Source organism: Pristiophorus japonicus, chromosome 8 (assembly GCF_044704955.1).
Source record: "Pristiophorus japonicus isolate sPriJap1 chromosome 8, sPriJap1.hap1, whole genome shotgun sequence".
Taxonomy (NCBI): Eukaryota; Metazoa; Chordata; class Chondrichthyes; family Pristiophoridae; genus Pristiophorus; species Pristiophorus japonicus.
The window spans coordinates 38753330-38897508 of NC_091984.1; the positions used below are offsets into that span (position 1 = coordinate 38753330).

At 45.4% G+C, this 144179-nt stretch overlaps 1 protein-coding gene and 2 long non-coding RNA genes across 4 annotated transcripts in view; 2 read left to right on the forward strand and 1 right to left on the reverse strand.

Moving 5' to 3' along the window:
• Positions 1-11511: 11511 nt before the first annotated feature.
• LOC139268054 (uncharacterized) lies at positions 11512-50581 on the reverse strand. Of its 2 annotated transcripts, XM_070886044.1 has the most exons (6): positions 50539-50581; positions 29783-29886; positions 27742-27881; positions 23688-24161; positions 12787-13647; positions 11512-12704 (listed from the first exon to the last, which is right to left on the reverse strand). In XM_070886044.1, exons 5-6 carry the CDS (start codon positions 12937-12939, stop codon positions 11985-11987), a joined length of 873 nt encoding a protein of 290 aa, XP_070742145.1. In that variant the 5' UTR covers positions 12940-13647; positions 23688-24161; positions 27742-27881; positions 29783-29886; positions 50539-50581; the 3' UTR covers positions 11512-11984. The 2 variants fall into 2 exon arrangements, with proteins under 2 accessions (XP_070742145.1, XP_070742147.1); XM_070886046.1 differs by lacking the exon at positions 27742-27881.
• Positions 50582-50686: 105 nt separating this feature from the next.
• Positions 50687-91248, forward strand: LOC139268055 (uncharacterized). Its single transcript, XR_011593965.1, has 3 exons — positions 50687-50759; positions 67478-67557; positions 90196-91248. It is a non-coding gene; the product is annotated as an uncharacterized lncRNA (long non-coding RNA).
• A 50250-nt stretch (positions 91249-141498) lies between these two features.
• The window catches only part of LOC139268056 (uncharacterized), a 2693-nt gene continuing 12 nt past the window's right edge, over positions 141499-144179 (forward strand). The window contains exons 1-3 of the long non-coding RNA XR_011593966.1: positions 141499-141570; positions 141769-141850; positions 144160-144179. The exon at positions 144160-144179 is cut by the window's right edge and continues 12 nt beyond it. This is a non-coding gene — a long non-coding RNA (uncharacterized lncRNA). The remainder of the gene's footprint in view (positions 141571-141768; positions 141851-144159) is intronic.

The window sequence follows — 144179 nt, forward strand, 5'->3', positions numbered from 1 at the left end:
CCGCTGGGGTGGTCTCTTCTGCCCATTGGCAGAGAAAGGAACCTCCCTGTGTGTTGTGACTCCTTCCATAAGCATCTGGAGGGAGTCATGGGAGAGATGGGTGCAGCTGAGCACCTTTATGCAGTGCTTGTCAGTGTTTGCAGCATCTCAATGCTGTAGAACACTGATACCACAAATGTCAAAATCAATTTGTGCATGGTCCTTTTAAGAAAATTGTCTGATGACGCGTCATCAAATGATGTCATCAAGCCCGCTTCCTTCAATTGGCTGGGAAACACGCTAGGTGGGCTTAACAAACCCCATCGGGGGAAAATCATTCTGCAGAGCAGACTGGAGCCAGCAGCGGAGCCAGGACCCGCCACTGAGGTCGACACCACAGACCCATTGAAGTTGGTAAAATCCAACCCATTGGTGCAGTACTGAGGGAGTTCTGCACTATCAGAGAAGCCATCTCCCGTTTGAGATGTCTGCCATCTAAGATGAATGTAAAAGATCCTGTGGCACTATTCAAAGAAAAGCAGGGGAGTTGTGCCTGGGTCAGCATTTATCCCTCAATCAACACCACCGAAACACATTTGGCTGGATTTTCGGTTGGAGCCTTCTTAGGGTGCTAATGATGGCGGGGCGGTAAACTTAGCGCCCTATAAAAGTTTGCATCTCCGTCCAGAAAATTTTCCCTTAATTTAGCAACAATGATCGGAGGCCGAAATAATCATGGCATAGTGCGCTCCCTGGATAGCGGGCATTCACTATGAGGATGCGCTGCGTATGGTCACACACCAGCTGCACATTCAGGGAGTGGTATCCCTTTTGGTTTCTGAATAACTCTGCATTGTGGAATGGTGTTCGCAATACTACATGTGTGCAATCAATGGCTCCTTGAACCCTCGCGAAGCCCACAATCCTGCCAAACCCACATGCTTGCTCATGCTGGCTCTCGCTGCTCATTGGGAATGTTATGAAGTCCATTCTACGGGCGTTGAGAACCTTTGTGATGTGGTGAATGCAGTGATGTGCAGCATATTGAGAGACGTTGCATATGTCCCCTGCTGCAACCTGGAAGGAGCCAGAGGCATAGAAGGCCAGTGCCACAGTGACCTTCATTGTGACGGACAGCGCAGTCCTTGTGCCGATATGAAGCTGCACATCCGTCTGTAGGAGATGCCATATCTCTGTCAGCACTTCCTTTCGGATGCGCAGCCTTGTCACACCCTGCTCCTCAGAGAGCTGGAGGTATGAGTGTTGCTAACTGTAAACCCGTGGGGGGGGGCAAGGCCTCCTGTCCTGACGTCTTCGGCCTCTCTTCATCCGTGACCCGACATGGCTAACAGCCCTTCTATCTTTACACTGCCGAACCAGAGCATGGAGTAGGCGACGCTGGCGAATTAGTAATGCCCCCATTAAATATTTCACTGAAGTTGTTAGGACCCTGTAATGGCAGATAAATCTGCGGCTTTACAGTCTGAGGTTCACGCAGTGTGCTGTGCGGAAACAGTGCACTCAATATGACCTCCGACTTAGGATCCTCCTCCCTCACTTTAAGTACGCTGCAAATAGCGTCTACTCCACCATGGCACCACCTGGTTTTTCAGGCGTGACTTTGGGCAGATGTTAAATGCAGCGTTATCACCTAATTTAGCGACCGGGGCGCTAGCGGAGATGTTGCACGACAACTGATGAATTATCTAAATAAAACTACAAAGTGAGATGGTAGCGTTTGCGCCGCCACAAAACTGGCACCGAATTTCCTGGTGGGGTACTGGGAGCTGGCCGCCTGAGCCGTAAGCATTTAGGCACCCTTTACCGTCTCTCCGGAGTGCGAACAGAGGCTTAATCCAACCGAAAATCCAGCCCATTATCTTCTTTTTAAAATCTCATTACTGTTTGTGGAACTTTACTGTGTGAAAATTGACTGCTGTATTTGCCTACATTACAGCAGTGATTGCACTACAAAAGTACTTCATTGGCTGAAGTGCTTTGAGACACCCTGAAGTTATGAAAGGTGCAATATCTTTCTTATAGCGGTTTGCATACACAACATGTTCCAGCAGCAGCAAAGACTGGTCAAAACCAGTTGGGAAGAACAGTCAACTTCATTGACAAGGAGCAGTGCTTTCCCAGGTTTAGTCAATAAAAAGTGCAAAATGCAAATCATAATTACTTTATCTGTGATTCTTTTGTACTTATTTATTGCCTGGCACTTGTGGGAGTGGAGGGAGGGACTCTAATCCTTGCCCATCTAATAGTGAAATATGTGGTCATTGTTTTCTGACAGTCCAATGTCATAATAGGTGGATTAATGGATTTCGGGGAAGAGGGGGTGGGGTGGGGGGGGGAGCGGGTGGTAGGAAATGCTCACTCTAGAAGTCTCAATAAGACAGGATACAAGTGAAATATTCTTACTCATATTCTAGATAAATACTTTTCAATTGTACTTGTAGATATATTACTGTACTGCATTGCTCTATGAAGGTTAATTATGTACAGTACACTAATAAAGATAGATTTATCAATATGTTCAGCACTTGCATTTTACAAATCTATTGAAGCTGCTGATTTCATTTTTAATTTCACTTTTCAGGATTTCTTTTGGATACACATAATTCTATTCAATACATTGAACCAAGGTTTAAGTACGCTTATTAAAAAATGAACATTTATTTCTCTTGTAATGACAGGTGAACTGATGAAGATAGCTGAAAGTATCATTGGTTGCTACTCAAAGTCTAACTTGCACATACATTTGAGATCTTCATTGTCATGATGTTGAGAGCTATAGGAAAGAGAATCATTTTCCTATTAGTCTGTCAGTCCTGACAACTATTGTACCATCAACACTAGAGTCTTATTCACCAGTGAGATTGTATTGTATATTGTATTTTCAAATCTAAATTAAATGAACCACATTTATTTGAAATTTTACACATTGTATTTTAAAACCTAATTTCATTGTCATACAGCTAGTTGAACGTTCTAGCTGTATGATGCATGTCCCCAAAACACGATAAAAATGAAAGGTTGCAGGCTAGTGAGTTTCTCTGGAACATAACCCTTTAATTATTTCAGACTCCATCAAAAGAAACATATGTAAACTCGGAACGTGACAGTCAGCCGTCAATTACAACTTAAACAGTTTATACACTCCAGAATCATAAACCCTAGCTTCTACTACAGTGGATCACAAAAGCCCTCGACAAAATATACATGCTCGTATTCCAGATAATGACATATCAATTGTACTTGAAGACATATCACTGTACTGCATTGTCTGTTACAAGTGTGTTATAGTACATCAAAAAACATGCATTTAGCAATATATTCAGTGTGTGTTTGTCAATAAATGTATTTTTTTTGGTTGCTATGACACACATGCCGACCTAATACTTTTCCCACAGAGGCTCTGAATATTCTCAGTCCCACTGTACAGGTTTGAGCACACGAAGAAACATAGAAACATAGAAAATAGGTGCAGGAGTAGGCCATTTGGCCCTTCGAGCCTGCAACACCATTCAATAAGATCATGGCTGATCATTCACCTCAGTACCCTTTTCCTGCTTTCTCTCCATACCCCTAGATCCCTTTAGCCATAATGTCCATATCTAACTACCTCTTGAATATATCCAATGAACTGGCATCAACAACTCTCTGTGGTAGGGAATTCCACAGGTTAACAACTCTCTGAAGAAGTTTCTCCTCATCTCAGTCCTAAATGTCTTACCCCTTATCCTTAGACTATGTCCCCTGGTTCTGGACTTCCCCAACATCGGGAACATTCTTCCTGCATCGAACCTGTCCAGTCTCGTCAGAATTTTATATGTTTCTATGAGATCCCCTCTCATCCTTCTAAACTCCAGTGAATACAGGCCCAGTCAATCCAGTCTCACCTCATATGTCAGTCCTGCCATCCCGGGAATCAGTCTGATGAACCTTCGCTGCACTCCCTCAATAGCAAGAACGTCCTTTCGGTAAAGTTATTTTCTTAATTATAGTTCAGATCTTTTCCACAGAACTTACACATTCTACAGATGGATTAAAAACCATTTTAACATTTGCAGGTTAGTTGGCTCATTAGCAGTTTGAGAAGTGTTAAAGGAATGCTATTGCAGATGCAACATGATTGGAAAAAGCAGTAATGCAAAAGTCTTTTATTCTCAGGAATCACACATTTCAACAATTTGTTTTTATATTCACCCTTAGCATAGAAAAATGTTCCAATGTGATTCACAGAGACGCAATTAGAAATAAAAGATTGCCAAGTCAATGAAGGTAAGTTTTAAGAAAGTCTTGAAGGAGGAGAGATGAAGGAGCTTGGGAACAGAATTCCAGAGCTTGGGGCCTAGGCATCTGAAGGCACGGCCACCAATGATGGGATAAAAGAGGGAGGGGGCTGCACAAATGACCACAATTGGAGGAATGGATAGTTCAAGGGGAGTTATGGGTCTGTAGGAAGTTCCAGAGATAAAGAGCAGTGAGACCATGAAATCATTTATGCACAAGGATGACTATTTTTAAATGTAAGTAGGTCAGTGATAATGCATCATGGTCATAGTCTTTTGTTATGGCTGTTTTGGGTCTGTAGCAGGAATGGAAACCTGATTGAAGAGATTCAAACATGGAGTTGAGGGACAAATGGGCATGGATTTAGGAGGTAAAAGCATGTTCAAGAACTGTGGAGTAATTTGCAAGACAGAGGAATCAAGAGTGTTTTTTTTTTGAAGAGAGGTGATGATGATGGCGGAGGATAGTCCCCAAGAAGAGAGAACCAGCTACAATGTTAGCTCAATAGTTTCAAAGCCCTATATGTTCCCATGATTTCAGTGGTGGGTCATTGATTACAATGAAAAATGAGAATTTCACCTTTTTTTGATAAAAGATTATCTGGTCAATTGTGCGTTCTTTTGTAGGTACTAGAAACATAGAAAATAGGTGCAGGAATAGGCCATTCGGCCCTTCGAGCCTGCACCGCAATTCAATAAGATCATGGCTGATCATTCCTTCAGTACCCCTTTCCTGCTTTCTCTCCATACCCCTTGATCTCTTTAGCCGTAAGGGCTATATCTAACTCCTTCTTGAATATATCCAATGAACTGGCATCAACAACTCTCTGCAGCAGGGAATTCCACAGGTTAACAACTTTCTGAGTGAAGATGTTTCCCCTCATCTCAGTCCTAAATGGCCTACCCTTTATTCTAAGACTATGTCCCCTGGTTCTGGACTTCCCAACATCAGGAACATTCTTCCCGCATCTAACCTGTCCAATCCCATCAGAATCTTATACGTTTCTATGAGATCGCCTCTCATCCTTCTAAACTCCAGTGAATAAAGGCCCAGTTGATCCAGTCCCTCCTCATATGACAGTCCAGCCATCCTGGAATCAGTCTGGTGAACCTTTGCTGCACTCCCTCAATAGCAAGAATGTCCTTCCTCAGATTAGGAGACCAAAACTGAACACAATATTCCAGGTGAGGCCTCACTAAGGCCCTGTGCAACTGCAGTAAGACCTCCCTGCTCCTATACTCAAATCCCCAGCTATGAAAGCCAACATACCACTTGCCTTCTTCACCACCTGCCGTACCTGCATGCCAACTTTCAAGATAGATTATGAGAGACAGTTGGGCTAGATATTAATTTGGAGGTGGGGATGGAGCGAGAGGGGGTGGGGGCGCTGGATAGAGGTCGGGAATCTCAGAAGAACGTAGTTCCCTCAGGCCATGCTGAATTTAGCAGTAGGTGTAATAGAGCTCCCTCTAGTGAACAATTGCTCCAGCTAGGAGACTACTGATGTACTGCAATTACTGATGTGTATAATAAAGGATCATGTGGCAAAGTCACATGATGACAGGTTTCTGTTAAGAGCCATCTTGTAGAGTGTGTTTATTAGTGATGTTGTAAGAATATATCACATTTGGCGAAGAGGATAGGATTTCTGGATTCCCTAGCTGAACTTTTGTAGGTGGATAATCCTGCCAACCACAGAGAGACTTTGAGAGGTTCTTTGTTTTGCAGAACAGTTTACAATCCAAGGTAAATTACAAGCACACTTGGTTGAACTATCGACATTGCCAGAATCCAGATGGCCATGTCCATGGGAATAATAGGGTACTTGGGTGAGTTCTATCACGACCGAGAGACTTTTGGAGTGATTGTCGAGTGACTAGAAATGCTTTTCATCACGAATAGTATTGTCAAAGTCCCCGATGATGAAAACCATAACTGGGTGGTTTTAGAATGGGGTGTTTTCTTGACAAGCAAGCCCCGAGGTGTATGAAACCCTGAAAAATGTGCTTATTCTTGTCAAGCCGAAGGACACACCACTGATGGAGATTCAACAGCACGAAGGTCCTGAGTCCCTGGAAATTGCTGAAAATTATCATTTTGGAACATGAGATCAGTTAAATGATGAGAGTATCAGTGAGTACATTGTAGGTTTATAAAAATCTATCTATTCACTGTCATTTCAGAAACTTTCAGAACCGAGCATTGTGTGCCCATTTTGTTTGTGGGATGAAAAATGAAACAATCAGAAGGCAGTTGTTGACAACCCCTCACTTGACTTTTCATTAAGCTTGTCAGACAGCTCTGTTGATGGATATAGCCGAAAATACTAAAGATAATTTAGCGCCATTTCCAGTCATCAGACAACCAAGGTGAATCACCTGCAGGTTAAAAGTGAACGGCAGTTGGGTGCAAAACCTCTGCAACTGTCCAAGATAACAGTGAATTGAAATCCTTGCTATCAGTGCCTGGGACAACACATTGCTCAAAGCTATCCATATGTGAAGGCAGAGTGTTTCTTCTGCAAGCAAACTGGGCATCATGTGAAGGTACACTGACTGAAGAGTAAACCGATGTTCAAATTGTAGAAGTTCAAGAAGTGGAAAATGCCAGAGACTACATAGCATTGAAGAGAGGCAACAGGACGAAGAGGTTTTGGAGATACACATCATCAGGAGTATGAGGGTATCTAACAGCGATTTGCAAAGTACCATCATCCAATTAGACATTGCAGGAACCAAGATACCAATGGAAATCGACACTGGTACATCAGTGAGCGTAGTATCGGAATCGCTATATCTCTACAAGTTGCGTGATTTTCCACTGGAGAAATTGAAGATAGGGCTGCGAGGCTACTCAGTTGAGCAAATTCCTGTGGTAGGATGTATCACCATACCAGTGAAATACAAGGATCAGTTTCTGAGCTTGCCTCTCATAGTAGAGGCAGGAGAAAAGCCTGCATTGATAGGTACAAATTGGTTGGGATCATTGAAGCTAGATTGGAATGAGATTTTTCTCTTGGAAACTAAATTTGCATCGAAAGATGATGTCATCAAGCAGAATCCGAAGATGTTCCATGAAACAGGCAGTCCGATCCAAGGTTTCAAGGCAAGTGTCAGAGTGCAGAAGGATGCAAGACCAGTTTACTGCACCATATGCACTCAAGGAGAGTTGAGCAAGAACTCAAAAGATTAGAAACTGAGAACATTATCTCTAAGGTAGATCTAAGTAATTGGGCTACACCCATTGTTGTTAGACCTAAGTCAGATGGTAAGTAAGGTTGTGTGGTGATTATAAACTAACTGGAAACCAAGTTCTAGAGGGTAATCTACCCAATACATTGCCAAATGTAGAAGATTTGTTCACAACGCTGACAGATGGCCAGATCTTCTCAAAGTTAGATCTAAGAAATGCCTCTTTACAACTTGAACTAGATGAGGAGTCCAAGTCATGCTTGACTATAAATAGTCATCTAGGCCTATATAAACACTCATCTTGGCCTATATCAATTTAATAGGCTACCATTTAGCGTGTCTTCCACCCCGCCATAGTCCAAGGGATGATAAACCAGATTTTGCAAGGGGTTGAAGTGATAGTATGTTATTTAGATGACATACTAATTTCAGCACCAAACAGGCAAATCTATAATAACATGTTGAATGAAGTGCTCAAACGGCTAGAGAAGCACAAAGTGAGTTATTTCAAAACTCAGTGGAGTACTTTAGGGCACAGAGTAAACAAAGATGGTTTACATCCAACCAAAGGAAAGCTGGATGCAATCAGAAATACACCCACTCCCAAGAATGTCACTGAATCATTTTAGGGTCTTTTGAACTATTATGGGAAGTACCTACCAAATTTGGCTATGGTGTTACATCCACTGAATGAGTTGTTGAAAAAAGCAGGTCCATTGGAAGTGGTCAGAAGAATATGATGCAGCTTTCAAAGATTGTAAAAGTCAATTGGTAGAGAGTACCATGTTAGTTCACTATAACGTATCCAAGGAGATCAAGCTAGCATGTGACACCTCTCCGTATGGAGTTAGGGCAGTCATCCACATTTTGAGGGACTGCCTATGATGATGATGATGACTAGTTAGTGGGGAGGAGACACCAATTGTTTTAGCTTCACGCAATTTCAGTGCTAGTGAGTGTAATTATGTGCAGATCGAAAGGAAAGCTTAGGCATTGATTTTTGGGGTCAAGAAGTTTTACAAATATTTTATGGTCGTAGGTTTACCATCGTTACAGACCATAAGCCCAACAGCAATCTTCCATCCAAAGTCCCCAGTTCCAACCTTAGCTGCAGCCCGAATGCAGTGATGGGTTTTGATTTTGTCAGCGTACACATATGACATTGAGTACAGACGATCAGCTGATCACAGTAATGCTGATGCTATGTGCAGGTTGACATCTGCATCACAAATTATACCCATTAGGGAAGAAGTGTTCTGTTTTTCATACATTGATGAGCTGTCAGTCACAGCTGAAGAGATTAGCAGAGCTACCAAACGTGACCCAGTTATGTCAAAGGTGTATGATTGCATAGCAAATGGCTGGCCAAACCAGGTATCAGAAAAAGCTATGCATCCATACTTCATACATAGGAATGAATTGTCTGTGGATAAATACTGTATCATGTGGGGTGCAAGAGTAGTTATCCCAAATAAGTTCAGGTCCAAATTGTTAGGAGATCTTCATGACCAGCACCTGGGAATGTGCTTGACCAAGAGTTTTTCACACAGTTACTTATGGTGGCCAGGTTAGAATACATTGTTAGTCAATCGGTGAGCAAGAAACCACGTCACTTCCATTACAGCCATGAAAATGGCCTCCTACGTTGTGGCAAAGGTTACATATAGATTTTGCTGAGCTAGGACAGCAGTTGTTCATTGTGATTGATATTCATTTAAAGTGGATAGAGGTGTTTCCGATGCGTAAAATAACAAGTAAAACATTAGACAATTTGTGAAGCTTGTTTTCGTCATATGGCCTCCCAGAAGAAATTGTGTCTGATAATGGGCCGCAATTTTGTTCAGAAGAATTTGCACAGTTCACAAGCAGAAACGATGTGAAACATACCAAAGTTCCACCATATCACCTTGCTTCAAATGGTGCAGCAGTGCGCACAGTACAAATTGTAAAACATGCCCTCATCAAGCAAATTTTCGATCCCAATCTAAAGAAATGGCAGTTGTCATTGGATCACAACCTAGCACATTTTCTAATTACTTATTGTAATACTCCTCATACAACTACTGGTAGAACACCAGCAAAGTTATTTCTCAAACGACAGCTACAAACCAGGTTCTCGTTGTTAAAGCCAAATTTGGCAGACAGTAGAAGAGAAACAATGAAGACAGAAAGCGAATCATGATAGAAGTAGAGTAAGATAGAGAATTGTGAAATTGAATCAGAATATTAGAGTGAAAAACCATCACCATAAATGTTTAAAGTGGTTACCAGGAAGGATAGTGAAGATATGTGATCCTCGCACATATTTGGTCAATATGTTTGATCATGGAAAGGTTAGGTTTGTTCACATTGATCATATTTTACCTACAAATGTGGAAGGAGTTGAAAGTTGTAATGATTCGATTATTTCTGATGAGTCAGATAGTCTTGTTACAAGTAGAGTACCAGTAGCAAATCCTACATCAGATGTACTAGAAACAAGTCCAAGAGAAAGTCAGAATTAAATCTGAGTCCGAGTCAGGCAGACAAGCAGTCTGAAGTTGTAAAGAGTCCAAATGTAAATCAACGGTTGCCCTTGGAGATAAACTCTCCTCAGGCTCAGCCTAGAATGAGTCATAGTCCTAAAACAAGATTGGAAAGTTCTGTTTGAGAGAAAAGGTAGCCTCTTCAAAACAGAAAACCAGTGGTTAAGTTTGATTTGCAAATATGGAAAAATAAGTTCATATCTTTTGTTGTGTATACCATGCAAGTTATGTATGATGATTATTTTTGTTATGATTACTTCTTCAATAAGGAGTGAGAAGTGGACGACTGATGTACGGCAAAAGGTTTCTGTTAATAGCCATCTTGTAGAGTGTGTTTATTAGTGATGTCGTAAGAATATACCTCAGTAGGACCGGATTAAAATTTTTTGTCTCCATTTCTCGGTCACAGCCAGCCAGATTGAAAGGCTGCCTGGATGTCAGGTGGGTGAGCCTTCGGCAACAGGGAGCAGAGAGGAGGGAGGCTGTGGTTCGGAAGGAAGATTGTGAGTCATGCGTCAGGCAACAGTGTGGAGGCAGAAGCAGGGGGAGGAACATCGGGAGTCATGAGCCAGGGGAGATGGTAGAGGCCGGTGTAGCGGGAGGAAGATCGGGAGTCCTCAGCCAGGGGGGATTGGGTAGCCCGGGGTGAGGAAGAAGATCGGGAATCCTGAGCTGTAGGGCATCATGGAGACAGGAGCAGCAGAAGGAATATCGGGAATCCTGAGCCAGGGGGGATTGGGAAGGCCAGGGTGAGGAAGAAGATTGGAAATCATGAGCCGGAGAACAGAGTGATCAGAGTCCGGTTGCCACAAGGAAAATTGTAGGCCAGAGCAGGGGGGAGATCGGAAGAATCAGTAGGTTAGATTTGATGCCTCGTGGAGGAGATCGAAGGGTCGGGCCAGGATGTCCGATCACGGGGGGTGGGTGAAGCAGGCAAGCTGGATCCAGCAGGTAAGTGGAAAGGCACATACCTCCTGGATCCAACAGTTCTCGCCTCTCTTTAGCCATCGGGTTTCCCAAGGCCCAGGAAACCTGACCGGCCAGGGTTAAATTTAAAAATGTTGTTTAAAAGTGGGATGCGCTTATTTGTACTGCAAAAATGGCCAACAGGCCCCACCCCTTATTTCTGATTGGTCCCCTTGGAGGATAAGCCACACCCTGAAGTTTCAAAGGAATGTGTCACTGGAACCACCCAGCCCAAGGTCTCACTGACTTTGCAAATTGTAATTCGATCCACTTTGACTTCCTGAAACAACAGAGGATAGAGCTCCCCAGAAGACAGCAAGGGCCAGCCAAAGTCCCGTACCCCAGTCCAAGTGCATCCCTCCCCCAGCCGAAGTGCCTTATCCCAGTCCAAGTACATCCCTCCCCCAGCCAAAGTGCCTTACCCCACCCAGTCCAAGTGCATGCCTCCCCCAGCCGAAGTGCCTTACCCCAGTCCAAGTGCAACCCGCATGACACGGAAGTAATGTAAAAAATGTAATTAAATTTATTGATAATAAAAACAAGTTGCATTGCACAAAATTTTCAAAACATGACTAGCACGAGCATCGCTCACATACGTGTGTGTCTGGAGTCACATCGGGAGGGAAGCAACAATGGTGATCAGCTGTGTGCACCTGCGCTTACATCGCACCCATAAAACCCCGTGCTCGGTGCTCCGGTGGCTGGGCGGATCAGTCAGGTAACTAAAGCCGCAGCTAGTCGACTCATGCCCTCGTGACCATTTCATCCTATTGAAATGTCCCCAGCCTTTAGACCCCTTTGGGCGGCCTATTTGCTTGATAGATATCAATCGGCAGCCTTCAAGTGCCTGGAGTGGAGATTGATCCGAGTCCTCCAAGGTTACACGTATTGCGAAATGCATGGGTTGTGCAGTAGCTGCCTCGTGTGCTGGGCCACGTGAGGCATTGGGCAGCTCCCGGGTGACAATCTGCTGCGAGGGCTGCCTGGTCAGCTCAGCAGTCCGTAGCGCCCAAGGTTCCTCTCCTCACTTGAGCATGCGAATATGGGTCCAGAGCCAGGCCAGCATCAGTATGAAGCACTCCGTTCCACAACTGGTCAGGATGGTCATCAATAGTTGCAGTGCGCAAGATGCACGCCTGTACTTTTGAGCGGCGATGATTGGGTGTTGTTCAACTTCCGTCATGACCACACCAGCGCTTGATAACCGCCAGCGATTCCCGAAAGCAAGTCTCCCCAGAGGCAGGCCCAAATGCCTCTGGACTACAACAGCATGCTCACAAGGGAGTAAGAGCTGTAGGCCGAAAGTGCAGGTGCAAATAGCTTGACCATCACATACATGAACTTCATACTCCTTGAACCCGGAGCTCACAGTGACTATGTCAGCATCCTGCTGCTCGATGTTCACAACATCCATGTGCCAGCGATTCTTGACCATTTTCTTCGCAGCATGCACCATGAACTCAGCATACATGGCCTGTACATCCGCTGGTAGTTCTCCAAACTGCCTCACTGAGGAATGGTGCAGGAACGTTGCATACATGTGCTCCCTATCCAGGACATCATTGTGGAAGACCAGGTTGTTGATGCACTCCGCCATTGATGAGGAAGAATGGAGTCGGTGTTTGATCTTCCTGTTCTCACACTCAATGTGATTATTGGTAGTGTTCCCAAATGTGACTGTAGTTCTGCATAGATATAGGGGCCGCATCTCCTTCTGGGGGATCCAGTTGATCAATAGATATTCCTGAAATAGAAAGAAAGGTGTTACAGCACAGGGACAGGAATCAACACACCCACCCTTATATGCACGTTTTGCACAGATTTACCTGCAGCGGAAGGTGCAGCAGGCCAATCCTGAGCTCACAACTCTGCACAATATCCTCAGTGTGGGCATGAACCATCTCTTTGCAGAGCCGGAACAACATCTCCTGGATGGAGTTGCATACTACGTAGCTGCTGATCTTCCTCTTTAGGTTCATCAGGACATGGCAGAATGGTGGCTCCTGGGAAATTCTTCCTGACAGTATTTATCTCCTTAATGTCCTTATTCAGCATGACAGTCTTCACATGATCAATGCTGGATCCCATCAATGTTACGAATACTTCAACAATGTTATTTAGCATCTCTGATATCTTGTTCTTTACAAAGGCATAGAAGACAGCCCGACCCCTGCCACTGCCGTCTTGCACCATGATTTGGGAGAGGGAATAACCGTGCTTGTTTATCTTGTAGGTGCCGTCAATGAACAACATTTCAGGAAATTCCTGAAACCTGGACTGCATTTCATTTGTTGCGAAAGCAATGAAGTTGATGTCATCTTCTTCCATGCTAATGTGCACCTGCCCAACCACTGTGACATGCTCCAGTGCAGCTATTACAGCAGCCATGCTTCCATTCTCAGCTTTCAGCCATGCCTTGATGGTCCTGATGTCAGTCAGTGTTGTGACCTTGTTGAATGTCTGCTCAATGTACTTCTTCAGCTGCTTATTTTGAGGTTGGAGCTTGACCAAGTCCGTCACATGATGCATCTCCTCTGGACTGAGATGCCACCTGGTAGGGTAAAATGGAAGGAACTCCTTCCATAGTACGTGCGATGTGTGTACGAGGTGGGACGATGTGACACACTTTCACTTTCTTCCTGCTGCAGGCCAAAGTAAGCGTGGCCTCGCATCCCATTGGGAGATACCTGAAACAGAATAGATTCAGGGTCACAGTGCTGTGAACATGAATACTGAAGGGTTAATCGCGGTAATGCAAAATTGCTGTGCTTGTATTTATGTAATTAATGACAGAATGAGATAAGCAATTGCGAAAAGGTCACAAGACAATGAGCAAGAAAGAAACCAATAGCACCAGACGCTGGCCGAAGATGAGGAAGTAAGCCTGGACAAAGGTGGATAAAAAATTGTTGTGTAGACCTTTTTGCAATGACAGATGGATAAGCAGTGACGTGTGACCTTTGCGGTTTACGGCTTTAAATACTCATTTTTTGTAATCCCAAATTGATTTGTAGCCTTTGCAATTCCCCTCGATCCTTGTATGTAATAAACTGTGTGTGTTTTCAAACTCTCTAACGTAGTCTCGGAGTAGATTTATTTCTACCTCAGGGTTTTCCCCCAACAGTTTAGGCGCTGCGAGCAAGGTGTACCGGTGAGCCTACCTGACCAAGACTCGAACGTACGGGGATAAGGTCGGATTTCACGACATCCCAGAAATTGGAACGTCAAACCGGCAGGGGTGAGGCTACCGGACACCCAATGAACAAGTGAGACTTGGAGAGGTTTAATAACAAACACAGTGAGTAGAAATAAAGTAGAATATAAGTAAGATAAGTGGTGTGTAAGAGAAACGAGTGACCTGTAACTTCAATTGTCACGAACTATCTCAATCACCTAACTTGAGCCAGCATTAAGAGGGCAAATGCCCCACGTGATGGCCAAGGATTAAGGTCGAAGGGAACACCGGGAGGACAAAGTGACGGCGGAAACCTGTGAGTGACTGTGTGATACGCATGAACTGGTGTGAGAGTTGAGGGATAACCCATCGCAATAAATAAGTGACGGAGTAGAAGTAGGCCCACGTGAAGAGACTCATTTGCAGAGGAAGCGAGGGAAGGTCAGATCACATAATGGCGTCGGGGGAAGACCTTGAATGGGGGCCGGGAGAATCTCTTAGTAGGTTCTATGCAGGCGACCAGAAGGACTTAATAGATAAAATGATTAAAGACGGGTGGGATCCCTCGGCTGTCCCCAAGGAGCAAAAGTATTGGTAGGAGAAACAGAAACAGAAAAAGGCAAAGAAAGTCGGAGTACTTTTAGTATATCAGTTATGTGTGTTACAAAGTAAAACCAAACAATTAGTAGAGAAAAGTAAGGAGACAGAAGCCGAGAATAAGAAATGGAGAGAGCGGTATGAACAAACCGGCAAGTGTGGCGGATCAGATTATGACCTCCCTCCGACTTATGTTGCCGCAGTAGCGGCCTCGGCTCCTCCCTTTGATGAGGAGACCGAGATGGAAGGGTCAAATTCAGTAAATACAGAAAGGCCAGCCCCTCTTAGGGTAACCCAGGGCATACAGGGAGGGTACCCCCGATATCAATACTACACTTTCACCCCCACAGAGAAACAAATGATGAATCAGGATTTGGGGAGTCTACAACCACGGAAGAGAAATGTAGAATTTTGGCAAACGTTAGAAGAATTGTATGAGACCCACGATATGCATGAGCGAGATGTCCACCAAATAGTTCGGGCTAAGTGTCCAAAGGACCAGTGGACAGGGCTAACACCCCCTCACAGTGACGGTACATGGATACCTGCCGTGGGTGCCACAAGGGCACAACAGGACGCTGCCTGCACGGGGTTCGTCCAGGCTGTACAGGCCTTAATAGGAGCATCGAATCCAAATTGGGGATTGATAATGCAGACCCGCCAGAAAAAGGGAGAAAACACCAATGACTACGGAGAGAGATTATGGGTCCAATACCAAGAATCCTCGGGACAGGCGGCCCCGAAGAGAGACGACCCAGTCTCCGTGAAAATGTTAAGGACGGCCTTTCGGCCGACCATCAAAAGATCTTAAAAATGGGGGTGGTAGTCGTGGACACCTATGACCAAGCTGTCCAGTGGGCATGCCACATTAGTTCTGGGGGAATAAAACAAGAAGTGGCGGCGGCTAAGAGTAGTAAGAGTGCGGGCCGAGGGGAATGCTACAACTGTGGCAAGACGGGTCATTTTGCCGCCGACTGTCGAGGCCCCAAAACATAGAAACATAGAAACATAGAAACATAGAAAATAGGTGCAGGAGTAGGCCATTCGGCCCTTCTAGCCTGCACCGCCATTCAATGAGTTCATGGCTGAACATTCAACTTCAGTACCCCATTCCTGCTTTCTCGCCATACCCCTTGATCCCCCTAGCAGTAAGGACCTCATCTAACTCCTTTTTGAATATATTTAGTGAATTGGCCTCAACAACTTTCTGTGGTAGAGAATTCCACAGGTTCACCACTCTCTGGGTGAAGAAGTTCCTCCGCATCTCGGTCCTAAATGGCTTACCCCTTATCCTTAGACTGTGACCCCTGGTTCTGGACTTCCCCAGAACATTCTTCCTGCATCTAACCTGTCTAACCCCGTCAGAATTTTATATGTTTCTATGAGGTCCCCTCTCATTCTTCTGAACTCCAGTGAATACAAGCCCAGTTGATCCAGTCTTTCTTGATAGGTCAGTCCCGCCATCCCGGGAATCAGTCTGGTGAACCTTCGCTGCACTCCCTCAATAGCAAGAATGTCCTTCCTCAGGTTAGGAGACCAAAACTGTACACAATACTCCAGGTGTGGCCTCACCAATGCCCTGTACAACTGTAGCAACACCTCCCTGCCCCTGTACTCAAATCCCCTTGCTATGAAGGCCAACATGCCATTTGCTTTCTTAACCGCCTGCTGCACCTGCATGCCAACCTTCAATGACTGATGTACCATGACACCCAGGTCTCTTTGCACCTCCCCTTTTCCTAATCTGTCACCATTCAGATAATAGTCTGTCTCTCTGTTTTTACCACCAAAGTGGATAACCTCACATTTATCCACATTATACTTCATCTGCCATGCATTTGCCCACTCACCTAACCTATCCAAGTCGCTCTGCAGCCTCACAGCATCCTCCTCGCAGCTCACACTGCCACCCAACTTAGTGTCATCCGCAAATTTGGAGATACTACATTTAATCCCCTCATCTAAATCATTAATGTACAGTGTAAACAGCTGGGGCCCCAGCACAGAACCTTGCGGTACCCCACTAGTCACTGCCTGCCATTCTGAAAAGTACCCATTTACTCCTACTCTTTGCTTCCTGTCTGACAACCAGTTCTCAATCCATGTCAGTACACTACCCCCAATCCCATGTGCTCTAACTTTGCACATCAATCTCTTGTGTGGGACCTTGTCGAACGCCTTCTGAAAGTCCAAATATACCACATCAACTGGTTCTCCCTTATCCACTCTACTGGAAACATCCTCAAAAAATTCCAGAAGATTTGTCAAGCATGATTTCCCTTTCACAAATCCATGCTGACTTGGACCTATCATGTCACCTCTTTCCAAATGCACTGCTATGACATCCTTAATAATTGATTCCATCATTTTACCCACTACCGATGTCAGGCTGACCGGTCTATAATTCCCTGTTTTCTCTCTCCCTCCTTTTTTAAAAAGTGGGGTTACATTGGCTACCCTCCACTCCATAGGAACTGATCCAGAGTCAATGGAATGTTGGAAAATGACTGTCAACGCATCCACTATTTCCAAGGCCACCTCCTTAAGTACTCTGGGATGCAGTCCATCAGGCCCTGGGGATTTATCGGCCTTCAATCCCATCAATTTCCCCAACACAATTTCCCGGCTAATAAGGATTTCCCTCAGTTCCTCCTCCTTACTAGACCCCCCGACCCCTTTTATAACCGGAAGGTTGTTCGTGTCCTCCTTCGTGAATACCGAACCAAAGTACTTGTTCAATTGGTCCGCCATTTCTTTGTTCCCCGTTATGACTTCCCCTGATTCTGACTGCAGGGGACCTACATTTGTCTTTACTAACCTTTTTCTCTTTACATATCTATAGAAACTTTTGCAATCCGTCTTAATGTTCCCTGCAAGCTTCTTCTCATACTCCATTTTCCCTGCCCTAATCAAACCCTTTGTCCTCCTCTGCTGAGTTCTAAATTTCTCCCAGTCCCCAGGTTCGCTGCTATTTCTGGCCAATTTGTATGCCACTTCCTTGGCTTTAATACTATCCCTGATTTCCCTTGATAGCCACGGTTGAGCCACCTTCCCTTTTTTATTTCTATGCCAGACAGGAATGTACAATTGTTGTAGTTCATCCATGCGGTCTCTAAATGTCTGCCATTGCCCATGCACAGTCAACCCCTTAAGTATCATTCGCCAATCCATCTCAGCCAATTCACGCCTCATACCTTCAAAGTTAGCCTTCTTTAAGTTCTGGACCATGGTCTCTGAATTAACTGTTTCATTCTCCATCCTAATGCAGAATTACCAACCGTCCGATGTGACAATTACGGGGAAAAGGGACATGCCACTGATAAATGTTGGGCGCCCAAGGAGAAAAGAAATAGTCAGTCAGGCCTTAGAGTAGAGGAGATGCACCGACAGCAGCTAATCACAGCGCTGAGGGACTTAGGAAGAGACTGAAGGTCAGCGGCCCCCGTGGGACAGAGAGAGGATCCGCGTATTCACATAACAGCACTGTTAGGGGGCTGGCAGTGTGATATGTTAGTGGATACCGGAGCATCGGTATTTATGACAGATATTCCCTTACCCACAACTAAACATGTAGTCCATATAACTGGCGTGGGTGGTTACTGCAGAAGATAAAGGTACGCGGAGTCAGTGGAAATGTATTAGCATGGATACAGAATTGGCTGGCTAACAGAAAGCAGAGAGTCGGGATAAATGGGTCCTTTTCGGGTTGGAAATCAGTGGTTAGTGGTGTGCTATAGGGATCGGTGCTGGGACCACAACTTTTTACACTATACTTGGATGACCTGGAAGAGGGGACAGAGTGTAGTGTAACAAAATTTGCAGATGACACAAAGATTATTGGGAAAGTGGGTTGTGTAGAGGACACAGAGAGGCTGCAAAGAGATTTAGATAGGTTAAGCGAATGGGCTAAGGTTTGGCAGATGGAATACAATGTCGGAAAATGTGAGGTCATCCACCTTGGGAAAAAAAACAGTAAAAGGGAATATTATTTGAATGGGGAGAAATTACAACATGCTGCGGTGCAGAGGGACCTGGGGGTCCTTGTGCATGAATCCCAAAAAGTTAGTTTGCAGGTGCAGCAGATAATCAGGAAGGCGAATGGAATGTTGGCCTTCATTGCGAGAGGGATGGAGTACAAAAGCAGGGAGGTCCTTCTGCAACTGTATAGGGTATTGGTGAGGCCGCACCTGGAGTACTGCATGCAGTTTTGGTCACCTTACTTAAGGAAGGATATACTAGCTTTGGAGGGGTAACAGAAACGATTCACTAGGCTGATTCCGGAGATGAGGGGGTTATCTTATGATGATAAATTGATGAAGACTGGGTCTTTACTCGTTGGAGTTCAGAAGGATAAGGGGTGATTTTATAGAAACATTTAAAATAATGAAAGGGATAGACAAGATAGAGGCAGAGAGGATGTTTCCACTGGTCGGGGAGACTAGAACTAGGGGGCACAGCCTCAAAATATGAGGGAGCCAATTTAAAACCGAGTTGAGAAGGAATTTCTTCTCCCAGAGGGTTGTGAATCTGTGGAATTCTCTGCCCAAGGAAGCAGTTGAGGCTAGCTTATTGAATGTATTCAAGTCACAGATAGATAGATTTTTAACCAATAAGGGAATTAAGGGTTACGGGGAGCGGGCGGGTAAGTGGAGCTGAGTCCACGGCCAGACCAGCCATGATCTTGTTGAATGGCGGAGCAGGCTCGAGGGGCTAGATGGCCTACTCCTGTTCCTAATTCTTATGTTCTTATGCTGTTATGTTGCCACCAAAGCCCACCAGAGTGAAGTAATTCTATTGGAGATAGCCGGTATTCTGATCCTGGCACAATTTCATGTATGCCCAAATGCAGAAGGGACCATATTGGGAATCGACCTCCTGGAACAGTTAGGGGCAATAATAGACCCACAGAATAAGAGAATAGCTTGGAGAAATAAGGGAGGACATAAAATCACGACGTACGGGGAACAAACTAATTTGCACAATCACGCAAAGGTCGGAAGTGTGCAACTTCTCACCTGAGATTGGGATACAGCAGGAGACTACGGCCTATTATGTGAACAAATGAGGGAAGTGTGGGCTCAATCAAAGCAGGATTGTGGGCTAGTAAAAACAAAGCCAGTGGTCATTCCTGGGCCCGAACACCCTCCTCATAAGCAATACCCCATTAAACCTGAAGCCCGAGAGGCCGTAAAACAAATAGTGCAGGACCTCTTGTGGAGCGGTGTCCTTCAGGAAGCCGAAAGCACTACGAACTCGCCAACCTGGCCCGTAAAGAAACCAGATGGGTCATACTGATTGACCATAGACTATATGGCGTTAAATAAAGTAATTCCCCGCCAGCACCCCATCGTAGCAAGCCCAGCGACCATATTTAATGGACTGAAACCAGAACATAAAATATTCACAGTCTTAGATATAGCTAATGGATTTTGGTCCATACCATTAGCCCAGGAGTCCCAAGATGAATTCGCATTCACGGTCGGGGATAGGCAGCACACTTGGACACGAGTGCCCCAGGTTTTTCACAACAGCCCAGCCATATTTCACCGAACTATGAGTCGAGCCTTGGAGACCGTAGATTTAGCCCCCTACCGAAGTACCATCCTCCAATATGTGGACAATCTGTTGATTGCCTCAGAGGACGAGAGAGGACATATAGGGGCTCTATTAGAAACCCTAGAAGCCTTAAAGAAAGCGGGATTTAAGGTAAACCCCAAGAAAGCTCAGATCGGATTGAAAGAGGTACGGTACTTTGGTCACCAACTGTCGCAGGGGACAAAAACAATGCCCCACGACAGAAAGGAAGCAATTCGCATTATGCCCCGACCGAAAAGAGTCCGAGGAGTGTGCAAGGTATTAGGACTTTTTAACTACTGTAGGAACTTTATAGCCAACTTCGCGGCAATCGCGGAATCCATACAGAGACTAGTTAAGGGAGGAAAACCAGCTCTAGAAAGTGTGAAGTGGGGCCTGGAACAAGAAACAGCATACGGCCCGATAAAGGAAGCCCTGATGTCGGCACCAGGCCTAGGACTGCCAAATATGAACGCACCGTTTCACATTCATTGTGAAAACGAGGGCGGGTTTTACGGAGCAGTAGTTACTCAAATGCATGGAGACCGAGCCCGCCCAGTAGCGTACTATTCCACCCAACAGTCGCCCATGGCAGGAGGTCTGTCAAGATGTGTAGTAGCCTTGGACTGCACAACATGGGCGGTGAAAGTTAGTGAGCCAGTAGTAATGGCAGAGGAAGTAATCCCACGTTGGGACGTCTCTATCCAAATCTATTCTGACCAGGGAACCCATTTTACCGGACAAATAATGAAAGAGGTGTGTGCTATGTTGGGTATTAGACAGAAGTTTCATCTCCCCTACCACCCGCAAAACTCTGGGATTGTAGAACGTATGAACAGGACACTTAAAACAACCCTAGCAAAGGCCATCCGAGAGACAGGACAAGCTTGGGCGGATTTACTATCCACAATCTTGATGAGACAAAGGGCAATTCCTAACCGAGTGAGGGGATTAACCCCATATGAGTTGATGATAGGCAGGGCGATGCGCCTGCTGGAATGAATCATAACCGGGGTATCCAACATAGGACCCCTGAGGGATCGGATTAGAAAGTACATCTTGGAACTGAGTAAGCAACTTAAGAATTGAGGAAGGAAGTGAGGGAACGGCAAGCAGGCAGGGACGGACAGAAGAAATTGGAGGACCAGGGGGAGGTCCTGCAGATAGGCGCGAAGGTAATGGTAAAATGTCTGCCAGGACGAACGGGGTTTGCTCCCCGTTGGTCTGGCCCATTTGAAGTCCTAATTAGTGGAGATACGTGTGCCTGCATAGATATGGATGGGGTTGGCCGATGGAAACATTGGTCTCAGCTCAAAGAATATGAATCCAACGACCCCAGCACAAGTGAACAAAACAAATAACCCTGCCTTCATATACGTTCTAGGAAACTGAAGGCGGACGCATTGGCAGAAAACGCCAGAAGAAATAAAGACGATCCAAGATGAATGTGTTACGCGATATTATGTGCAGTTTTTTTTTGTGTGATTGTAATATGTAGCCGAGGGAGGACTCAGGCCAGAGTACCCCCACAAACCAAGAGACAGTTACATGTGAACACCTTTTTGAACATGTCATGCACCTATGCCAAGAAAGCCAATGTTGCCAGCTGTTGGGTCTGTGCCCATGTCCCCACACACTCAGAGGAAGGAATCTCCTACAATCAATCCCATTTAGTGATAATGAGACGGCCAGCTAGATGTTTGGAGTTAGAACAGGATCCACACGCGTTGGCTCTTATGCCAGAGAGGCAGATGGCAGCATCATAATAAAACTTAAAAGTCATGGGTATAATCCAGAACAGTGTAGTGGGTGGAGACGATCAACCTATATCGATTCCTATCTTCCACCGTTCCTGAGAACAAGGTGTAAGAAGGGACAGGGAGGGGGGCTATGTCTCACAAGGCAGGGACGACCGAAAGATCCTATTGTGGGGTACAGTAACTGCACATATAGCCTTACCTTACCTGCCGAAGGGGGTAGGGTGACACTCCCATCATTAAACGGAAACGGTGACTTTTCGGTCCAATGGGACCCCCCAGCGATAAATAAGTATACACCCTACAACGGGACTCATTTTGTGTGCGGTCACAGGGTCTACCCTTAGTAGCTCCAAGAATGGACGGGTTCTTGTTATCTGGCTTATATCATACCCTACATGTATCACCTGGGTTCTCTGAAGGACCTCTACCAGAGAGCCAGACGAGCCATCACAGAGACTGAAAGATTCTGGGCCATTACGTTTCCCTGGTATGGAGCGGGTAAATTGGGAAGGGAATCCATTAACGTGGCTTCCGTCCTGGAACAGATGGCCAACGATACAGCTGAAGCCCTGGTTAAGGTTAATGCAGAGATGGTAGCACTCTGCATAGTAGCTCTGCAAAATCGGGTGGCTTTTGACTATGTGTTGGCAGAAAAAGGGGGAACCTGTGCCCTGATCGGGGCCGAATGTTGTACATACATCCCAGATAGCTCGGAAGAAATTACCAATCTAGCAGAGCATATCCAAGAAGAGGTTAAAAAGCTTAAGCAACCACCAGCCTCCACTTTGTGGGACTGGTTCTCGGGGTGGTTAGGATCTATGGGAACGTCACTAATCCAAGGTCTGGCTACCTTTGTGGTGGTGGTAATAATGCTGTATTGCCTATGTATGTTACTTAAATGTTGTATAAGCAAAGCACTGTCATCTTTACTATCGAACAGACTTGCAACTCAACCGCCCTCAAACTACGAGAACCTAGCGGTGTCTCAGAAGGTGGCGTACACATGCCCAAAACACCTATATGATGAGGTTTTACAAGCAGCAGAATGAGGTGCGACAGGAGAGGGGAACCTGGACCCCGGAGTGGAGATCCCAGGGCTCAGGAACCGGCACATCACATCACCAACCTCTGCATGAAGACCGGGTATACATTGGCTTAGAAATATGTATATGAAAAATTTCGGCCAAATGAGGGATTGAAGGGTTAATCGCGATAGTGCAAAATTGCTGTGCTTGTATTTATGTAATTAATGACAGAATGAGATAAGCAATTGCGAAAAGGTCACAAGACGATGAGCAAGAAAGAAACCAATAACACCAGACGCTGGCCGAAGATGAGGAAGTAAGCCCCGACAAAGGCGGAAAAAAAATTGTTGTGTAGACCTTTTTACAATGACAGATGGATAAGCAGTGACGTGTGATCTTTGCGGTTTACAGCTTTAAATGCTCATTTTTTGTAATCCCAAATTGAGTTGTAGCCTTTGCAACTCCCCTGGATCCTTGTATGTAATAAACTGTGTGTTTTCAAACTCTCTAACGTAGTCTCGGAGTAGATTTATTTCTAACTCGGAGTTTTCCCCCAACAAACACCACAGTAAGCACGTGGATGTATTAACACTCACCGCTGATTTGGTCTAATCCCAGTTGATTGGATGCGTGGCTGCCCTTCGTGGACACAGCACAGTTGCACAAACGTATACACGAACCGGTCGGGGATTGGCTCTTTCCGTTTCTTGTTCTTATTTGTTACTGTGTGTGAGGTTACCTTATAGAAGAGGCTCCTAGTTGCCCATAAAAAAGAAAGAGAGTTGAGTTTTGCTGAAATTTAAGACTTTTGCCAGAAATGTATGATAACATGTAGCCTGCAGCTGAACACAACAGGCACAAAATACAGAAGCAAGCACAGGTGCCTGTTGAAACTCCAGTTTCAAAGTAAACTCTTCATAGGTATCAAACTCCATAGTTGTGAAGATTTCCTTGAACTGCTGGGTTGTATCTGTGGACAATTGCTGGGTTGTATCAGTGGACACCTCACTTGACATTGCCGGCTGCAACTCTACAAATCAAGTACTGTTTTTGCACCAGAAATCTAGCACCTGGAAGTAAGAAAACACAGCTCACACAGTTGTACTAGAAATGAACACACGCATGGATGTACTCGCAACACTACAAAGCAAGCAAACGCCGGCAGAGGATAAGCGGCTCAGTCGGTGGTAGGCTCAGCGGGGCGTCTTGGGTCGGGGGGGGGGGGGGAAGAGAGTCAGCAAGGGAGCGAGTCGGGGCTTAGCAAGGAAGTGAGTTGGTGAGGGAGTGAGTCGGGGAGTGAGTGAGTTGGTGAGGGAGTGAGTCGAGGAGGGAATGAGTCAGTGAGAGCGCGAGCCGGGCCTAGCGAGGGAGCGAGTCGGCAAGGGAATGAGTCGGGGAGGGAGTGAGTCAGTGAGAGAGTGAGTTGGCGAGAGAGCGAGGGAGTGAGTCGGCAAGGGAGCGAGTCGGAGAGGGAGTGAGTCAGTGAGAAAGCGAGTCGGCGAGGGAGCGAGTCGGGGAGGGAGCGAGTTGGGGAGGGAGCGAGTTGGGGAAGGAGCGAGTCGGGGAGGGAGCGAGTCGGGGAGGGAGTGAGTCGGGGAGGAAGCGAGTTGGGGAGGGAGCGAGTTGGGGAAGGAGCAAGTCGGGGAGGGAGCGAGTCGGGGAGGGAGTGAGTCGGGGAGGGAGCGAGAGAGTGAGTCGGGGAAGGAGCGAATCAGGGAGGGTGTGAGAGAGTGAGTCGGGGAAGGAGCGAGTCGGGGAGGGAGCGAGTCGGGGAGGGAGTGAGTCGGGGAGGGAGCGAGAGAGTGAGTCGGGGAAGGAGCGAATCAGGGAGGGTGCGAGAGAGTGAGTCGGGGAAGGAGCGAGTCGGGGAGGGAGTGAGGGAGTGAGTCGGGGAGGGAGTGAGTCGGGAGGGAGCGAACCGGAGTTGGTGAATCGGGGCCTAGCGAGTCCTCGAGGGGGGAGGGAGCGAGTCGGGGTTTAGCCAGTCCTGGGAGGCAGGGGTGGGGGGGTGGAGGGAGTCGGAGAGTTGGGTCTAGCGAGTCCTGGGGGGGTGGGGGAGGGAGTCAAAGTTGGCGAGGGAATCAGCGGAGTCTTGGGTCTCAGCTCCTGCTTCTCGGCACCACGTGGACAGAATGATTCAGGGCCCGGGAGGGGACGGTGGGCGGAGCTTGGCAGGGGGCCGGGCTTGTCGCCTGTCGGTCCAAAAAATGCAGTACGGGCAGGGGGGGTGCCGGGGTGGGGGCGGGAGGGGTGGCGGGTACGGGCTGGATGGACGCCTGTCTGTCAAAAAAAAGTGCAGCACAAATAGTTTGTCCCTTAAATGTGAGGCTCCCAGCCTCATTATAATATTTAAATTGCATACTGCGTCCTGCGAGCGGGCTGGTTGACCGACGCCCCCCCCACCTCCATTAAAACCAGTGGTGTGGGAGGTGGGTTGGGGTCGCGAGTCAGGTTTTTAACATTTTAACATCCCATCTGACCCCTAACTCGCCTGTTTTGGGGGTTTTAAATTTTCCCCAGTAACTTATAATATACGTTGTAACAGGATGAAAGGAGGTGTTGAAATATCAAAGTAGCATGACTTTTTTTCCCTCAGTTCCATAACACATTACTTTTATACTTAAGGTCTTGAAAAATGCTATTGACAATGCTCGTCTTGAAAGAGTTAATGCAATTGCCATGAGAACAACATTGTTTTAGTCCATGGCTTCAGTAAGACCCAGGTGGTTCTGTTACAGGAAAAACAATTGGCTTTCAGAGCAGCAAGGTACTGCAAATCAATCTGGCAGTTAGCAAGTGAAATGGAAACTCAGTCAGCTGCACAACCAAACATCAGGTCAAGGGTTATTAGCAATGACTCTTTAAAGAGTTCTGCCTGCTTTTCGTTTTTAAAGATAAACCACCAATTAGTTGTCATCGAGCTGGGGGATGATACACTGACAAATAGAAGTATTTTTAGCTGATATGGGCCTGCAGTTCACTGTAGCACCAATGTGCTGTGCCAGAAAATGATGGAACTTGGGTTTCAGAGAGACCATTCCAGGGGGGGAAAATAACATGGAGGTAGGCGGCTAGCTTGTAACGGAACAGGCCTAGCAAAGGATTGGGCAAGTCAACCTGCTAGCTACAGACTCAGAAGAGAGGAAAGAGAGAAATTAGAAGAGCCATGATGCCTTCATCCTGTGCCAGTCCGGTGCGCCGGCAATCTTCCAGCCACCATGTCAAACCCAAGGGTGGTTGCTCAGAGACAAGGGCTTTCCGCTCTACACCTGGCTGAAGCCTCCGCTCTGCAATCCCACCACTCGTGGCCAGCCCTCATAAAATGACAGGCACGCTGCCACGAGGAACGTCATGAGGAATGTCATCGAGCAGGCCTTCGGGGTGCTAAAACAACGGTTCTGCTGCCTTGACCACTCAGAAGGAGCCCTCCAGTGCACCCCAGAGCGGGTGTCCCATTTCGTAGTGGCTGCTGCATCCTCCATAACTTGGCCATCATGGAGACGCAGCCCTCGTCACCGAGGGTTGTGGGACCACCTCCGGAGGAGGAAGACAAAGCAGGCAGCACATTCCCGTTCCGGACGGCTGACCGTGAGCGCCTCATCAGACTCCGGTTCCAATGAATGAAACTGCAGATCCTTACTTCCCCATCTTACCATCCCTGTGTCACGGAACATCACAGTATCCTCCTATGCACAAAGCTGAAATGAGAGCAACCATAAAAGACACATTCTAAAAATAACTTATAAATTGATCAAATTCAAATCAAAAGAACAAAGTCAACTCATCACACATGTGCACTCCCTTAGTGCCTGTGCCTTTTCCTACACTAGTGCTCTGTGAAATGATCCCTCAGTGGCTGCAGCATGGCTGGTGGAAAGCTCCTGACTTTTATTTGGGGAGACTACACATGGTCTTGCAGGACAATCTCGAGCATCTCGGGATCTGGAAGGCCCAGCTGTAGATTACACCACCTTGACATGTGCTCGCTGGATGACAGGCAACAGCAAGGGCACAGTACGAATGTTGTCATCCTGAGAGAGGACAGCAGGTTCTTGCTCCACTGCCACTCCCCCGGGGCGGTGCCTCAGCATTCCTAGCCATCCGTTGGAGCACAGATTGCTAGACTGCTGGAACAGCCTGCAAGCCCCTTTCCTCCCTTTGTAAACCCAGCCATGATGGCAGGAGTCTGAGCAGCAAGCTGAGCCTGCATGAGAGCAGTCTGAGCATCCAGTGCAGCACTGAGATGCTGGGTTGCTACCACCTGTGCTGCAATGGAATCTGCAAGATGGCCCATCACACCCAACATCATGGTTGGGTCCACAAGTTGTCTCATGTATTTGCCCATAATTTCCACCCTGGAAATCACAGGCTCCAAGCTCTGCTCATGCAATGCTGGAGCCAGACTCCTACATGCTCCTGGACACTGACAAGAGGCTCCCTGGCAGGCCTGCTATTGCACCAAACATTTCTGTGTGTATGCCCATCAATCACCCTTCTTCTGACGGCTTCTCCATCGAGGTCATCATGGGTCCGGCGCAGCAGAATTCGTGAGTGAACCACCCTCCCGGGAGCTGGCCCCGAAGCTACCCGTTCCCCCTAGCCTGGCTACAACCCACTCATGCTCGGTGATTCACCACATGCAGAACCCACCTCTATATTACCCTCCAAAGTACACGCAGTGCCATTTTCTGAGCCGTTGTCTGAGAGTGTCAGATGCAGTGCCAATGTGTCTTCTTCTCCTCCATCATTCTCCTCCAGAACTTCAGAGACAGGCTGGAGTTCCTGGGTATCTGAATGGACAAAGAGACAAGGGTAGGGATGTGGGGGGTGAGGAGAGGGGAGATGGGGGAAGCAAGATATCTATGCCTACACCATCAGCAGCTTGTAAGTGAGAAGAGATTGTGGGATGAGGGGAAAGTGGGATTTCAGAAGAAGGATTAGGTCTGAGCATACTGTCATCACAGAACTCTATTTCTTTTGAGTATATTCAAGATAGAGATCGATAAATTTTTAGATGTGTATCAGCAAAGTCAAAGAATTCTCATTGTTTTTCACAATGAACTAACTCTGGACTAAAAACACCAATTGCTATTGTATGCACAACAGTCTCTGTTCTTGAAGCTGGAAGGAGAGTGGTTTATTGAATCTGCAATGGGAGACCACACCTGAAATAAGCAACTGTACTACAGCAATGGAGACATTAATGACATTCCATCTGCTTCTATTTCATTTTTAAATTCACGGAACAGTCATGTGTAATCCTTTGAACTGAATAATGAAAAGCTGTTATCTACTTAAGCATATTGTGCCGTCTGAATTCGGTGACTGGCTCTGTCCTTATTGTGAGGAGCCTTTAGTCCATTTTATTCATGAATCTTTATCTACTGTCGCTCACGAAAATATTGATGATTGACAGCATAAAGCCACAGCCAGAATACAGAAGGTTTCTGCAAGTATTAATATTTCAGTGTGTATCTCCGTTTATCTGTAATTGTCTATAGTCCCATGTCTATAGGTCCAATCCCAGTGGACATGAGAACCAGACTGTCTCAGACCCCCCAGAGTGTTCAGTCATTTTTCAACTGGGTGCTCATGGTAGAAAGTGAGAACATTGAAGAACGAATCCTCGGCTGTTATACTGTGTTCCTTTTACAAGTGTATCAAACATTATCTCTGACATTTTGCTAAGAACCTATTCAAAGAGGGAGATTCACCATCAGAACTTTTGCTTTTAAAAATTATGGAGCAGATATTCTGACCTGTAAGAATTTTACTGCCACCAGGTTGGACACATTATGGGATGTTTGTGCCACTTCAGATATCCCAATACAAGATTACATTATTATAATAATAATAACTTTTATTTATATAGCACCTTTAACTCAGTAAAACATCCCGAGGCGCTTCACAGCAGTGTTACAAGACATAACAGATAAATTTGACACAGAGCCACAAAAGAAGAAGTTAAGGCAGATGACCAAAAGTTTGATTAAAGAGGTAGGTTTTAAGGACTGTCTTAAAGGAGAAAAAAGAGGTAGAGAGGCGGAGAGGTTTAGGGATGGAGTTCCGGAGCTTAGGGCCCAAACAGCTGAAGGTGCGACCACCGATGGTTGAGCAGTTATAATGTGGGATGTTCAAGAGGGCAGAATTTGAGGAGCGCAGACATATTGTGGGGTTGTAAGGCTGAAAAAGATTACAGAAATAGGAAGGGAAGAGGCAAGGCCATGGAGTGATTGGTAAACAAGAATAAGAATTTTGAAATCGAGGCTTTGTTTAACCATATTGGTACGTGATTGCTGTTAGGAAACTAAAAACATCAACATGGCCAATTAGTACAGGACAGATAGAATTAACATAAGTAAGACTGGTTATTTAAATATTTCAAAAACGTTTTAATACTAATACAGTAGGAACATATGTTATTAGCATTGCTAAACTTGACGGCACCACATTGCATTACCAATATTTCTTTTTTAATATGACAGCATTTCTGATATAAATAGGTGTTTAAAATGTTACGAGTACACTATGATGGATTGTGAACAATAACAATGATTTCTTTTAACAAACCCAGTCACTTAGCCAATTATGTGCAATTATCATCTTTGCATTATTTAGTTATGCACTGTTCTAAATACGAGAGTTCAGAACTACAACTTTCATGCAGAAAATTATATTTTTGAACTAGTACCAGTAAAGTATTAGCTGACTTCTCAGATAGCTTTCATCGGTCACACGCTTCTCCATGGAGATGATCACAGTGCAACTCAGAGGAACTAGGTTTGAAGGAATTATCTGTAGACACATGAAAGTCATTAATTACATTTTAAAATATTTATATTATGTAAAATATTCAGTTTTCTTTATAATAATGCTCCAGTCAGAGAAACAATATTTACTTTAAAGGTAACAATTATAGATAAAAAGGACATAAAATGTGGGATTTTCAAAACTCTAATACCGTTGGCAAGTTCATTATAGAACACTATGAAGATTGCTGTTTCTCAATTATTGGTAAATTTACAAAGAACTGATGTACAATATCAGAATTAAGGGGTCAGAGAATGTGCTGCTAGCAATCATTTTGTTGTCTGGCTGACTGAGTATTTTTTATGTGGACTTACATTTGTCCCCTACAGAACTTTAATTACAAAAACTCTTCCCGTGCAGCCAATGAGCTATCTCAGCAGGGGGCCCTCTTGATACCCATGCCACCAATGAGGTATTGAGCATTAAGGCTTATTTGGTGGCTGCAAGATATCCTTAGACCACGCAATCACATTGAGGTGAAGAAGCCTGTTTTCAGCCAATCAAATTTTAGGAAGGAGGGGTTTTGGCTTCTATCACAATAAATGATGGCAGTGATGAAGGAGGCAGAAGGGGAAAAGCACAGGCAAACTCAAACCTTTCAAACAGAAGTAACAGGCTCGATTAAACAGAAAAATAATTAAAGTAATAAAAATAGGAAAAAGTCAATTTGAAAAATGCCTTTTGAGTAGAATTATTACTGTAATATTTTAATACATGGTACTTATTTCTATGTGATAATTTAGGACATGAAAACTTAATTAAAAAACGGCATGCCCAGTCAGAATCCTTTAGTGCCACACAATGCCTTTAGCTGTTGAGTATTTGGGAAGGAGAGCCCAGCACTGCAGGATTTCTGGGATAAAAGGTGCTACAGCTTTTAGCATGGTGTTGGAATTCATATCTCCAGGGAGCTGAATGTTTGTGTGTCAGACTCACCCTCTGCTTTAAATGAAATTAAATAACCTCATTAATTTTTTAAAGGTAATGCTCTCTGTGGTTTGCAAAAGCATTATACTCTCATGCCTGAAAACTAATCTTTTCATATTGACTGTCTAGCTCACTCTCCTCTGGGAGATAATCCCAATATAGTTGATCACATATTTGCTTCAGATGAGATTAAATCTTATCCATAAAATGTGGAATCTGCTCATAACTCCCTCTCCCACCCAAACATGGTGTGGCATTATTGATCAACAAATAAGAACTGCAAAGATGACACAGAATTAATTCCTCGGGAATGTTTATAAAGACAGAACCGGAGAACTCAACTAGTAGCATTTGAAATATATGAAAAAGCTTGGACAGACTGTTCATATTAATTGTATTTAGGTCACTCAAGCAAGAGATAGGTAAGGAATTACACCAGAGTTCCAGTGAATGTACTAAAACAAGTGTGAATAATTTCTTCTATAGAATAATAATGCTTCAGTGAAGAAAACTTGAAGCCACACTAACATTTATGCATGGTAGTTTGATTTTATTTTTGTGACAATGAACTTTGTAACTCAAGCACGTACCATATTGGCACATTAAATTAAAAATATTTCAAAACTTATCCACTGATCCAGAAAGAAGGCCTGTGGTATTTTAATTACTGGGCCTTATGTAAATACCACCAACCAATGTCCCGCCTGTTCTGAGCAGAAAGTCGTCAGGTAGCGATAGAAAATGGCACAGCCTGGAGGTCGCCCGCTGACAGCAGATAGGTTCGGCATCAGCTGCTGGAGCTCTCACAATCAGGAAAGAGGAGAGGTGAGTTTGCAGCAGGAGAGAGCTAAACTTGCCTTGTGGGACTCCTCCTGGCCCCACACTCTAAGCAAAGAAACGCACCTATTTTGGGCCTCTTCTGGCCCCGGATCCTCTACCCCGCCATGTTCACTGGGTGGGAAGGCGATTGCAGCTTCCTGCTCAGGCCGCTGAGTTAAAATTGCAGTTGGATCCTGATAATCTCATTGGAACCTGACACGCAAATGTAACAAAGGATCCTGCCAACCTTGGTCAGTACAGCAGGTTAAAATCAGCAACTGTCAGCTCTGAAGGCTCCAGGGCATGTAAGTAATCCAGACAAATTTAATTGCCCACTCACCATGTTGCCGTTGGACGGGTAAAGTTAAAATCATCCCCTTGATATCTGAGGAATAGTCAGATTGTGCGGTAGCATCTTTGAAGTCAATAATGATGTTGGAAATGTGCAGTTAGATGTCACAGGTGTGTAAAAGCCGGCCCCATGCTTATGGATGATAAATGGAAGGAGCCAAGAACAAAGTCCAGGGACATACATTAAATGATTGGATACATGCCAACCGAGAAAAACAGCAAAAATGAACCAACAGTTCAATAAAAGTTTCCACAGTCCTGGAAAAGCTGACAGTTCAAAAACAGCGCTGAATACAAGCCTCATGGCATATGAAGAAGAGAGGTTGAACTGAAAGCGCCACAAACCATGGGAAGGCCGCAGGCTAATCTATTAGGTATACCCAACTTTGATCGATTTCATTGTAATGGAAAAATCCTAAAGTATACAAAAATGCAGTTTGAAGCATTAGTAAATTTAGAAATCACTGATGGTGGAAGGTATGAGATTTTTAGGGGACCTGGGCGCACGCATCTCAGTAGATTTGGATTGATGGCACTTTATTTTGTGCATTTTCTGGCATTTTGAAGCATACCATAATTCTACCTTTCAAAACTAAAGAGTTTTTCCTAGAAGTGTTAGACAGATTTGGAATTAAAAAATGAAAAGTAGTTGTATGGACATTAATGTGGAACAGGGTAAAGTTGAAATGAATGGGTTAAGGCCCTCCCGTTAAAATAATAGATAGAGGAATATCAAACAGATGCACTGAGTGATTGCTATTATTGCCAGCAGCAATTCTAGTTATTGCTCTTTTGTTCCAATCAAAAAAGTTTATTTTCTTCTATTGGTAATGAAAATCATTATACACTACAATCATTGAGAAGTAAAGTGTTACGTATGTAAACTTGTATTTACCTTGTACAGCCACCAGAGGGCTCATCCCCTGGAGTCCCAAGGGATCCCACAATCCCTTGGGAGCACAGGTACTTAAGGAGGCCTCACAGGCTGGAGAGGCACTTTGGAGGCCTGCAACAAAAGATTAAAGTCACACCCTACTCTGAGCTCACAGTATGCAGTCAGACTCTTTATTCATATATAACATAAAGTGCACAAAAATGGGGTTCCCAAGAACAGACATGGGGAGCATCATCATCATAGGCAGACCCTCTGAATCGAGGAAGACTTGCTTATACTCCTGACGTGAGTTCTTTGGTGGCTGAACAGTCCAATACGAGAGCCACAGACTCTGTCACAGGTGGGACAGATAGTCGTTGAGGGAAGATGTAGTGGGACTGGTTTGCCACACACTCTTTCCGCTGCCTGCGCTTGATTTCTTCATGCTCGCGCCGTTCAGACTCGAGGTGCTCAGCGCCCTCTCGGATGCACTTTCTCCACTTAGGTCGGTCTTGGGCCAGTGGGGATGTCGCACTATCAGGGAGGCATTGAGGCTTTCCTCTGCCCACCTTTGGCTCGTTTGCCGTGAAGGAGCTCCGAGTAGAGCACTTGCTTTGTCTCGTGTCTGGCATGCGAACTATGGGGCCTGCCCAGCGGAGCTGATCGAGTGTGGTCACTGCTTCAATGCTGGGGTTGTTAGCCTGAACAAGGACGCTAATATTGGTGTGCCTGTCCTCCCAAGGGATTTGTAGGATCTTGCAGAGTCATCATTAGTGATATTTCTCCAGCAACTTGAGGTGTCTGCTGTACACAATCCATGTCTCTGAGCTATACAGGAGGGCAGGTATTACTACAGCCCTGTAGACCATGAGTTTGGTGACAGTTTTGAGGGCCTGGTCTTCAAACACTCTTTTCCTCAGGTGGCCGAAGACAGCGCTGGCGCACTGGAGGTGGTATTGGATCTCATCGTCGATGCCTGCTCTTGTTAATAGGAGGCTCCCGAGATCTGGGAAGTGGTCCACGGTGTCCAGGGCCACACCGTGGATCTTGATGACTGGGGGGCAGTGCTGTGCGGTGAGGACAGGCTGGTGGAGGATCTTTGTCTTACAGGTGTTTAACATAAGGCCCATGCTTTCGTACACCTCAGTAAATACATCGACTATGTCCTAGAGTTCAGCCTCTATATGTGCGCAGACGCAAGTGTAGTCCGCGTACTGTAGCTCAACGACAGAGGTTGGGGTGCTCTTGGATCTGGCCTGGAGATGACGCAGGTTGAACAGGTTCCCATTGGTTCTGTAGTTTAGTTCCACTCCAGCGGGGAGTTTGTTGACTGTGAGTTGGAGCATGGCGGCGAGAAAGATTGAGAAGAGGGTTGGGGTGATGACGCAGCCCTGTTTGACCCCGGTCCGAACATGGATTGGGTCTGTGATGGATCCGTTGGTAAGGATCACGGCCTGCATGTCATTGTGGAGCAGGCAGAGGATGGTGACGAACTTTTGGGGGCATCCAAAACGGAGGAGGACGCTCCATAGACCCTCGCGGTTGACAGTTTCAAAGGCCTTTGTAAGGTCGAAGGAGGCCATGTATAAGGGCTGGCGCTGTTCCCTGCATTTTTCCTGTAGTTGTCGTGCTGCAAAAATCATGTCCATTGTGCCCCGTAGGGGACGAAATCCGCACTGTGACTCCGGGAGGGGCTCCTTGGCCACGGGGAGCACTATTACAGTGGGTATGGACTCTCTATTCCTGGCTATTATAAAGAGACTTCAACCATGTCCACTTAGACAAACTGAATACAACACAGCTAAGTTACAGAACATAACCGGCACTACAAACAAGCCAATAGTCTGCACAACACATCTGCAGCTGTACACGGCGGTAAACTCCTAAATATGGTTATCCGCAAGTAATGTGGTCCGATTAAATAATTATCAGCACTAGAATCCTACTCTTCAGCCCTGATTTTAACCCCCTCCCCAATGCCTGACGAGAACAGAGTGTCTGGTGGGAGGGGGGTTAAAATGCTGACAATAACATGTTCACCTGATCGTCTCGTTCACAGACGTATTATGGCAAGCAGTTAAGCCCCTCCCACCATCCGGGCTCGGGGCTCATTGAAATTCAAAAGAAGGGGTCTGATGACGTTATTCAGAGCCTGACGCTATTTTAACTCTCAGTAGCCGCCAGGAGCAGTGGACGCATAGGAGCACCAGTCTCAGACGAGGGATGCAAAGGTAAGTGAATGCTTCTTTTTTTTTAAAAAAAAGCTTTCCTTGTGTGCTAGGTGAAGCGGGAATACACCTCAGGACCCGACATGGAAATCTTGGGCCATGGGCTTTCCGCACCCCATCTCAATCACCTACCCAACCCCAACATTTAACTGACGGCCAGGGACCATTCCGCGGATCGCATGCTCGCCCTTGGCCCCGTTAAAAATCGTGTCTTTTCTTTCCCAACCCTGAAAATTTTAACGGTGTGGGAAGGCAATGCTTAATAAAGCCCATTAATGCATTCACATCAGGGAACGTCCTGCTTATCTCAAAAGAACAGCTGCAACCCGTTCTGAAGAAAATAAACAGTCCTTCCTATAAGATGACAGCCAGGCATGACCCTGAAGGTTCCTTTGTGGAAAACTGAAAGTTTTTAAAAGTTGGAGTTTAGCAGATTATTTTTGCGTTGTAACTGCCTTGAAGAACAGACACTAAATAAAAACACCCAGAACTGAGACCCTCAGAAAACATCAGTTCAGCTTCAAACTCTTCTGCTCTAAGTTTGTGAGCCATCAACAGTAAGGGAAGAAAGTGATGCCAGCAGCCAACAGTTCTACCCTCCAACTGACCCGATTGATTCTGGCAGCCTCCAGTTGTACCTGGCAACTGATCTGATCGGTTCACATTGACAACCATTAATCCCCAGGGGAGGGGATGTGGGTCGGGGGTGGATGGTACGAAGGGATGAAGCCAGTTTTTCCTCATGAAATGCTGACAATCTGACACATGGTTCGAAAAGCTGATGTCAGTTTAGAAAGCTGATGGCTGGCGTATGTGTGATTGGTTTCTCCTCTTGCTACACATTCATGGAAACCCGATAGTTACTTTCAAACAGATTGCAATGGAACAGGATAAAGCTGTGTGGCATGCAGGTGAATCTTGAAGGAGAGGTGGTGGAGTGGTCAAAAGCCTATCCCCACATCATTTGGCTGAGCCATTGCCATGCCAAAGATCCAAACAACCAGAGAAAGATTTGTTAAGCATGTTTTTCGATGGGTAGCCTTGTAAAATGACCAGAATCAGAACAATCAAGTTTGCCCTGATTTTAAAATGATTCATAAAAAGGAGCAGTGGAACTTTGACATGTGAAACTGCGACAGGGTATCATGAAACCCACCTCAAAGAAAAATCAATCAATCTGTGTGAAAGGTCATTTTGGAGCAATTCTATTTAATTTCTGTGAAATGAACAGATGTCAGCTGACTGCACTATTATGATTTGACTCTACAACCCATAATTGACAGAGTTCCAAATATTTTCCATATGGAAGTATTATGGAACCAGAACACGTTCTGCGTGTTGTAAGTGTTTCAATTATTTTTCTGCCACATACACACTGCAAGTCAAATAGCAACTGATTGTACCTATCAATGCAACTAGACACATACACCAAATTGCCGCAAGTCAGCAGCATTATCATGGGAATTGGTTGGTCCCGAGCAGCCTGAAATCAAACATGTATCTGTGAGGCACTGTGAGGCCCAAAAGTAGCATTGACGGAGGCATTTTTTTTGCAAAAGCAGCATTGCTAAGCAGGAAGTAGGGAAAGTTTAATGCATTGACACAGGGAACTACAGACCGGTTAACCTAACATCAGTAGGTGGGAAAATGCTAGAGTCCATTATAAACGATGTGATAACGGCACACTTAAATAATATCAACGGGATTAGACAATGCCAACATGGATTTATGAAAGGAAAATCATGTTTGACAAACCTACTGGAGTTTTTTGAGGATGTAACTGATAGAATAGATCATCATCATTTATAGGCAGTCCCTTGGAATCGAGGAAGACTTGCTTCCACTCTAAAAATGAGGCCTTAGGTGACTGAACAGTCTAATACGAGGACCACAGTCCCCGTCACAGGTGGGACAGATAGTTGTTGAGGGAAAGGGAGGATGGGACAGGTTTGCTGCACGCTCTTTCTGCTGCCTGCGCTTGATTTCTGCATGCTCTCGGCGAATAGACTCGGGGTGCTCAGCGCCCTCCCGGATACACTTCCTCCACTTACCAGTGGATGTAGTGTATTAGGATTTTCAGAAAGCCTTTGATAAAGTCCCACATAAGAGGTTAGTGTGAAAAATTAAAGCACATAGGATTGGGGGTAATGTACTTGCATGGATTGAAAATTGGTTAACTGACAGGAAACAGAGAGTAGGAATAAACGGGTCTTTTTCGGGGTGGGGGGCAGTGACTAGTGGGGTACCACAGGGATCGGTGCTTGGGCCCCAGCTATTCACAATATATATATAAATGATTTGGATGAGGGAACCAAATGTAATATTTCCAAGTTTGCTGACGACACAAAACTAGGTAGAATTGTGAGTTGTGAGGAGGATGCAAAGACGCTGTAAGGCGATTTAGATAGGTTGAGTGAGTGGGCAAACACATAGCAGATGCAGTATAACGTGGATAAATGTGAAGTTCTCCACTTTGGTAGCAAAAACAGAAGGACAAAGTATTATTTAAATGGTGATGGCTTGGGAAGTACAGAGGGACCTGGGTGTCCTTGTACACCAGTCATTGAAAGCAAACATGCAGGTGCAGCAAGCAGTTAGGAAGGCAATTGGTATGTTGGCCTACATTGCAAGAGGATTTGAGTACAGGAGCAAGGATGTCTTAATACAATTATACAAGGCCTTGGTGAGACTGCACCTGGAGTATTGTGTGCAGTTTTGGTCTCCTTACCTAAGAAATGATATACCTGCCAAAGAGGGAGTGCAGCGAAGGTTCACCAGACTGATTCCTGGGATGGCAGGACTGTCGTATGAGGAGAGATTGTGTTAACTAGGCCTGTATTCACTAGTGTTTAGAAGAATGAAAGGAGATCTCATTGAAACGTATAAAATTCTGACTGGGTTGGATGGACTGGATGCGGGGAGGATGTTTCCCCTGGCTGGGAAGTCTAGAACGAGGGGTGACAGTCTCAAGATATGGGGTAGGAAATTTAGGACCGAGATGAGAAATTTATTCACTCAGAGGGTGGTGAACCTGTGGAATTCTCTACCACAGAAGGCTGTGGAGGCCAAGTCACTGAATATATTTAAGAGGGAGATAGCTAGATTTCTAGATACTAAAGACATCAAGGAGTATGGGGAAAAAGTGGGAATATGGTGTTGTGTTAGAGGATCAGCTATGATCATATTGAATGGCAGTGCAGACTCGAAGGGCTGAATGGCCTACTACTGCTCCTATTTTATATATTGCTATATCCCAAGTAGCTGTAGGGTATTGATAGGTCCCAAGTAGCCTCAAGTCAGCCATATTGGTACACAGCATCAGCAGTACCCAAATAAAATCAAGTTTAGTGTACACTTATTTGGGGTTAAGCCTGTTCTAGCATCAAACTGGACATGTTACTCAAATCCAGTACAAAGTAAGATTTTTATTCGTTCATAGGATGTGGGCGTCGCTGGCAAGGCCAGCATTTATTGCCCATCCCCAATTGTCCTTGAGAAGATGGTGGCGAGTAAATGGACAAAACAGCTCCTGGGTTGGAAGCTGTTCTCTGACCTGCTCAACTATATCCATGGTCATCCATGACTATCCCCTGCTCTTCTACCCCAAATCCACTCTTTATGTTATCCTGCCTCTGATAATGAAGACATTTCAGCCCAAACTATCATTTTAACCTGCAAGTTTAAAGCTACAAGCTCCAAGTTCAATGTCTGCAGGGCTCACTGCCCATCCCCCGGCATGCCTTTGTTCTTTGCCTCAGAGCTTGCATCTGCTGAAGAAACTGGATTTCCTTCACTCACAAAGAGGACTTCATTGCTTCACTGACTGTTTTGATTCATTAGCTGTGGCTTTGCTCCACTTCAGTCGCTTCAAGTCTTCACTCTGAATTCTTCTGTCAAATTGGATTCCGATCTCCTGGACTTCGTTGGGCATCACTAGACTATGTTTCTGCACTGGACTATACTGGATTATACCATAAGACTACCTGCTGCTTCTCCATCTCTGCTGCAAACATTTATTTCTCCTTTTTAACTGCGGCTGTTTCTCTGCTGAACTGGTTCTACTGGTTTTTCACACCACCCATCGGCAACCAGGATTCCAGCGATGAAGACCGGGGCCTCCTGCGGCGAAGACCGGGACCTGGCGATCAGCCCCCCGCCCCCAGCGGCGATCGGAACACCTCCAGCGGCGGCAGATGAGCCTCTCCTCACCGACGACGGCTGGACCTCCTGCAGTGACAGATGGCCTCCTCCTCAATGGTGACGTGACGACTGGGGCTCTCCTGCCCCACTGGTGACCTGGCCTCTTCTCCTCCTCCAACACGTGGTGAGCATCATGGCTATGACCCGCCCCCCCCACCCCCCCCCGCAACGTCCCACTCTGAACTCCAGTGGGCCACTGACCCCCCAATGCCTATCCCTAACCAAGCCTCGGACCACCTACCATCAAGAGCGCTACTCAGCACCAAGCCTGCGGCCAACATCTTGCCGTAGGCAACTAGGCCCATACGCAGTGCCTGGTTTCCAGCCATCTGGGACTCCCTTGCCACTGGACCAAGACCTCGCTCAGCTAAGCCCGTGTGGTAGCCGGTGTGCAACGACCACCCCACGTTAAAAGAACTCACGCACAGACATCTTCCACTCCTCTAACATGCAGTTCGGGACCTGGAACGTCACGACCCTCATGAACAACTCCATCAGCGACAGGCCGGAACGCTGCACCGCCATAGTTGCCCGGGAACTTCGACGCATTGATATCGACATCGCCGCCCTAAGCGAGACCCGGCGGGCAGGGGAAGGCCAGCTCAAGGAACAAGGTGGAGGTTATACCTTCTTCTGGACAGGGGATCTAGAGGAAGAACGCCGCCTCCACGGAGTCAGCTTCGCCATCAAAAACAAACTGGTTGACTGCCTCAAAGACTTCCCCTGCAGGGTTAACGAACGCCTCATGACTCTTTGACTCACCCTATCCCAGAATCAATGCGCCACGGTCATCAGTGCTTAGGCCCCGACACTCGATGCAACAGATGAGACCAAAGAGGATTTTTACTCCAGCCTCTCAAAATCCCTGTCCCGTGTCCCCGCGGACAACAAACTGATTCTCCTCGGTGACTTCAACGCCAGGGTCGGCAAGGACATAGCCCTTTGGAGAGGCATGATTGGCAGAGAGGGGGTAGAAAAAGCCAATTCTAGCGGTACCCTACTCCTGACAAAATGTCTAGAACATGAACTTCTCATCACCAACACCTTATTCCGCCAGAGGGACAAATACAAGGCATCGTGGCAACACCCTTGCTCCAAACACTGGCACCTACTCGACTATGTCATCGTCCGAGCCAGGGATCGCAAGGATGTGTGCATCACCCGCGCCAGGACAGGAGCTGACGACTGCTGGACGGACCACCGCCTAATCCGATCCATCATTGACATCAACATAGCCCCAAAGCAGAGGGGGCAGCAGAAGCAGTGCTGCAAAAAAGTCAATGCCGGGGCACTTAAGGACCCAGCTAAGAGAGCCCGACACAGTTTGCGCCTCACAGCTAATCTGACATGCCTTGATGACCCTCAGATGCAGAATGCCCACAATGCTTGGTCTGCCCTCCAGGCCTCCATAACCAGTGCCTGTGAAGAGACGGTTGGTCACTCAACCAGGAAACACCAGGACTGGTTTGATGAGAATTATCAGGAGATCCAAGAGCTAATAGATCGCAAGTGCAGGGCATTTCTGAGCCAGAAACAACAACCCAACTCGGGAGCAGCAAAACAGCATTACAGATGGCTCAAAGCTGAGGTCCAACAAAAAAACCCGGGACCTAGAAAACAGGTGGTGGGTGGAGAAAGCACAGGAGATACAACAACTGGCCGACAGCCATGACGTGCGAGGATTCTTCATTGCAATCAAGGCCACCTATGGTCCAAACTCCAAAGGCCCACCCCACTGCTGGCCAAGAACAGGGAAACACTTATCAAGGACACCGAGGCAGTCAGGGCCCACTGGAAGGAGCACTACGAAGATCTCCTCATTTGAGACTATGCCTCTGACCCGAGTGTTCTCTACTCTATACCACAGCATGCCGCCCGCCACCATCTCGGCAAAACCCCAACACTGCACGAGGTAGAAAAAGTCATAAGACAGGGAGTGGATGGAATCCCCGCTGAGGCACTGAAGTATGGCGGAGAGGCACTGTTGGCGCGAATACGTGATCTCATCTCTCTCATCTGGAGGGAGAGCATGCCGGGAGATCTGAGATGCAGTGATCGTGATCATCTTTAAAAAGGGGGATAAGTCCGACTGCGGCAACTACAGAGGAATCTCCCTGCTATCAGTCACTGGGAAAGTTGTCGCTAGAGTCCTCATCAACCGTCTTCTCCCTGCGGCCGAGGAGCTCCTCCTGGAGTCGCAGTGCAGATTTTGTCCCCTGCGGGGCACAACGGACATGATTTTTGCAGTGCGACAGCTGCAGGAAAAATGCAGGGAACAGTGCCAGCCCTTATACATGGTCTTCTTTGACCTTACAAAGGCCTTTGACACTGTCAACCGCAAGGGTCTATGGAGCATCCTCCTCCACTTTGGATGCCCCCAAAAGTTCATTACCATCCTCCGCCTACTCCACGACGACATGCAGGCCGTGATCCTTACCAACGGGTCCATTATGGACCCAATCCACATCCGGACCGGTGTCAACAGGGCTGTGTCATCGCCCCAACCCTCTTCTCAATCTTCCTTGCTGCCGTACTCCACCTCACAGTCAACAAGCTCCCTGCTGGAGTGGAACTAAACTACAGAACCAGTGGGAACCTGTTCAATCTTCGCCATCTCCAGGCCAGGTCCAAGACCACCCCAACCTCTGTCATCGAGCTACAGTACGCGGACAACGCCTGCGTCTGCGCACATACAGAGGCTGAACTCCAGGGCATAATTGACGTATTTACTGAGGCGTACAAAAGCATGGGCCTTACGCTAAACATCCGTAAGACAAAGGTCCTCCACCAGCCTGTCCTCACCGCACAGCACTGTCCCCCAGTCATCAAGATCCATGGCGCAGCCCTGGACAATGTGGACCATTTCCCACACTTCGGCAGCCTCTTATCAACAAGAGCAGGCATTGACAACTAGATTCAACACCGCCTCCAGTGCGCCAGTGCAGCCTTCGGCTGCTTGAGGAAATGAATGTTTGAAGACCAGATTCTCAAAACTGCCACCAAGCTCATGGTCTACAGGACTGTAGTAATATCCGCCCTCCTGTAGGACACAGAGACATGGACCATGTACAGCAGACACCTCAAGTCGCTGGAGAGATACCATTAACGATGTCTCCGCAAGATCCTACAAATCTCCTGGGAGGACAGATGCACCAACATCAGCGTGCTCGCCCAGGCCAACATCCCCAGCATTGAAGCACTGACCACACTTGATCAGCTCTGCTGGGCAGGCCACATTGTTCATTGGTCTAACACAAGACTCCCAAAGCAAGCGCTCTACTCTGAACTCCTTCACGGCAAATGAGCCAAAGGTGGGTTTAGGTAACGTTACAAGGACACCCTCAAAGCCTCCCTGATAAAGTGCAACATCCCCACTGACACCTGGGAGTCCCTGGCCAAAGACCGCCCTACGTGGAGGAAGTGCATTCGGGAGGGCGCTGAGCACCTCGAGTCTCGTCGCCGAGAGCATGCAGAAATCAAGCGCAGGCAGCGGAAAGAGCATGCGGCAAACCAGTCCCACCCATCCCTTCCCTCAATGACTATCTACCCCACTTGTGACAGAGTCTGTGGTTCTCATATTGGACTGTTCAGCCACCTAAGAACTCATTATAAGAGTGGAAGCAAGTCCTCCTCGATGATTGCCTATGATGATGACTTGTTTTTCAGCTCTGCTGATTTCTTGCGAACAGCTGCTGATTCACTCCTCTACCGATTTTCAACTTTGCTGGTTGCTGGCTGCAGTTTTTACGGCGATCTACCGCGATCCACAAACTTGTGTCAAAGTTGCCATAATTTTTCTGCACCGCTACCAACTCTCCTCCCTACAGCACATCCTCGATCTCTCTCTATACTTCCAATAGTTTCTGGACTTCATTCGCCTGCTTAGGCCAAGGAATCATCGATGCTCCGAGCCGACCCATCCTGTTCATGTTGGTTTTATCCTTCCTTGGAAGCTCTGACTTTGACCCTGGTCTGCCTACTATTGTATCCCATTAAGTACTACATTTAAACAGGCCTATGTGATGTGAGCCTTTCCATGTACACTTTGGCTACAGCTCCAGACGCGAGCCATTCAATACTTTTCCCTTTCTTTCCTTTTTCTCTTTATCCCTCCCTGACCATTCTCTCCTGTCGTCATGCCTCGTTTCATCTCTCCTCCCTCGGAAACTTTGCCCTCCCTCACCCTAACCCCAAACCTTCATTACTCTTCAACCTTCCCACTCTCCTGCTGCCATCCTTGGTTTGACTTTCTCCTAGATAAGCCTACAGCTTCCCTCGGTGCCTCTCGAAGGGCCCATCAAGGCACTCGTCACTGCCTCCCTACGAGCAGCAACCCCAACTGTCCCATCCTTCTCTGTCGACCTTCCCGCCCAGTGTGTACCACTGTGGGCTAATCTTGCCAATCTCCTTCCCGTCCAACTCACCCCACCACACCCCCCAGCGCTGACCTCATGGACGCAGGCAGTGGGGCAGCCATTACTGACCCTCTCCACATCTCCCTCCAGAACATCTATCCGCTTGCGAACAAGGCCCTTCCTATCCACAAGCTTCTTGTTGATGATGGCATCGATATCATGGCCCTGACAAACCTGGTTGAGGGCCGATGACACCTTACCCTTAAATGAAGCCTCCCCGCCCGGCTCAGACCGCCATGGTGGCAACGTGGCTCTCATCGGCAAATCACATCTTGGTCTGCCTCCTACTCCTCCGGCTCCTCCTGCTCCTTTGAGCATCTCACCTTATTCCACCCTCTCGCCTCTCAATTAAAATTCTCTACCGCATACCCAAGTACCATAAAATGTTATTACCGATATTTCTTCACTACTTTCCTCCCTCTGCCTCTGCACTGAACAACTGCTCAACCTCGGTGATTTCAACCTTATTCTTAATTCACGATGATCTCTCTCTTCTAAGTTCACTAGCCTCCTGTCCTCCCTTAATCTCTCCCTCTATGTAAACTCCCCAACACATATTCACGGCCAGCCCCTTGACCTTGCCATCTCTCGTGGCCTCGCTACTCCCATCTTATCAATCGCAGAAAAGGCCATCTCTGACCACTTCCTCGTATCGCTCTCCACCCACATCTCCCACCCCCGCACAACCCTACCTCCTTCTGTGTCCGCCCCTGGAAAAAAACTCTCTCCTGAATCTCTTATAACCGCAGTTACCAACTCCCAACTGTCCAGCCTTTGGCCCTCCATTCACCATGACATCTCTGCAACTACCGATCTGTTCAATCACACCCTCACCACCACCTTTGATGCCCTAGACCCTGTTAAAACAATTACTCTCTCTCTCACCCTGGCTGTTCCCCCTGGTACAGCCATGATCTTCGCTTCCATAAGTCCAAGGGACGTAGACTTGAATGGATATGGCAGACAACTGGTTTAGCCATTCACCGGCAGATCTGACTGGACCACATAAAGCACTATCGGGTCCTGCTCTCGTCTGCCAAAATCGCTCATGTAAAGATAAACCCTGGCTTCTATTCTCTACTCCTAACCATGTCTCCCCAGTCTCCACCCTCACGTCTGATAATAAGTGTGAGGAGCTCAATCTTTGTCTCTAAGATTGAGACCATCCGTTCGGCTGCCTCTGCCTCATCCCTTCCTTCCCCTAGCCCACCGGGCCAAACTTCCTTCAAGGATTCCCCCTGCTCACATCTTTCTCCAGTTTCTCTCTGATCTTCCCTCATGACCTTTCTGAGCTCATCCTGTCCATGAGACCCACTTTTTGCTCCCTCGACCCTATTCCCACCAAACTGTTGACCACCCAACTTCCTTTTCTGGCTCCCATGTCAGCTGACATTGTTATCAGTTCTCCTCAGGTACTGTCCCCCTCTACCTCAAATCAGCCGTCATCACCCCTCTGCTCAAAAAAAAACAACCCTCAATTCCTCTGTCCTTGCAAACTACCGCCCCATCTCCAACCTCCCTTTCCTCTCTAAAGTCCTTGAATGTGTTGTCACCTCCCAAATCCATGCCCATCTTTCCCTCAATTCCATGTCTGAATCTCTCCAATCTGGTTTCCGCACCTGCAACATAACTGAAACGGCTCTCATCAAAGTCACAAATTACATCCTTTCTGACTGTGATAAAGGCAAACTATCCCTCTATCCTTCTCCAACGCCTCTCCACTGTCATCCAGCTGGGTGGGGCTGACTTGCCTGATTCCATTCTTATCTATCTAAACGTAGCCAGAGAAACCCCCTGCCCTAACGGCTTTGCTTCCTGCCCCCGCATCATTACCTCTGGTATCCCCCAAAGATCTATCCTTGGCCATCTTCTATTTCATCTATATGTTGCCCTTTGATGACATAATCTGGAAACATAGCGTCAGTTTCCATATGTACGCTGATGACACCCAGCTCTACCTCACTACCACTTCTCTTGGCCCCTCCACGGTCTCTAAATTATCAGACTGCTTGTCCGACATTCAGTTCTCGATGAGCAGAAATTTTCTCCAATTGAATATTGGGAAGACCGAAGCCATTGTTTTCAGTCCTCGCCACAAACTCCGTTCCACAGCCACTGACTCCATCCCTCTCCCCAACTCCTGTCTGAGGCTGAACCAGACTGTTCACAACCTTGGTGTCATATTTGACCCTAAAATGAGCTTTCAACCACATATCCGCAACATAACTAAGATCGACTATTTCCACCTTCGTAACATCGCCCGTCTCTGCCCTTACCTCAGCTCATCCACTGCTGAAGTCCTCATCCATGCTTTTGTTACCTCTAGACTTGACTATTCCAATGCACTCCTGGCTGGCCTCCCACATTCTACCCTACGTAAACTAGGTGATCCAAAACTCGGCAGCCCATGTCCTAACTCGCAACAAGTCCCGCTCACCCATCGCTGACCTACATTGATTTCCGGTTAAGCAACGCCACGATTTAAAAATTCTCCTTATTTTCAAATCCCTCCATGGCCACTCCCCTCCCTATCTCTGTAATCTCCTTCAGGCTCACAACCCAACCCAACCACCCCCTCCTCCCCCCCCCCCGGAGATGTATGCGCTCCTCCTGAGCATCCCTGATTATAATCACTCAACCATTGGTGGCTGCGTCTTCTGTTTCATAGGCCCCAAGCTCTGGAACACACTGCCTAAACCTCTCTGCCTCGTTCCTCCTTCATAACGTTCCATAAAACATCGATGTAACTATTTGTACTGCACTTTTTTTGACAGACAGGCAACAAGCCCCACCCCTTGTCAAGCTCCGCCCAGCCCGAATCATTCCATGCAAGTGGTGCTGAGAAGTAGGACCTGAGGCTCTGACTCTCTCTCTCTCTTTCCCCCACCCCACCCCAGCCGGCGGGGGCCCCGATAGCGGCTGGGGGTGGGTGGGGGAAAGAGAAAGAAAGAGAGAGAGAGAGAGAGAGAGAGAGAGGCTGGGGAGGACGGGGAGAGAGGGGCTTGGGGGGACGGGGAAGAGAGAGAGAGAGAGGTTGCGGTGAGGTGCGGGGGGGGAAGAGAGAGAGAGAGAGAGAAGCTGGGGGGAGAGAGAGAGAGAGAGAGAGAAGCTGGTGGGGGGGGAGAAGAGAGAGAGAAGCTGCGGGGGGCAGGGGGGGTGAAGAGTGAGAGAGGCTGGAGGGGAGAGAGAGGCTGGAGGTGAGAGAGAGAGAGGCTGGGGGTGGCGGGGGAAGAGAGAGAGAGAGGCTGGAGTGGAGAGAGAGGGGTGCTGGGGGAGAGAGAGAGAGAGAGGTGCTGGGGAGAGAGAGAGAGGGAGGTGCTGGGGAGAGAGAGAGAGAGAGGGGGTGCTGGGTGAGGGGGAGAGGCAGAGAGAGAGAGAGTGAGAGGCTGCGGGGGGGCGGAATAGTGAGAGAGGCTGGGGGGCGCGGAGGAGAGAGAGAGAGGGGCTGGTTTGGGGAGAGAGATGCTGGAGGTGGGGGAGAGAGAGAGAGAGGCTGGAGAGGGGGAGAGAGAGAGAGGCTGGCGGGGGGGGGGAAGAGAGCGAGGGAAGCGGAGTGGGGGGGGGAGAGAGAAAGGCTGGGGTGGAGAGGGAGGCTGAGGGGCGGGGGTGGGAGAGAGAGAGAGAGAGGTTGGGGATGAGAGAAACTTGGCGGGGGGGAAGAAAGAGAGGGAAGCTGTGGGGGTGGGGGAGAGAGAGAGAAAAAGAGAGAGAGAGGTTGCGGGGAGGAGAGACAGGGAGGCTGGGGGGAGGAGAGACAGGGAGGCAGGAGAGAGAGCTGGGGGGAGAGAGAGAGAGGCTGGTTGTGGGGAGAGAGGCTGGGGGGCGGGCGTGGGAGGGAGAGTGGCTGCGGGGAGGGGAAGAGAGAGAGTGGCTGGAGGGGCGGGGGGGAGAGCGAGGTTGGGGGGGGGGAGAAAAGGCGGCTGGGGGGGGGAAAGAGAGAGAGAGAGAGGGGCAGGGTGGGGGGGAAGATAGAGGGTGGAGGGGAGGTGGAAGAGAGAGAGAGAGGCAGGGTAGGGGGTGGGAGAGCGAGAGGCTGGGGGGGATGGGTGGGGGCAGAGAGCAAGAGAGAGAGAGAGAGAGAGATAGATAGAGATAGAGAGAGAGGCTGCGGGGTGGTGGGGGGGAGAGAGCGGGAAGCTGGGGAGTGCGAGAAAGGGTCGGGGGGAGGAAAGAGAGCAGCTGGGAGGGTGGTGGAAGAGAGAGCGGCAGAGGGTGGGGAGAGAGAGAGAGCGCAGCTGGGGAGAGAGAGAGAAAAAGAGAGCGGCTGGGGTGGGGGGTGGGAGAGAGAGCGCGGCTGCAGTGGGGGTGGGGGGGAGGGGGAGAGAGAAAGAGAGAGAAAGAGGAGCTGGGGGGGAAAGAGAGAGGCTGGGGAGGGTGGCGGGGGAGAGAGTGAGAGAGAGAGAGAGAGAGAAGCTGGGGGGTCGGGGAAAGAGAGGGTATTACGCTCATAATAAAGTGATGCAATGAGTAAGTGTGACCTTAGCTCCTTTAATTAAACTCCAGAGTGTTGGTACAGCATGGTGGGGGAAAGAGAAAGAGAGAGAGAGCGAGAGAGGCTGGGGAGGGCGGGGAGAGAGAGAGACAGAGAGAGAGAGAGGTGCTTGGGTGGGGGGGGGGGAGAAGAGAGAGAGTGAGGCTGCAATGGAGGGGGGGGGGAGAGAGAGCGAGAGAGAGGCTGGGGGGTAGAGAGAGAGAGAGAGAGAGAGGCTAGGGGGGAGAGAGAGAGGCTGCGGGGTGGGGGGGGGGAAGAGAGAGAGGGAAGCTGGGGGGTGGGGGAAGAGAGAGAGAAAGGGTGGGAGGGGGAGGAGAGAGAGCGGCTGGGGGGGGTGGAAGAGAGAGCAGCGGGGGAGGGGGGAGACACAGGGGTTGGGGCGGGAGAAGGGGGGTGGGTGTATGAGACGGATCACATTCTTCCAACCCCCTACAAGGGACATCATTGGATTGCTTGATATCCAGAATTCACGACACCATCACGATTCACTTCATTCCCAATAAACCTGTTAACAATCCGTACACAATGCCCTATCTATGGTGGGGTGGGGGAAGAATGTGGGGGAGGATGCACTTGTGCTGGGATAAGGCACTTCGGCAGGGGGAGGCATGCACTTAGACTGGAGTACGGGACTATTGCTGGCCCTTGCTGACTTTTGGGGAGCTCTGTCCTCTGTTGCTTCAGGAAGTCAAAGTGGAGCGAGTTACAATTTGCAAAGTCAGTGAGACCTTGGGATGGGCGGTTCCAGTTACACATTGCTGTGAAACTTCAGGTGTGGCTTATCCTCCAAGGGGACCAATCAGAAACACAGAAACAAAGGGTGGAGTATGTTGGCCATTTTGGCAGCACAAATAAGCATGTCCTTAAAACATATCTCTTTGACCAAGCTTTTGGTCACCTGCGCTAATTTCTACTTATATGGCTCGGTGTCAAATTCTTTTATTGCATTATACTCCTGTGAAGCGCCTTGGGAAGTTTCACTATTTTAAAGGCGCTATATAAATACAAGTTGTGGTTCTTGAACTGCTGCAGTCCGTGTGCTGAAGGTACTCCCACAATGCTGTTATGGAGGGAGTTCCAGGATTTTAACCCAATGACGATGAAGGAACGGCGATATATTTCCAAGTCAGGATGGTGAGTGACTTGGAGGGGAACGTGGAGGTGATGGTGTTCCCATGCGCCTGCTGCCCTTGTCCTTCTAGGTGGTAGAGGTCGTGGGTTTGGGAGGTGCTGCCGAAGAAGCCTTGGTGAGTTGCTGCAGTGAATCTTGTAGATGGTACACACTGCAGCCATGGTACGCCGGTGGTGGAGGGAGTGAATGTTTTAGATGGTGGATGGGGTGCCAATCAAGTGGGCTGCTTTGTCCTGGATGGTGTTGAGCTTCTTGAGTGTTGTTGGAGCTGCATTCATCTAGCCAAGTGGAGAGTATTCCATCACACTCCTGACTTGTGTCTTGTGCCTTGTAGATGGTGGAAAGGCTTTGGGGAGTCAGAAGGTGAGATACTCGCCGCAGAATACTCAGCCTCTGACCTGCTCTTGTTGCCACAGTATTTATGTGGCTGGTCCTGTTAAGTTTCTGGTGACCATAAGGATGTTGATGGTAGTGAATTCGTCAATGGTAATGCTGTTGAATGTCAAGGGTCTGTGGTTAGACTCTCGCTTGTTGAAGATAGTCATTGCATGGCACTTGCGTGACACGAAACACACTGAAAAGGCCATTTTTCTGCTTCACGAGACTGTAATATGTGAATGCACTGTACAGCTCAGATACCATGTGCAGAATGACACGTTTATATCGCCATTATGATGAAAGTTGCACATCAAATAGATCATAACCCGTCTTTGTTCTTATCTGAAAGGGACTAATCTACTGCGCAATTCCAGCATGCTTTTATTTCAGATTTGCTATTTTTTATTTTTATTCCATTATTCGGCCTTAGCTTACTATGCTTCACATAATATTTCCCCTAACCTGCCATCAGCAGCACACAAACATATCTCGTATTATTTCAATCCATAAATACAGCTCTATTTTCAACCCTACATTTACCTCATCTTTGGAGGAGTTAAGCAACACTGCATCATCAGTGTTCCATATACAAACCTATTCTATGCAAATAAAAAGTTTTTTGAATCTCTTGCATTTCTTCAAACTTTTTAAAACACTTTAAACCTGTGTCTTCTACTTCTGTAAGCATAGTTCATGCCACATCACCAGTTCATAACTGAAGTACTAGTAAAAAATCTTCGGAAGGGATATATATTAACATCCACCGCCCGGCAGAAATAGGGCTATAGTGGAGTCAAGATGGAGATGATGGACTTACTGACCCATTCCCTCTCCACCGGCAGTTTTCCCCGGTGGCTTCCATTGGGTGGCTGTGGACGTTTGCCTGAATCAGACGGAAGCCTCATGAATCTATGCAGATCAGGGTATTATGACGCACACGGACGTGACCCCGATGCCATTTTAACTGCGTGCTTGGCAGAGTATCCACCATGGAGGCTTCACTCCGTGTAATCTGGCAGTACAGCAGAAGAGGCTTGAAAAGGTAAGCGTTTACATTATTTTTGTGAGGGCAGAGTGAGGAGCGCTCCAATATGAATAACATGAGCTGCTGCTAGCCTAGGCACCCTGTTCCTATCCCCGCATTCTCACACCCGCAATCTCATCAAATCCCCCCCCCGCCCCCAGAACTGCCTTCCTGTTGGTCGGGTCGTCTTCTGGGCGGCAGGCCGCCCGTTTGATAGTTATAGATTACCGGTGGCATGATAATGAGGCCCAGCCCTTAAAATGGACCAGGCGTCCCGCCAGCACCATTCGCTAGCCCCCTAGCCGAGCGCTTTGCCAGCCAGCCACCTGACAGATAGTCAAAGCCTCCCTGATAAAGTGCAACATCCCCACCGACACCTGGGAGTCCCGAGCCAAAGACTGCCCTAAGTGGAGGAAGTGCATCCGGGAGGGCGCTGAGCACCTCGAGTCTCATCGCTGAGAGCGTGCAGAAATCAAGCGCAGGCAGCGGAAAGAGCGTGTGGCAAACCTGTCCCACCCTCCCTTACCCTCAACAACTATCTGTCCCACCTGTGACAGGGACTGTGGCTCTCGTATTAGACTGTTCAGCCACCCAAGGACTCATTTTAAGAGTGGAAGCAAATCTTCCTCGATTCCAAGGGACTGCCTATGATGATAAGTTAGAATCTACCCCTTGCATTATGTCCCCTCAATCTTTTAGCTCCGGTGAAAATAAACTGAGCTGTGGACATTTTCTGCAACTATAAATTGCGTTGAATGAAATTCTTTTGCCTGCTTTTTAATAAAGGTGTTAACCCTTTTAAAGAGCTAAAGCCTTTTTTTTTAAGTCGCTGAATTTCCTATGCATTCATGATTCCCAAAGTGTGATTTTACCCCATTGGAGCATTAAGTTCTGGAATGAGCTTTGTCACTTTTCTCTGAACCATACGCAACACACATGTCCTTTTTGAAGATAGTGTTCCTTTGGGTCTTGCTTTCATTAACTCTTTGATTGCTATCAGACCTGCTTAGTTCCTTAACAATTAGCTCAGTTGGCATGCTTAATTCAGCATCTTTTTGCTGATTTAAAGCCCCTGTCAGAATAAGAGTGCTAAAAGTTTGGAACCCCATCTTATATGCATTAATAAGTACAGGAACCATTTATTGTACAGTATTGCAGTCTCTTTAATTTTTTAATTTATTATTTAATCCAGCACGAGAAAAAAGATAGAAAGAACGAGCATTATAATTCAGCTCCCGCACCAGATTGAGTAGCTTATTCTAAACATATAAACTAGGTGTACGGCTAACGAGTAGTTTATTGAAAATGGCATTTTATATGGAATCAACAAAATTGTGAAAGAATTCGAATGATACATCTTTAATGTCACTGCAACTCTGGAGTTCGAGGTCACCCTGAACGGGCCTCCGGAGCTCAGAGCAGCCATGCAGCAGACAATGCCATCAGAGAACAAAAAACAGAATTTTAATTCATCATGTCAGCAGTATGTCAATAAAATTACAAAATATTTTGTCACTCACCCCAGAAAATTAGTCCTCAAAGTTTCAAATTGTGTTAAATGGAGGCCTAATTCATCTCATTATTATGCAAAATGTAAAAACAAAAGATAATTAATGATCGAGGCCCATTCATAACAATTATGCAAATCTCAAAAATCTGAGCTGGCATGATTATGCAGAGATTATAATTAGGTTCCTTCTGTTTGGAAGGGACTACATTCTAAACTTCACAATAGCATGGTACTGAAATGCAATCCAATCCAAAAAGATTATCGAAGAAGTTAGCCGTGCATTTTGTTGAATTGATAATCATTGTGATTGAGCATCTCAAAGTTACTTGGTCTCCTTACAGTCTCCTGATTATTGAGATTTACTACATTTTGGGGCCAACATTTAGCAGTGCAAGAAAGCTGCGCGCCTATGATTTTTTAATTTTCTTACCACACGGATCCATGATGCAGTTGGATGATCGATTTTCAGGACTGGAAATTTTTTTCAATGTCTCAAAGGAAATCGGTCAAAGTGGGGGCGGGACATAGACAGGAAAGCAGGCTGAGGGGCTGAATTTGGGTCGGGACCGGGACTCTGCCACTGTCAATCAGCGATGGAGTGGTGGTGATGTCACGGCACGTGTGCGTCACCACGCTCTCTCCCCTCCGTTAAAGGGGAAAGAATCTGTCAGTTTTTATCTTCGGCCACTGGGCTACCAGGGAGGGTTTCGGCCGGGCCAGCGGCCTGGCACCCAAGAGGTGGTGCTAGACTGCCCGTTGGTGATCCGGCCAAACCCGTGGGCACTATCTTGCCAGCCAAACGGGAAGTCGGCTAGCAAAAATGATTACATGGCAGCCGCGGCAGTGGGCCCTCCCCTTGAAGGGCAGCTGGGCCTCACTCACTGGAGATAAGGTGCACCAATACAGGTCGCAGGTCTTCCAATCATATATATAAACAATTTACCCTCAAATGAATTACTTTAATTCTTGGCAAACTATCTAATCTCCTTTATCTATCTCACGATGTACATGACTGCTTATAAATATCACCCATAATTATTTGTTATATGCTATCCTCTATTGATGTCCCTTTGCTCAGGACTGTTCTTATAGTACAGAGAATGGCCATAATCCATGCCGGTATTTATGCTCCACACACAGAAACATAGAAAATAGGTTCAGGAGTCGGCCATTCGGCCCTTCGAGCCTGCATCGCCATTCAATGAGTTCATGGCTGAACATGCAACTTCAGTACCCCATTCCTGCTTTCTCGACATACCCCTTTCGCCATACCCCTTGATCCCCCGAGTAGGAAGGACTACATCTAACTCCTTTTTGAATATATTTAGTGAATTGGCCTCAACAACTTCTTGTGGTAGAGAATTCCACAGGTTCACCACTCTCTGGGTGAAGAAGTTTCTCCTCATCTCGGTCCTAAATGGCTTACCCCTTATCCTTAGACTGTGACCCTTGGTTCTGGACTTCTCCAACATTGGGAACATTCTTCCTGCATCTAACCTGTCTAAACCCCGTCAGAATTTTAAACGTTTCTATGAGATCCCCTCTCATTCTTCTGAACTCCAGTGAATACAAGCCCAGTTGATCCAGTCTTTCTTGATATGTCAGTCCCGCCATCCCGGGAATCAGTCTGGTGAACCTTCGCTGCACTCCCTCAATAGCAAGAATGTCCTTCCTCAAGTTAGGAGACCAAAACTGTACACAATACTCCAGGTGTGGCCTCACCAAGGCCCTGTACAACTGTAGTAACACCTCGCTGCTCCTGTACTCAAATCCCCTCGCTATGAAGGCCAACATGCCATTTGCTTTCTTAACCGCTTGCTGTACCTGCATGCCAACCTTCAATGACTGATGTACCATGACACCCAGGTCTCGTTGCACCTTCCCTTTTCCTAATCTGTCACCATTCAGATAATAGTCTGTCTCTCTGTTTTTAACCACCAAAGTGGATAACCTCACATTTATCCACATTGTACTTCATCTGCCATGCATTTGCCCACTCACCTAACCTATCCAAGTCACTCTGCAGCCTCATAGCATCCTCCTCGCAGCTCACATTGCCACCCAACTTAGTGTCATCTGCAAATTTGGTGATGCTACATTTAATCCCCTCGTCTAAATCATTAATGTACAACGTAAACAGCTGGGGCCTCAGCACAGAACCTTGCGGTACCCCACTAGCCACTGCCTGCCATTCTGAAAAGTACCCATTTACTCCTACTCTTTGCTTCCTGTCTGCCAACCAGTTCTCAATCCACGTCAGCACACTACCCCCAATCCCATGTGCTTTAACTTTGCACATTAATCTCTTGTGTGGGACCTTGTCGAAAGCCTTCTGAAAGTCCAAATACACCACATCAACGGGTTCTCCCTTGTCCATTCTACTGGAAACATCCTCAAAAAATTCCAGCAGATTTGTCAAGCATGATTTCCCTTTCACAAATCCATGCTGACTTGGACCTATCATGTCACCTCTTTCCAAATGCGCTGCTATGACATCCTTAATAATTGATTCCATCATTTTACCCACTACCGATGACAGGCTGACCGGTCCATAATTCCCTGTTTTCTCTCTCCCTCCTTTTTTAAAAAGTGGGGTTACATTGGCTACCCTCCACTCCATAGGAACTGATCCAGAGTCTATGGAATGTTGGAAAATGACTGTCAATGCATCCACTAAGTACTCTGGGATGCAGTCCATCAGGCGCTGGGGATTTATCAGCCTTCAATCCCATCAATTTCCCCAACACAATTTCCTGACTAATAAGGATTTCCCTCAGTTCCTCCTTCTTACTAGACCCTCTGACCCCTTTTTTATCCGGAAGGTTGTTTGTGTCCTCCTTAGTGAATACCGAACCAAAGTGCTTGTTCAATTGGTCTGCCATTTCTTTGTTCCCCGTTATGACTTCTCCTGATTCTGACTGCAGGGGACCTACGTTTGTCTTTACTAACCTTTTTCTCTTTACATATCTATAGAAGCTTTTGCAGTCCGTCTTAATGTTCCCTGCAAGCTTCCTCTCGTACTCTATTTTCCCTGCCCTAATCAAACCCTTTGTCCTCCTCTGCTGAGTTCTAAATTTCTCCCAGTCCCTGGGTTCGGTGCTATTTCTGGCCAATTTGTATGCCACTTCCTTGGCTTTAATACTATCCCTGGTTTCGCTTGATAGCCACGGTTGAGCCACCGTCCCTTTTTTATTTTTACGCCAGACAGGGATGTACAATTGTTGTAGTTCATCCATGCGGTCTCTAAATGTCTGCCATTGCCCATTCACAGTCAACCCCTTAAGTATCATTCGCCAATCTATCCTAGCCAATTCACGCCTCATACCTTCAAAGTTACCCTTCTTTAAGTTCTGGACCATGGTCTCTGAATTAACTGTTTAATTCTCCATCCTAATGTAGAATTCCACCATATTATGGTCACTCTTCCCCAAGGGGCCTCGCACAACGAGATTGCTAATTAATCCTCTCTCATTACCCAACACCAAATCTAAGATGGCCTTCCCCCTAGTTGGTTCTCCGACATATTGGTCTGGAAAACCATCCCTTATGCACTCCAGGAAATCCTCCTCTACTGTATTGTTTCCAGTTTGGTTAGCCCAATCTATATGCATATTAAAGTCACCCATGATAACTGCTGCACCTTTATTGCATGCACCCCTAATTTCCTGTTTGATGCCCTCCCCAACATCACTACTACTGTTTGGAGGTCTGTACACAACTCCCACTGACGTTTTTTGCCCTTTGGTGTTCTGCAGCTCTACCCATATAGATTCCACATCATCCAAGCTAATATCCTTCCTAAAAATTGCCTTCATCTCCCCTTTAACCAGCAATGCTACCCCACCTCCTTTTCCTTTTATTCTATCCTTCCTGAATGTTGAATACCCTTGGATGTTGAGTTCCCAGCCCTGATCATCCTGGAGCCACGTCTCTGTAATCCCAATCACATCATATCTGTTAACATCTATTTGATCAGTTAATTCATCCACCTTATTACGGATACTCCTTGCATTAAGACACAAAGCCTTCAGGCTTGTTTTTTTAACACACTTTGTCCTTTTAGAATTATGATGTAGTGTGGTCCTTTTTGTTTCTTGCCTTTGTTTACTCGGCCTTACACTATTGCTTTTTACCTTTCTATCATCTGTTTCTGACTCCATATTACTTCACCCTGTCTCGCTGCATAGATTCCCATCACCCTGCCATATTAGTTTAAACACTCCTGAACTGCATGAGCAAATGTTATCCCCTAGCACATCAGTTCCAGTCCTGCCCAAATGCTGACCGTCCCTTTTGTACCTCCTTCCACCCTACTTCATCTAATGCAGAAGTATATCCTTGTATTCTGTTCTACCTCAAGTATTTATCTAGCTTTCCTTTAAATGCACCTCTGCTATTTATCTCAACTACTCCATGTAATAGCGAGTTCCACATTCTTACCAGTCTTGCTATGTATTACCTCCTTCACCATAATATATATTCTGTTCCTTTCTCTCTCCATAGTGTTCAATGCCCTTAATCTATTTGGTATTTCGGTTCCATTATATAATGCAGTAAGATTTTCATAACATTAATTTTACCTTTTTTTTTTCCTTTTCAATATTGTTCCCATGACTATTAACAACCCTCACTATATGAATATCCATTCCTTACTCTTTGAGGATGTCGTGAATAGCACGTTTAGTGAGTTGGTCACACTGCAGGTAAAGGTTACTCAGGCAGATAGGGAATGGGTGACCATCAGGCAGAGTAGTGGAAGGAAGGTAGTGCAGGGGTCCCCTGCGGTCATCCCCCTCAAAAACAGATGCACCACCTTGGGTGCTGTTGGGGTGGTTGACTCATCAGGGGAGGGCAGCAGCAGCCAAGTTCATGGCACCATGGGAGTCTCTGCTGCACAGGAGGGCAGGAAAAAGAGTGTGAGAGCTACAGTGGTAGGGGATTCTATTGTAAGGGGAATAAATAGATGTTTCTGCAGCCACAGTCGAGACTCCAGGACATTTTGGAGGGGGGGGGGGTGAACAGCCGTTGTCATGGGGCATATAGGTACCAACAATATAGGTACAAAATGGGATAAGGTCCTACAAGCTGAATTTAGGGAGCTAGGAGTTAAATTAAAAAGCAGGACCTCAAAAGGTAGTAATATCAGGATTGCTACCAATGCCACGTACTAGTCAGAGTAGAAATAGCAGGATAGCTAAGATGAAGAGTGGTGCAGGAGGGAGGGATACAAATTCCTGGGACATTGGAACCGGTTCTGGGGGAGGTGGGACCAGTACAAACTGGATGGTCTGCATCTGGGCAGAACCGGAACCAATTTCCGAGGGGGAGTGTTTGCTAGTGCTGTTGGGAGGAGTTAAACTAATATGGCAGGGGGATGGAAACCTATGCAGGGAGACAGAGGGAAGTAAAATTGGCCAGAAGCAAAAGATAGAAAGAAGAAAAGTGAAAGTGGAGGGCAGAGAAACCTAAGGCAAAAATCAAAAAGGGCCACATTACAGCATAATTCTAAAGGGACAAAGTATGTTAAAAAGACAAGCTTGAAGGCTCTGTGCCTCAATGCGAGAAGTATTCGTAATAAGGTGGACGAATTAACTGCGCACGCAGCTATTAACGAATATGATATAATTGGGATTACGGAGACATGGCTCCAGGGTGACCAAGGCTGGGAACTCAACATCCAGGGGTATTCAACATTCAGGAAGGATAGACAGAAAGGAAAACGAGGTGGGGTAACGTTGTTGGTTAAAGAGGAAATTAACACAATAGTAAGGAAGGACATTAGGTTGGATGATGTGGAATCTGTATGGGTAGAGCTGCGGAATACCAAAGGGCAGAAAACGCTAGTGGGAGTTGTGTACTGACCACCAAACAGTAGTAGTGAGGTTGGGGACAGCATCAAACAAGAAATTAGGGATGCGTGCAATAAAGGTACAGCAGTTATCATGGGCAACTTTAATCTACATATAGATTGGGCTAACCAAACTGGTAGCAAAACGGTGGAGGAGGATTTCTTGGAGTGTATTAGGGATGGTTTTCGAGACCAATATGTCGAGGAGCCAACTAGAGGGTTGGCCATCCTAGACTGGGTGATGTGTAATGAGAAAGGACTAATTAGCAATCCTGTTGTGCGAGGCCCCTTGGGGGAAGAGTGACCATAATATGGTAGAATTCTTTATTAAGATGGAGAGTGACACAGTTAATTCAGAGACTAGGGTCCTGAACTTAAGGAAAGGTAACTTCAATGGTATGAAATGTGAATTAGCTAGAATAGACTGGTGAGTGATACCAAAGGGTTGACGGTGGAGAAGTAATGGCAAACATTTAAAGATCACATGGATGAACTTCAACAATTGTACATCCCTGTCTGGCGTAGAAATAAAACGGGGAAGATGGCTCAACCGTGGCTAACAAGGGAAATTAAGGATCGTGTTAAATTCAAGGAAGAGGCAAATAAATTGGCCAGAAAAAGCAGCAAACCTGAGGTCTGGGAGAAATTTAGAATTCAGCAGAGGAGGACAAAGGGTTTAATTAGGAGGGGGGAAATAGAGTACGAGAGGAAGCTTGCTGGGAACATAAAAATTGACTGTAAAATCTTCGATAGATATGTGAAGAGAAAAAGATTAGTGAAGACAAACGTAGGTCCCTTGCAGTCAGAATCGGTTGAATCTATAATGGGGAACAAAGAAATGGCAGACCAACTGAACAAATACTTTGGTTCTGTCTTCACGAAGGAAGAAACAGATAACCTTCTGGAAATATTAGGGGACCGAGGGTCTAGCGAGAAGGAGGATCTGAAGGAAATCCTTATTAGTCAGGAAATTGTGTTAGGGAAATTGATGGGATTGAAGGCCGATAAATCCCTAGGGTCTGATAGTCTGCATCCCAGAGTACTTAAGGAAGTGGCACGAGAAACAGTGGATGCATTGGTGATCATTTTCCAACAGTCTATCAACTCGGGATCAGTTCCTATGGACTGGAGGGTAGCTAATGTAACACCACTTTTTAAAAAAGGAGGGAGAGAGAAAACGGGGTATTATTCACTGGTTAGCCTGACATCAGTAGTGGGGAATATGTTGGAATCAGTTAGTAAAGATGAAATAGCAGCACATTTGGAAAGCAGTGACAGGATCGGTCCAAGTCAGCATGGATTTATGAAAGGGAAATCATGCTTGACAAATCTACTAGAAATTTTTGAGGATGTAACTAGTAGAGTAGTCAAGGGAGAACCAGTGGATGTGGTGTATTTGGACTTTCAACGTGCCACACAAGAGATTGTTGTGCAAAATTAAAGCATATGGTATTGGGGGCAATGTATTGACGTGGATAGAAAACTGGTTGGCAGACAGGAAGCAGAGAGTCTGGATAAACGGGTCCTTTTCAGAATAGCAGGCAGTGACTAGTGGGGTGCCGCAGGGCTCAGTGCTGGGACCCCAGCTCTTTACAATATATATTAATGATTTAGATGAAGAATTTGTGTAATATCTCCAAGTTTGCAGATGACACTAAGCTGGGTGGCGGTGGTGAGCTGTGAGGAGGATGCTAAGAGGCTGCAGAGTGACTTGGACAGGTTAGGTGAGTGGGCAAATGCATGGCAGATGCAGTATAATGTGGATAAATGTGAGGTTATCCACTTTGGTGGCAAAAACATGAGGGCATAATATTATCTGAATGGCGGCAGATTAGGAAAAGGGGTGGTGCAATGAGACCTAGGTGTCATGATACATCAGTCATTGAAAGTTGGCATGCAGGATACAACAGGCGGTGAAGAAGGCAAATGGCATGTTGGCCTTCATAAGAACATAAGAACATAAGAACATAAGAATTAGGAACAGGAGTAGGCCATCTAGCCCCTCGAGCCTGCCCTGCCATTCAGTAAGATCATGGCTGATCTGGTCGTGGACTCAGCTCCACTTACCCGCCCTCTCCCCGCAACCCTTAATTCCCTTATTGGTTAAAAATCTATCTATCTTTGACTTGAAAACATTCAATGAGCTAGCCTCAACTGCTTCCTTGGGCAGAGAATTTCACAGATTCACAATCCTCTGGGAGAAGAAATTTTTTCTCAACTCGGTTTTAAATTGGCTCCTCCGTATTTTGAGGCTGTGCCCCCTAGTTCTAGTCTCCCCCACCAATGGAAACAACCTCTCTGCCTCTATCTTGCCTAACCCTTTCATGATTTTAAATGTTTCTATAAGATCACCCCTCATCCTTCCGAACTCCAAGGAGTAAAGACCCAGTCTACTCAATCTATCATCATAAGGTAACCCCCTCATTTCTGGAATCAGCCTAGTGAATCGTCTCTGTACCCCTTCCAAAGCTAGTATATCCTTCCTTAAGTAATGTGACCAAAACTGCACGCAGTACTCCAGGTGCGGCCTTACCAATACCTTATACAGTTGCAGCAAGACCTCCCTGCTTTTGTACTCCATCCCTTTCGCAATGAAGGCCAATATTCCATTTGCCTTCCTGATTACCTGCTGCACCTGCAAACTAACCTTTTGGGGTTCATGCACAAGGACCCCCAGGTCCCTTTGCACCACAGCATGTTGTAATTTCTCCCCATTTAAATAATATTCCCTTTTACAGTTTTTTTTCCCAAGGTGGATGACCTCACACTTTCCGACATTGTATTCCATCTGCCAAACCTTAGCCCATTCGCTTAACCTATCCAAATCTCCTTGCAGTCTCTCTGAGTCCTCTACACAACCCGCTTTCCCACTAATCTTACTGTCATCTGCAAATTTTGTTGCACTGCACTCTGTCCCCTCTTCTAGATCATCTATGTATATTGTAAACAGTTGTGGTCCCAGCACTGATCCCTGTGGCACACCACTAACCACTGATTTCCAACCGGAAAAGGACCCATTTATCCCGACTCTCTGCTTTCTGTTCGCCAGCCAATTTTCTATCCATGCTAATACATTTCCTCTGACTCCGCATACCTTTATCTTCTGTAGTAACCTTTTGTGTGGCACCTTATCGAATGCCTTTTGGAAATCTAAATACACCACATCCATCGGTACACCTCTATCCACCATGCTCGTTATATCCTCAAAGAATTCCAGTAAGTTAGTTAAACATGATTTCCCTTTCATGAATCCATGCTGCGTCTGCTTGATTGCACTATTCCTATCCAGATGTCCCGCTATTTCTTCCTTAATGATAGTTTCAAGCATTTTCCCCACTACAGATGTTAAACTAACCGGCCTATAGTTACCTGCCTTTTGCCTGCCCCCTTTTTTAAACAGAGGCGTTAGATTAGCTGCTCTCCAATCCGCTGGTACCTCCCCAGAGTCCAGAGAATTTTGGTAGATTATAACGAATGCATCTGCTATAACTTCAGCCATCTCTTTTAATACCCTGGGATGTATTTCATCAGGACCAGGGGACTTGTCTACCTTCAGTCCCATTAGCCTGTCCAGCATTACTCCCCTAGTGATAGTGATTGTCTCAAGGTCCTCCCTTCCCACATTCCTGTGACCAGCAAATTTTGGCATTGTTTTTGTGTCTTCCACTGTGAAGACGGAAGCAAAATAATTGTTTAAGGTCTCAGCCATTTCCACATTTCCCATTATTAAATCTCCCTTCTCATCTTCGAAGGGACCAACATTTACTTTAGTCACTCTCTTCCGTTTTATATATCGGTAAAAGCTTTTACTATCTGTTTTTATGTTTTGCGCCAGTTTACTTTCGTAATCTATCTTTCCTTTCTTTATTGCTTTCTTAGTCATTCTTTGCTGTCGTTTAAAATTTTCCCAATCTTCTAGTTTCCCACTAACCTTGGCCACCTTATACGCATTGGTTTTTAATTTGATACTCTCCTTTATTTCCTTGGTTATCCACGGCTGGTTATCACTTCTCTTGTCGCCCTTCTTTTTCACTGGAATATATTTTTTTTGCGCACTATAAAAGAGCTCCTTAAAAGTCCTCCACTGTTCCTCAATTGTGCCACCGTTTAGTCTGTGCTCCCAGTCTACTTTAGCCAACTCTGCTCTCATCCCACTGTCGTCCCCTTTGTTTAAGTATAGTACCCTCGTTTCTGATACAACTTCCTCATCCTCAATCTGTATTACAAATTCAACCATATTGTGATCACTCATTCCGAGAGGATCTTTTACGAGGAGATCGTTTATTTATTCATAGCTAGGGGATTTGAGTATAGGAGCAGGGAGGCCTTACTGCAGTTGTACAGGGTCTTGGTGAGGCCTCACCTGGAATATTGTGTTCAGTTTTGGTCTCCTAATCTGAGGAAGGACATTCTTGCTATTGAGGGAGTGCAGTGAAGGTTCACCAGACTGATTCCCGGGATGGCAGGACTGACATATGAGGAAAGACTCGTTCGGCTGGGCCTGTATTCACTGGAGTTTAGAAGAATGAGAGGGGATCTCATAGAAACATATAAAGTTCTGACGGGACTGGACAGGTTAGATGCAGGAAGAACGTTCCCGATGTTGGGGAAGTCCGGAACCAGGGATCACAGTCTAAGGATAAGGGGTAAGCCATTTAGGACCGAGATGAGGAGAAACTTCTTCATTGAGAGTTGTTAACCTGTGGAATTCTATACCGCAGAGAGTTGTTGATGCCAGTTCATTAGATATAATCAAAAGGGAGTTAGATATGGCCCTTACGGTTAAAGGGATCAAGGGGTATGGGGAGAAAGCAGGAAAGGGTTCATGAGGTGAATGATCAGACATGATCTTATTGAATGGTGGTGCAGGCTCGAATGGCCGAATGGCCTACTCCTGCACCTATTTTCTATGTTTCTATGTCATAACCTATGTTGCTATGTCATTTTAGTACATTCTTTGTGAGCGTACACTTCCTGCCCGCCATACTGGAGGCTTAGCACCTGCAAAACGGACGCGGCACGGCCGAACTTCTAAGACAGGATGTTTTAAAATGGTAGAGAAATGATAAAACCATTCGTGAAGAAGAGGGCTAATGGTTCAATTTGCTTATTTCCAGATCAGTTTTTAAAAATTTGTTCCTGGGATGTGGACATCACTGGTAAGGCCAGCATTTATTGCCCATCCCGAATTACCCTTGAGAAGGTGGTGGTGAGCTGCCTTATTGAACTGCTGCAATCTGTGTGGTGAAGGTACTCCCACGGTGTTGTTCGGGAGGGAGTTCCAGGATTTTGATCCAGCAATGATGAAGGGCGATATACTTTCAAGTCAGGATGATGTGTGACTTGGATGAGAATGTGGAGGTGATGGTGTTCCCACGTGCCTGCTGCCCTTGTCCTTCTAGGTGGCAAAGGTCACTGATTTGGGAGATGCTGTTGAAGAAGCCTTGGCGAGCTGCTGCAGTGCATCTTGTAGATGGTACTCACTGCAGCCACGATACATCGGTGATGGAGGGAGTGAATGTTTAAGGTGGTAGATGGGGTGCCAATCAAGCGGGCTGCTTCATCCTGGATGGTGTCGAGCTTCTTGAATGTTGTTGGAGCTGCACTCATCCAGGCAAGTGGAGAGTATTCCATCACACTCCTGACTTGTGCCTTGTAGATGGTGGAAAAGCTTTGGGGAGTCAGGCGGGTGAGACACTCACTGCAGAATACCTAGCCTCTGACTCGCTCTTGTTGCCACAGTATTTATGTTACTGGTCCAGTTAAGTTTCTGGTCAATGGTGACCCCAGGATGTTGTTGATAGGGGATTCGGCGATGGTAATTCCGTTGAATGTCAAGGGGAGGTGGCTAGAATCTCGCTTGTTGGAGATAGTCATTGCATGGCACTTGTTAGGTGCGAATATTAACTTGCCATTTATCAGCCCAAAACTGCTCCATTATCTGAGGCGATGTGAATGCACAGTGTTCAGTACCAATCATCAGAGTACTTCTCCACTTCTGACCTTATGATGGAGGGAAGGTCATTGATTAAGCAGCTGAAGATGGTTGGGCCTAGGACACTGTCCTGAGGCTGTGGTGATTAACAGCCAACCACCACAACCATTTTCCTTTGTGCAAGGAGAGGATGACTGGCTGCGAGTAGGTAGGCCTCCGGCATTAGGCCGCACAGAGGGAGGGATTGATTGCCGGCAACTGGGGGAGCAGAGGGGGGCAGGGAAGAAGATAGTGATCGTCGAGGAACAGGGGGAGGGAAGAAGATCGAGGGGTGGGGCAGCGGAGGGAAAATCGGGCCCAGCCACCGGAAGATCAGGGCAAGCCTCAGGCTGATCATGGGGGTCCGAGAAGCCAATCAGAGGTTTCATGGGAAGGTCTCCGATCGCGGGGGGAGGGGGGCTAGGTGTAGAGGCACTTGCAACCTGGATTCAGCAGTCCTCGCCTTACTGTAACTGCTGGGTTTTATAAAGTGTGTAAAACCCATCCACATGCAGTTGAAAACAAAATGTAGGTTAAAAAAGAGGCTTCCAGCCTCATTGTAATATTTAAATTGACCCGCCTCCTGGCAATAGCTGCCCGCCCTCATCCCACTTCTGTTAAAAGCGGACATGGCAGGTTGAAGTTGGGTTCAGGTCGGGATTCAGATTTTTAACAATTTAACTACCTACACGCTCCTAACCCACCCTTTATTTAGGTTAAAATTCTCCCCCCTCCACCCCCCTTGCATTTATATAGCGCCTTTCACGACCTCAGGATGACCCAAATGCATTGCAGTCAATGAAGTACCTCTTTGAAGTGTAGTCACTGTTGTAATGTAGGAAACACAGCAGCCAATTTGTGCACAGCAAGCTCCGACAAACAGCAATGTGATAATGACCAGATAATTTGCTTTAGTGATGTTGATTGTGGGATAAATACTGGCCAGGACACCAGGGATAACTCCCCTGCTCTTCTTTGAATAATGCCGTGGGATCAATTGCGTTTTCTGTAGTGGGAAGCAGTCTTCCATCGGGCTATGTAAAATAGGTTTAACAGTATAAACACCAGAAGTCACCACACAGATACACAGCTCCTAGAATCCAAATTAAAATAATAATAAAGCAGCTATAATCAAATGCTTATTTAGGCAATGATGTAGCTGGTACTAATGCATTACCATACAATGACTGGAGCACAGACTAAATCAATTCTTCAGGGGCAGCCATGACTAAAGTAAGCTGAACTGCAATTTACTAAACCTTCTTTGTATGCTGAACATGTGCCACATAAGACACATTAGAAATAGATTTTAATGCCTCCTATTGGAGGAGGTGTTCTTGAAGAAGGACTGTCTGGTGTTCGCTCAACAGGGTCAAGAGAAAAAATAGGATTTAATTGAGCAGGTAGTTCTCAAAAAAAAAACTCCTTTTTGCTGTGATCAGGAAATACTCCAGGGTACCCCATTTCAGCTCCCTGCAATCTGAGCCTACCCATTCTCGTTGTAGGCTGGAGAGAATTCTGGGTGGTTGTGCAGCTTCTGTCGCTTAATATTTGACTCAGTGGCCGGAGTTTTAATCTGGAGGCAGGTCGGGAGCGGGATGGCCAGAAAGCCATTTATAAACCTGAGAGAACGGGTTTCCTACAGGCCTTGCTGAGTTTAACGGCAGGGACTGATTAGCATTTCAAAGCTCAATGTCCCCCCCCCTCCGCAGCCAGCCAAATGGAGAGGCTGGCAGGCTGAGGGTGGGTAGGACTGTGGCACGAGGCTGCAAAGAGGAGTGAGGGAGGGTTTGGGTTGGGGCCGGCGGAGGAACATTGTGGGAGGGAAGGGATCAGGGCTGGAGGAGCATCAGCCAGGGGACGGGAGTGCAGTGGGGAGGGTCGGGGCCAGCCATCTAACTCCAACTCACCCATTTCTTTGAGGTTAAAAATTTCCACCTAACTGTTCAATTAAGTATTGTGTGAAACCTGCAGAAATGAGCCTAATTATGGGCTCAACTTTCCCCGAGCCCGTTTTCAGGCATATTTGCCCGAGTTGCGCCGCTTCATTACGTGAGTAGATGCGCCAGGAAAAAATCTTCGTACTTTCCCCAGTGTTTGGCCTCTAGTCTGCAGCCGCGCAGCGGGCCAGTCGCCTCAAAGGGTGAAGCCTGGGTTCTGCGTTGGAAAAAGGTGTCGGGCCTTCTGCGCATGCGCGGTGGTAAAAAGTGACATTCCTGACGTCTCTGAAATAGCCGTGTTGGAAATCGGTCATTAACCCCACACCAGAGGATTGGAAGGGCTTAAGTCCACAAGAGTACGATATTATTTCCGTTGCCTTGTCGCCGCTTTGTGGCCCCCGATGCCAGCCAATTTGCTCGCTCCCTTCCCATGCCCCCAGCCTCTCCGTTGTCTTGCCGCCGCTCTGTGGCCCCAGATGCCGGCCAGTTCACTCCCTCCCTCCCTCCCCTAGCCCAGGCCGAGTGGCCTCTCGGTGCATTCTCCCACCCCTAGCCCAGGCCAAGTGGCCTCCTCCCTCCCAGTCCCAACACCTAACTACACCCCTTTCTTTTCCCCCCCGCACCCCTCCCCCCATTCTCTTTCTCCCCCCCTCTCTTACCTGTCCGGGCATCTGCTGCACTTACCTGCGCCGATTTCCTTACCTGCACCGATTTCTTTAACTCTCCGCAAGGGTTTTCTCGAGTGGCCACATACACTGGCCTAAGTAGAAATGGAGTAACTATTAGCTGGCCAAAGTTGCCTAAATGGGCAGAATTGGTATAGGTGGCTGGAACGCCCCCTTTTGAGCAAAAAAAACTTACCTAAAAAAAAAGTCACTAAGTCAGTTACGCTGGTGCAAATTGATTGGGGAAACTGGGGATTTTTAAGTTCGGCCAGAAAAAGCAGCCTACTCCAAAAAATATGGTGCAAATACTGGGGAAAATTGAGCCCTTTGTGTATTGCCAAGCCTAATTCCAGCTGCATTTATTGCTGCTTTGGTTTCATCCAATTGTATCCTTCGCATCTCAGCTTGATATTTCCAATAAAAGGTGAGGCTAAGTTGTAAGTGATCAGGATAGAGGTCCTGAGTCGCACTCTTCAACATTCAAGAGGCATAACCCAGTCACCAGAGAAAAAACTTGACGGATGCATGGTCCCATAAAGGGGCATCTTCCTAAAGGGAAAGGGTATCCTCTCCTGCACCCAGAAAATAGTTGCCCCCTCAACTTCCCTTCCCCATCACCATGGTGATATGGTTCTGAAGGAGTAAAAATACCTTTGATGCTATGCAAACTGCTTCTACTGTCTGAATATTGCCATTACTTCCTTCTTTACACCGTGTAAGCTGAGTTGGTACAGTTAGAAGAGCAGGGTGTCTCCATCATCAATCTATTGACTATATTAATATTCCATCTGTCATCCAGCTCAGGAATGCTGACAATCAGACCTCCTTGAAGTCATTTGATGACCACCACAATAGAACTCCTGGTACATCTCTACTTTGGTCAGTAGCATACCTGTTGTGATGTCATCCTCAAAGTTTGTGGAGTTTTCGTACAAGGCATTAGTGAAGTTAAGCACTTTTTTAAAAACTATGTAAAATATTATATAAATTGCTTTTTATTGTGAACTTATCAAAATTGATTTTTTTTCTCATTACTGCTTCATCCAGGGCAAAGATTTCCTCTTTGTATTAGACAAAGCAAAATTGTAAACCCATTCTTTATGATTTTGCTTTACCTAGCACACATAAGAAATCTTCTTGATATTAGAAAACAATTTCAAAATAAAAAAAGAAACCGGGGAGTTTATGCTTTGAAATGCCCAGTATCTTTCACTTTCATTCTCTGACATATGCTGGAAAATTTTCCATTTCTTTTATTCCCAACTCCTTATTTTCTTAATTTATGCACGTACAAAATGGCTTGACTTGTACCAGGTGAATCAATAAAATAGTCGATGGACTGTAATTTCTATTTATCTCATATTTGTTACCATCTCCTACAGTTAAATGTCTGAGACAATATTCATTGTAACTAGTTTATAAAAATTCAATGAGCATTTTATCACTGCATCGCAGTTAACTGTAATGAATGCTAATAGTTGAATCACAGCACTTTTTGTATATAGCTCAATATGTATGCTAGATTTGTGTGTATGTATGTCAGATTTATGACTAAGTATTTGTGCAGCAGAAATGGTATTGGACTTTCTGTGTCAAACATAGCTTTTAAAGCATAGGTTTGGCATACCAAGATTGGCTCATTTTAGACAGGTCTGCTTTTTAATAGCTCATTGTGCAGTAATGCATAGAATCAAGCTTGATTAACCAATGGAGGAAAATTTGAATTTGTGATAATTACAGCAAAAAAAAGGTGTCTACCGAAGGGATTTGAAACATTGGAATGCACAGGTCCATAAGAGGACATTGCATTCAATCTGTCTGTTCTCAGGATCTAGGAATTATCATACCATGGTATCTGTCATACTCCTCTACCAAATGTTTCTTCAGGTCCTTGACCCAACTATCTCTTGAATTTGCTGATATAATCAGTCCCCAATACCTCCCTTGGCAGTCCATTCCATACATTCACCAGTAGTTAAATCTTCTATATTTGAGACTAGATCCTCTTGCTGTACAATTTGTGACTTTGTTGAGCATTTTAATGTTTGTCTTGTCTACCCTTAGAGATGGAAATTAGTCGAGTGCTATTATTAACGACTTGGTTAATGCACTCTCATAAAATTCCTACTTGCATTATTTTAAATGCACTAATGACTTTGTAAAAATAGTGACATAAGAATTTAACGAGTTCATTAAACAAGTCATTATAAATAGCACTTGGGTAATTTCAGCCCCAAGATAAGCATTCTACAGTGAGTGCTAAATGACCACTAATAGCACTGCAGATTGCAGGATTGTGGCAGTATTATACAATCATCATTTTATAGCATCTATCGTTTTTGTCATTGCATATCATTGTTACCACAGACTTCACCCCTTGTTGCTATTGAATGGCTCCTTCTTATATCTTCAATACAATATTACTGCCAATGTCATCACGCTCCAATATTATGGGAGAGAGGAAGCATGCAGAAATGCTCGTCCCGACGATGAGGTCGATAAGGCATGTTGTGCTCATGGTCTTGTAACTGGCCATTTCGTTGTGTTAAGCTATTGCCATAATACATCATTCCCTGTTAAGTAAACTGTATCGTAAAGGAAAAATCTCTCTTTTATGTTTGCTTTGGTTAACAGTGTTATTACTGTGTGTCCTGAAGGAAGAATTCTTTCTCCACACAGACCCTTGTACATATACAGCACTGTGCATATATTAGAATATTCTCAATATATGTTACAAACCCCACCATTCCCATACACAGTGTATGTAACTGGGTGATTAACAGTTTTAGTATCAATTATACACAAGTATATCTCCTAATATACATAAAATGCATATAGATGAAAGAATAACTTTATAGTCTGAGTCACAGACAGTTAATCCCACCCTCTATCACACACACACACACACACACACACACACACCCCAACAACTTGTATTTATATAGCATCTTTAACGTAGTACAAAGTCCCAAGGTGCTTCACAGTACAAAGTCCCAAGGCGCGTCACAGGAGTATTTTAATGCAAAGAAGAAATTATGGCAGATGACCAAAAGCTTGGTCAGAGGTAGGTGTTATGTATGTAAACTTGTATATACCTTGTACAGCCACCAGAGGGCTCATCCCCTGGAGTCCCAAGGGATCCCACAATCCCTTGGGAGCACAGGTACTTAAGGAGGCCTCACAGTATGGAGAGGCACTCTGCAGACCTGCAATAAAAGATTAAGGTCACACTTTATTTTGAGCTCACAGTATCCAGTCAGACTTTTATTCATAATAACAACTGGCGACGAGATACAGCTAATGAACCCAACGATGCAGAGAACAGTGGGCATCCTGGAGAAATTCTCGGAGGGAGATGATTGGGAAACCTTCGTGGAGCGACTCGACTAATACTTCATGGTCAACGAGCTGAAAGGAGAAGTGAACGCTACCAAATGAAGGGCAATTCTCCTCACCGTCTGCAGGGCACCAACGTATGGCTTCATGAAAAATCTGCTCACTCCAGCGAAACCCATAGAGAAAGCATACGATAATTTGTGCACATTGGTCCGGGAGCATCTGAACCTGAAGGAAAGCGTTCTGATGGCGAGGTACCGGTTCAACACCTACAAAAAAAAGATCTGAAGGCCAGGAAGTGGCGAGTTATGTCGCTGAGCTAGACACCTTGCAGGACATTGCGAATTTGAAGGACATTTGGAACACATGCTCAGAGACTTTTTCGTACTTGGCATTGGCCATGAAGTGATACGTCGCAAACTTTTGATTGTAGAGACCCCAACCTTGAGTAAGGCCATAACGATAGCCCAGGCGTTCATTGCCACCAGTGACAATACTATGCAAATCTCTCAGCACACAAGTGCTGCCACAAGTACGATGAACAAAGTGATGATGTTTTCAAATCACAACGTATAGGGCAGGCCCCACTTGCCTGCAGCTACTCATCTGCAGATGTCTCAGAGTCCACCATCAAGGGTGGTGAATGCAAGGTCATTAACACCTTGTTGGCACTGCGGGGGTGAACATCGTTTCCATTCATGCCGCTTCAAAGGGTACATTTGCAAGGGCTGTGGAACAATGGGACACCTCCAACGTATGTGCAGGCGAACTGCAAACCCTGTTAATTCTGCAAACCACCATGTTGCAGAGGAGGACAGATCCATGGCGGATCATGACGAACCAGAGCCTCAGACCGAGGAGGCAGAGGTATATGGGGTGCACACATTTACCACAAAGTGTCCCCCGATAATGCTGAAGGTTGAATTAAATGGTCTCCTGGTGTCAATGGAGTTGGACACGGGCACGAGCCAGTCCATTATGAGCAAAATGACTTTCAAAAAATTGTGCTGCAGCAAGGCCTCAAGGCCAGTCTTGACCCGCATTCGCACAAAACTGAGAACTTGCACAAAGGAACTGATTCCGGTAATCGGCAGTGCTACTGTAAAGGTCTCCTACGATGGAGCGGTGCACAAGCTACCACTCTGGATGGTACTGGGCGATGGTCCCACGCTGCTCGGTAGGAGCTGGCTGGGAAAGATACGCTGGAACTGGGAGCGCTCTCGTCCGCTGACGACACTTCGTGCGCCCAGGTCTTAAACAAGTTCCCTTCGCTGTTCGAACCAGGCATCGGGAAGTTCCAAGGAGCAAAATTGCAGATCCACCTAATTCCGGGGGCGCGACCCATCCATCACAAGGTGAGAGCAGTACCGTACATGACGAGAGAAAGGGTAGAGATCGAGCTGGACCGGCTGCAACGAGAGGGTATCATTTCGCCGATCGAATTCAACGAGTGGGCCAGTCTCATTGTTCCGGTCCTCAAGGAAGATGGCACCGTCAGAATCTGTGGTAATTACAAAGTAACTATCAATCGTTTCTCCCTGCAGGATCAATACCCACTACCAAAGGCCGACCACCTTTTCGCTACGTTGGCGGGAGGAAAGACGTTCATGAAGCTGGACTTGACCTCGGCCTATATGACGGAGGAGCTGGATGAATCATCGAAGGGCCTCACCTACATCAACACACACAAAAGTTTCTTCATTTATAACAGATGCGCGTTTGGAATTCGGTCAACCGCGGTGATATTCCAGAGAAACATGGAAAGCTTACTGAAGTCAGTCCTGCGCACGGTGGTCTTCCAGGACGACATCTTGGTTACAGGTCGGGACACAGTCGAGCATCTGCAGAACCTGGAGGGGGTTCTTAGTCAACTCCATCACGTAGGGCTCAGGTTGAAATGCTCGAAGTGCGTTTTCCTGGTGCCTGAAGTGGAGTTCCTGGGGAGAAGAATCGTGGTGGATGGCATCAGGCACATCGATTCGAAGACCGAGGCAACCGAGAATGACCGAGGCCACAGAACGTGACGGAGCTATGGTCATTTCTAAGACTCCTGAACTAATTTGGTAACTTCTTACCGGGTCTCAGCACACTGTTAGAACCACTGCACGTCTTACTGCGTAAAGGAGATGAATGGGTATGGGGCAAAAGCCAAGAAAGTGCCTTTGTAAAAACTAGAAAATTGTTATGCTCAAACAAATTGCTTGTGTTGCATTTGGTACTAGCATGTGATGCGTCGTCATATGGTGTTGGGTGTGTAATGCAACAAACTAATGAATATGGGAAATTGCAACTGGTTGCTTATGCATCCAGAAGTCTGTCTAAGGCTGAGAGCGCCTACAGCATGATTGAAAAAGAAGCGTTAGCGTGTGTCTATGGGGTAAGAAAATGCATCAATATCTGTTTGGGCTAAAATTTGAATTGGAAACTGACCATAAGCCACTAATATCCCTGTTTTCCGAGAGTAAGGGGATAAATACGAATGCATCGGCCCGCATCGAGAGATGGGCACTCACGTTGTCCGCATACAACTACGCCATCCGCCACAGGCCAGGCACAGAAAACTGCGCCAATGCTCTCAGTAGGCTGCCATTGCCCACCACGAGGTTTAAAATGGTGCAGCCGCAGATTTAGTCATGGTTATGGAAGCATTTGAGAGTGAGCAATCACACATCACAGCCCGACAGATTAGAACCTAGATGAGTCAGGAACCCTTACTGGCCCTCGCAAAAAATTGTGTGCTTCACGGGAGATGGTCCAGTGTCCCAGTGGAAATGCAGGAAGAGATAAAGCCGTACCAGTGGCGCAAAGATGAAATATCTGTACAGGCAGACTGCCTTCTGTGGGGCAATCAGGTAGTGATCCCCAAGAAGGGCAGCGACACTTTCATCAGTGACCTCCATAGTACCCACCCATGCATCGTAATGATGAATGCGATAGCCAGATACCACGTGTGGTGGCCCAGTATCGATGCGGACTTAGAGTCCTGCGTGCACAGATGTAACACATGATCACAGTTAAGCAATGAACCCAGAGAGGTGCCACTAAGTTTATGGTTGTGGCCCTCCAAACCGTGGTCCAGGATCCAAGTCGACGATTCAGGCCCGTTTGAGCTAAATTGTTCCTCGTGGTTCTAGATGCTTACTCCAAATGGATTGAATGTGAGATAATGTCGGCAAGCACATCCGCTGCCACCACTGAAAGCCTGCGGACCATGTTTGCCATGCACGGACTACCTGATGTCCTTTTGAGCGACAACGGGCCATGTTTTACCAGTGCTGAGTTCAAAGAGTTCATGACCCGGAACGGGATCAAACATGTTACATCTGCCCCGTTCAAATCAGCGTCCAATGGTCAGGCAGAGAGAGCAGTGCAAACTATCAAGCAGGGCTTGAAGAGGGTAACTGAAGGCTCACTGCAGACTCGCCTATCCCGAGTCCTGCTTAGCTACTGCACGAGACCCCACTCGCTCACTGGGATTCCACCTGCTGAACTGCTCATGAAAAGGGCACTTAAGACAAGGCTCTTATTAGTCCACCCTGATCTACATGAACAGATAGCGAGCAGGCGGCTTCAAAAAAGTACATAACATGATAGCACAAATGTGTCACGCGAAATTGAAATCAATGATCCTGTTTTTGTATTGAATTATGGACAAGGTCCCAAGCGGCTTCCCGGCAGTATTGTGGCCAAAGAGGGGAGTAGGGTGTTTCGGGTCAAACTTTCAAATGGACTCATTCACCGGAAACACTTAGACTAAATCAAATTCAGATTCACGGACTATCCTGAGCAACCAACTTTGGACCCTACCTTTTTTGACCCCCCAACACACACCAGTGGCAACCGACACCACGGTTGGTGACGAAGCAAAATCCATCACCCGCAGAAGCCCAGCAGAACTCATCACACCAGGCAGCCCAGCAAGGCCAGCTGCACAGCAGCCCAGCGAGGGCCCAACAAATGATTCACCAAAACCAGCATTTGCACCGAGACAATCAACCAGGGAAAGGCCCCAGATCGACTCATCTTGTAAATAGTTACACTGTTGACTTTGGGTGGTCGGGGGGCAGTGGAGGGGTGGGGGGTGCGGGAAGTGTTGTTGTGTATGTAAACTTGTATATACCTTGTACAGCCACTAGAGGGCTTATCCCCTGGAGTCCCAAGGGATCCCACAATTCCTTGGGAGCACAGGTACTTAAGGAGGCACTCTGGAGACCTGCAATAAAAGACTAAGGTCACACTTTACTTTGAGCTCACAGTATCCAGTCAGACTCTTTATTCATATATAACAGTAGGTTTTAAGGAGGAAAAAGAGAGGTAGAGAGGTGGAGAGGTTTAGGGAGGGAGTTCCAGAGATTGGTGCCTAGCCAGCTGAAGGAATGGCCACCAAACAGTTAATCCCACCCCCAACACACACACACACATACACACACACACACACAGTAACCCCCACCCTCACTGGACACACAGACTCATGCGCGTGGGCAGACTCGTGCGCACAAACACACAGACTCAGAGACACACACAGACAGACTTGCACACACAGACAGACTCGCACACATAGACAAACATACTGAAAGGACTCGAGAGAATGTTTCATTGGTATGAAGAAAACACATTGTAAAATGATGCTAAGCTGTTACTGAAAGGCTGTGTCATGGGAGAATGCCAACTTGCCAGCTGTACGACTTGCACAAAGTGCCAAATTGGTGCTCACTGTGTTGTGGAAGAATGCAAAGCTGGTACTCAAAAAAACACATTACAGCAGAACACCAAAGTGGGATAGAGAGGAGCCATTTTAGGATAATCCTAAATTATTATTGAGAGGACTAACTGTAGGAACATGCCAATTTGGTATTTTGGTATTGAGTGTGCTCAATAATGGACAAGAGTAAGCTGATACTGGACGAACTAGCCATGGAGCGCGCAGAGTTGCCATTGAGTGGATTCTGTATGGAGAAATGCCAAATTGTAACTGAGAGTACTCTTTATGGAATTCAGTTTCATTTTCTTGGAAAGTTTATTTGTGATCATGGACCTCACTTGGGGAATTCATTAAGTTATGGGAGAGTTTAGCACAGTGTAAATTTAAAATTTTCTTTTAGTAGCAGTGGGCTCACTGGGCTAAATTGCTGAGACATGAACAATGTTCCAAAGGCAGGCAGACATCCTTGTGTCAGGCATGGCAATATTTATGCATACACACATATCCGTACATGTTCCATTCATTGACAGCGCTCCGACTTGGTCAAGGTTGCACACATTAGTTATTTACATAACCAATAACCCCCATACAAGTAGAATGGCCACCTTTCCATAGGTGGCCCGTTCTATTATTTTTGACTGCAAGAAATAATTTTTTCCTCTCTTTTCCCCCTTCCTTCAAAACTAAATACACTGTATTCCTTGCCTGCTTTACGGGGAATGACACTAAACAAGCCAGAGCAAATCCACTAAGCACCAGTCAGACTACTGGTGCTTTGTCAACATTACAAAGGATAATTAAAGTGTTCTTGCTTTTCCCTTTTTTCTAAATTTTGTCTCTGCCAATTTCTCTCCTCTCCACTTCCTTTCCAGAAGGCATCAACTCTTTGCTGGGGTACAGTTCCAAGAGCATGAGGCATCTCAATTAAGTATTCATTATGAGCCAATTTAAAACCCCAGAGGATTGTGAATCTGTGGAATTCTCTCCCCAAGGAAGCAGTTGAGGCTAGCTCATTGAATATATTCAAATCACAGATAGATAGATTTTTAACCAATAAGGGAATTAAGGGTTATGGGGAGCGGGCGGGTAAGTGGAGCTGAGTCCACGGCCAGATCAGCCATGATCTTGTTGGGTGGCGGAGCAGGCTCAAGGGGCTAGATGGCCTACTTCTGTTCCTAATTCTTAAGTTCTTATGTTCTTATTAATGTTGGGGAAGTCCAGAACCAGGGGTCACAGTCTAAGGATAAGGGGTAAGCCATTTAGGACCAAGATGAGGAGAAACTTCTTCACCCAGAGAGTGGTGAACCTGTGGAATTCTCTACCACAGAAAGTTGTTGAGGCCAATTCACTAAATATATTCAAAAAGGAGTTAGATGTAGTCCTTACTACTAGGGGGATCAGGGGGTATGGCGAGAAAGCAGGAATGGGGTACTGAAGTTGCATGTTCAGCCATGAACTCATTGAATGGCGGTGCAGGCTCGAAGGGCCAAATGGCCTACTCCTGCACCTATTTTCTATGTTTCTATAATATGTGAACATTGAAAGCAACTGCTGGCAGTCTATTTAGCTACAGAGGGTATTAAAGCTGAGGCCAATACCAATGTCCACACCACCTCCAACAGGAGTCACTGAATAATGCTTCGAAGTGGAAACTCTATGCAATTTTCACCTTCCCTAACCCAGAGAAATGAAGGCCAATTAAAACACCCTTATGACTGCCCCTCTCACAATCAGTGATTTAGCACAGAACCAAGTTTAAAGCTAATATCTTCTGATCAAGTATGGCTACTCACAGATTAAGCTTCCTGAGCATTCAGGGGCTCTACATTTTTGGGACTCTACTTTTAAACATGACTTTCCTCAGAGACCGGTGGACTATGTTGCCAATTGCAAATGACTGAACCGCTGTACCTGCCGCAGCCTTTCACCATTTACCAATACTGGACAATCTGTTCCACTCTCCCAACAGAAGGCGACTACATTGAGGGGGATGCAAAATATCTCTTTCGATGAGCTCAAGATCTCAGGGAGAATGTGAAAATGTTAAAATCTCAACAAAGCCCAAATAAGACCAAACAAAAAATGAGTTGATGCACCAGGCACAATAAAAAGGCTGTGTTGCTTGTGGCTGCCTCGTACACCTGATCCCCCTGAGCAGAGCAGCATGTGAGGTTCATGCCTGGAATAGCTGCCTGTCTCATTTCACAGAAATATTTTAATGGAAAGGCAACATACTCGAACAGACAGACTTTAGATGTGAATAATCAATCATGTAACACTAGAATCGTTTTGCTGTTTTATTTTTTATAACCCCTCAATGCATGTTATCACTCAGTCACACAGCTTTCTCCGAGACATTAAATCCCTCTGCGCCACAACTTTTACCAGACATCGAATTATTTATTTTGCCTCAACAAAGAGTAAAAGTATAAAGTAATGCCCTGTCACGAGAGATTTTAGTTTAAAAACAGAGAATTTATTTGTAAATGAAACAGTTCCATGTGTGTGTTGGGAAAGAATGCAATAGATTAGAAAGAGAGGTGGAAATTATTCCGAGGTTATAAATGGACTTCAGCAGCTATTAAGGTTCTGCATGATCAGAATGGTTGAATCGGAATCGCAAATTCAGTATCAAAGAATTAAAAGATAATGAACACAAGTGTGTACTGCATTGTGGAACTGAGCAGAATCCAGAGCACTGACAGCATAGATGGATGGGTTGAATCCACCACCAATTTCTCATCAAATATTTACAAATATGTCCAATCATTTGACAAAATATTTCAAGAGACCAAATGCTGTACATTTCAAAATATAGTTCCAAACTGCGCCCATTTAATTGGGCTTTGTTTAGATCAGGACTGCTATCCTCTCTGTCATTGTGTTATTGCAAGGCATGCAATTTCAGGATTTTTTTCACCATTTTTGGAAAGGATTTGGAAAAAAAAGTTACTTTTAAGCAACATGTTTTAAAATCAAAGTAAATTTGCAAACATTTAAAAAGCAAGGCCCTGGGCTGTAAGCTATTACTAAATGTGTATTAAAGCCAGATATTTGCACTGTTACCCAGGTCTATTAGAAGAGCTGTTATCTCCGCACAGCAACTACCAACAAAACTGTGAGGATCTTCACTGAGGTAGCTTGGATAGTAAAATGTGATGGAGGAACAGATAGAAGACTTCTTGCAGAATTCAAGTAATGCAATCACTGATATGGGGTAGTATGGCATGTTCGTTATTTTGTATCATTATGCAAAGGTAAGTTGTGCCGATTGAGCTAAGTAAATCTGATCATAATTCATGCTCTGTATATTCACTTCACTGTGAAAATAATGCAGTTTAACAATTTGTATCAAGCCTTGATTGACATAGTGATAACTTGGTCCGCCTTTAGAGAGATTGAAGTCATCATCAATCATAGGCAGTCCCTTGGAATCGAGGAAGACTTGCTTCCAATCCTGAAGTGAGTTCTTTGGTGGCTGAACAGTCCAATACAAGAGCCACAGACTCTGTAACAGGTGGGACAGACAGTCGAGAGATTGAAGTGGCATTCGTGCGAAAGGCACAAGTATCCAATTCAGATCACAAAGGGATGCTATCGTTACACCACTGTTATTGTACAGGTAGATTACAACAGTGACTACACTCCGAAAGTACTTCATTGGCTGTAAAGCGCTTGGAGACTTCCGGTGGTCATGAAAGGCGGTATAGAAATCCACGACTTACTTTCTTTTTAAATATCGGGCAATGTGACTCAATTTCTATAAAACTAAGATGCTCAGACCACTAAGGAGTGACTGACCCCACTGACCCAAGCTGCTATCTGCAGGGATCCACAATGGTAACAGCAGATATCATCATTGACAAGCCACTTTTACTTAGTTTTCACCAGTTAAAAGACACCAGACATTCTGTAAAACGAGATAGAAGTGGCAGGTAATGGAAGTGCCTCCTGTATTAGTTTTGTAAGCAAAACTGAGCAAGGGTGCTGTTTTGTTTTTAGAAACAAATGATCTTAAAAGTGGCTAACGTCTTCAATTTAAATGTTAAACTAACTAAAAGAGTGTTTCTAAATGAATAATTCATTGTTGTGTCTTTGTTTTATCTCCTGTATTTATTCCCGCGAATAGACTCTTCACTTTCCAATTGAGAGGGTAGCCAGCCAACTAACTTGCTTTCTGCCCACTGTCGATGCCACCCTTGAGCTAACATAGCCTCCAATTTCCTTTCTCTTCTTCCCTGTGGGGATGAGCCTCCATTCAGCAAACTCATTAACAGCCTGGCTGAGATCAGAGAAATCAAAAGATACAAGCCAGCATCGCAGTACTCCGTGGCAAATCACATTAGTAAACTAATGAGCTGTAGCACCATACACCCTCAGTTCCTATTTTAATTTTGCACGACAAAAAGATAAAAGAATGCTCCATGTAAGACATGTTATCAAAGTATGCCAGAGAAATCAATACACAATCAAAGCCACTGTTAATTGTTCTGAAGAGTCTCTGGTCAAGGCATTTAATAAATAACACTCTCTAAAGTTGTCAAAGTCAATAAACTTACTGAAGCCGGCAGTAGGTGTCCAAATGCGGGCTGAAGCTAGGTTGGTATTGGTTTAAGATCAGTATATTTGCAGATGTTGCCTGCATTCAGACTATTGATAGCTTCAGGCAAACTGAGCTGTGAATTGTAGCTCCACAAGATGCACCCGAGGCCAATTTAAAGAGGAGAATTACTTGCTCTCAGGGGCCCGAGTATTAGACTAATACTAGTTTTGTGTGATTACATTTATAAAGGACACAGAGCATGAACATGTTCCTACACAATGGCAAAGGTGCCTTCTTCTCTGCACCTTTATTTTAAGTACCGGTTGAAATGTGAAGGGCAATTATATTAATGCAAACAACTGTTTACTGACATTTTGCATCAGAGGTCAACACATTCTGGACTGAAGAGTATAGAACGATATAAAGTGATAAGACAAACAAATCGGCAGCACAATCATGGGTTTCTTTCTAGAATTGTTTTACTCCGTTTCCCACCCGGCAGCTGGCCAGATTGAGAGGCTGGGAATGCTGGCTGGGAATGTCTGTGACACAAGGCAGCAGCTGGGGACTGCTGGGTACTGTTGACAACAATTGAGAAGATCGGAGCTCATGGGGGATGCGGGCGGAGGCAGTGAGGAAGGAGGGAGCGATTGGATAGCGAGGAGGGAGATCGCGATGGTGTGGTGTGGGGTAGCGGAGAACCTTTGTACCCAATGTTGCTGGATGCAGGTGACAGAAGATACTTCATTTGCATGACGTTACAATACACCTGATGCTCGGCTGCAGAATGCTAAGAGGTTAATTGCAACCTTGTTTACATGCTTGCTTTGCTCTGAAGAGAGCTAGTCAAGGATAAAGTAATTCGAGACCAGGATAAATAGATTTGTGCCGATCTGTTGTGTGGCTCAGGCTATGCACCATTTCATCTGCAGTGTGAATTGACAATCATGATGCCTGTGAGAACTGATGTGAAGTGGCAGTTTCTCACAGAAGCTGATAGTCGATAAAAGAAACTGTGGGAGGAGTTGCTAGCTCGAGTTCTCAGGCAGAGATATATATTTTGGGAGCTTGCTATTGCCCTTCAGTTCTTCTAGGCCCATTCAGATAGAGATGTCCACCTGGTGACTCCATGGCCACAGATTAATTTTCACGTTGTGTTACAGGTTACCTGGTCCAGGTTGTTGTGTTGCAAAGTGCCTTTTGTTATTTTTGTAGACCCAATGGGGGGAATTTTAACCAAAATAAACAGGTGGGTTGGGATTGGGTAGCAAGTTAATGTTGAAAGTCTGAATCCCGACCAGAACCCACCTCCAACCCGCCCACTCCCAGTTTTAATCCGTCTTTCGGATGAGACGTTAAACCGAGGCCCCATCTGCTCTCTCGGGTGGACGTAAAATATTCCATGGCACTATTTCTAAGAAGAGCAGGGGAGTTATTCCAGGTATCCTGGCCAATATTTATCCCTCAATCAATGATGGCAAAAACAGATTATCTGGTCATTATCACATTGTTGCTTATGGGAGCTTGCTGTGCGCAAATTGGCTGCCGCATTTCCCACATTACAACTGTGCCTACACTTCAGAAGTACTTCCTTGGCTGTAAAGCGCTTTGAGATGTCCAGTGGTTGTGAAAGGCGCTATATAAATGCAAGTCTTTCTTCTTTCTTTCTTAATGGAGTCAGGATGGGGAGGCGGAGGGCAGCCAACCCACTCCCAGGAGGCGGGGCTCCCACTTAAAAGATTATAATTAGGCTGCCGTGCCTCAGATTTAACCTCCATTTTAAATTTAACTGTAGCTGGTCAGGTTTTGCATGAAACACGACAGCTAAAGTAAGGTGTGGACTGTTGGATCCAGGAGGCAAGTGCCCTTACACCTCATGAGGCCTCCCCCACCCCATACGCCTCCGGCCACCCATGCCATGAGCTCCTCCGGCCCCCCCAATCATGCTGTTTCCTGGCCCCCCCCCATGCTGCTCCTAGCCCCCCCCCAAGCATCAGCCACCCCTGGCCCCTCCCCCTGCGCCTCTGGCCTTCCAAAGATCAGCCTCCGGCTCCCATGCGATCTTCCGGCCCTCCAATGATCATCCCTCCCAGCTCCCCTCTCCCCCTGCTCCTCCGGCCCACCGATAGTTCCCGATGCCCGCCACCCCCCGCTCCTCCGGCCGTCCGATCGCTCCTGCCCCCCGCCCCTCCAGCCACCCCCTGGCCCCCACACAACCCCTTCGTCCCTCCTCCTGCAAGCCTACCTGCCTGCAGCCAGCCAGCCTCTCAATCTGGTGGGCTGTCGGTGGGAAACAGAGCTTTCCCATTCAAACCCGTTCTCCTGGGTTTGTCAACCGCTTCCAAGCCCCCCGCTACGCCTCCTGCCCCAACTACATTCCTAATCTTGCTCCCGATTAAAATTCAGGCCAAGATGTAAGTTAAACTTAATTTATAACCTAAGTCACACAATCAGAAAAATGCTTATTTGTCAACTATCTGAGGACCAGACGAACAGGAGAGGGATCGTGTCAATTGAGTAAGGTCATTACAGTAATAAAGCTTTCTGTTTGCTACAACAGTAGTTGGTGTGTTTAGAATGTCATACTCTGGTTCCTAGAAAGTGAGTCTTTGGTAATTAGCATGAGAGAAATATCTGGTGAAGCCCACAAAGGTCATCTCAGAGAAACTGTGAAAAGATATTTGCAAGAGAAAAGTTCAGTAAAACAGCTCTATAATGGGTAGGAATAGGGTGGAATATGAATGAGGGAAAAACTGAAAACCAGAGATCCAGTTAAGGTATGAAGCTGATAAAGTCAATGTTCGGAGCAGAGAGCTGCAAAGTGTCCAAAAGTTGATGAGATGCTGTTCCTGAAGTCGACATTGAACTTGATTTGACTTATGTTGGAAAAAAAGATTAGAAAAGACAGAATGAGAATGAGCAGGTGAGTTCAAATAGTAACCCACAGAGAGATCAGAGCCGTGCTTATAGACAGATGGAAATGTTCAGGTAATATAGTCAGCCATTCTGCAGCTCGTCTCCTTTAGTATATACGGGAATGGTAGCATAGTAGTTATGTTACTCAACTTGTTATATATGCAGACTATAGATATACTCTCTGTGTAGTCACTGTATGGTTGCATAAGATGGAGACTTGTTACCTGATGTACTATCAATAAGGTTTACACTGAGTATATATTATGCTGGCACCACTAGAGGGTGCAACTGGTGGAGATTGGGGTTTCCTGCCCCTGTGGCAGAGGCTGTCCACCAGAGGGCACTGCAGTGGGAGACCTGAGGGTCAACTGCATAGGTGTGCAGGGCCCAGTGTAAAAGGCTGCCCACCATGCTTGTGCCTCACTCTGGAGTTACGAGTAAAGGACCAAGGTCACAACAGTTTGAGTACAACACATTGCCTCATGGAGTCATTCATAAGTGCATTACAGACATAACAACTGGCAATGAGAATATAGACTTTCACATGATTATAGTTACCTTTGGCACATTAAAAGACTTTGCAGAGGGTGATGATTGGGATGCCTTCACGGAAAGGCTTGAGCAATATTTCGTGGCAAACGACCTGGCAGGGGAGACAGACACATTGGCGGAGAGCACAAGGCTGTACTGCTGACCAGTTGTGGGCCCGAGGTCTACTGACTCTTCAGGGACTTGCTGGCACCCACAAAGGCCAAGGATAAGACATACGATGAGTTGACTGAACTAATTCGTGACCAACTAAAACCAAAACAGCATCCTCACGGCCAGGCACAGATTCTACACTCACCACAGACCTGAGGGCCAGGAGATTGCAAAATATGCTGCCGACCTCAGGAGACTTGCGAAACTGTGATTTCGGCACGCACCTCAACGAAGCATTGCGAGACATCTTCGTTATAGGAATTGGCCACGAGGGCCTCCGTCACAAGCTATTATCTGCCGACACCACAGTCAACCTGCAGAAGGCCATCAGCATCAGTCAGGCCTTCATGACCTCGACCTGCAGCACCAAGCAAATTATTCATCCTGTGGACTCAAACCGGGCAAGCACTGTACACAGAATGATGCCTTTCACAGGCAAGACTGTAGAACGTGGCTCTGCCCAGGACAGAGAGCACAGACCTCAGGGTTCCAGAACTCGGAGTCCGCTGAGGGGTGCTAATCGAGTAGCACCATGCTGGCGTTGCGGAGGAAACCATAGGGCTCACCAGTGTCAGTTTGCTGTGTACGTATGCAAAGCCTGTAACACAAAGGGCCACCTCCAGCGTATGTGTAAAAGAAAGATGACTCACCGTCTAGCAGAGGAGTCGGTAGATGACTTTGAATCCAACAGGGAGTATGATGATTTGGCCAGAGAAGCAGCTCAGCCCCAAGAAGAAGTGTATAGAGTGGATACCTGCACCAGCGATTGTCCTCCAGTGAAGATGGAAGTCAAAATAAACGGCGTTCCAGTCTTCATGAAAGTGGACACAGGAGCAAGCCAGTCAGTGATGTGCCAGGATGCCTTTGAGAGGCTGTGAAATGAAAAACGACCCGAGCCGGTACCAGTACAGGAAAAGTTGCGCACCTACACCAAGGAGCTGATCCCAGTCCTTGGTAGTGCGGATGTAAGTGTAATCCATAATGGCGTGGTGCATAAGTTACCTCTGTAGATTGTTGCAGGTGATGGTCCAACGCTACTTGGAAGAAGGTGGATGGGGAAGATCCAATGGAAATGTGAAGACCTCTTCACTCCAGCAATCGATGCTCAGAGGCAGAGCAAAACCTTACCTTCGCTTGGGCTAGGCACCAGAGAACAGACCAGCACAGCACCTGAGGCACAGACCGTCCATCACGACTGCGTGGCAATGATCTGACCGGAATGACCTATAAGTACCTTCCCGGCTCCAGTGACAGGACTCCTGGGAAGGAAGATCGAATTCACAGGCACCCTTCCAGCTTTTGTGGCAGAATCGTGGGAGAGAAGGATCAAGGCAGTCGAACTCGAGGACAGAGGCAAGATGGTGTCCCTGCTGCAGTGAGGTGCAGCGTGGCTGAAAGAAAAGATGGCCGCAGCCATATCACGAGGTGCAACGCTGAGGGACCAATACGTGGTGTCTAACAAAGGATTTGATTGGGGTAAAACCAGCAGGATTCTCTTAAAGGAGACCTGCAACTAACTGAACTTAAAGAGACATTGTATGCATGACAATCAATGTAACGAACCGATTAAGATTGTGAACAAAATGTTGTTGCGAGATGTCGGGAATAGAGTGTCCCCAAAAGTAGCAAGTGAGCGAATTCGGGAGGGTAAAGGTGCATACCTGTACTGCAACCTCAGTACTTACCATGACTGAACCATGAATGCAATCTACCCAATCCTGGCGCACGACCGCAAAATGTAACGAACGTAAGTCACTGAACCAAGGTGTCACGATACAAATTGTAACTTCCTTTCTTTGTAATTGCACTATGTCTGATCCTGTATGTTAATGTAACAGGCCTGCTGCATGATCTCACTGTTGAGGGGGTGGGAAATGGATGTATGTAGCCATGGACACACATATGGATCACACCCAGAACCCACTGGAGCCTCCACTGCATCATCAAACCATCCAAACTGGTAACCACTACCCAACGTTGAGGCAAAAGGACTTGGGGGTTAACAGGGAGAGAGCCAAGCCAAAGTACAGCCAAGGTGCAAGGGCTATTGGCATTTAAGTCTGAGGAGAGCTAAGCCAGAGCACATAGTGTAAAGGTAATTGGCACAAAGGACTTGGGGAAGCGTGATGTTATATATGCAGACTATAGATATATTCTCTGTGTAGTCACTGTATAGTTGCATAAGATGGAGACTTGTTTACCTGATATACTTGAATAAGGTTTACACTGTGTATATACTATGCTGGCACCACTAGAGGGTTCAACTAGATGGAGACAGGGGTTTCCTGCCCCTGTGGCAGAGGCTGCTCACCGGAGGGCACTGCGGTGGGAGACCTGAGAGTCACCTGCATAGGTGTGCAGGGCCCAGTATAAAAGACTGCCCCCCAATGCGAGGAGAATTCGGAACAAGGTGGACGAATTAACTGTGCAGATAGCAGTTAACGGGTATGATGTAATTGGCATCATGGAGACATGGCTCCAGGGTGACCAAAGGCTGGGAACTCAACATCCAGGGGTATTCAACATTTAGGAAGGATAGACAGAAAGGAAAAGGAGATGGGGTGGCAATTGCTGGTTAAAGAGGAAATTAATGCAATAGTAAGAAAGGACATTCGCTTGGATGATGTGGAATCGGTATGGGTGGAGCTGCGGAATATCAAGGGGCAGAAAACACTAGTGGGAGTTGTGTACAGATCACCAAACCACCAAGGTTGGGGACAGCATCAAACAAGAAATAAGGGATGCATGCAATAAAGGTACAGCAGTTATCATGGGTGACTTTAATCTACATATTGATTGGGCTATCCAAACTGGTAGCAATGCGGTGGAGGAGGATTTCCTGGAGAGTATTCGGGATGGTTTTCTAGACCAATATGTCGAGGAACCAACCAGGGAGCTGGCCATCCTAGACTGCGTATTGTGTAATGAGAAGGGACTAATTAGCAATCTTGTTGTGCGAGACCCCTTGGGGAAGAGTGACCATAACATGGTAGAATTCTTTATTAGGATGGAGAGTGACACAGTTAATTCAGAAACTAGGGTCCTGAACTTAAGGAAAGGTAACTTCGATGGTTTGAGGCGTGAATTGGCTAGAGTAGACTGGCGAATGATACTTAAAGCGTTGACAGTGGATAGGCAATGGCAAACATTTAAAGATCTCATGGATAAACTTCAGCAATTGTACATCCCTGTCTGGAGTAAAAATAAAATGGGGAAGGTGGCTCAACCGTGGCCAACAAGGGAAATTAAGGATAGTGTTAAATCCAAGGAAGACGCATATAAATTGGCCAGAAAAAGCAGCAAACCTGAGGACTGGGAGAAATTTAGAATTCAGCAGAGAAGGACAAAGGGTTTCATGAAGAGGGGGAAAATAGAGTACAAGAAGAAGCTTGCCGGGAACATAAAAACTGACTGCAAAAGCTTCTATAGATAAGTGAAGAGAAAAAGATTAGTGAAGACAAACATAGGTCCCTTGCAGTCGGATTCAGGTGAATTTATATTGGAGAACAAAGAAATGGCAGACGAACTGAACAAATACTTTGGTTCTGTCTTCACGAAGGAAGACACAAATAACCTTCCGAAAGTACTAGGGGACCTAGTGAGAAGGAGGAACCGAAGGATATCCTTATTAGGCGGGAAATTGTATTCAGGAAATTGATGAGATTGAAGGCTGATAAAAACCTGGGGCCTGATAGTCTGCATCCCAGAGTACTTAAGGAAGTGGCCCTCGAAATAGTGGATGCATTGGTGATCATTTTCCAACAGTCTATCGACTGGGGATCAGTTCCTATGGACTGGAGGGTAGCTAATGTGACACCACTTTTTTAAAAAGGAGGGAGAGAGAAAGCGGGTAATTATAGACTGGTTAGCCTGACATCAATGGTGGGGAAAATGTTGGTATCAATTATTAAGGATGAAATAGCAGCGCATTTGGAAAGCAGTGACAGGATCTGTCCAAGTCAGCATGGATTTATGAAGGGAAAATCATGCTTGCCAAATCTTCTGGAATTTTTTGAGGATGTAACTAGTAGAGTGGACAAGGGAGAACCAGTGGATGTGGTGTATTTGGACTTTCAAAAGGCTTTTGACAAGGTACTACACAAGAGATTGGTGTACAAAATCAAAGCACATGGTATTGGTGGTAATATACTGACGTGGATAGAGAATTGGTTGGTAGACAGGAAGCAGAGAGTCTGGATAAACGGGTCCTTTTCAGAATGGCAGGCAGTGACTAGTGGGGTGCCGCAGGGCTCAGTGCTGGGACCCCAGCTATTTACAATATACATCAATGATTTGGATGAAGGAACTGAGTGTAATATCTCCAAGTTTGCAGATGACACTAAAGTGGGTGGCGGTGTGAGCTGTGAGGGGGACGCTAAGAGGCTGCAGGGTGACTTGGACAGGTTAGGTGAGTGGGCAAATGCATGGCAGATGCAGTATAATGTGAGGTTATCCACTTTGGGGGCAAAAACATGAAAACCGAATATTATCTGAATGGCGGCAGATTAGAAAAAGGGGGGGTGCAACGAGACCTGGGTGTTATGGTTCATCAGTCATTGAAAGTTGGCATACAGGTACAGCAGGCGGTAAAGAAGGCAAATGGTATGTTGGTCTTCATAGCTAGGGGATTTGAGTATAGGAGCAGGGAGGCCTTACTGCAGTTGTACAGGGCCTTGGTGAGGCCTCACCTGGAATATTGTGTTCAATTTTGGTCTCCTAATCTGAGGAAGGACGTTCTTGCTATTGAGGAAGTGCTGCGAAGGTTCACCAGACTAATTCCCGGGATGGCCGGACTGACATATGAGGAGAGACTGGATCAATTGGGCCTTTATACATTGGAGTTTGGAAGAATGAGAGGGGATCTCATAGAAACACACAAGATTCTGACGGGATGGGACAGGTTAGATGCGGGTAGATTGTTCCCGATGTTGGAGAAGTCCAGAACCAGGGGACACAGTCTTAGGATAAGGGGTTAGCCATTTAGGACTGAGATGAGGAGAAACTTCTTCACTCAGAGAGTGAGGACGAGGACCCCCAGATCCCTCTGTACTGAAGCACTTTGCAATTTTTCTCCATTTAAATTATAATTTGCTTTTCTATTTTTCTGCCCAAGTGGATATCATATTTTCCCACATCATACACCATCTGCCAAATTTTTGCCCACTCACTTCACCTGTCTATATCCCTCTGCAGATTTTGTGTGTCCTCCTCATAATTTGCTTGCCCATCCATCTTTGTATCATCAGCAAACTTGGCTACATTACACTCGGTCCCTTCATGCAAATCATTAATATAGATTGTAAATAGTTGAGGCCCCAGCGCCGATCCCTGTGGCAACCCACTAGTCACTGTTTTCCAACTGGAAAATGACCCATTTATCCCGGCTCTCTGTTTTCTATTAGTTAGCCAATCCTCTATCCATACTAATATATTACCACCAACCCCGTGAACTTTTATCTTGTGCAGTAACCTTTTATGTGGCACCTTATCGAATGCCTTCTGGAAATCCAAATACACCATATCCAGTGGTTCCGATCCCCCTTATCCTCTTCATCATCATAGGCAATCCCTCGGAATCGAGGATGATTTGCTCCTGACTCTTCCAAAGCCTTTCCATCATCTACAAGGCACAAGTCAGGAGTGTGATGGAATACTCTCCACTTGCCTGGATGAGAGCAGCTCCAACAGCACTCAAAAAGCTCGACACCATCAAGGACAAAGCCACCTGCTTAATTGGCACCCCATCCACCACCTTCAACATTCACTCTCTGAATCACTGGCGTACCGTGGCTGCAGGGTGTACCATCTACAAGAGGTACTGCAGTAACTCACCAAGGTTTCTTCAGCAGCACCTCCCAAACCCGCAACCTCAACCGCCTAGAAGGTCAAGGGCAGCAAACGCATGGGAACACCGCCACCTCCAAGTCACACATCATCCTGACTTGAAAGTATATCACCATTCTTTCATCATCGCTGGGTCAAAATCTTGGAACTCCCCCCCCAACAGCACAGTGGGAGTACCTTCATCACACAGAATGCAGCAGTTCAAGAAGGCGGCTCACCACCACCTTCTCAGGGGCAATTAGGGATGAGCAATAAATGCTGGCCTTGCCAGCAACACCCACATCCCATGAACGAATACAAAAAAATATATAGGAGCTAGCGTAGGGAGGATGGAATATAGTACACTACTTTGGAGGAAGTATATGTTAATCTCTGTCTCACTTGGAATAACTGGAGGCCCTGAGAGGAGTGTGGGAAGAAGCAGGTGTTCCACCTGTTGCAGGTGCACAGGAAAGTGCCTGGGAAAGAGTAGTCAGTGATGAAAGTGTTGGGAGTGTGAACTAACATGTTGTAGAGTCAATGGGCCCTCCAGAAAGCTTATAGGGGAAGGAAAAGGAAAATATACTGGAGGCTGGGCTTATTTGTCGGTTGTGCTCGGCAGAAATGATGGAAGCTGATCTGATGATGCAGATACTGGAATAGTGGATTGGAACTGGATCCCTGTGTTGTGGAAGGAAGGAGAATAGGTGAAAGCAGTGATACTGGAATCAGACAGATGTGCTCAAATGCCATCACCACCAAAGATGAGGGAAACTTTTCATTTATCTCAACCCTCTCAGTTTCATCTCTTGCTCATTATCTACTTGTAATCATGTTTCTGTGACGTCAATATCACTATTTTTGTTTGCTTCATATATTTCCAATTCTATTATTTGTAAGGCTCATTATATTTGTATAAAAGAATTTCATCTTACCATTTAACCCTTTCTTATCCTCTTTCATTAATTTATCATTTTCTCCTTCTTCATCTGCTTAACAATAATCCGTTTCTCCTCTATTTTTACCAACCCATATGATTTCTCATAACTATTGTGCATATTCATATTAACATCTTAGCAGTGGGTATTTTTACAACAAGATTTTCACTTACGTGACTCACTGAGTATTCTTAAAGTCAGCTGTCATGGACACGATTAATGATGCAGGAAGACCCCATTTGGATTCAGATGATTGAAATGCAGAAATACTAAATCACAGAAAAAAACAAATCCCATGGCTTATAAGATTGTATGCAACATATGTATATTTTATGACTGAAATGTACAACCAATAGAATCAAATTTCTATATTTTAACTGCTTTGTCAGAAAATATCCACAGTACAAATCCCAGGATGAGACTCTGCAGCACTGAGCTACACTATGGTGACAAGTACTGCTGTCAGAGACGCTTCCACACTACTTCCCAATGTTACAATTTATTTAGGCCATGTTAATGCTGCGACATAACTATTTGTACTGCACTTTTTTTGACAGACATGCGTCTGTAAAGCCCCACCTCTCCATGCTGCAGAGAGCAACATTCACCAGAACCCCCCCTGTGTTTGGGCTTATTCAAAAGGAAATTTCATTTGGGACTATCTACTGAAAAGTTTGGAACTCTAAAGTGCTTATGGAAGAAACTACGAACTTTAATAGAATTATGAACTTTTACAAGACAAATTCAAGCCTGTGGGCAGACCTGGGGAACAAAAGAAGCCCACTTGATTATTGGAAATGTCTGGGTGTGAGGAATGAGTTAACCTGTTTGGAAGAATGAGTATTTGAAAATCTTCCTCCACAAGAGGCATTACCATCGCAAAATCACCCAGAGATGGCTCCCCATCAACATGCGTCTGGACAAACCATTTCAGCATATACATCACAAAGAGGCCCAATCCAGCCTGTATGCAAAAGACTAAGCACAAAAGGACATTGCAATTACCAAACTAATATTTCCATCAGGAAACAGTTTTCGAACATCAACCCACCCAAGACATATCAACTTTAACAAGCCCGACAAAATATTACAAAGAAGAACCAAGCCCGCCAAAATTATACAAAGGATTGTGAACAGATTGGGCGGCAAGATTAGAACACTGAAATCGTATAACTGGCCACTGTTTTCAACAGAGGTTAGAGAGAGAGAGAAGAGAGGAGAGAGAGGAGAGAGGGGAGAGAGGTGGTTGCTACTATCTCATCAAGACAAGGAGAGAAATCAACGTGACAGTTGCAAACTAACTTCTCCAGCCTCGAAGTCTTGAAGTCCTGAAGGAAGAAAGAACATCACCATCTACCATTAACTATCAAAAGGATTGGTAAGCATAAGTCCCTGCCTGCCCTGGAGTCTAACCTAGCTAGAATTAGGTATTGGGAGATGGGAGGTATAATTTTACTGCAACCCCCTTTGAATGTGTAGTGCATGGTACTTTATTAGAGTGATTATAAGTTTGACTTTGTACCTTTCCTTGTATTGTTCTTTTTTACAGTGATTTTAAGTTTGTCCTTGTACCTTTCCTTGTATTGTTCTTTGTTAGAGTGATTGTAAGTTTGGCCTTGTATTTTCTTACAGTCAAAGTAATATAGGCTTACTATTCTAGTAATAAAACCAAAGCTCTTTGCATCAAACCAGTGTCCTCTGGACTTTTGTCACCCCCCCCCCCCAAATAAATCCAGAGTACAGAACCCAAGGGAGGGGGAGCGATTCGAAACCGCTCAAGTTGGTCAAAAGGGAACTTGACCCCCTCATAGAGACACCCCCCCCCTTACAATGCGGCATCTGTAAAACCACGCCCCCCCCCATGTGGCATCTATCAAGCTCCCTGCCCCAAATTATTCCCTCCACATGGTGCCGAGAAGCAGGGCTTGAGGCCCAAGACTGCCGACCTTATCTCAGCGGGGTGCCGAGAGGACCCATGGATGTCCGAGAGCGGCAGCAGCGGGCAGAGAAGCGGCGAGGGGTCGAGATGGGGGTGGAAGAGAGAGAGAGACTGATGAGGGGGAGGAAAGAGAGAGACGGGGGGGGGGGAAGAGAGAGAGATGGGGGGGAACAGAGAGAGAAACGGGGGGGGAAGAGAGAGAGATGGGGGGAAGAGAGAGAGATGGGAGGAGGGGGGAAGAGAGAGAGACAGGGGGTGGGGAAGAGAGAGAGACATGGGGGGGGGGGAAGAGAGAGAGAATATAAGAACATAAGAAATAGGAACAGGAATAGGCCATTTGGCCCTCGAGCCTGCTCTGCCATTTAATGAGATCATGGCTGATCTGATCATGGACTCGGCTCCACTTCCCTACCCATTCCCCATAACCCTTTCCTCACTTATCGTTCAAAAATCTGTCTATCTCCGCCTTAAATATATTCAATGACCCAGCCTCCACAGCTCTTTGGTACAGAGAATTCCACAGATTTGCAACCGAGAAGAAATTCCTCCTCATCTCAATTTTAAATGGGTGGACTTGTATTCTGAGACTATGCTCCCTAGTTTTAGTTTTCCCTATGAGTGGAAATATCCTCTCTGCATCCACCTTGTCGAGCCCCCTCATTATCTTATATGTTTCAATAAGATCACCTCTCATTCTTCTGAACTCCAATGAGTATAGGCCTAACCTACTCAACCTATCTTCATAAGTCAACCCCCTCATCTCTGGAATCAACCTAGTGAACCTTCTCTGAACAGCCTCCAATGCAAGTATATCCTTCCTTAAATACGGAGACCAAAACTGTACGCAGAGATACTGGGAGAGAGAGAGGCTGGAGGAGAGAGGGAGAGAGAGAGACTGGGAGAGGGAGAGAGAGAGAGAGAGAGAGGGAGAGAGAGAGAGACTGCAGGGGGGTGGGAGTGGGAGGGAGAGAGGAGGGGAGAGAGGAAACTCAGGGAAGATGGATCACGTTCTTCCAACCCCCTACAAGTGACATCATTGGAGTAGATGATATCCAGAAGTGACGACACTGTCACTATTCACTTCATACCCAATAAACCTGTTAACAATCCGTACACAATGTCTCATCTATGTTGGGGGGGCGGGGAGGCGGTGGGGGGGAGGGATGTACTTGCACTGGGGTAAGGCACTTTGACTGACCCTTGCTATCTTCTGGGGAGCTCTGTCCTCTGTTGCTTCAGGAAGTCAAAGTAGATCAATTTACAATTTGCAAAGCTAGTGAGACCTTGGGATGGGCGGTTCCAGTGACACATTGCTGTGAAAATTCAGGATTAGGCTTTTCCTCCAAGGGGACCAATCAGAGACAAAGGGCAGCCATTTTTGCAGTACAAATAAGCACGTCCTTAATACTGGGCTTGTACTAGTCGACAAATTGTTAGAGATGACATTTAATGTGTTGCCGATTATCAGGGACTATTGATGCCCTACTGCTATTGTAGCCAACCACAAGGCGTTGTCAGTGTCTTGTCCTATAAACTTAATCAATCCCAGTCATGATGCAACAGAATTAGTTTTTATGGCAACAAGGTGTTGCCCACAGGGCCCAGTACTGGGTCCCTTGCTTTTTGTGATATACACCAATGATCTAGACTTGAATATAGGAGGTATGATTAAGAAGTTTGCAGATGATACTAAAATTGGCCGTGTGGTTGGTAATGAAGAAGAAAGCTGCGGATTGCAGGAAGATATCAATCAACTGGTCAGGTGGGCAGAACAGTGGCAAATGGAATTTAATCCAGAGAAGTGTGAGGTAATGCATTTGGAGAGGGCTAACAAGGAAAGGGAATAAACATTAAATGGTAGGACACTGAGAAGTGCAGAGGTACAAAAGGACCTTGGAGTGCATGTCCACAGTGAAGGGTGCAAAATTCATGGGAAACCCCCCTCCCCAAGTGTTTGGACTCATTGGAAAGGAAATTTAATTTGGAACTATCTACCAGAGTTTGAAATCCTCATGGAAGAAACTATGAACTTTAATCGAATTTGGAATTTTACGAGCAAATTTTGTCTGTGTGGGCAGGGCTAGAGAACTAAAGGATGACTATCCTACAAAGAAACCAGTTTGAGTATCGAAGCTGTCTGGGATATTGAAACTAAAGTAAATTGTCTGGAGAATTATGGATACTCAAAAATCCTTCTCCACAGGAGACATTAACATAGCAACAATTAACCCATAGATATCTAACCATCAGCCTGAACCTGGAAAGCCATTTCAGCATATGCATAACAAACAAAAGCCCATCCAGCCCGCATGAAAAAACCCAAGAACAGACATTGCAAATACCAAGCTAATATTTCCATCAAGAAACAGATTTAGAAGATCAACACACCCAAGACAAGTTAACATTTTAATGAGCCCGCGAAAATATGACAAAGAAATACCAAGTCCGCCAAAAATTAAACAAAGAATCCGGGCTGATTTGGCGCGAAGATTAGAACAGCTCCAACAGTATAACTGGGCCCTGTTTTAACAAAGGGGATGCTACTGCCTCATAAGACACTGCTAGGGATGCTTAGCATCAAGAAGGGAGAGAGACTACTGCAGCAGTTGTAACTAACTTCTCCAGCCTCGACGTCCTGAAATCGAAAAAGGAAGAACATCACCATCGCGGCAGCAACCGACCACAGCCAATGTGGTACCACCAAAACCACCGCGATTGATCAACTTCGAAACAAAACTCCACAAGGAAGAAACTGAAGAATCAAAAGTTTCCACTCTACAACCTAGGCCTGACTACCAACAGGTGAAAAAATTACCTAAAGAGACTTTAAACCTATTTCTGACGAAAGAAAACGGGTACTTACCCCATAAGTCCAAAATGCACCCTACTGCATCGGCGGACACCACCCAACTGAAGATTGCGCAGTAATAAGTCTTCTCCGATGGTCAGGGTATGGCAAGCAGAACCTACAGAATCCAGCGAACTCCGAAATCGCGAACTACCGCCAACTGACCATAAAGGATTGGTAAGTATAGTCCCTGTTTGCCCTGGAGTCTAATCTAGTCAGTGTTAGGTATTGGGAGGTGGGAGGTGTATTATTCACTGTAACCCCTTTGAATGTGTGATGTACTGTTCTTTATTAGAGTAATTATAAGTTTGACATTGATTTTATTAAAGACAAGAAAATGCGAAGTTCTTTTGCACCAAACCAGTTGTCTTTTGCACTTTATCACGACCCCCAAATAAATCCAGAGTTGAGAACCCAAGGGAGTGGAAGTGATTCAAACTGCTCAGAAGGTCAGAGGTGAACCTGACCCCCAAGACCACCCCTTACAACAGATCCCTGAAGGTAGCAGGCCAGGTGGATAAGGTGGTTAAGACGGCATACGGAATGCTTGCCTTTATTAGCCGAGGCACAGAATACAAGAGCAGAGGGGTTATGCTTGAACTGTATAAAACACTGGTTAGGCCACAGCTGGAGTACTGCATGCAGTTTTAGTCACCGCATTACAGGAACGACGTGATTGCAATGGAAAAGGTACAAAGGAGATTTACGAGGATGTTGCCGGGTGTGGAGAATCTTAGCTATGAGGACAGACTGGATAGGCTGGAACAGAGGAGGCTGAGGGAAGACCTCATTGAGATGTATAAAATTATGAGGGACCTCGATACAATGGATAGAAAGTGCCTATTTCCCTCAGCAGAAGGGACAACCACCAAGGGGCATACATTTAAAGTAATTGCTAGAAGGTTTAGAGGGGATTTGAGGGGAAACCAGAGGGTTGTGGGGGTCTGGAACTCACTGCCTGAACGGGTGGTAGAGGCAGAAACCCTCACCACATTTAAAAAGTGCATGTGAAGTGCTGTAACCTACAGGGTTACGGACCTAGAGCTGGAAAGTGGGATTAGGCTGGACAGCCTCTTGTTGGCCAGCATGGACACGATGGGCCGAAATGGCCTCCTTCCGTGCTGTAAACTTCTATGATTCGTAGAATATCAAAATAATTTTCTTGTAATGCTGTCAAAGTATAAGGTTGAATACGACTGAAAATTAGTCATTACAGAGAGATGGAAGTCTTGGCAAGTATATTTAGGAATGATTTAAAGTCTGGGAAAGATAACTTTCCCTTCCAGAGCCACTTCAACCATTTTACAGTAAATGGTTAATCCCTGTGTACAGCTCGAATAAAAGGTGAATGTTGTAATTGTAAGAAATGTAATATTTCAAAAGGTCAGATGCTCAGAGTTAAGTCACAGGGAAAGGTAATCTCAGAGGATTGAAGGTTAAATCTAACACTTTACATAATGGTTTGCTAATTGTGTCTAATGGCATAATTGGTGGGTAGTGGGTAGTCAGAAGACTCGTTATCTTGGCACCGTGTTAGTTGTAGGGAATTGCAAATCACTGCATGGCTGCTCCAGCAAAATACTATTCAGCTTGAACAAATGGTGGTTGTCAAGTATGTATGCTTGGGGTTACTAGCCACCAGGTGGCGCCATTTGTCGGAGGTCATTGTACTCGTGTGTGCGGCCCAGGTATAAAAGGCAAGCCATCATGTAATGTAATCACTTTGGGCCCTAATAAAGCAGAGCCAGGTCTGTACCTGTGTTAGTTTACAGTATTCAGTCTATCGAGTTATTACATACGTAACATTTGGCGACGAGGTAACTTAAGAACCTTCGCATGCATAAATTAGCATAATTGGAATTCTAGAGAGATTCATGGAGGGAGAGGACTGGGCAGATTTTGTAGCTCGCCTGGACCAGTACTTCGTAGCCAACAAAATGAACGAACCTATTGACGCAGTAAGGCGCAGGGCAGTTTTCCTCATGGTTTGCGGTCCGAAAATCTCTCGACATAAAGAATATTCTCTCACCTGCAAGTCCAACGGACAAGGACTATGAGGAATTGTGTGCTCTGGTACATGACCATCTCAAACCAGGAGGCGGCATCATCATCTCACGATATCGATTCTACATGAACGTTCATTTTGAGGGCCAGGATGTGTCGGAATTCATTGCCGACCTAAGACGTCTAGCTGGACTGTGTAAGTTCAAAAACGCGTTGGGAGACATGCTGCGGGATTTCTTTGTAATTGGCATCAACCACGAGGTGATCCTGCGTAAGCTACTGGCGGCGGAGATGCTGGATTTGAGCAAGGCGATCACGATTGCCCAGGCATGCATGACGACGGACAAAAACTTAAAACAGATATCATTGAAAAATCAGAACTCAGCAAGAACTGTAAACAAGATTGTATCTTCATTTGGCAGGGCCTACTCGACTGCGTATGCGAAACCTGTGGCTGCCCAAAGTCCGCCAGCGGGAATGAATATGATTTCACCGTGTTGGCATTGTGGGGGCAATCATCGGCCTCATTAGTGTCGGTTTAAACAGTACATTTGTAAAGGCTGTTAAAGACTGGGGCATCTCCAGCGCATGTGTCTGCAACTGAGCAAGCGTGCTGTGACACACCACGTGGAGGATGATGACCAGTATAGCTCGGATCCGGATATGCAATCCGAGATACCAGAGGAGGAAGTGTATGGACTGTATTCGTTCCTAACAAGGAGACAAGTGATAATGATTAATGTAAAACTTAATGGTGTGTCGATACCGATGGAATTGGACATGGGTGCGAGTCAATCAATAATGAGCCAGAGGACATTCAACAAGCTGTGGGACACGAAGGCTGTGAAGCCTAAGCTGAGTCCAGTCAATGCCAAGTTGCGTATGTACACTAAAGAACTCATAACGGTTTTTGGCAGTGCGGCAGTCAAGGTGTCGTATGATGGTGCGGTTCATGATTTACCATTATGGATTGTTCTGGACAATGGTCCAGTGCTGTTCGGCAGGAATTGGCTAGAAAAAAATCAAATGGAATTGGAACGATATTAAAGCATTGTCGTCGGAGGATGATACTCCACGAGCTCAAGTGCTGAGCAAGTTCCCCTCGCTGTTTGAACCAGGCATCGGCAATTTCACGGGAGCCAAGGTGCAGATCCACGTGGACTCAGATGCAAGACCTGTCCATGATAAAGCTCGGGCAGTTCCATACATGATGAGGGAGAAGGTCGAAATCGAACTGGACAGAGTCCAGCATGAAGGGGTCATATCATCAGTCGAATTTAATGAATGGGTCAGCCCTATTGTTACTGTATTGAAGAGTGATGGCACTGTCAGGATTTGTGGAGACTACAAGGTTACGATCAACCGAGTTTCGAAACAGGATCAATAGCCATTACCAAAGGCTGATGACCTGTTTGCAACACTAGCAGGGGGGAAAGTCATTCACTAAACTGAATCTGACGTCGGCCTACATGACACAGGAGCTGGTGGAGACGTCGAAGAAACTTACGTGCATCAACACACATAAAGGACTTTTTATCTACAACAGGTGCCCTTTCGGAATTCGCTCGTCTGCAGCCATATTTCAGAGGAACATGGAGAGTCTACTGAAGTCCATCGCTAGAACCATCGTGTTCCAAGATGACATCCTGGTCACAGGTTGTGACACCGCCAAATATCTGAATAACCTGGAAGAGGTTCTACATCATCTGGACAAAGTGGGACTCAGACTGAAACGTTCGAAGTGCGTCTTCATGGCACCGGAAGTCGAATTCCTGGGGAGGAAAATTGCTGACGGCATCAGGCCTACGGACTCAAAAACCAAGGCCATCAAAAATGCACCCAAGTCTCAGAATGCGACGGAGCTGCGTTCGTTCCTGGGTCTACTCAACTACTTCAGTAATTTCCTACCTAGATTGAGCACTTCATTAGAGCCACTGCACATGCTGCTAAGAAAAGGCAACAACTGGGTTTGGGGTGTGTCTCAAGATAGAGCTTTTGAGAAAGTTACTAATCTGCTTTGCTCTAACAAGATGCTGGTACATTATGATCCATGTAAGCGTCTAGTATTGGCCTGTGATGCTTCGTCATATAGAATCAGTTGCGTGCTCCAACAACCTAATGAGTCGGGTAAACTACAACCTGTTGCGTATGCTTCTAAAAGTTTGTCAAAGGCGGAAAGAGCCTACAGCATGGTAGAAAAAACATTAGCCTGTGTGTATGGGGTTAAAAAGATGCATCAGTACCTGTTTGGTCTTCGGTTTGAACTGGAAACAGATCACAAGCCACTCATTTCATTGTTTTCAGAAAACAAAGGTATCAATACCAATGCATTGTCCCGCATCCAGAGGTGGGCGCTGACATTATCTGCCTATGATTATGTCTTTCTCCATAGACCTGGCACTGAGAATTGTGCCGATGCACTGAGCCGTCTGCCGTTGCCCACACCAGAGGTGGAGATGCCACAACCTGCAGACCTACTGTTAGTTATGGATGCTTTTGAAAGTGAAGGAACCCCTGTCATGGCTCAACAAATTAAGACCTAGACCAGCCATGACCCGATATTGTCAGTTGTGAAATGTTGTGTCCTTAGTGGTGATTGGTCTGCCATACCCATCAAATGGGTGATGAGACCAAACCTTACAACCATCGCAAAGATAAACTATCCATTCAGTCAGATTGTTTACTGTGGGGTAATCGTGTTGTTATGCCTAAGAAAAGCAGAGAGAAATTTGTACATGATCTACATAACACTCATTCCGGTATTATCATGATGAAAGCCATTGCCAGGTCTCATGTATGGTGGCCTGGAATTGACTCTGATCTGGAATCATGTGTGCATCAGTGCAACACTTGCATGCAGCTAAGTAAAGCACCAGCGGAATCGCCGCTGAGTCCATGGTCGTGGCCATCTAAACCATGGTCCAGGATCCACATCGACTTTGCAGATCCCCTCCTGGGAAAGATGTTTTTAGTTGTGGTGGATGCATATTCCAAGTGGATAGAGTGTATAATCATGTCATCTAGTATCTCCACAGCTACCGTTGAAAGCCTTCGTGTCATGTTTGCCATCATGGTCTGCCCGACATCGTTGTAAGCGACAACGGACCTTGCTTCGCTAGTCAGGAAACATAGAAACATAGAAAATAGGTGCAGGAGTCGGTCATTCGGCCCTTCTAGCCTGCACCGCCATTCAATGAGTTCATGGCTGAACATGCAAATTCAGTACCCCCTTCCTGCTTTCTCGCCATACCCCTTGATTCCCCCTAGTAGTAAGGACTTCATCTAACTCCCTTTGAAGTTTCAAGAGTTCATGAAACTCAATGGTATCAAACATGTGAGGTCAGCACCATTCAAACCCGCATCTAATGGTCAAGCAGAGCGTGCTGTCCAATCCATAGTGTATGAAACGTGTAACTCAAGGTTCACTGCAGAATCGATTGTCATGCATATTGCTTAGTTACAGGTCAAGACCCCACACGCTTACCGGGGTCCCCCCCTGCTGAACTATTGATGAAGAGAGGTCTCAAGACCAGGCTCTCTCTTGTCCACCCTGACTTGAACGATCATGTTGAATACAGACGTCAAAGTCAGCAGTGGTATCATGACCGCGCTGCTGTGTCACACGACATTTCTGTTAACGATCCTGTGTATGTACTAAATTGTTGTCAAGGTCCCAAGTGGATCACCGGTACTATTACGGCCAAGAGGGTAACAGAGTGTTTATTGTCAAGCTCAAGAATGTGCAAACATGCAGGAAACATGTTGCTCAGATAAAGCTGTGGCACACGGATGAACCGGAACAGTCTGAGGAAGACACAATCAGTGACCAACCAACCTACCCTCAGTCATCAGAGGACTCCACTGTCATCAATGAATCTGAACTTTCAATCCCTGACATGGTCATAGTCACTCCCATCAGATCGGCTACCCAGCCCCCAGTCATAACAGACTCAGAACGCTCGCCCAAGGCTGGAGTTGAACTGAGACGATCAACTTGGGATAGGAAAGCCCCGGACCGTCTCAATTTGTAAAAAGACTGTTACTAATATCTTAAAGGGGGATATTGTCATGTATGTATGCTCGGGGTTACTAGCCACCAAGTGGTGCCACTGTCGGAGTTCATTGGGCTGTACGCACGTGCATGCGGCCTAGGTACAATAGGCAAGCCATCATGTAATATAATCATTTTGGGTCCTAATAAAGCAGAGCCAGGTTTGTACCTGTGTTAGTTTACAGTATTCAGTCTATCAAGTTATTACATACATAACAGTGGTGGCTCAAGTCTTCAGACAACGACAAATGGAGGAGAGGGGGGCACTGCCAGGATACAATTTGGTACCCATTTTAAAAACTTTTGTTTTCACTTCAGCTGTGGGACAAGGGGGTCGTTCAGCCTGACTGCCTGCCTCTCTTCCGCGGCTATGTTCCCGCCCAGGTGTTCCTGGAGATGGAGCACACGGTGTCTACTGGTACGCTGGAGGCCTTCTGCAGTGGGCACCGGAGGGACTGGAGTGCATTATCACCCCCGCAGACCAAATTCTAATTTGAGTTATTATGTTTCATTTAAAATTTGTCAATTTAAAGTGTTTGTTGGTCGTGCCGCTTTAAAAAAGGGGCACTTGCTTGACTTTTAATTGGGATTGACAGTATTTAAAAGAGTCAGCTGTGGGTCAGTGAGTGTTGGCTGGGTTGAGGAGGAAACTGCTCCTGATTCCTGCTCGCCATCCAGCAAACCGGCATCTATGTGGATGTCAGATTCAGCTGTGAGGTCCAGAACCTGGAAAAGCTTGCTGAGGCTCACTCATAACAATCACACGTGAATAATGGCCACTTGGGCGTTGAGTGACTGGCACCTGTGGAATTAAATCCAGAAAAGAATCGGTACCTTCAGGAAGGAAAGGGAGAAAATTGATGAGAAGTGGGGAAAAAAAAAGAAAAAAATGTTTTCTAAAGTGAACCTGATAAAAGAGGCCTAACAATTGTACACTGTTAAGAGGCTGCCCAGCAGGGATGCTCTGAATGGTTCACGTCGAGATTCAGAGTAGTGTGCCATAGAAAGTGTATTATTTTCTTTGTGTTTTAACCCTTCGGGTGCTGCTGATAGCTTATTTTAGCAGCATCAATTTGTCTGCGCCACAATTGAGTAATTTCATCAAGTGCTTGGTCTGCAAGATATCCCATGAAAAAAAGAGCCAGAGGTTTGGGCGCATCACTGTAATGATGCAGAGATCAAACTTCAATGACTGGCTGGAAAACTATGACTATGACCACATTTGGCTCATGTGAATCCCAGCCACAGGATGGGTTATAGGACAGTGGTGGTTCAGTAGAAAAGGTAATCACTTGTCGTCAAACAGCAAAAATAAGAAATTATATAAAGTAAAAGTTCAAATTGTAAATCACAAATTAAAAAATGGAATAGGATTTGAGAAAATTAAGAAAAAAGAGCATTTATTATTAAAACGCTCTTTTAAAATGCGTGGTTTTAAAATGTATACTTTAGTAATGTAAGATTAATATTAGCATGATAAAGATACTCCTGATGGTTTAGTAGCATTATTACTTTATTCAGAAATTTCCCAGTGTTAGTGTGTCAGGTGACATCTTGGAAAAATGACTGTCCCTGAGAGAACACAATTCTCTTCAGCTGCTGCCCTTCTAATGGTCATTTGCATTTTTCACTTGTTGCTTCTTCTGATGTATTAATGAATCATCTGTAACATTGCTCATGGTAAGTTAGAGGAAATGCTGCTTAAAATGGACAGAAGCTTGTTACCGTGTAAAGCACAATATATTTTAATGAAAAGGTGAAATTTTGTTTTAAAATGTCCTTTTCCTTTAAAGCCACAAAGTCTAATTCCAGCTAATAGAAATACTGAGGTCAATTGGAGACCAATTGCTATTTAGCACATTCTGATGTCAATGATGGGTCAGTTACTTTAGAATCATAGATTTGTGCATAAGTACTCCCAGGTCGCTTTGTTCTTGCACCCGCTTTACACTTGGATGATCTCTCCTCATTCTGCCTCCCTACCAAAATGTATCACCTCACACTTGTCTGCATTGAATTTCATTTGCCATTTGCCAGCCCATAGTACCAGCCTGTCTGGTCTTTTTGAAGTCTATTACTATCTTTCTCACTATTTACTACACTTCCAAGTTTTATGTCATCTGCAAGTTTCAAAATTGTACCCTGTACCCCACCCCCAAAGTCCAAGTCATTAATGTATATCAAAGACAGCAGTGGTCCTAGTACTGAACCGTGGGGAACCACACTGTATACCTCCCTCCAGTCTGAAGGACAGCCATTCACAACTCTGCTTTTTATCCCTTAGCAAATGTTGTATCTATGCTGCCACTGCCCCTTTTATCTCATGGGTTTCATTTTGCTAACGAGCCTAATATGTGGTACTTTCTTAATGTTTTTCTAACTTTTTTAAAATGCTGCTTGTTCATTGGTGGGTTTCCAATCTGCTGTGATTTGCTGCAGTTTTATGACTCTCAGATATTTGAACTGATCAGGTGAAAGGGTGACAATCATTTGCATCTGTGACACTTTCAACTGTGACAGATGAACTCGATATAATACATTCTTTATATGTGGATTGTGTTTAGGACTTTTAATAATCCTGCGTTGAATGATAATGAAATAACTCGATTTATTTTGGTGGAAAAACAACTTTGCATTCAGCTGCACAGCCTCAGCTCACAACCTTTATCATATAGACTGACCTCTGGACTACTTCTCCAGTCTGGTTCTAACTGGCTGTGCTTAATTGAAACATTGTGGGAACAGTTGTGGATTCTCGTACTCAAACTGAAACGTTGGCATTTACCGAAATTAAAGGAGCATCTATAAATTCATATACTCAAATGGTTCAGGATGGAATATACTGCAGCACCCCCAGGTAAGCTGCAGAACTAGAATGGTATGAGGTGAATAGCTGGAGATAATACTTGAAGAAGCTTAATGGCCTTCCCCTGTAGCTATTTTCACTCACATCAAAGTAATCATCCCATGTACGATGATACAAGAACATATAATTATACCCACTGTTTGCTGACTGTGAGGTAGAAATTCACGCCGCCTGAAACGGGTCGCACCTCCCGCTTTTGATGTGTTTTCACCGCCATGGTGGATGAGATGGCCTCTTGGGCGAAATGCAGCTCTTTTCATTTTCTTTTCTCCAAGCAGACCGGAAGTCGGTCATAATGGGGTTAGTAGCGCAACGATGAGCACACTAGAAGGGCGGAAGTGGAACCGGGACGGAGTCTCCGCCACTGTCAGTCATCAGCGTAGCACTGATGATATCATGACACTTGTGCATCACCATATCTTTCCCGTTCATTTAAAGGGGAGAGCCGCTGTGAGCTCTGTAATTATTTTCGTTAGGTCCACTGAGCCACGAGGCAGGGAGGGTTTCGGCCGGGTTGGCGGCCTGGCACCGTGGAGGGGGTATAATTGTCGGGCCAACCTAGCAGTGCGCCCGGCCCTTGAATGGCCGCCGCAGAGCCATGTCGCACACACAGCGAACACAGGGCACCGACAGAAAAAACTGTCGGGGGTACCGCTCGGCGGCCCGAAGATTTATTTCCCTGAATTTAGGTTGAGGTGCGGCAGATCGGCTGCGCGCTTTGATGACGCACATAGGAGTCGGCAGCAGCAGGGTGGAAGTTGGGAGTGCTGGAAAAAGCACCTCGGAGAATTTCGCGAGCGGTGGCCATTCGACTCCGCCGTGTGGCTGCCGCTTTCTGGCGATAAGAAGCATTTTCGGGAGGCTGAATTTCGGCCCCTGTATATTATGACCATTTCAACTTCTGACTTCTGCTATTCTAGTTGCAGAATAAAGTAGCCTATAGCAAGCGAGAGACCATGCACAGAAGGGGCATCTCCTAACATCTGTCATCTAATACCCTATGAGAAGAAAGCCTTGCAAATCCCATGTAGAGGGCATAGAAAAGGCTGGGGATGAAACAGGAGGGCTGACCTCACCTCGTGTTTTGTGGTAATCTTTTCCTGCTATTCATATAATCAACTAATCATACATCACTGAAAGAAGCCACTCAATCGATCGTGTCTACACTGGCTCTTTGAAAAAGCTGTCAATTAGTCCCACTCCCCTGTTCTTTCCCCATTGAAATGAAAAATTTTCCATTTCAACTATATATCCAATTCCCTTTCGAAAGTTACTATTGAATCTCCTTCGACCTCTCTTTCAGACAGTGCACTCCTAAAAAAATTCCAAATCATAAAAACACAGTATGTAAAAAATCTTCTTCCCCTGGTTCTTTTGTCAATTATCTTAAATCTGTGTCTGCTGGTTTCCGACCCTTCTGCCAGTGGAAACTTTCTCCTTATCTACACTATCAAAATCCTTCGCTTTCCCTTCTCTGGTCTACGAACAATGACGGACAATTAAAAGACCATCTGGTCCATTTACCAAATTGTGATACTTTGTGTATACACTCCACCCCACCCGACGAAACCATGTGATCTCCTGGGAGAGGCAGAAAAACAGATAAAAGTCCCAGGCCAATTTGGAAGCAAAAAATCTGGGAAATTCCTCTCCAACCCGTCCAGGAGATCACTCTGGCCTTAAATTCCCTGCAGTATCTACCTTCTGTAAGAGATGATCTCCACCGCAGCCAGAAACAAATCCAGCTTTTGCTTGAAGGATTTCAGCAAGTCTACATCCACCACATGAAATGGCAGCTTGTTCCAGAGGTCTACTCTTCTCTGGGAAAAGAACCACCTCCTGATGTCTAACCGAGAACTAGCCCTAAACAACTTAAATTGGCGACCCCTGGTCCTGCAGAACCTATTTAATTGAAATAAACTGTCAGCTGGAACACCATCTATTCCCTTCATTATCTTATAAACCTCAATCAGATCCCTCCTAAGTCTATGCTGCTCTTGGGTATAGAGTCCCAACTCTTTCAGCTTATCTTGATAAAGCAGCAGCTTTAGACTTGGAATTAGTCTAGTGGCCCTCTTCTGCACCCTTTCCAGAGCCACAATATCACCCACCATGTGAGGAGACCAAAACTGGACACAGTATTCCAAGTGCGGCCTGACTAAGGGCTTGTACAAGGACAAAACAGTATGCCTTGTCTTATACTTAATTGTCCTATGAATACATTCCAACACCCCATTTGCTCTAGCGATCGCTGCACGGCATTGCTCATGTACCTTTAAGAATGTATGCACTAGAATGCCCAAATCTCTTTCTACCTTCATCATCTGCAATGCCTTTCCCTGAAGGGTGTATTAATGTTGAACATTTGCCCTGCCCACATGCATAACACTGCACTTTTCTAAGTTATACATAATTTTCCGGTCTTGAGCCCAATACCCCAACACATTAAGATCTGCCTGAAGCAGACAAGAATCTTCTACAGTTCTAACACACGCACAGATCTTGGTATCATCTGCAAATTTGCAAATTGTGCCCCAACCCCAAAATCCAGATCATTCATCAACACTGATCCCTGTGGGACACCACTGGTGACCAGTCTCCAAACAAATCCAAATCCATCTATAACTACTCTTTGCCTGCGTCCTGCCAGCCAGTTCTGAATCCAACAATATATTTCCACTAATACCAGAGGCTCCGATCTTAGAGAAGCCTCTTGTGCGGTACCTTGTCAAAAGCGTTTTGGAAATCTAAGTCGACAATGTCTACTGGGCTTCCCACATTCACCAACTTTGTAATTTTTTCAAAAAATACAATTAGATTTGTGAGACGTGACCTCTTTTTATATGAAGCCATGTTGAGTGTCCCTAATATGTCCCTCCCTATCCAAGTATTGATATATTGCACCCTTATGATTCCTTCAAGCATCTTACCTATTACTGATGTTAATCTGATGGGCCTATAGTTACCCAGTCTATCTTGTCACTTTTTTTTAAATGGAGATTACATTAGCCTCCTTTAAATCTGTAGGAACCATTACAGAGTGCAGTGAGCTATTAAAAACACAGGCTAGGGGCTCGCACAGGACATGTCCCATCTCCCGGAGGAACCTCGGGTAGATATCATCTGGCCCGGCTGCTCTATTTTCAACTTCTTAATTCTTTTTGAAACAAAGGCCTGGATTTTCCGGTCTTCTGCGCTCCGGTTTTCGCCCCGGAGCAGAAGCAATGGTGGCGGTGAGGTCTTCTGGGCGGGCGATCAGCTTCCGGCTCCCCACAGCAATCCTCGAGTCCGGTTTGGTGACGGCACTGAGCAGCACTGGCCAGAAGAGCTGCGCGCGGTGTGCAACGTCCCGGTTGCAAAACTGGCACAAGTTTGAGCTGTCTGACCGGAAGTGCGTCTTGCAATGATCACCTGGGAAATCAGGGCGGTCCAACCATCCCGTCAGCGAAGAGGTGAGTAAAGGACTCCTAAGGTAAGTGTGATTGTTTTTTCTTTCAATTTTTTTCGCGATTTGTTTTGTGGTGGCACGGGCAATGTTTTAGGATTGTGTTTTTTTTTAGGTTTCCCCCGCAGACTTCTCTCGGAGAGCTCCCGGTCTGGCTCTTTAGCTCGGGAGTTTCCCATCCTTGCGCCAAGAGAGGTGTACAACGCCTCCCTTCGTGCTGCGCCCCTTGATGCAGAGCCTAGATGCCCAAACTTAACTACTAAATCGCAAATTATTCCCGGCGCTAACTTTCCTGATCCGCCGCCATTATTGCCCCAAAAACATAAAAGCCTATAATCCAGTCTCTTAGGTTAATGTTACTAACAAAACTAGTATTATTAATTCTAATATTCAAGCATTATCTTCAAGGATGAAGACTGATGCAAAGTATACATTTAATATTTCCAGCATTTTTAGTGAGTCCTTTGCAAACTGTCCTTGACCACCCTTCAGTGGCCCAATACAATCGTTGATAGTTCTCTGACTCTTCACAGAACTAAAAAAGCTCTTCCCATTACTGCCACAGTTGTCTGCAATCCTTTTTTCCATTAGGCTTTTTACTGATCTAATAGCAGCCTTCATTTTCTTTAGTTGTTCCTTGTATTCAACCCTATTTACTTGAGTATTAAATGTTTTTAAATTATAGAAACATTTCTGTTTACATCTTATTTATCTTTGTACATAGCCAGTCAGCTACCTTGGCTTATTCTTACCACATTTCCTTCTTTTGATTTTGGGTACATGTTTGTTTTCCACATTTTTAATCTTGTTCTTAAAAACTTTCCATTTATATTCAACATCCGTCTCATCACCGAGGAGGGTTAGCCAATTTACCCATTCCAAGTAATCTGCCATTTTGGAGAAGTTTGCTCTTCTGAAATCTGGTACGAGTTGCAAGTTCTCAGTAACTTTAGTTCTACTAGCCAATTGGAACCATATAATGTTGCGGTCACTGCTCCACGCCTCCACAAAACCGGACCCGAGGATCACTGCGGGGCGCTAGCGGCTGACCAGCCAGAACACCTCAATGCCGCCATTGCCGCCACTCCAGAGTGAAAAACAGAGCAAAAAGGAGCTGAAAATCCATCCCTCACATTTTTTCTTCAAAAAATTAAATTTTTGTTAAAAATATTTAATGAAATGGCATTTTAATTAATTTTAAATATGTAATGTTTTTTAAAATGTATTTCATTGTTTGTGTATTTCCATAAGAACAGCATGCAGCCCTGGGATACATGGTGTCCCTACCCTTGGGTATCGGAGAGGCCTAAGAGCGCGAATCTACGAACCTGGCAAATTTACCCATCAGATACATTCATAGATTCTTTGCAGGTCGGAGGCATCCAAAGCTTCCAACTGCAAATTTTAGGCCATAAAGTATGTAATCTAGGCTGATACATAAGTGAGGAAGTGCGGCATTGGCAGAGGCGCCATCCTTTGCATGAAATGTTAAGCCTAGGTCCGCACTGCTTGTTTAGTTGTATATGAAAGATCCCATAGCACTTTTGCGAAGAAGAACAGGGAGTTTTTCCAGTTTACTGACCAATGTTCATTCTCCAACAAAACCACCAAAATAGATTAACTGATCATTCATCTCACTGCTGATTGTGGAGCTTCGCTGTTCACCCATTGACTGCTGTGTTTAACCACATAACAGTGATCATTACAATTCAATACCATGATTCATTAGCTCTGATGTGGTAGCTCTCTTTAAATATCTTTACTTTAGTTCAAATTAAGTAATTTTAACAATACATTATAGGAGTTGTTTAAGCATGATTTTAATGAAAATTAACATAATTTAAATTAAATGACTTTGAATTGAGAGTACATTGGATTGCATGCTACTTCAACAACTGCCTAGATATAGTGGACTCAATAATTTTTGAAGGGGCTGTGAGTGGCAATAGAGATTATTCGCACTGTGGGAGCATCACTCATGAATGCTTACTCTGAGGATATGGAGGCGGTCGGGCTGTAATTTTAAAGCAGTCTCTTGTCCTGCTTCAACATGCTGGAGGATCCGATTGAGACAGCCATAACACAGAGCTCCGCAAACCTCATTAGTAACCAGACTTCTGCTCCCACGCAGGCCAGTGGAGATGGTGAGGGAATGCCTGGCAGTAGGGGCATGGCTCCAAGGCTGGAGTAGGCATGGATGACCCTGCTGTCTCTCGGGATGACATCACACATGCCCAATTAGTACCTGCCCCCACCTCAAATAATACAAGGTGTGATGGAAATCAGGTCGGACCAGGTGCCCATTACAGCAATGGACATGACAGCCACTCCACCTCCTCTTTGCACTGACAAGCAGAGCAAGGATAAGTTCGAGGAGACACAGACCATACACTATCATCAAGAGGAAGCTTCAGATTCAAACAATCCCCAGTTCTCCAATAGGGAGGTAAATTGCTAGTACTTTATTTCAATTTTCTCAGAAATTGTTTTTTCTTACTGGTGCAGAATAAGGGAGCTATTTGTATGGAATTTCCATAAGTATGAATCGGGATCACTTAAGAAATACACAAACACATGAAATAAATTTTTAAAAACATTACACATTTAAAATTAATTAAAATGCCATTTAATTAAATATTTTAAACAAAAATTTAATTTTTTGAAGAAAAATTGTGAGGGGTGGATTTTTAGCTCCTCTTCGCTCCGTTTTTCGCCCTGGAGTGGCGGCAATGATGACGTTGAGTTGTTCTGGCCGGTCATCCACCAGCTCCCCGCAGCGATCCTTGGGTCTGGTTTTGTGGCGGCACGGAGCAGAATCACCCAGAAGAGCTGCACCGGTGTGCAACGCCTCTGGTTGTGACATCACTGCGAGTTTTGATTCTTGCTCGACCCGTACGCCCCAAAATGCGCCCCACAGTGAACACCTGAGGAATCAGGCGGTCCAACTATATACCGACAGCGGAGAGGTAAGTAATGGACGCCTAAGGGAAGTGCGATTCTTGACAGATTGCAAGTTGCAGGTTTTTGCGCCTGCATTTTGTACACACCCGTAGAGGCCGTAAATTACAGCTCTATGGGCCCAATTTTAGCCATGACTTGCATCAATTTTTTTTGGAGTAAGTTGTTTTTTCTGGCGTAAGTTTAAAAAATGCCATTTTCCCCAAAAAATTTGCTCCAGAGTTAGGTACGTTAGGTACGATTTTTTTTTAGTTGTTTTTTTCAAAAGTGTGCGTTTCCAGACACTTACGCCAGTTTTAGCCATTTATGCCACTTTGGTCAGCTAAAACTCTCTCCAAATCAACTTAGGTCAGCGTATGTGGCCAGCTTTGAAAAACCTTGCGGGCAGTTAAGAAATCGGCGCAGGTTAGTACATTTAAAGCACCAAGACTTACAAAGCACTAAACAAAGCATAACAGATAGTAAAAGCTTTTACAGATATATAAAACGGAAAAGAGTGACTAAAGTAAATGTTGCTCCCTTAGAAGATGAGAAGGGGGATTTAATAATGGGAAATGTGGAAATGGCTGAGACCTTAAACAATTATTTTGCTTCGGTTTTCACAGTGGAAGACACAAAAACCATGCCAAAAATTGCTGGTCACAGGAATGTGGGAAGGGAGGACCTTGAGACAATCACTATCACTAGCGGGGTAGTGTTGGACAGGCTAATGGGACTCAAGATAGACAAGACCCCTGGTCCTGATGAAATGCATCCCAGGGTATTAAAAGAGATGGCGGAAGTTATAGCAGATGCATTCGTTATAATCTACCAAAATTCTCTGGAATCTGGGGAGGTACCAGCGGATTGGAAAGCAGCTAATGTAACGCCTCTGTTTAAAAAAGGAGGCAGACAAAAGGCAGGTAACTATAGGCCGGTTAGTTTAACATCTGTAGTGGGGAAAATGCTTGAAACTATCATTAAGGAAGAAATAGCGGGACATCTAGATAGGAATAGTGCAATCAAGCAGACGCAGCATGTTCATGAAGGGGAAATCATGTTTAACTAATTTACTGGAATTCTTTGAGGATATAACGAGCATGGTGGATAGAGGTGTACCGATGAATGTGGTGTATTTAGATTTCCAAAAGGCATTCGATAAGGTGCCACACAAAAGGTTACTGCAGAAGATAGAGATACGCGGAATCAGAGGAAATGTATTAGCAAGGATCGAGAATTGGCTGGCTAACAGAAAGCAGAGAGTCGGGATAAATGGGTCCTTTTCGGGTTGGAAATCGGTGGTTAGTGGTGTGCCACAGGGATTGGTGCTGGGACCATAACTGTTTACAATATACATAGATGACCTGGAAGAGGGGACAGAGTGTGAGGAAAAAATTTTGCAGATGACACAAAGATTAGTGGGAAAGCGGGTTGTGTAGAGGACAAAGAGAGGCTGCAAAGAGATTTGGATAGGTTAAACGAATGGGCTAAGTTTGGCAGATGGAATACAATGTCAGAAAGTGTGAGGTCATCCACCTTGGAAAAAAAACCAGTAAAAGGGAATATTATTTGAATGGGGAAAAATTACAACATGCTGAGGTGCAGAGGGACCTGGGGGTTCTTGTGCATGAAACTCTTTTGAGTTTACCTGCGAAAACATAAAAATTAAACGGTGCCACCCGACCTGGGTGACACTCCAGACATTTACAAGGCCCTTTTTTTTTTCCCCCCCTTTTTTTGTTTTTTTTTGTGTTTTTCTTTTTTTGGTTTTTTTTTTTTTTGGGCACTAAAATCACAATTTTCCCCAGTGCCCCCTATAAAAGGGAAGGGGGACACTAAAAGCACCGGCAATTAAAACAAATTAAACTTAAAAACGTAAAATCAAATTAAAATTTGGTTGCCGGGCGTGATGATGCACTCCAGTCCCTCCGGTGCCCACCTCTCGCGGAAGGCCGCGAGCGTACCGGTGGACACCGCGTGTTCCATCTCCAAGGACACCCTGGACCGGATGTAAGAGCGGAAGAGAGGCAGGCAGTCAGGTTGAACGACCCCCTCGACCGCCCGCTGCCTGGACCGGCTGATGGCACCCTTGGCCGTGCCCAGGAGCAGTCCTACGAGGAGGCCCTCGGACCTACCCGCTCCCCTCCGCACAGGGTGCCCAAAGATCAGGAGAGTGGGACTGAAGTGCAGCCAGAATTTCAGGAGCAGCCCCTTCAAATAATGGAACAGGGGCTGCAACCTTGTGCACTCAATAAAAACATGGAACACGGACTCCTCCAGACCGCAGAAATTGCAGGCGGCCTGGGAGTCCGTGAACCGGCTTAAAAATTTGTTGCACGGCACTGCTCCGTGCACCACCCTCCAGGCCAAGTCCCCGATGAATAGTGGGAGGACCCCTGCGTAGAGTGCCCTCCATCGGGTTCTTGTGCATGAATCCCAAAAAGTTAGTTTGCAGGTGCAGCAGGTAATCAGGAAGGCGAATGGAATGTTGGCCTTCATTGCGAGAGGGATGGAGTACAAAAGCAGGGAGGTCCTTCTGCAACTGTATAGGGTATTGGTGAGGCCGCACCTGGAGTACTGTGTGCAGTTTTGGTCACCTTACTTAAGGAAGGATATACTTGTTTTGGAGGGGGTACAGAGATGATTCACAAGGCTAATTCCGGAGATGAGGGGGTTACCTTATGATGATAGATTGTGTAGACTGGGTCTTTACTCATTGGAGTTCAGAAGGATGAGGGGTGATCTTATAGAAACATTTAAAATAATGAAAGGGATAGACAAGATAGAGGCAGAGAGGTTGTTTCCACTGGTCGGGGAGACGAGAACTAGGGGGCACAGCCTCAAAATACAGGGGAGCCAATTTAACACCGAGTTGAGAAGGAATTTCTTCTCCAAGAGGGTTGTGAATCTGTGGAATTCTCTGCCCAAGGAAGCAGTTGAGGCTAGCTCATTGAATGTATTCAAGTCACAGATAGATAGATTTTTAACCAATAAGGGAATTAAGGGTTACGGAGAGCGGGCGGGTAAGTGGAGCTGAGTCCACGGCCAGATCAGCCATGATCTTGTTGAATGGCGGAGCAGGCTCGAGGGGCTAGATGGCCTACTCCTGTTCCTAATTCTTATGTTCTTATGTTCTTATATTCCTAAAAATAAGAATTCAATAACAAATAAAAAATAGAAGGAAGCTGAGGACCTGCACCAAGACTTACAAAGCACTAAACAAACCACAAAAAGTAATAAGCAATCAATCAATCAATCAATAACAAATAAAAATTAGAAGTCCTACCTTTTAAAAAAAACTTGATTCTGCGCCCCCCCACCCCCGCTCGCCCCGCCCCCCCATCAAAACACTCTTTCTCTCTTCTGCCCCCCCCCCCCCAATCAAAACTTTCAAGCACAACCATCAATGAAAAAAAAATAAAACTGAAGTCCTACCTCAGCCCGGAAACTCAGCGGGCCGGCCGGCCGGTGCGGGAGGCCACTCGGCCAGAGATAGGGTGCGGCAAGATCGGGGCGTTACTTCGGCCGGGGATAGGGGGCTGCGAGCATCGGGTCCTGCTCACAGCCCGCAGGACACAGTGGGAGGGCAGGAGCATGCGCGCAGACTTCACTGCGCATGCGCCGGCATGGTTTTCAGCGCTGGCCTGATGCTCCGCCCCCCACTTCACAATGCACACCACGCTGGGACTCCAGGGATTCGGAAGAGCGGCCAGGATGGGGCGACTTTTTTTCGCCGCTCTTTCCAGCGCACAAAGTTGGCGCACTTAAGGTAAGTGCGGCGAAAAAAGGGGTTGGGCAAAATTGAGCCCTATATCTGGAGTGGTATTTGAACCCAAAAATTTCTGACTTAAAGCACAAATGTTACTACCGAGCTAACTGGGGGGGAAAAAATGGAGCAAAAACAACTTTAAATTAACAGGAAGATTGTAATCATCAATTTACTAACATCAACATTTTGTTTTATTTTTCTTTCATTCTATTTTTCTCCTCTTTCCCCAGAGAGTGCATTTTGTCCCATTTATGGTCAACAGAGTGGCTCAATAGGCTCCACGCCTGCTGCTTAGCTTTTGTGATGATAATTTGAAATCTTGCCCTGTGATAAGTTCATTTGTGCCTTGTTTGACCTACTTCTCTATCTGACTGTGTATCAGCAGAATACCGCATGACTGCTTCATTAATGACCTGAATAATCAACAATCAGCTTTTTCTTAACCAATCTTTTGCTAAGGTTTGCTAATCCATTTTTGAATAGGTTGAAATGAGCAGAACTGTACTAAACACAGTGCTTAAATGGTCTACTAGTCTATTCCACGACATGTTACACATCCTTTCTTTTCGCTTAAAAAATTTCAAAGGCAAGAATTTCAATACTGCCAAGATCTCTGGTTGTAGCGAGAACTCCGCATCTCATCAGTTTCCTCTTTCCAGCTGAACACTTCTTTTCTTCACCAACTCCCTATGAAGTCCAAGTCCATCTAACGCAGAGGCAAGGTTTAAAAAGGCCTTGTAAGTCCCAAGAGAATTCTGCACTAAGCTATCTTCTGTGCGTGTCTATATATCTCTCTGTCTCCAGAAGCAAGGCCTCAAATGACTTGTTCCTCAACTAATGTTGTCTATGGGTGCATATATTTATAAAGAAAGACTTGCATTTATATAGTGCCTTTCACGACCACCGGACATCTCAAAGCGCTTTACAGACAATGAAGTACTTTTGGAGTGTAGTCACTGTTGTACTGTGGAAACGGGGCAGCCAATTTGCACACAGCAAACTTCCACAAACATCAATGTGATAGTGACCAGCTAATCTGTTTTTTTGTTATGTTGATTGAGGGATAAATATTGGCCATGACACCCTATTCTTCAAAATAGTGCCATGGGATCGTTTACATCTACCTGAGAGGACAGATGGGGCCTCGGTTTAACGTCTCATCATAAAGACAGCACCTCCGACAGTGAAGTGTCATCTTAGATTTATGTGCTCAAGTCCCTGGAGTTGGACTTGAATCCACAAACATCTGACTAAGAGGTGAGGATGCTACCCACTGGGTCACAGCTGACATGGAGTCCCTGTATCTGTTCTAGTAAACTCCTGAAAGGAATTGTTAGCAAGTTCTCCCCACCCCCATCCTACTGGGTGTCTGTATCCTTGTGTGTCCAACAGTGAGCTTGTTACCAGGCTGGCCCTGTCCATCTATGTCACCCGAGTTAATTATCGTGATGCAGGAAACGACTCTGCGATAAGCTTTTCCTGTCTATCAGTCTGTGAGTCACTGCCTGTAATAGTGAGGCTCGATAGGAGTCCTTATTAAGATGCTCTTGTCTATCTGTCAGTGAATAACTATGCCTGTAACAGTGAGGCCTGAAAGGATTGATTACTAACCAGTCCTTGTCCATCTGTCTGTCACTGGTCAGGATTTTGTAGCCTGATGACAGTAAAATCTTACAGTAGGAAGAAAACTGTGACATTGCTTCCTGCAATTACTTTTCACTAGATTAGCTAACCCTCCATTTAAGCATTCTTCTGGCATTTCACCCTGAAATAAGGAATACGATTGTATGACAGGCAAGAGAAGTCTATCTAACCCAAAAGCAGAGTGTGAACTCAAAAATACTTTTTCTTGACATGCCTTTCTGTGCTCTATAAGATTGGATATTAGGGTATTAGGGTAGCCAAGCATGTGAGGAGAGGATCTCTTGCCTTTCCTCAGTTGCAGTGCTGTTTTATGAGTTATCTCTGCTTGTCTTGAACATAATTGATTCTGAAAAAAGATGCAAAATCAGTCATAGAGTCATGACTAAGGTCAGAACATGAGTCAGGGGACAAATAGCAGAATGGATAGAAATCTGGTTACAGAACAGAAAACAGAGAGTAGGGGTTAAAGGTAGTTCCTCAGACTGGCAACAGGTGGGAAGTGGTGTTCCACAAGGATCGCTGCTGGTCCACTGTTGTTCACCATTTACATAAACCATTTGGACTCTGGAATCAGAAGTACAATTTCAAACTTTGTGGATGACACCAAATTGTGGGGTGTAGTTAATACAGAGGAGGACTGTGATAAACTACAGGAAGACATTAATAACCGTGCCGAATGAGAGTGTAATTGGCAAAATAATGTCAATATAGGTAAGTGTGAGATGGTGAATTTTTGCTGGAAGAATAAAGAGGTCACATACTCCTTGGAAATGTGTTTAAATAAGGTAGAGGAGTAGAGGGATATGGGGGTACTGATATACAAATCACTAAAAGTAGCAACACAGGTTAATAAGACCGTTAAATAAAAGCAAACAAAGCACTAGGGTTCATTTTCTAGAGGATTAGAACTGAAAAGCAGAGAAGTTATGTTTAACTTGTATATATAACCTTGGTTAAACCACACTTGAAGTTCTGTGAAATACTGGAGAAAGTGCAAAAATATTTACTATGATACCAGAACTGTGTGGTTATACCTATCAGGAAAGATGGGACAGGCTGGATCTCTTTTCTCTAGAAAAGAGAAGCTTGAGGGGTGACCTGATAGAGATCTTTAAGATTATGAAAGGGTTTGATAGGGATGACATAAATAAGATGTTTCCACTTGCGGGGGAGAGCAGAACTAGGGACCATAAACTATGTTCCTTGTAATTTTTTTTGGCCCTGCACGGTTTTTACATTGAAATGCCGGCAAGCTGGAGCAGTGTGCAGCCGTGCACCTTACAGTGAACACTGGTCGTAACTATAATATAGTCACTAATAAATCCAACAGGAGAAACATCTTTACCCAGAGAGTAGTTAGCATGTGGAACTCCCTACCACAAGGAGTAGTTGTGGCGAATAGCATAGATGCATTTAAAGGATTGCTAGATAAATACTTGAGGGAGAAAGAAAGAGAAGGATATGCTAATGAGATTAGATAAAGCAGGATGGGAGGAGGATCGTATGGAGCATAAACACTGGCATGGATGTGTTGGGCTAAATGGCCTGTTTCTATGTTGTAAATTCTATATAATATTATGTAAAATCACATCTGGGATGGTAATTCTATCAAATTCCCATTTCCTTTTCTATCTAAATCCATGCAACAATACAAGCTTCACAGACACCCTAACCTCACATCACAGCATCTGTGTCGATTGTTTCATACATTAACGAGAGAGAGAGAGAGAGAGAGAGAAAAGATTTGCATTTCTATAATGCTTTTATGACCACCGGACGTCTCAAAGTGCTTTACAGCCAAGTACTTTTGGAGTGTAGTTACTGTGGGAAACGTGGCAGCCAATTTGCGCACAGCAAGCTCCCTAAACTATACTAAATAGTTGCGTACTCTGAAGATGGAGTGTAGCAAAACATAGAGCCAAGTTCACAGGATTTAACCATGTCCATTTAATCTCCTGAGGGAATGTCCTGCATATATTTATATATACTCTCTAATTTATAATCAAGTAAACGCCAAAGAATTTATCCATCCCCATTATTCCATCCTACCTTCCATAGACAACAAACTGCATCCCAGCAATACTAGAACCATTATGTCCTGTGGAGTATGATTGTCTCAATATTTACCTAACACTATTATTACCTTCAACCCTGTTGCAAATCAGATATGTATCAGCTCTTCTTTAAATGCTACTTGACATTGGGCTGGAAATTCATCAACCTTTCACTATCACCGGTTTTTCGCCAAAAAAAAGCTATGACTCCGCTATGATTTAGAGGCAGAACATTCAGGAAAAAAAATGGGAAAAAATCCGCCCGGCGGGATAAATCGGCGTTGCACGAGGATTCACGGCGGAAACTGCGATCCTCGCCAACTTTAGTTCGAAAACACAAAAAATATTTTTCCAAAATATAAAAAAAATCCCAAAACGTTCACAAGACCCTTTTCCAGTCTTGCACGCTGGCGGTCTGCTGCCTAGCGGTATTTCAAAATCGCCAGAAGACTTCAATGAATATCCCGCCGCACTGTTTTCCGCCCAAAACGACTAAATACCACCGAAAAACGAGGTAGAAGGTTGATGAATTTCCAACCCAACTTTTGCTGCGAATCTGTTCCATAAATTCATTAATCTGCAGAGGAACCATTTTTCAATGTCGAATTTTGCTTGAAGTTTTGTTTTGATAATGCTCCTATGAAGCACCTTGGGACGTTGTATTACATTAAAGGCACTACATAAACATAAGTTGTTTGTAAAGGTATTTCCCACCCACTTCTTGTCTTATTTTCTCCAACAAAAAAAAGTTCAGCTCTGCAAGTCTCATCTCATAGCTAAAGTTCTAAAGTCATTTTTGGCTCTCCTCTGAACTCTTGCCAATCCATCAATATACTATTGGAGCTAAGGTGCCTAAAACTGCACACAATAATTCAAATGTTGCCTTGGTTAGAATAATTTGCTTCAACTTATACAAGTTGTTGTTGTAGTAATGGTCAAATTCCCACAAGGTGTAGCCTAGTACAGGTATTTGATTATTCTTGTTCATAATATGTTCATATTGACTGTAACTTTCCATGAATGACCAGTAACCATTCCTAAATACTTTCTCACCTTTGTCTTTGAACACCTTTTCATTGTGTACACATAACTATTGTTTCCTGTTACTCTATCCATTCCCTTAGATGTTTCTACATTCAGGTAGAATATATAGCACTGATCATGAAGCGCAAATTTGTTGACACCTTCATCACATTGATGTCCGTTTTTATAAACAAAATAGTTAAATGTTCCTGTCCCCTGTACACTTATCCAATTGCAATATGGACTATGATAAGTTTTAAACTTTTATTGAGGTTTGTGTAAAAAAGACACTTAGTACTGTGTCCTTTTCTTTATAATCATTGCACATTACAAATTTATTATGGAGAAGTTCCACTAAGTACAACAGCCCCTATTGGCTGTGAGATCAGAAGGGTTAGTCAAGTTCAGAAAACTTTGTTATCTAAGAAATTCTGATGTTCAAAAACATTCTGTAATTGCTATTCATACTGTGCTGCACATTTTGGATCTTGTTCCCTTGTCTTGGCTGGACTTTGCTTTCTTCTTCTTCTTCTTCGTCATCACATTGGTTTGATTCTCCCGCGAGGACTGGACACATCTTTAGGAAATACAGTAAAAATATCCCTGTGGAATATTATTAGAAGCTGTATTTAAAGAGAACTCCAGAATATAGGACCAGGAGTAGGCCATTCAGCCCCTCTAGCCTGTTCCACCATTCAATGAGATCATGGCTGATCTGTATCCTAACTCCATCCACCTGCCTCATCTCCATGTCCCTTAATACCCTTGGCTAGCAAAAATCTATTGTGCTCAGATTTAAAATTCATAATTGAGATGGCATCTACTGCTTTTCTGTTGCATGAAGAACTGTTTCCTAACTTCTCTCCTGAATGACTTGGCTCTGATTTTAAGGTTATGTCCCCTTGTCCTAGACTTCCCCATCAGTGGAAAATGTTTCCCCCTATCTACCCTGTCAATTACTTTCAAAGACCTAAAAACATCAAATCAAATCACCTCTTAACCGTCTATATTTCAGGGAATGCAAGCCTAGTTTATGTAGTCTTTCTCCATAATCCATGGAGCCCAGTAATATTCTGCACTCTTTTCAAGGCCAATATATCCTTTCTAAGGTGTGGTGCCCAGAACTGCACACAGTATTCCAGATGTGATCCAACTAGGGCTTTGTATAACTGTAGCAACACTTCCTCCCCTTTATATTCTAGCACTCTAGTTATAAAAGCCAACATTCCATTAATCTTTATGATTTTTTTTTGTACCTGACTATTACATTTTAATGATCTGCGTACATGGACCCCTAAATCTCTTTGGACCTTCACTGTTCCTAGCTTTTCACCATTTAAATACTACTCAGATCAATCATTTTTTTTATCCCAAATTGATGACCTCACACTTACCTGTATTGAAATTCATCGGCCACAGTTTAGTCCACTCACTTAATCTATCAAAGTCTCTGTAATTTTATGCAGAAGATTTAACATTGCTCACTGCCAGCACTACGTTTAATTTGGTTGTTATACCATGCATTTTTCTTCTGTAACTGCTGCTTTGAAAATGACTGATATAAATTTGAAGTCAATCAACCAAGCTTCATTTTTGTGGAATCGCCCGAGAGACTTCAGCTATTGGTTCCATGCTAAAAATGAAACTGACTACATTGCGCGTTTACAGGACGATTTAATCCGCTGTTGCAGCACTGAGCAATTGTCAGATTGTCCAGTTCATAGTTTTTCTGCAATGTTGACTTTGCCAGAGAACTGTCTTATGGTAACATTCTCTACTCAGTATATGTGCCAATGTCTTCTGGTGTAATATACTGTTATGTATTTAACCCTTTGTAACCTGCATGACACCTGACCACCAGAGGGCCCACGTATTGGGAGTCCCAAGGGATCCCAGCATCCCTTGGGAGCACTGTATATAAGCAGGCCATCCACGAGGTACCTGCACTCTGGAGTCTTATTAAAAAGAAGCTAACATCACACTTGTTCATTGTACACAGTACTCAGTTTCATCCTTCATTATGAGTGTACCAATTGGCGACGAGGTAACGAACGACCACACGAAAATGCAAAGAACAGTCAGTATCCTGAAGAAGTTCTCAGAAGGGGACGATTGGAAGGCCTTCGTGGAGAGATTCGACCAATACTTCGTGGCTAACGAGCTGGAAGGGGACATGAACGCTACCAAACGAAGGGCAATCCTCCTGTCTGTGAGGCAACAATCTATGGCCGCATGAAGAATCTCCTGGCCCCGGCAAAACCAAGAGAGAAATCCTACGAAGAATTGTGTACGTTGGTCCAGGAGCACCTAAATCCTAAGGAAAGTGTTTTGATGGTGAGATATCGGTTCTACACGTGTCAACAATCGGAGGGCCAGGAAGTGGCGAGCTACGTCGCCGAACTAAGGCGCCTCGCAGGACATTGTGAGTTTGAGGGTTTCCTAGAACAAATGCTCAGAGACTTTTTTGCACTGGGCATTGGACATGAGACAATCCTTCACAAATTGTTGAATGTAGAAACTCCGAATCTAAGTAAAGTCATAACGATAGCCCAGGCATTTATGTCCACCAGCGACAACACCAAACAGATTTCGCAGAGTAAAGAAGTTTCGGCCAGTACTGTGCATAAAGTAACGTCGGTTTCGAGCAGAAATATATATGGCAGAACGTACACACCGGCTGCTGCGGCCAGACCTCAATTCACCCAGAGTCCGCCATCAATCGTTAATGCGAGGCAGTTAACACCTTGTTGGTGCTGCGGAGGTGATCATCAGCCCAGTCAATGCCGCTTTAAGCACTATGCGTGCAATGGTTGCAGAACAATGGGACATCTCCAACGAATGTGCAGGCGAGCTGCAAACCACCACGTTGCAGAGGAAGATCGATCCACTGTGGATCAGGCTGAATTGGAGACTCGTACTGAGGAGGCAGAAGTGTACGGGGTACACATTCACTACGAAATGTCCACCAATAATGCTGAAAGTTGAACTGAACGGTAATCCACTATCTATGGAACAGGACACGGGGGCAAGTCAATCCATAATGAGTAAAAAGGCCTTCGACAGGCTGTGGGGCAAAAAGGCACACAGGCCAAGCTCAGCCCCATTCACACCAAATTAAGGACTTACACCAAGGAACTAATCCCTGTAATTGGCAGTGCAGAAATCAAAGTCTCCTGTGACAGAGCAGTACACGAACACCCGCTGTGGATTGTGCCAGAGGATGGCCCCACATTGTTTGGCAGAAGCTGGCTGGGAAAAATCCACTGGAACTGGAACGACATCCGAGCGCTTTCGTCCATCGACGATGCCTCTTGTACCCAGGTTCTGAGCAAGTTCCCATCGTTGTTCGAGCCAGGCATTGGAAGCTTCCAGGGGACGAAAGTGCAGATCTATTTGGTTCCCGGTACACGACCCATTCACCACAAGGGACGGGCGGTACCTTACATGATGCGTGGGAAAGTGGAAATTGAGCTGGACAGGCTGCAACGTGAAGGCATCATCGCGCCGGTGGAATTCAACGACTGGGCCAGTCTGATTGTCCCGGTACTCGAGGACGGCACGGTTAGAATTTGTGGGGACTATAAAGTAACAATTAACTGTTTTTCACTGCAGGACCAGCACCCGCTACCCAAGGCAGACGACCTATTTGCGACCCTGGCTGGAGGGAAGACGTACCCCAACATGCGCTACTGCGCAAGGGAGACGACTGGATATGGGGGAATTCACAAGAGGCTGCCTTTAAGAAAGCCAGAAATCTGTTGTGTTCAAACAAACTGCTTGTCCTGTATAACCCTTGGAAACGATTAGTGCTAGCTTGCGATGTGTCGTCATACGGAGTCGGGTGTGTGTTACAACAGGCTAATGAATCGGAGATTTTGCAACGGGTCGCTTATGCGTCCAGGAGTTTGTCCAAGGCCGAAAGGGCCTACAGCACGATTGAAAGACAGGCTCCGACGTGTGTCTACGGGGTGAAAAAACTGCACTAGTACTTAGTTGGCCTCAAGTTTGAGCTTGAAACTGACCACAAGCCGCTCATATCGCTGTTCTCTGAGAGCAAAGGGATTAATACCAATGCCTCTGCCCGCATCCAAAGGTGGACGCTCACGCTGTCGGCATACAACTATGTAATCCGCCACAGACTGGGCACAGAGAACTGCGCAGATGCTCTCAGTCGGCTGCCATTGCCCACCACCGGGGTGGAAATGGCACAGCCAGCGGACTTGCTCATGGTCACGGAGGCATTCAAGAACGAGAAGTCCCCCGTTACGGCCCGCCAGATCAGGACCTGGACCAGCCTGCATCCTTTACTGTCCTTGGTAAAAAACTGTGCCCTCCATGGGAGCTGGTCCAGTGTCCCAGTCGAGATGCAGGAGGCGATTAAGCCGTTCCACAGACGTAAAGACGTGTTGTCCCTGTAGGCGGACTGTCTATTGTGGGGCAATCGCGTGGTCTTATATAAGAAAGGCAGAGATACGTTCATATGTGAACTGCACAAGTACCCACCCGGGCATCGTAATGATGAAAGCCATAGCCAGATCCCATGTGTGGTGGCCCGGCATCGACACAGATTTAGAGTCATGCGTGCGCCAGTGCAACACTTGCTCTCAGCTGAGCAATGCACCCAGAGAGGCACCGCTAAGTTTGTGGTCGTGGTCCTCCAAACCACGGTCGAGGATCCACGTAGACTATGCGGGCCCATTTCGAGGCAAAATGTTTTTGGTTGTCATGAACGCTTACTCAAAATGGATTGAATGTGCAATAATGTCTGTAAGCACGTCCACGGCCACTATTGAAAGCCTACGAGCCATGTTTCCACGCACGGTTCCTAGTCAGCGACAATGGGCCGTGCTTCACCAGTGCTGAATTCAAGGAATTCATGACCCGCAACAGGATCAAACTCGTCACATCTGCCCCGTTCAAGACCACATCCAACAGCCAGGCAGAACGGGCAGTTCAGACCATCAAGCAAAGCTTGAAACGTGTGTGGGAGGCTCCCTCTATACCCAGCTGTTCAGAGTGCTGCTCAGCTCCCACACTAGACCCCAGCCGAGCTGTTCATGAAAAGGGCACTCAAAACAAGGCTCTCTCTTATCTACCCTGATCTCCATGATCACGTGGAGGGCAAGCGCCATCAACAAAGTGTGTACCATGACCGCGCAAATTTGTCATGCGATATTGAGATCAATGATCCCGTGTTTGTGCTCAATTATGGACATGGTCCCAAATGGCTCGCTGGCACGGTCACAGCCAAAGAGGGGAGTAGGGTGTTTCAGGTCAAATTGACCAATGGACAAACGCACAGAAAACATTTGGACCAAATCAAATTGCGGTTCACCAACAGCTACGAACAACCTGAAGAGGACACCACCAACTTAGACCCTTCAACATACACACACACACACACATGGCAACTGACATCATGGTTGACCACGAAGCCGAACTCACCATCCCCAGCAGCCCGGCAAGGCAGGCTGCCCAACAGCCCAGTGAAGAACTGACCAACTCACCCACACCCGCATTTGTACCAAGACGATCGACAAGGGAGCGTAAAGCTCAAAATCGTCTGCCTTGTAAATAAGTGTACTGTTGAATTCACAAGGGAGTGATGTTATGTAACTTGCATGACACCTGACCACCGGAGGGCCCACCTGTTGGGAGTCCCAAGAGATCCCAGCATCCCTTGGGAGCACAGTATATAAGCAGGCCACCCATGAGGTACCTGCACTCTGGAGTCTTAGAAACATAGAAATTAGATGCAGGAGCAGGCCATTCGGCCTGTCGAGCCACGCACGGTTGCCTGATGTCCTAGTCAGCGACAATGGGCAGTGCTTTACCAGTCTTAGAAATATAGCAATTAAATGCTATTGTGGCATCTAATAAGATCATGGCTGATCATTCAACCTCAATACCCCTTTCCTGCTTTCTCTCCATACCCCTTGATCCCTTTGGCCGTAAGGGCCATTTCTAACTCCCTTTTGAATATATCTAACGAACTGGCCTCAACAACTTTCTGCGGTAGAGAATTCCACAGGTTAACCACTCTCTGAGTGAAGATGTTTCTCCTCATCTCGGTCCTAAATGGCTTACCCCTTATTCTTAGACTGTGACCCCTGGCTCTGGAACTCCCTAGCAATGGGAACATTCTTCCTGCCTCTAACCTGTCCAATCCCGGCAGAATTTTATATGATTCTATGAGATCCCCTCTCATTCTTCTAAATCCCAGTGGATACAAACCCAGTTGATCCAGTCTCTCCTCATATGTCAGTCCTGCCATCCCGGGAATCAATCTGGTGAACCTTCGCTGTACTCCCTCAATAGCAAAAATGTCCTTCCTCAGATTAGGAGACCAAAACTGAACACAATGTTCAAGGTGTAGCCTCACCAAGGCTCTGTACAACTGCAGTAAGACCTCCCTCCTCCTATACTCAGATCCTCTAGCTATGAAGGCCAACATGCCATTTGTCTTCTTCACCGTATGATGTAACGTCATGCCAAACTTCAATGACTGGTGTACCATGACACCAGGTCCCATTGCACCTCCCCTTATCTTAATCTGTCACCATTCAGATAAGATTCTGTCTTCCTGTTTTTGCCACCAAAGTGGATAACCTCACGTTTATCCACATTATACTGCATCTGCCACGCATTTGCCCACTCACCTAACCTGTCCAAATCACCCTGCAGCCTCTTAGCATCCTCCTCACAGCTCTCACTGCCACCCAGCGTAGTGTCATCTGCAAACTTGGAGATATTACACTCAATTCCCTCATCTAAATCATTGATGTATATTGTAAATAGCTGGGGTCCCAACACTGAACCCTGCAGCACCCCACTGGTCATTGCCTGCCATTCTGAAAAGGACCCGTTTATTCCTACTCTCTGCTTTCTGTCTGCCAACCAGTTCTCTATCCACATCAATACATTACCCCCAATACCATGTGCTTTAATTTTTCACACTAATCTCTTGTGTGGGACCTTGTCAAAATCCTTTTGAAAGTCCAAATACACCACATCCACTGGTTCTCCCTTGTCCACTGTACTAATTACATCTTCAAAAAATTCTAGAAGATTTGTCAAGCATGATTTCCCTTTCATAAATCCATACTGACTTGGACCGATCCTGTCACTGCTTTCTAAATGCGCTGCTATTTTATCTTTAATAATTGATTCCAACATTTTCCCCACCACCGATGTGGACTATAATTCCGTTTACTCTCTCCCTCCTTTTTGAAAAAGTGGTGTTACGTTAGCTACCCTCCAGTCCATAGGAACTGATCCAGAGTCGATAGATGTTGGAAAATGATCACCAATGTATCCACTATTTCTATGGCCACTTCCTTAAATATCTGGGATGCAGCCTATCAGGCCCTCGGGATTTATTAAAGGACCTAAGGTCACACTTGCTCATTGTACACAGTACTCAGTTTCATCCTTTATTGAGTGTACCATATACAAAATATGACAAAAAGACCCAGAGGGTAGGTGAGGAGACACTATTTTTTAAACGCAGACCTGGAATGGACTGCCTGAAAAAGAGTGCTTTACTACGTGGAAGTCTAGAACGAGGGGTCACAGTTTCAGAATAAGGAGTCAGCCATTTAGGACTGAGATTAGGAGAAATTTCTTCACTCAGAGTGTTCTGAATCTTTGGAATTCTCTACCCCAGAGAGCTGTGGATGCTCAATCATTGAGTATATTCAAGACAGAGATTGATGAATTTTTGAATACTAAGGAAATCACCTTATAGGAGGATAGTGCAGGAAGGTAGAGTTAAGGTAAAAGATCAGCCACAATGTTATTAAATGGCAGAACAGGCTCAAAAGCTAAATAACCTACTCCAGCTCCTGTTTCTTATGGTCTTATGAAAGGATGGTGGAAGCAGACTCAGTTGTAACTTACTAAAGGGAATTGGATATATACTTGAAAAGAAAAAAATTGCAGGCCTATGGGGAAAGAGCAGGGGAGTGGGACTAATTGGATTGCTCTTTCAAACAGCCAGCACAGGCACGATGGGCCGATTGGCCTCTTTCATTGCTGTATCATTCTACGATGATTCCTCCTTGCTGGAATCATGTAACTGATATCGTGAACTTGGAACAAACAGTTAAAAATCAAAATGACTCCAGATTGCAAACCCACTACCTGACAACATTTTTTTCAATTTGTAGGGAATGCTCCAACAGCAGTGCTCTAACTATAAACCTTTCAACATGTCACTAGAACTCGGTATGCCAACATGAGAATATGCCAGCTCATCCGACAACCTGTAAACACACGGAATATGGTGGAAACAATCCTCACAGGGATTTAACAGAGGAGGCGAAAGGGACTTTTTAAATTTGCCTAAATTCTGTTCCAATAAATGGCCTGATTTTATGCTGAAAATAGAATTCAAAGTGGCTTTACGCAACCGGTGTTATAAAAAGGATGAATGCATTGAGAAAGTGTTTTATTACAAAGCCTGCTGTGCCAGTTAAAACTGTTACATATGAATTCTCCTTTCTTAACATGCCAATAGAATTAAATTATATTGGCTTACTGGTCTTTAAAAGGTTTCTTTCTGCAATTATATGATATAAACTGGAAATTAAATGTTTGATTGTGTGAACTATTGTTTGTACATTCTCCTTTCGCTCATCCCCAAATATTAAGTGAATTAACACACCATTCTATTCAATCAAGTACAGTCAAAACATTTCTATAGCGACAGAGAATATTTAGCTATAGAAAGAAGCAGGACTTTAAAGATATTCAATGAGTGAATGTTTATTGGATTTAATTATTGCTTACCATATGTTCAGCATAGATAGCATGAAGGTGAGACCTTCTGATAGATCTACTTTGAGGCCTCAAAGGTCTTTTTTTCAGGAGATTAAGTGTTCCATCACCCAAAAGAGGGGCCTCCTAAGGTTGCAAATTAATTACTTTATATTGTGCAATAGAAATTTTCAGTTTTCATCCCTTGACAAGACTTGACATAGCTTTGAGGCTGCATACGCTTATAGAAGTTGAATTTGTATCTTTTATTAGTAACTAGCACAGTGACTCTAGCTAATGCTATGTTGAAAAGAATGCCCATGCTTAATGATGTTCCAGTTCAATCATGATGATGTCTATATAATGCTTATAAGTTGTGAGGTCTGTGTCATGACTGGTGACTTTGGTTCTCCTTTTCCTGTGGCTGTGGTAATAATCAGCATTGCAGAATGTTTAAACTGAAATAGAGGGACTAAGGGTTGATTGAAGAACAACAGCATGGAACCCAGAGCTGAAAACGATCCAACTTCATGAGCATGCAAACATGCAATGCTGGCAATGATTTCCAGAGCAAAAGTCCATAGAATTGTCTGTAATATAGAGCTCCCCCTAGAAGACTACTGCTCCACCTCGTGGACTACTGTGGTAATGCAACGAATGATGTAAATAATAAAAGGGTCATGTAGAGCCATCTTGTGTGTAGTGTGCTTAGTGACGTTGCAAAGAATATATCACATTGGTGATGAGGATAGGATAATTGGATTCCCTAGCTGAAATTTTTCTTGGTGGATGATTCCTGCCAACCAACAGAGAGAATTGGAGAGGTTTTTTGTTTTGCAGAACAGCTAACAATCCAAGCTAAGTTACAAGCACACTTTTGACCTTGCCAGAGTCCAAATGGCTATGCCTATGGGAATAATAGGGAGCTTGGGGGAGTTCCATCGCAACCAAGACACTTTCGGAGCATATGTGAAGCAATTGGAAAGGTTTATCACCGCAAATAGTATCGTCAAAGTCCCTGATGGTGAAAACTGTAACCGGGTGGTGTTAGAAAGAAAACGGGCTATTTTCCTGAATGAAGCAGGTGTGTGAACCCCTGAAAAATGTGATTGTTGCCCTCAAGCCGAAGGACACGCCACTAACGGAGAGAACAGCACTACAGTACCGAGCCCCTGGAAATTGCTGAAAGTTATCATTTTGGAATACAAAATCAATTAATTGACAAGAGTATCAGTGAGTGCATTGTAGCTTTAAAAAAGCTATCCATTAACTGACATTTTGGTATCTTTCAGGACCGAGCATTGCGTGACCGCTTTGTTTATGGGATGAAAAATGAAGCAATCAAAAGAAAGCTGTTGACAACTCCTAACTTGACTTTTGATTTAGCTTGTCAGACAGCTATGTCTGACCAATACTTTCAAGAATTACTCACCATTTCCAGTAATCAGACAACTGAAGTGAATAGGTTTCAGGCTAAAAGTAAAAGGCAGTTGGGCTTCAAGGCCTAAGCAAGTGGCCAAGGTAACAGTACAATTAAGTTGTACAATTGGTGCCTCGGACAGCACATTGCTCAAAACTGTCCATATGTGAAGGCAGAGTGTTTCTTCTGCAAGAAAACTGGGCATCTTGCGAAGGCATGCCGATTGAAGAGTAAAACAATGTCCAATGCTAGAAGTAGAAATCACCAGATGCTACATAGCATTGAAGAGAAGCAATAGGATGAGGAGGTTATGGAGATACACGTCATCAAGAGCACGAGGATATCGAACAATGATTCACGAAGTATTGTCATCCAAGTAGACATTGCAGGAACCAGGGTCCTCATGGAAATCAACATCCATGAGCATAGTACCGGAATCGCTATATCTCGACAAGTTGAGTGATTTTCTACTGGAGAAGTCAAAGATAGAGCTGCGAGGCTACTCGGGAGAGCAAATGCCTGTGGTAGGATGTATCACCGTACCGGTGAATACAAGGATCAGTATCAGAGCTTGCCCTCTCTTAATAGTGGCAGGAGACAAGACTGCCTTAGTAGGTAGAAATTGGTTGGGATCACTGAAGTTGAATTGGAATAAGATTTTTCATGTTGAAATGAGATTTACATCGAAGGATGATGTCATCAAGCAATTATCAGGTATTCCACGAAACAGGCAGTCCGATTCAAGGCTTCAAGGCGAGTGTCAGAGTTCAGAAGGACGCTAGACTAGTTTACTGCAAGCCATGTCCCGTACCATACGCACTCAAGGAGAAAGTTGAGCAAGAACCCAAAGATTAGAAACAGAGAACATTATCTCTAAGGTAGATCTAAGTAATTGGGCTACAACCATTGTTGTTATACCGAAGTCAGATGGCAATGCTGATGCAATGTCCAGGTTGCCATCCCCATCTCAACTTACACCCAATAGGGAAGAAGTGTTTTATTTTTCATACATTGGTGAGCTGCCAATCACAACTGAAGAGATTGGTAGAGCAACCAAACATGGACCCAATTAGGTGTATGATTACATAGCAAATGGCTGTCCAAACCAGGTATCAGAGGAAGATATTCATCCATACTTCATTCGTAGGAATGAATTATCAGTGGATAAAGATTGTATCATGTGGGGTGCAAGAGTACTTATTCCAAATAAGACAGATCCAAATTGTTAGGAGAGCTTCATGACCAGCACCTGGGAATATGCTGACCAAGAGTTATGCATGCAGTTACTTACGATGGCCAGGTTCAGATAAGGATATAGAGTACATCGTTAGTCAGTGTACAACATGTCAATTGGTAAGCAAGAAACCACTATCAATACCATTACAGCAATGGAAATGGCCTCCCAGGGTGCAGCAAAGGTTACATATATATTTTTGCTGAGCTAGAAAAACAACAATTGTTCATTGTGATTGATAGCCATTCGAAGTGGGTAGAGGTGTTTCCGATGCGGAAAACAACAAGTAAAAAGCTAGACAATTTGCAAAGATTGTTTTCTTCATATGGCCTCTCAGAAGAAAATGTGTCTGTTAATGGGCCGCAATTTTGTTCAAACGAATTTGCACAGTTCATGAGCAGAAATGGTGTGAAATGTACCAAGGTTCCATCGTATCACCCTGTTTCAAATGGTGCAGCAGAGCACACAGTACAAATTGTAAAACGTGCTCTCATCAAGCAAATTTTGGATCCAAATCCAAAGAAACGACGTTGTCGTTGGACCACAAACAAGCAAATTTTCTAATTATCTATCACAATACTCCTTATACAACGACTGGTAAAACACCAGAGTTGTTTCTAAAACAATAGCCATGAACCAGGTTCTTGTTGTTAAAGCCAAACTTGGCACAGTCAGTAGAAGAGAAACAATTAAGGCAGAAAAAGAATCATGATAAAGATAGAATAAGAGAGAGAAATGTGAAATTGAATCAGAAGGTTAGAGTGAAGAACCATCACCATAAGTGATTAAAGTGGTTACCAGGAAGGATAGTGAAGATATGTGATCCTCGCACATATTCGATCAATATGTTTGATCATGGAAAGGTTAGGTTTGCTCACATTGATCATATTTTACCTACAGATGTGGAAAGAGTTGAAAGTTGGAATGATTCTGATAATTCAGATAGTCCTGTTACAAGTAGAGTACCAGTAGCAAATCCTAGATCAGATGTACTAGAAACAAGTCCAAGAGAAAGTCAGAATTAAATCTGAGTCCGAGTCAGGCAGACAAGCAGTCTGAAGTTGTAAAGAGTCCAAATGTAAATCAACGGTTGCCCTTGGAGATAAACTCTCCTCAGGCTCAGCCTAGAACGAGTCTAATTTCGACACCAAGTTTGGAAAACTCTGTTCAAGAGCGAAGATATCCTCTTCGAAATAGAAAATCTGTGGTTAAGTTTGATTTGTAAATATGGCAAAATAAGTCCATGGGCCCGAAATTGATTAACTCACCGCCCAGTGCTGCCGACATTCCTCTGGAAGTTCTGCCCAGAGCCACTTTCAATGAGGGCTGGAGCAAGCAGGAGGGGAGAACCACCCGCTGATGTCAGCGGAGGGCCAAGTGGCGCAACTGACCTCCTGCCTGCCGAGATGCCAGATTGGTGCGGGCGGGAGTCAGCGCCAGAACAGGGAAGGACCGCTGGCTGGAGGCTGATCTGTTCCCGACGGCGAGTATGAAGATCCTGAATAAAAGGATAGTAAACATTTTTTTTTCCCCACAGCGACTTACCTCAATGGGGCCCCCTGAAGGTTCACCAATGTGTTTTTTCCTGATGATTTTTCTTTGCAGATCTTCGACCCTCCATGGGCCCATCTCTTGGGCCCGTCTCCATCCTCGGCGGCTCTTGGGCAGCAAGCGCCTTTGCCGCCGCGATTGAGAGCTCCTGCCCAGATTGGCAGCGCAAGTCACTCATTTGCCGTCCACCACCCTTTGAAGGACCTTCACGATGAATATCCTGTCCAAAGTACCGTCAGGGCCATCAGCAGTCCTTTGGGCGGCACTTAGGCGGGTGGGGTCCTTCACCAATTTCGAGCCCCATATCTTTTGTCGTGTATAACCAACTTATGTATAGAAACATAGAAACATAGAAAATAGGTGCAGGAGTAGGCCATTCGGCCCTTCGAGCCTGCACCACCATTCAATGAGTTCATGGCTGAACATGCAACTTCAGTACCCCATTCCTGCTTTCTTGCCATACCCCTTGATCCCCCTAGTAGTAAGGACTTCATCTAACTCCTTTTTGAATATATTTAGTGAATTGGCCTCAACAACTTCCTGTGGTAGAGCATTCCACAGGTTCACCACTCTCTGGGTGAAGAAGTTTCTCCTCATCTCAGTCCTAAATGGCTTACCCCTTATCCTTAGACTGTGACCCCTGGTTCTGGACTTCCCCAACATCGGGAACATTCTTCCTGCATCTGACCTGTCTAAACCAGTCAGAATTTTAAATGTTTCTATGAGATCCCCCCCTCATTCTTCTGAACTCCAGTGAATACAAGCCCAGTTGATCCAGTCTTTCTTGATATGTCAGTCCCGCCATCCCGGGAATCAGTCTGGTGATGATCATGATAACAAAATAATTACTTCTTCATTAAGGAGGCAGAAGTGTAATATAAGAGCTCCCCCTTGTGGACTACTGCTCCACCCAATGGACCACTGTGGTAATGTAACTAATAATTTAAATAATAAAAAGGGTCATGTGACAAGATCACATCATGATAGTTTTCCGTAGAGCCATTTTGTGTGTAATGTGGTGATGTCATAAAGAATATATAACATTTTCTCAGTGAGATCATCATCATCATAAGCAGTCCCTCAGAATCGAGGAAGACTTGCTTCCACTCTTAAAATATGAGTCCTTAGGTGGCTGAACAGTCCAATAAGAGAGCCACAGTCCTTGCCACAGGTGGGACAGTCGTTGAGGGTAAGGGAGGGTGAGACAGGTTCCTTCCACTGCCTGCGCTTGTTTTCTGCATGCTCTCAGCAATGAGACTCGAGGCGCTCAGCGCCCTCCCAGATGCACTTCCTCTACTCAGGGTGGTCTTTGGCCAGGGACTCCCAGGTGTCGGTGGAGATGTCGCACTTTATCAGGGAGGTTTTGAGGGTGCCCTTGTAATATTTCCTCTGTCCACCCTTGGCTCGTTGGCCATGAAGGAGTTCCGAGTAGAGCGCTTGCTTTGGGAGTCTAGTGTCTGGCATGCGAACAATGTGGCCTGCCCAGCGAAGCTGATCAAGTGTGGTCAGCGCTTCAATGCTGGGGATGTTGGCCTGGTCAAGGACGCTCACGTTGGTGCATCTGTCCTCCCAGGGGATTTGTAGAACCTTGCGAAGGCATAGTTGATGATATTTCTCCAGCGACTTGAGGTGTCTACTGTACATGGTCCATGCCTCTGAGCCACAAAGGAGGGCGGGTATTACTACAGCCCTGTAGATCATGAGCTTGGTGGTAGATTTGAGGGTCTAGTCTTCGAACACTCTTTTCCTCAGGTGGCCGAAGGCTGCGCTGGTGCATTGAAGCGGTGTTGAATCTCCTCATCAATGTCTGCTTTTGTTGATAAGAGGCTTCCGAGGTATGGGAAATGGTCCACGTTGTCCAGGGCCGCGCCATGGTTCTTGATGACTGGGTGGGGTCAGTGCTGTGCGGCGAGGACAGGCTGGTGGAGGACCTTTGTCTTACGGATGTTTAGTGTAAGACCCATGCTTTTGTATGCCTCAGTAAATACGTCGACTATATCCTCGAGTTCAGCCTCTGAATGTGCGCAGACGCAGGCATCGTCCGCGTACTGTAGCTCGACGACAGAGGTTGGGGTGGTCTTGGACCCGGCCTGGAGACGGCAAAGGTTAAACAGCTTTCCACTGGTTCTGTAGTTTAGTTCCACTCCAGCCGGGGGGCTTGTTGACTGTGAGTGGAGCATGGCACCAAGGAAGACTGAGAAGAGGGTTGGAGCGATGACGTAGCCCTGTTTGACCACGGTCCGGAAGTCACTTGGGTTTGTAACGGCCTTGATCCTTACCAATGGATCCATTACAAACTCAATTGACTTCCAGACTGGGGTCAAACAGGGTTGCGTCATCGCTCCAACCCTCTTCTCAGACTTCCTTGCTGCCATGTCGTCGTGGAGCAGGCGAAGGATGTTGACGAACTTTTGGGGGCATCCGAAACGAAGGAGGACGCTCCATAGATCCTCACGGTTCACAATGTCAAAGGCCTTTGTAAGGTTGAAGGCTGCCATGTATAAGGGCTGGCGCTGCTCCCTGCATTTTTCCTGCAGCTGTCGTACTGTAAAGATCATGTCCGTTGTGCCCCGTAGGGTACGAAATCCACACTGTGACTCCAGGGAGGAGCTCCTCGGCCACAGGGAGAAGACGGTTGAGGAGGACTCCAGCGACAACTTTCCCAGTGGCTGATAGCAGAGAGATTCCTCTGTAGTTGCCGCAGTCGGACTTGTCCCCTTTTTTAAAGATGGTCACGATCCCTGCATCTCTGAGATCTCCCGGCATCCCTCCAGATGAGAGAGATAGGTCATGTATCCGTGCCAACAACGCCTCTCTGCCATACTTTAGCACCTCAGCAGGAATTCCATCCGTTCCCGTAGCCTTGTTGTTATTGAGTTGTCTTATAGCTTTTCCTACCTCGTGCAACGTTGGGGTTTCACTGAGGTAGTGGCGGGTCATATGCTGTGGGATGGAGTCGAGAACACCCGAGTCAAAGGCAGAGTCTCGATTGAGGAGATCTTCAAAGTGCTCCTTCCAGCGGGCCCTGACTGCCTCAGTGTCCTTGATGAGTGTTTCCCCGTTCTTGGCCAGCAGTGGGGTGGGGTCTTGGGTGTTTGGACCGTAGGTGGCCTTGACTGCGATGAAGAATTCTCGCAAATCAAGGCTGTCGGCCAGTTGTTGTAACTCCTGTGCTTTCTCCATCCACCACCTGTTCTTTAGATCCCGGGTTTTTTATTGGAACTCAGCCTTGAGCCGCCTGTAATGTTGCTCTGCTGCTCCCGAGTTGGGTTGTTGCTTAAGGCTCAGAAATGCTCTGTGCTTGCGATCTATTAGTTTAGGATCTCCTGATCATTCTCATTAAACCAGTCCTGGTGTTTTCTGGTTGAGTGACCAAGTGTCTCTTTGCAGGTTATGGAGACCAAGAGGGCAGACCAAGCGCTATGGGCATTCTGCATCTCAGGGTCATCAAGGCACGCCAGGTTAGCTGTGAAGCGCTGGCTGTATAGCGGTTTCTTAGCTGGGTCTTTAAGTGCTCTGGCATTGACTTTTTTGCGACACTGCTTCTGCTGTCCCCTCTGCTTTGGGGCGATGTTGATGTCGATGATGGATCGGATTAGGCGGTGGTCCATTCAGCAGTCGTCAGCTCCTGTCATGGCACAGGTGATGCACACATCCTTGCAATCCCTGGCTCAGATGATGACATAGTCGCGCAGGTGCCAGTGTTTGGAGCGGGGGTGTTGCTACGATGCCTTTTATTTGTCCCTCTGGCGGAACAAGGTGTTGGTGATGAGAAGTTCATGTTCTAGACATTTTTTCAGGAGTAGGGTACCGCTGGAGTTGGCTTTCCCTACCCCCTCTCTGCCAATCACACCTCCCCAGAGGGCTGTGTCTTTGCCGACCCTGGCGTTGAAGTCATCTAGGAGGATCAGTTTGTCGCCCGCGGGGACATGGGACAGGGATTTTGAGAGGTTGGAGTAGAAACCCTCTTTGGTCTCATCCGTTGCATCGAGCATTGGGGTGTACGCACTGATGACTGTGGCGCATTGGTTCCGGGATAGGGTGAGTCGAAGAGTCATGAAGCGTTCGTTAACCCCACAGGGGGAGTCTTTGAGGCAGTCGACCAGCTCGTTTTTAATGGCGAAGCCGACTCATTGAACATTTGCTAATGCAGGGGATAACATTTGCTAATGCAGTTCGGGAGTGTTTAAACTAATAAGGCAGGGGGATGGGAACCTATGCAGCGAGACAGGGCGAAGTAATATGGAGTCAGAAACAGATGGTAGAATGGTAAAAAGCAATAGTGGAAGGCGGAGTAAACAAAGGCAAGAAACAAAAAGGGCCACACTACATCATAATTCTAAAAGGACAAAGTGTGTTAAAAAAACAAGCCTGAAGGCTTTGTGTCTTAATGCAAGGAGTATCCATAATAAGGTGGATGAATTAACTGTGCAAATATATGTTAACAGATATGATGTGATTAGGATTACAGAGACGTGGCTCCAGGATGATCAGGGCTGGGAACGCAACATCCAAGGGTATTCAACATTCAGGAAGGATAGAATAAAAGGAAAAGGAGGTGGGGTAGCATTGTTGGTTAAAGACAAGATTAATGCAATAGTTAGGAAGGACATTAGCTTGGATGATGTGGAATCTATATGGGTAGAGCTGCAGAACATCAAAGGGCAAAAAACGTTAGTGGGAGTTGTGTACAGACCTCCAAACAGTAGTAGTGATGTTGGGGAGGGCATCAAACAGGAAATTAGGGGTACATGCAATAAAGTTGCAGCAGTTATCATGGGTGACTTTAATATGCATATAGATTGGGCTAACCAAACTGGAAACAATATGGTGGAGGAGGATTTCCTGGAGTGCATAAGGGATGGTTTTCTAGACCAATATGTCGAGGAACCAACTAGGGGGGAGGCCATCTTAGACTGGGTGTTGTGTAATGAGAGAGGATTAATTAGCAATCTCGTTGTGCGAGGCCCCTTGGGGAAGAGTGACCATAATATGGTGGAATTCTACATTAGGATGGAGAATGAAACAGTTAACTCAGAGACCATGGTCCAGAACTTAAAGAAGGGTAACTTTGAAGGTATGAGGCGTGAATTGGCAAGGATAGATTGGCGAATGATACTTAAGGGGTTGACAGTGGATGGGCAATGGCAGACATTGAGAGACCACATGGATGAACTACAACAATTGTACATCCCTGTCTGGCGTAAAAGTAAAAAAGGGAAGGTGGCTCAACCATGGCTATCCAGGAAAATCAGGGATAGTATTAAAGCCAAGGAAGTGGCATACAAATTGGCCAGAAATAGCAGCGAACCCAGGGATTGGGAGAAATTTAGACCTCAGCAGAGGAGGACAAAGGGTTTGATCAGGGCAGGGAAAATAGAGTACGAGAGGAAGCTTGCAGGGAACATTAAGACAGATTTCAAAAGCTTCCATAGATTTGTAAGGAGAAAAAGGTTAGTAAAGACAAATGTAGGGCCCCTGCAGTCAGAATCAGGGGAAGTCATAACGGGGAACAAAGAAATGGCAGACCAATTGAACAAGTACTTTGGTTCGGTATTTACTAAGGAGGACACAAACAACCTTCCGGATATAAAAGGGGTCAGAGGGTCTAGAAAGAAGGAGGAACTGAGGGAAATCCTTATTAGTTGGGAAATTGTGTTGAGGAAATTGATGGGATTGAAGGCCGATAAATCCCCAGGGCCTGATGGACTGCAACCCAGAGTACTTAAGGAGGTGGCCTTGGAAATAGCGGATGCATTGACAGTCATTTTCCAACATTCCATAGACTCTGGATCAGTTCCTATGGAGTGGAGGGTAGCCAATGTAACCCCACTTTTTAAAAAAGGAGGGAGAGAGAAAACAGGGAACAGCCTGACATCGGTAGTGGGTAAAATGATGGAATCAATTATTAAGGATGTCATAGCAGCGCATTTGGAAAGAGGGGACATGATAGGTCCAAGTCAGCATGGATTTGTGAAAGGAAAATCATGCTTGACAAATCTTCTGGAATTTTTTGAGGATGTTTTCAGTAGAATGGACAAGGGAGAACCAGTTGATGTGGTGTATTTGGACTTTCAGAAGGCTTTCGACAAGGTCCCACACAAGAGATTAATGTGCAAAGTTAAAACACATGGGACTGGGGTAGTGTGCTGATGTGGATTGAAAACTGGTTGGCAGACAGGAAGCAAAGAGTAGGAGTAAATGGGTACTTTTCAGAATGGCAGGCAGTGACTAGTGGGGTACCACAAGGTTCTGTGCTGGGGCCCCAGCTGTTTACATTGCACATTAATGATTTAGACGAGGGGATTACATGTAGTATCTCCACATTTTCAGATGACACTAAGTTGGGTGGCAGTGTGAGCTGCGAGGAGGATGCTATGAGGCTGCAGAGTGACTTGGATAGGTTAGCTGAGTGGGCAAATGCATGGCAGATGAAGTATAATGTGGATAAATGTGAGGTTATCCACTTTGGTGGTAAAAACAGAGAGACAGACTATTATCTGAATAGTGACAGATTAGGAAAAGGGGAGGTGCAACGAGACCTGGGTGTCATGGTACATCAGTCATTGAAGGTTGGCATGCAGATACAGCAGGCGGTTAAGAAAGCAAATGGTATGTTGGCCTTCATAGCGAGGGGATTTGAGTACAGGGGCAGGGAGGTGTTACTACAGTTGTACAGGGCCTTGCTGAAGCCACACCTGGAGCATTGTGTACAGTTTTGGCCTCCTAACTTGAGGAAGGACATTCTTGCCATTGCGGGAGTGCAGCGAAGGTTCACCAGACTGATTCCCGGGATGGCGGGACTGACATATCAAGAAAGACTGGATCAACTGGGCTTGTATTCACTGGAGTTCAGAAGAATGAGAGGGGATCTCATAGAAACGTTCAAAATTCTGACGGGCTTAGACAGGTTAGATGCAGGAAGAATGTTCCCAATGTTGGGGAAGTCCAGAACCAGGGGTCACAGTCTAAGGATAAGGGGTAAGCCATTTAGGATAGAGATGAGGAGAAACTTCTTCACCCAGAGAGTGGTGAACCTGTGGAATGCTCTACCACAGGAAGTTGTTGAGGCCAATTCACTAAATATATTCAAAAAGGAGTTAGATGTAGTCCTTACTACTAGGGGGATCAAGGGGTATGGTGAGAAAGCAGGAATGCGGTACTGAAGTTGCATGTTCAGCCATGAACTCATTGAATGGCGGTGCAGGCTCGAAGAGCCGAATGGCCTACTCCTGCACCTATTTTCTATGTTTCTATGTTTCTTTGTGAAGGCGGCATTCTTCCTCTGGTTTCCCTTTCCAGAAAAAGATGTAACCTCCTCCACCTTGTTCCTTGAGCTGGCCTTCCCCTGCCCGCCGGATCTCGCTTAGGGCGGCGATGTCGATGTCAAAGCGTCTAAGTTCCCGGGCAACTGTGGCGGTGCGGCGTTCCGGCCTGTCGCTGTTGGAGTTATCCATGAGGGTCCTGACGTTCCAGGTCCCGAACTTCATGTTAACGGATGGAAGATGCCTGTGCGTGAGTTATTTTAACGTGGAGTGGCCGTTGCACTCCGGCCACCACACAGGCTTAGCTGAGCAAGGTCTTGGTCCAGTGGCAAGGGGGTCCAAGACGACTGGAGACCAGGCAGTGTTGTATGAGCCTAAGTGCCTACGGCGAGATGTTGGCCGCAAGCTTGGCGCCAAGTCCCCCTTGATGGTAGGTGGTCCGAGGCTTGGTTGGGGGCAGACATTAGGAAGGTCAGTGGTCCGCTGGAGTTCCGAGTGGGAGGTCAGCAAGGAGTGGGAGGGTGGAAGTGTTATAGCAGTGATGCTCACCAGTAGAAGAGGCCAGGTCACAAGTGGGGAAGGAGAGGTCCATCCGTCGACGAGGAGTGGCCTGATCGCCGCTGGAGGGCTGAAGGCCCGTCACTGGAGGGAAGAAGGCCCGCCGCATCAGTGAGATCGTACACAGCAAAAGGAGAATACTTGCGGAGAACAGTCAGCTTAAAAAGTAGTTTCAAATGTATTGGGCATTTTCTTCCAAAGGTGGCCTCATAAGCTCTTGGTTAGTGTTGGGAAAACGTAATGATTGGGTAACTGGGCACAGCAGCTTGATGTCTTATCTTATTCAAGGCAATCTTCTGTTTTTGGCTTCCTGAGTCCTACCAAACAGCTTTTAGAACAGCAGTCAGTCAATGGACTAATTAACCTTTCCTTATGATTTTTACAGCTATTGCAGTACACAGATTAGTCATTTTTGAATGAATCTTTTTGGTGAATATTTTCTAATTCCAGGTCATGCATTTTTGCTTTTTCTAAAAAACTTGTTTTGTTTTTCTATCAAAGCTTCATCACTAAGGTTCTTATCTGCCAATTAAGACAAATCCATGTTTCATTATAAAGAGCCACGGATATCAGGAATTTGCAAGCTGGAAAAGTGCTGTAACAATGATTTGACATTAGTGATCATCAAAGATGGTAAAATTACATGTATCGTCTTCTTCAATTTTAATAATTAAGCTGTTTAGAAATGGTTTACTGTGTGATCTTTTAATTAAACTATTTGCATTCTAATAATTTTTGTGCCCATCATTTACTTGTTGAGTACGAAGTCTGTGGCCCCGATTTGTAACTCGTGGAGGCCGAGCTTTGAACTCCTGGACCTCATCTGCAGGCCCTCTGCCAATTTCCCACTTAAAACTGGCGGGAAGAGGCAGCTGGCCGATGAGCGGGAGCGGAGTGTCGGGAGGTGGGAAGACACCGCTGGGGATCAAAGGAACTGCCCCTGGCACTCAAATAAGTCATAGGGAAGGGGATTTGAGAGTGCTTCACGATGGAGGATGGAAGCCTGAGCAGAGGGAGGCCTAAGCTTCCCTAATGGGCCCCAGAGGAGAATCCTTGCCACTCCTGACCCCACGGCAAAAGTCCAAAAAAGTAAAAAAGAATGCACCTTTTTGGACTTCTCAATCCTCGTCCCGCTCTATGGATCTGGCAGGAAGGCCACAACTTCCTCCCCACTCAGAATAGCAGTCGGGCCCCGTGACATAATTGGAGCCTGAACTGCATATTTAAAGCAGGACCCCACCAGTTTCCAGCCGTTGTCATCTCAGAAGAGCAGGTTGAAATCGTAGCCTGCAGGATCGGTGTGAGTGCTAACAGTCAATGTTCCCTCAGGGGCTGCGCGGACCATTCAAAATAACGCGCATGCGCGGCTTTTACATTCACAAGCCAGCCGCGCGGGATGGCAAGAGCGCTACTTGGCGCGCGCAGCTCACGGAACATTCCAGCAGGTGAGTTTTAACTGCCCGCCCAGTTTCTCCCAAGCGCCAAAGGTTAAAATCATTCCTTCCTCACCTTTTGTGGATTTCCCCCCCCGTTTTCTAATTGGTTATATTGTTTATTTACTAATGTCATTATTCAACCAATCATACTATACAAAACCCCAATTTTCATATTCTCCCCAATCACATTGCACCAAAAATAAACAGAATTCTACCCAATCAGGAAAAAAAATCACATTGCAGGAAAAGATCCAGCTACTATGACACACGCCACCCAGGCTCGAACTTGTAGAAAAGTACTTGAAAGTGTTACTTTAAATTCTGATTAGAGTATATTAATCATGTGCTCATGGGAATAAAGTGGTAAAGACGTTCCGTGTGCAAAGCTCTATTATACGGCAGACTATAGAGTAGACATGTCTGGGACTCAATTTAAGGAGCCTGTGTACCATTCAACACTAATCAGCCTTGATCTGTACTCCATTGTACTGCTTGTGTCTGCTGGAATCCTGGGGTAGCCTGTGTTTCACTCGCATGCCTTTGGAGGTGGGCTGCCTGGTGTGGAAAGATAGAAAAAGGAACAACCATAGATTGCAAGGCTTGCTGGGACATTATATTCGGTCAACCTAAAAATTAGAGCTTACTTCAGCAACTATACCAAACAAGCTGTCAGCAGTTGAAACCACGGGTTGCAATACCTTACAGCAGCTGAGGTCATGTCTTTTCTGTTTAATTATAATCACAATGAGGATGTGATAACAAAAAAACCAGACAGAGTGTACAGGGGACAAGGAGAGGTTAGCCCAAAATAAGGAAAGGGTAGCTAAGACAAGTATCCATTGAATAACACTGATGAAGTAATTAAGCAAACTGCTAGACTCTGCACTATTACAAAAAAAAGAGGAACCATCACATATGATAGGAGTTGTTTACTCGGGTGTATAAATATGTTCCAATTTCTGTGGATTGCGGAGTTGGTACCCTAGCCTTTGCCTAGGGCACTCTCCCCTTGTATGCAAGTAAAAATAAACTAACAATCTGATGATCTACTTGTGTTAAGAGTCTTGCCTTGAATCGGTGTCTACGGCAGTATTCCTTGGAGGTCCCACCGAGATCGCATACTACTTGCCGGTGAGTAAACGGACAAGAACACGGTGACTCTCTAGGGAAGGACTCTAACTGGCCAGTTATCAGTGACATTTTTTGTTACTAAAGGGGCTCTTCCTTGGACAGTGCGCGAGTGTAGTCTGTTTGTCTCAGCAGAACTACTGCGATCGTAAGACTCATTTCAGGATTGAGTTAAATTTTTGTAATCACTTCCTTTTTCAGCTTGACGGTAAGAGGAGACAGATTCCAAAAAGCCAAAAAAGTTCAGCCCTGAAGCAGGCCGGGCAGATTATATAAGGGGAAGGTAAGAAAAGACATCATTAAAAGGTCCATGTTTCTTGTGTGATAGAAACAAATACCCTTGTGTGATAGGGAGAAATAAGATGGGATGCGATCCTTGTGTGATAGGATCATAGAAATTATCCTTGTGTGATAGGATAAGTCATCCTTGTGTGATAGGATGAGGACCCTTGTTTGATGGGGTCATTTAGAATAAGTTAAGGACTCAGTCTGTAGGGGTGTACAACGCAGACTGAGAATTGATTATTTGTTTAGTTAAAGCATAAGGATTATGATCTGTGCATCCCTTTGGGTTTTCGCGTTTTTTATTGTCTTCATAATATTGTTATGTGCGTCAATTGTCTATGAGCTCTTAGGAAGACGTAACAGGGAAATCAACAGGGGAGGTTGTGTTTCAGAAACGTATAAATTGGTTGAGACAAAGCAGTGATCGGTTGATCAGCAGCGAGTGACTCATGTCCAACAATATCTCAAACACCCAGACTGAGCCCGAATTAAGAGCCCAAATGGATCACGTGATGGCCAGGTGAATTGGGTGTAGGGAACTCGGTTGGAGCGAGAGGACTGTGATATGGAGAACTGTGATATCTTAACCAGTTAAATATGGGTGCCGGAGCAAGCAAAACACCACCAAAGGGCACACCAGCCTTTTTCATGCTCCAGAATTGTGGTCAGTCTTCAATTGATCACCTAAAAAAAAAATAGGTAAAGTGGACTAAGGGGGAAAGCAGGCCATTTCCACCCGATGGTTCATTTAATTTAGAGAGAACAACATGTGGAGGAGTGTCTTAGAAACAGAGACCCAGGGGAAAAAGAAAGTAATAAAAAAAAGGCCTGGGTTCCAATTCTTCGAACCCACGTAAAATTAACAGAGAAAGTAAATCAATCATGTATATGGATCCAAAAATAGAGCTGGCCAAACAATAAGCTTTGTTGACTGAAGAGAGACTTTTGTGAATGTCTGTTTTTGAATGAGAGTACTTGTGTGATTTTGACTGCGGAATGAATGAAAGCTTGTTTGGGAAACTGGTGGAGTTGTCTGTTTGTTTTAGCTCCACCCACTTTTTCAAACAGAGTGAAGTTTTTTTAAACCCTTCGTAGTGTTGTCCTGTATATGGGAAGTTTAAGAGTGTGAACCTTATTGAATTAAATTTTAAGTTAGAAACGCAGGCGTGGATTTATTCGGATGATAAGTTACAGAGCTAGGAAATGAACAAAGGATAGGTTTGTTGAGCAAAAGATTTTTTTTTAAATGTGATCCTGTTGGTTTTAAAAAAAAAATTTCAACACGCTCACTTGTCAAAAAGAAAACACGCAATCATTGATTACATTGGGTTGAAAGACATAAATTTAGTCTCGGAATGAGATAAAGAACAGAGAAGGGAAGTTGTAATGCATTTTTTTTAAAAGCCTGGGTGGTCTCTCGAGGCTGCAGGCTGGGGGAGTACGCTCCCATTGCTCTTTGTGTAAAACCTTGACGCAAAAGCATCTAGCTCAGTAAAGAGATTTTTAAATAAAAGATTGGTAGTACAATATCTGAATTGGGATTTTGAGATATTTCAGGTGATTCTCCTTAATAAACATTTTCGATGCCGTGAGTTTGGAAGCCTTTTAATAAAATTACACAACTACTGAGTCAGGAGCTGAAGTTTAAAAGATGTAATTTATGAGACACAGTATCATAAAATTGAAGTTACAGAGTAAAAGATTGGTGTTTTTAGTGTTCAGTTTCTAAACCAGGAGTTGGGCACACAATTATAAAATGAGTACTTTGCATTCTGTGATCTGTGAACCACTATAAGCATAAATGAGAAGTCCGATTTAAAAAAAACAGTATTACCATATTTAACATTTTGTAATCCAACAAAAAATACAAATACTACAAAAGGAGGGTGGCAGATTATATTTTGGCAACTTGGTTTCACCAGGTATTTCGGCAATTGCAAAACAAATCTGTGAAAATTGTGTTACCTGTCGGACAATGAATCCAGGTAAAACGGAAAAGGTAGAATCTGCCTCCCACCCAAATCCAATGGGGCCTTTTGTACATTTGCAAATGGATTTTATTGAATTACCCCCATGCGTGGGATTTAAGTATGTATTAGTAATTATAGATGTGTTTTCTAAATGGGTTGAAGCTTTTCCATGTGAAAAGAATGACGCAACTACTGTCGCTAAGCATTTGTTAAAAGAAATTGTGCCACGATTTGGCATACCTGTACAGCTCTCAAGTGACAATGGGTCACATTTTACTGGGACAGTTGTGAAAGAAATGTGTCGAGCGTTACAAATCGACCAACATTTCCACTGCAGTTACCACCCACAGTCAGCTG

Excerpts from the sequence above, each read along its gene's own strand:
- LOC139268054 (XM_070886046.1), bottom strand. The coding sequence starts at position 12,939 with ATGAACCTAAAGAGGAAGATCAGCAGCTACGTAGTATGCAACTCCATC. Across the intron at positions 12,705-12,786 it reads TGCTGCACCTTCCGCTGCAG|GAATATCTATTGATCAACTG; the intron begins GTAAATCTGTGC and ends TTTCTATTTCAG.